Source organism: Poecilia reticulata, chromosome 17 (assembly GCF_904066995.2).
Source record: "Poecilia reticulata chromosome 17, P_reticulata-male-v2, whole genome shotgun sequence".
Classification (NCBI taxonomy): domain Eukaryota; kingdom Metazoa; phylum Chordata; class Actinopteri; order Cyprinodontiformes; family Poeciliidae; genus Poecilia; species Poecilia reticulata.
Window position 1 is genome coordinate 31,479,030 of NC_088846.1, and position 121,896 is coordinate 31,600,925.

Here is a 121,896-nt window from a genome sequence, read left to right on the forward strand (position 1 = left end):
TCTGACATTTGTTTCCATTGAGCAAATTTATTTTTGTTGTTCTAATTTCTGCAGTTTGATGGTCAAATGAAATGCAGCTACAGAAACGGCCAATCAGGAAGTGCGCCAAATGTTTTCATAGCTAGCCAAAGCGCTAAGTTACACATTAGCTCCGTTGTTAGCGGATTAGCGGAACCAAACTCTGAATCCTCCTGAATGTTTGGTCCATTTCAGCCCAGATCCATAAAACACAAAGTCTGACGACTCGGCAGCGCCGTGAAGTTTAAAGGTCAACTTTATTTATTCTGTTTCTGATTAGCTTTACAAGCTAAAACAATGCATGATAATGTTGCATGTAAACGATGATTAAACGGCCAGTGTTTCCTCTTCAGGTCGCTAACGGCCTGAGGAATATGAAACGAGTTTCCTCTCAATCTGAGGGATAAAACTGAGAGTTAAATGAACATGATGACATGAATGCAGCTTCCCTCCCTTCCTGCCACCAGGTGAATGAATCCCAGACACGATGGAGGGATTACGGGTCTGCAGAGTGTCGGGTTTTTAGAGTGCAGGAATATTTAGGACGGATTGAGCGTCTGTTGAACCGCTGCGGAGCGGAGATGCCCTTTGGCTTTTTCATTAGCCTCCCCATTAACAAGAGAAACGACTCCACCGGATTAAATCTGCAGTCACTTCCAGCCGCTTCTCTGGTTTTAAAATATGCAGCAGAATGAGTCAGAGCGGCTTTGATGCTGTGAGGTGCGAGCGTTGTGCATACAAACCTGATGTTGTTCGGAGCCGCTCGGCCCGCTGCGGCTCGCATCACGTTCATGCTTCAGACTCACCTTGAGTCCCAAAAGGCCGAGCCGCCGGTCGCAACACGCAGAGATTTATGGATTTCCTGTCGGTGTTTGTGGCTTTAAGGCGGCCGTGAGCTGATTGGACGGTGCCAGTTGGAGGGAGGGGGGGGTGTATGTGAGGTGATGAGCACCGCCCCCCGCCCGCCCCCCGCTCTGATCGGCTGTCACTTCAGGGCGTCGGGCCAGCACTGGGGCGTGATGGAGCCGAGGCACAGGAAACGGATGATGTAGAAAAAACATAGAGAGACATTCATAGATCTGATCTAGAGCTATAAATGGGTCAGGATCTGACCACAGCTTCGTCAAACTCTTAATTTATTTAGCAACACGCTTCACAGCCCCTGGTTACCATGGTTACAGGTTAGGCTTATTTAGCTTTCAGACCCAGGCGGTTCAAAGTGCCCGTAGAAAGACGTTAAAATCACCAGATGTTGGGAATAAAACACCAAACTGCAGCGTTTCCGTCGACCTTAAATACGTTGATTACACAAATAAATTCGCTCAAAGGAAAAACGGGGCTGCACAGTGGCGCAGTTGGTAGAGCTGTTGCCTTGCAGCAAGAAGGTTCTGGGTTCGATTCCCGGTCTTTCTGCATGGAGTCTCCATGTTCTCCCTGTGCATGGTGGGTTTTCTCCAGGTACTCCGGTTTCCTCCCACAGTCCAAAAACATGACTGTCAGGTTAATTGGCCTCTCTAAATTGCCCCTAGGTGTGAGTGTGTGTGTGCATGGTTGTGTGTCCTGTGTGTCTCTGTGTTGCCCTGCGACAGACTGGTGACCTGTCCAGGTGACCTGTCCAGGTGACCTGTCCAGGTGACCCCGCCTCTCGCCCGGCACGCTAGCGGGAGATGAACCAGCAACCCTCCCGACCCATTAAGGGACAAAGGTGTCAAGAAAATGGATGGACGGATGGAAAAACGCCATTTTTAAAGTTTTTTTGATAGAAAGTTTCGCTGCTTGGATGAAATGATTTTTCAGCAAAACTGCAATGGAAACGGTTATTTTGCATCACGAGTCACATGATCTACCACAGGATGTTTCTACTGCTGGAAACGACAAAGACGACGACAGGAAGCGGTGGAGGATGACGGGCAGCCATGTTTTTTAACGACTTATCCTGCGAACAAACTGATTGTTCATGTGTGACTTTAATGCTGTTTCTTATTTAATGGAAACATTCAAGTTTATCCTCATATTCACCCATTCATGCTGAAACCAACATGTCTGCCGCTGAGAACGTGCTGCTCTGCAGTGGAAGTGAATCTGGTGAAACAGAAATAAAACCAGAATCAGAGCTGGTTCAGCTGGATCGACCCGCCCAGAGCTGCAGAGCGAAACCAAACCCACTCATCCATCTTTAATGCTGCGTCGCTCAGGAGGAAATGTTGACAATATCTCACCCTGCTCTTCGTCTCCTGCTTCATCCCTTCATCCTCACCATGTCACTCGTCTTTCCTTTCATCCTCCCACTTAACAGACGTGTTTCTGGGTTTTCCCTCCACGTCCTGGTGTTGGACTGAGGCGGCGGCCTTGTTGAAAACGCTGACAGCAGCAGAGCTGGGATTCCTGAAAAGTGCGGCGGATGCTGCTCGTGTGTTTTTAATGCAGATCAGAGTCGAGTGTTGAGACGAGCGCCGCATCGACCAAACGCTCCAGTCAGGTTTACTGGAGCCGCACATTTCAGCAGCAAGGCGGTTCAGAGTGTTTCACTCCATAAAACATCTCAGGAACCAGCCATGAAACGACCAATAAATCAAAGTTATCGCATCCAATACATTGATCAGTTATTCTAATCAGAGGCAGATTAATGGGGTCGGTGTTTGGGCTTCAGCCTCTTCACACGGCTAGAAACCAGAGCTGGACAACAAACCAATAATATGTGTCGCGATACATATGTGATCAATTTCAATAGATAATCCATTGGATAGAATCTTCAATAAATTAAATATTAAATTAACTCTGATCCAGAACCGCACAGCATTCTGGGAGATGTAGGCAGAGGAACGGCATTAGCTGCTAAACCTCTAACAGCTAGCTTAGTAAGCTAGTAAGCTTAGCAAGCTAGCTGTGAGAGGCATAGAGGTGGAAACTAGCAACTCACTCACTCTTTGGTTACCTAGCAACTCTCTCTCTCTTTGGTTACCTAGCAACTCTCTCTCTCTTTGGTTACCTAGCAACTCTCTCTCTCTTTGGTTACCTAGCAACTCACTCTCTCTTTGGTTACCTAGCAACTCTCTCTCTCTTCGGTTACCTAGCAACTCGCTCTCTCTTTGGTTACCTAGCAACTCTCTCTCTCTTTGGTTACCTAGCAACTCGCTCACTCTTCGGTTACCTAGCAACTCTCTCTCTCTTTGGTTACCTAGCAACTCTCTCTCTCTTTGGTTACCTAGCAACTCTCTCTCTCTTCGGTTACCTAGCAACTCTCTCTCTCTTTGGTTACCTAGCAACTCACTCACTCTTTGGTTACCTAGCAACTCTCTCTCTGTCTTCGGTTACCTAGCAACAACCTGCCTTGTAACTTGCGCAGCAGCAGTTTCAGGTTTGGCTTCATACCTGGTTAAAATCAAACGATGATGTGGAGTAAAAACTGTGTCACGTTTGTATGACTTTTTATTTTTGTGTTTTTATTAACTCGTTGCTGAAATCTGCCACATAAACTTCATTTGACTGGATGTTTGACATTTTACATTAGAGTTCACAGAGAAATATTTATCAAATTTTAATTATGTCCTCGTAAAAGAGCAAACGGTGAACTAGACAGTAGCCCACAGTATTATCATGTTGTTTCCACCCACTTTAGGTTAAAAACCCAGAAACCAGAAGCAGCAGAAACACCCAAAGTACAAAAATCTGCAAATCCAGATTTTATCCAAAGACCCTGAAGTTTCAGCTCCACATTTGATCAGGTTCCAAGAAGTAAAACCAGTTCATTCGAGTGTGTTCAGCCTTAAACACACACATGAAGCAGAGCTTCCTGTCAAAGCTGACAGGGAAAAGCAACATGGAGGCTGGTTGAGATTCAGAACAGCTCCTCCTGCAGGCGGCGAGAGAGCATGACGCCCGCTCAGCAGCTCTGCCAACACAACATGCTGCTGCTGATGCTGCTTTGTTTTCACCCGTCACTCACACACACACACACACACACACACACGTCGTCTGAGATGGACTCATCACCACCTCCACTCAGATGAACAGGGTGTGACGTCCTCCTCTCCTTTTATTTTGACCTAAAAGAAACCCTCAGACAGGAACTCAGGCGGTCAGACGATGACAGCAGACAGGAAGTCAGGCGGTCAGACGATGACAGCAGACAGGAAGTCAGGCGGTCAGACGATGACAGCAGACAGGAAGTCAGGCGGTCAGACGATGACAGCAGACAGAAAGTCAGGCGGTCAGACGATGACAGCAGACAGGAAGTCAGGCGGTCAGACGATGACAGCAGACAGGAAGTCAGGCGGTCAGACGATGACAGCAGACAGGAAGTCAGGCGGTCAGACGATGACAGCAGACAGGAAGTCAGGCGGTCAGACGATGACAGCAGACAGGAAGTCAGGCGGTCAGACGATGACAGCAGACAGGAAGTCAGGCGGTCAGACGATGACAGCAGACAGGAAGTCAGGCGGTCAGACGATGACAGCAGACAGGAAGTCAGGCGGTCAGACGATGACAGCAGACAGGAAGTCAGGCGGTCAGACGATGACAGCAGACAGGAAGTCAGGCGGTCAGACGATGACAGCAGACAGGAAGTCAGGCGGTCAGACGATGACAGCAGAGAAAACAAAGCGTTTGTGTCTGAATGTGATTCTCTCTGTTTCCCACAGCGGATAAAGAAAAGCCGGGGAAGAAGGACGACAACGGCCCCTTCAAAGTCAACGTGTTGGGTGAGGCCGCCGCCGCCGCTTTTACCTGGACCGCTCCATCCGCCGCTGACCCGGTTCTGTTCAGGTCGGACTGTTGGACCGAACACGGAACAAACACAAACCTCTGAGGAAATAAACCTGTAATCCAAGCAGTTATTAGTTCTTCTTCACCTTCTCCTGACCGACAGAGAAGCTTATTCCTCTGTTTACCCAGCAGATAAATCCTGAATTTCACCCACTAAACATCTGATTTGTGTCACTTCTAAACTGAATCAGATAATATAATTCATTTCATCCGCGGTCCGAACGCTCGCGTCGCATTTCATCCGACTTTTACGCCACCAACGTGAAACATGTCATAATCTACAGCAGCAGAAGAAGACAGACAGGCAGTAAATCTGGGCGTAAACAGGAAATTACAACAGAAATCTGAGTCAGTGAAGGCATCACAGACCGGTCCCGGTCCGACGCCACATCCGAACAGAACCGGGTCAGATGCTGCTGCGTTCTTCTTCTGTGGTTTACGTCACTTTGGGGTCGTTAGCCGCTCACACTGGGGTCTGACTCAGTCGCATTTAATTTGTCGGATGAAACGACACAAAACGTCTGAGCTGAGCATCGGATCCGGCTGGACGTAGTTTCAGTTTCTCCTAAAAATGGGAAAAACTAGCAAACATTTTCTGTGTCCATTTCTACAGTCAGATCCAGATAAACTGAGGAGATAAACGTCTCTAAAGCTCACTGTGCAGAGAAGAGTGACCTCTGGGGGTCACTTGTCTCCATGGCAACGATTAGCATGCTAGCAAAAAGCCTTTCCTGTCCTAAGATAAGGCTTGTTAATGTAGCTCTGCTGAGACTTTAACTGGAACTGTTGACTTTATGTGGACCTGAATGTGTGGAGAAGCATCTCGACCTTATTCCTCAGTACGGTGGAGGACGTGTGATGCTGCGGTTTCTCTTGGAAAGTCTAAACCGGCTGAATCCAGAATACATTCAGGTTTTAGGTTCTCTAAAGCCAGTGTTGGACACCGCTAACTAACAAGCTAGCTAATGCTAAAACGCTACAATGCTATTTAGCAGAAGCTAATGCTACAACATTAGCTCTCATGCTCGACAGTTAGCGTTTTACTTTGTTCCTGTATCTTTCTTGTTTTAAATTAAATTATTGTGGAAACAAACTTCAAAATAAGAGCATGAATATAAACGTCAAACTACTGGAATAAATTTCAGTCGATAATCAAAACGCAGACATTAAACTTTATTGAACTAGACGTTTACAGAGCAGTTCAGTAAATTAGAGCTTCAGAATTTATCCAGAATAAGAGCTAAGTGTGCTAAAGGGCTAAGCTAAAAATGAGCTATTAGCACATTAATGATTAGTGGAAGATAATGAAATGAAAGGAGGTTAGTTAAAACCTGAATGAAGTGAGTCTAAATGTTTCTGACCATCATCCCCTTCCTGTTCGGACCAACACCGACTCTCTCCCAGACGTTCATCCAGCTAGCTAGCTAGCTAGCTAGCTAGCGTCGCTCTGGCCTCCCAGCAGCCTGTTAACCTGCAGCGCAGCAGCAACTGGAGAAAAACCCAATAAAAAGCTCTTTATACACAGTAAAGTCCTCACAGGAGGAACAGAAGCTGTAAATCTGCTCTGATAATGAAATAAAGTGAAAGTGTTGAGGAGCCGCTGCTGTGATGCTAACATCTCTCCTGAGTAAACGGACCCAGTGTGGCAGAACCGGGTCATCTGTCCTGCTGCACAACGTAAACATTGAATTTACAGATCAGGGAGGAAATGAAATCTGGAAAGTTTTCTGAATATCAGGACTGAAACATCCAGCAAACGGATCCGTCACGTCTTTGTACCAGATTATTATTATTATTATTATTATTATTATTATTATTATTAACTTCAGTAAAATGCTTTACTGTCAAAACCCACGAAGAAGAGCTGAGCGACAGTAACGCATGTTCACAAAGCAGATTTTTAAAACAATTGCAGCACAAACGTTTGACACCAATCTGAAGAGGGCGAGTCGGTTTCACTCAGGATGAAGTTTTAGAAGTGATTTAAACTTTGGGCCTTTTGGGCCCCCGTAGTTTCACCTGCTGAGCCGTTTGGTGCTCAGAGTCTCACCCAGTGAAAGGCTGCTGATGCTGCTGGGAAACGTTTTTCTCTGCTGACCTTCACTGACCTTCACTGACCGTCCAGCCGTTGCCTCCCATCGCCTGAGGAGCCCAGATTTTTATTTTTAAGTGTTTGCTTTGTAAACAGACCCACAGGGTGAAGAGTTGACAAACATCTCAGCTTTTACAAAATCCTCTGCAAGTAAAACACCAAAAATCCTAAAATGCTCTGGATTCGGTTTTTATTTTCCTCCCACATGAAGGAGCAGATAAAAGAGAGACGTGGCAGTTTCTCTCTCTCTCTCTCTCTCTCTCTTTTTCTCTTTCTTGCTCTCTTTTTCTCTCTCTCTCTCCGTCACTCTCTCTCTCTCACTTTCTCTCTCTCCGTCACTCTCTCTCTCTCTTTCTCTCTCGCTCTCTCTTTTTCTCTCTCTTTCCGTTTTTGGCAACATTTGAAAAATAAGTAAAAGATTCTATATGTTTAACACAAAGACAAGTAAAATATTAAAATGTGTAAATTAGAAACAAATACAAAGATGTCATTTTATTATTTTTGACGTTCCTTGTGATGCTAACAGGTTGTTATGCTAACTGGCTATGCTAACAGGTTGTTATGCTAACTGGCTATGCTAACAGGTTGTTATGCTAACTGGCTATGCTAACAGGTTGTTATGCTAACAGGCTATGCTAACAGGTTATGCTAACTGTTATGCTTACTGGCTATGCTAACAGGCAATGCTAGCAGATTATGCTAACTTTCTAACTCTCTCCCTTTGTATTAACTCTCTGCTCTCTGATCGTTAAATTCATCCTGTTTTCATTCCTTGGTTCTCCAGAAACCACGGGTCTGGACCAAGGCGAGGATTTCTACGCCGGCATGCCGATCCCCTGCGCTGACAGCTACGCCGGGTTCTGCGTCCACGGGAAATGTGAGATCAAGTACAACATGGCCACCTGCAGGTCAGCCTGAACTTCACCTGATTTAACATCAAAACGCTAATTTTAGCTCAAATTTGGATCAAACTTGTTGCTTTGTGCACTAATGTTAATATTTCAGCTCCTGTTTGCTCGGTTATTAACTCTCTAAGTCACAAAACGGCGGAAATAATTTATGTTTTCCTGATTTTGTGCTTCGTTTTGCTGCTGGTTTGCTGCAGTAATCTGGTGCTTTTCGATGCTCGCCTGTTAGCATGTTGCTAACGTAGCGCGTTTCCAGGTGTGACGCCGGGTACAAAGGCACGCAGTGCGACGAGCCGCAGGACTTCAACATCCTGTACGTGGTTCCCAGCGGACAGAAGCTGCACTACGTCCTGATCGCCGCCATCATCGGAGCCGTGCAGATCGCCATCATCGTCGCCGTGGTGATGTGCATCACCAGGTAGGACCACAGCTGGTTGGTTTCACGTCATCAGGACTGCTTTTAAAAAATCAAATGGTTAATAGTTTCTTTAAAACCAGACTGAAGCCTTCAAGTTTCCAATAATGTTTGTAGTTTTACTTTTACAACAAAAACATTAAAACTAATTTTAAAAATGTTTTATTAAAACTAAAGGACTTTAAAAAATTGACCATGAAGCCAAATTAGCAGAAAAAGATGCAACATTACCAGAGTGAAGTTATAAAATTGTGAGAAAAAAGGTATTTTTAATGAGAGTAAAGTAATGTTAAATGATTTAAAGTTTTTCTTTATTTGTAAAACTAAGGCATAAATTTACAAGATGCTCATTTAACTCACCACAATTTGACTTTATCCTCAAAATGAAATAATAATTCTCCAATCTGATTTTAAACAAAGATGCATTAAAATGTTAATTACTGAAATTTGGGACGATAAACATAAAAATGTTAGTTTTTTCTGGGTTTGTGTTTCCAGGAAATGTCCGAAGAACAACCGCGGCCGCCGGCAGAAGCAGAACCTCGGACACTTTTCCTCGGACACGAACTCCCGGATGGTATAGCCTCGTTTCCGGACGCTTCTCTTTGACAAGTATTTTTCTTATAAGGCGGGAATGCCGATTTTTTTAACAGTCAGTGGGACATTTTTTTTCTCCTGGGGGAAAAAACAATAGAAGAAGAATAAGAATATTTATTTAAGAGGCCTTATTTTTCCTGGTGGATTTTTCTTTTCCCAGCAGCTGAATCAACCGCCTGCGTTTTGCTGAAACCTTTCCGGTAAACGAAGCAGCGTCTGGAATGTGATATTTATTCATTTTATTCATGAAAATCTTTCCCCGCCTGTTCTGCTCCTTACTAATGACGTGCAGCTGATCACCAAACTAGTTTGTTTTTAGCGTTTTGAGGTGCCGGCCAGTCCAGTAGATTATTCTTCTTTGGTTTGAAAAAGGCTCCAGTTTCACTAAGCTAATAATTTATAAGGATTGTTATCATTTTTTAAAGTAGTTTTTACTGGAGGTTTTTACGTTTTCCTCGGTTCTGGCTTGTAGTTCTTGTAAATTAGCATGACTTGTGAAAACTGTGTACTGTGGTGTAGTTTAAACTTTTTACCAGGACTCCGTCTGGCTCATCTCCGTCCCGTCGGTGCTGAACGGAAAACCTCGCGCTCCGTGTTACACGGTGAATGTCAGGACCTGCGGAGGACGGTTGGACGTTGAACGGATCAGAGGCTGGAATGTTTCCTGCATCCTTGTTCGTATAAACGGGGAGCTGAAGATTAGAACTAAGGACTTTTTGACATGGAGGAAGTTTAGGGTCTTTGAATGTTGTGAAGAGGTTTTTTATTATTTTAATTTTGCATTTTCTTCTCTGTGACACATTCCAAGCACATGGAAACCCTCTGAGAAATTCCCTTTGGGAATGTGTGAAGCCCGCTCTGCCGTTTCCTGCTGGTATTAACAGGAATAAAAACGTGTCTTTAAGATGTTAGTGGTGTGCAGGTAACTTACTGCCTTTTAATTTAATTTTTGTCGTATTAACGTTTTGACGTCTTGAGGCCAGTTCTTGGTTTCTGTGTCCGTAGCGATCCCATCGGGTCGATCTGATGTAAGTCATTGTCCTTTTTCATGTTGTTCCCAATAAACAAACGTCAGATCATCGTCATGTTTTCTCCAGCAGAGATCATTCCTGTTCCTGTAAATACACAAACAACGTCTGCAGCTTTTTCTTTGTGATTAAATGTTGACGGTTCATGAATAATGTGATTCTCAACATGCAAAACTGAAAACAAAACTTTTAAAGTTCACTAAATGTGGCATCATCATCATCATAGTAGATTACAGTGGTTAGCATTGCTAACCTGCATGTATGATTAGCGCTAACCCTAAAGCGCTAACCATTAGCTCAGCTAACTGTAAACGGCTACACCAACACGGTATTTTTTTTATTAGTTTGTTTATTTAACAGGGTCAGAGACGAGAAACACAGATCATGACAATCTAAGCCTGAATCTCAGTTTACAGCTAATTCACAACATCCGTCGCTAGCAGGACTTTTAACAGTTGGTTTAAATGAAACGTTACAATCAACAGAATAAAATGATGAAAAAAGATAAAAAATAAAGCATTTTAAAATTACTGAATCTTATCAATTACATTAATTAAAAATTAGTTCAGTTCTGGTTCATCTGGTTTAGCCAGTTCTAGAGGAAGCTAATGCTAACGTGCTACATTCCACCATGCTAATACCAACCATCATGTGTCCCCAAACAAGTCACATATATGTGTATTTTTACATGTATTTATTTAATTAACTCCCTTTGTTTGCTCATGTAACTGTTGTATTTTTCTCATTCGTTTGTATGTTTGACATTCGATCAAGTTTCTTGAAAACTACAAAGAGAAAAACAAGCATGAATATAAACTATTTAACTGTCAAACTTCAACACAGACGTCAAACTTTATTCACCTGAAAGTTTAAAAAACAGGTAAAAAAATTAGCATTTTAGAAGTTGGATTTAAAAATTAATTCAGGGGAAGCTAAGTGTGCTAATCATTTTCAAAATTAGCAAAATGAAAATTAGCTTCACATTAGCGGTTTAGCAAAAATTTTCCTACAACTGGAATATTATTTAAATTAGTAATTTTAAATTATCTCATTTTCTGGACCAAACAAAATCAACGTACAACAAATGTCAAACAAAGCGCCTGTTAGCTTCGACACCAAACGGCTTGTCTCCAGTTAAAACAGATTAGTTCTGGATATTTAAAATGTAGTTCTGTCATGGTAAGATAAAACTGCCGTCTTCATTTTCAAATTGATCCAGATTCTGGTTTGGCTAACAGCTAGCTAACAGATTTCTACTGCTAAAGCAAATCCTGTTAAAAAATAGCAAAGTGATTCAAACCACATGCTAGTGAAGCAAACATTGTTTTATTAACATTTAAATTGTTATATTCATATTGGAGCATTAATAACAAAAAGGAAATGGTTATTTGCTCCATAAATACAAAACGGAGGTGGTGCGTCACCAATAATCTTCCTGTATGAAACGAATCCCAGGACGAAACCTCAAACATTTCTCCTCAGGAACTGATAGGAAAAAAAGTTTAATAAATAATAAAATGATTTTTGCTCAAATCTCTTTGACATTTCTGTTTTTAGAAATTTTATTTTTGAATCCCAGTTTGACCAGAACAACTTCATGTAATCAGAGAAACTGAAATCTGTGTTTTCACACATTAATTATTACATATTGTCTGTAGCGACACCTGGTGGCGCTGTGTCCTGTCAAACACCTGTCCTCTCTGTAAACACCTGCTCAGCTTTAGCAGCAGTTTGCTCCATTAGTTGCTGCTGGTGTGAATGTGAGCCATTTACTGTGAAAACTACCAAGTGAGATCTCTAAAATATGACAAATCTGCCAACAATATGCACAAAAAAACCTTACAAGTGGAAACAAAACTAAGATGTAGGAACATTTATAGCAGCTGAATGACTTACTTCAGTTCTTCATGTCAGTAATTTCTGATCAGGACTTTCTGTCTGACTTTCTGCCATGAAACCTGAACCCTTTAACATCATAAAGTCAGACAGAAACAGACATGTTGGCTCCACTGCCTGAAACAACAATTCTTCTGTATCCGTTTCTTACACTCGTTTCTATTTTTACCACACAAATTAAAAATAAAACCAGTGAAAAACATTTAAAAAAGCCAAACAGTGTCTGATCAGGAATCAGTCTGTGGTCTTCATCCGTTTTCTGTCTCTCTGTCTCTGTAACTGAAGGTTCTGGAGGAACAGATCGGACATTAAAACTGAGTTTTTTGTGACTAAAGCGTGTTTGACATGTTGACGTTGTGCATGTAGAATCTGAGAGGCTGTTTTAAAATAAAACCAGTTTTTATTCACATCAAACTGTGTTGATGATTTTTATCTTCTCTGCATCCTGTAAACTTACGTTTCGATATTATTGTTCATTTCAGTCCCTCCATATAACCTGTGAAACAATAACAGCTGCTCTAAAAAGCCTTTGTGCCGAGCAGTTTAATCGGCCCGAGTTGTTAAAGACATAATTGCTCCCTGGCTTTTATTGTTGGTCTGTTCTTTATGTTTTATTCCACTTTTTATAGCTCATTAAATGAGCTAATAAATAATTATTATTAAAGTTTATAATGGCTCCGGGTCAGTTGACTTGGATTGTTTTCCATTTTCTACACAAATGATCATTTCTCTCTGTAGTTGAATAATTTTAAAGAACAACAGAGATAAATATTAATAAATATAGTTGAGTAGGTTAATCCCCTCCACTGATTAACCTGCCTGTGCATCTGACTGGTGAAACATGAAACATTAGCAGGAAATTATTTGTTCATGTCAAATAACCACATTTCACCGCTAAATAAAAAGCTAGCGGCGCTAACGCTAATGTGCTATGCAAACACATTGCTTAGCTGAAGCTAACACTAATGTGCTATGTAAACACATTGCTTAGCTGAAGCTAACGCTAAGGTGCTATGCAAACACGTTGCTTAGCAGAAGCTAATGCTAATGTGCTAACTTCATTTCAAGCCCGTGTTTTCAATATTTTAACACAAAATGGCTCCATGAATTGACAAACTGACTTTCATTGTCAGTTTGTTCAATGCAAGAAAAAATCTTTTTGTTTGTCTTTTTAAATAAAATTGTTAAAAAAAAAACAGGTGAAAAGTTTAAATTGGCCATTTTTTTGATTTGGAAGGAGACGGCCATGTTTACCTCATTATTGATTTGGTTATAGAGAAGTAAGAAATAAACTTTCTATGCTACCTTCCTGTTGGCCTTTGCTTATTGGACCACATGTCCTCATGCTTGGTGCTGAGCTCTGATTAACGTGTTTCTGCTGCTGTAACAAGCAGAGCCGGTTCTGTCCACTGCAGCATATCAGGCCAATTACAGAAGCTCTGGGACAGATGAGGTTGTTTACGGCCTTCAGCCATTATTATAAATCTCCTCCCACCTGTCAGCGGAGCAGCACATCATTAACTGTCTAATTAAAAACTGCTTATGTGTTCAAGACGGAGCCGAATAAACCAACGGCAGGGTGAGGCGAACGGGGGGAGGGGGAACACGGGGGGGGCGGGGGGGTCTGAGGCAGAGGGGGTGAGGTGGCAGGCCTGTAAATATATATTTAAAGGCTGAAGGGGTGTGTGTCTCTGTGTGTGTGTACTGGTTTTTATATCCTTATGGGAACCTATTTCTGTCTACAATGTGGGGTTATGGGGACCATGGCTCCTTGTGGGGACATTTTCTTGGTCCCCATGAGGGAAATTGTTGTTCTTGGGTTAGTGGTTGTTCTGTGATGGTTAGGTTTAGGGTAAAGGCTAAGGTATGGGTTAGGTATGTGATGGTTAGGGTTAGGATTAGGATTATGGTATGGGTACGTAGAGAGGGTATGTAGAAATTAATGGAAGTCAATGTGAAGTCCCCACAAGTGATGAAAACACGACTGTGTGTGTGTCTCTCTCTCTCTCTGTGTTGTGTGTGTGTGTGTGTGCGTGTGTGTGTGTGTGTGTGTGTGTGTGTGTGTGTGTGTGTGTGTGTGTGTGTGTGTGTGTGTGTGTGTGTTGGGGTTCCGGGCAGCAGCAGCTGCTCGGTTCAGTCCGCTGCATTCAGCTCCTCATGACTCCATTGTTCAGGAATTACCTCCAGTTCTCCAACCAAACCTCAGGCAGGACGACGTTTTCCTCTCCGGCTGGCGAAGCTGAAAGAAACTTTAACAAAGTTCATCTTTCATTGATAAAAGTGGAGAAAAACATCCAATTAAAGATTATTATCCATTATTCCTCTAGCTCAGGGTGTCCAAAGTGTGGCATGGGGGCCATTTGTGGCCCTTGAAATTATTTTTGATCAGCCCCCTGACTGCAAATCAAGAACGGTAGAAAATTTGACTAATAAACCAGAAATCAACTGTTCATTGCGAAAAAAAAAAAAAAAAGTTTAAATTGTGTTTTTCTTTTAACAAGGCAGTTTGAAGCCTTTTCATGTTCTGGATCTTTAAGGATTTATAGATCTCATTAAAATTTCACTTATAATCAACCACGTGAAACTAGGAAAATGAAAAAAAACAAAAAAATTTTCCGATAAATTTTGCATGGAGTAGTTCACCACAGTGACGAAACGTTTGGACTCCATGTTGGTCTGGAACCGGCGGCTCTGGACCCACATGGGACCCTGCAGACCCTCCAACACTCAAGATTAAGATCCAATTAAATTATATTCTAATTTTAAGACATCTTTAAAACGTTTTTATTACATTCTGGCTTTAGCTGTTTGCCTGAACGGTTTCATATAATTTATCCAAAACATTTCCAGTAACTCTGATCTTCTCTGTTACAAACCTTGGAGGTTTTGTGCAACATGTTTTATATTTTGGCTTCTGCTTCTCTGGACCAAACTCTTGAATAAATAAAGTATTTTTGAATTAAATTGAAACTGAACGCGTTGATAAATGTTGGAAATCTCATCAGTTTTCCATTGCTGCTGTTAGCGGATGTAGTTTGTGCATCAGATGTACAGATGTACCAGAAACATGCAAAAACAAAGGTTCCATTTGGAGCTTTTTATATAAACAAAAATGTAATTAGTTGCCTAATGAATGAATGAATGAATTAATTAATTAATTAATCAACATTAAAAACTTCTCTGCCTCCAACATTCTTACAATAACAATAATGTCCTGTTTGGCCTGCAATGCATCTTGGGATAAAATGAGCTGAGGAATAAACACCAAATCCAGGAGAGGACGGGAACGTTTGGGGAAAAATCAAAATGGCGCCTGTGTAACGTTATATCTACCCCAGGAAAACAGGAAGTGATTGACTTCAAATTAAAGGTTCCTATAAATTATGATCAACTTTACAAAGTAAATTATGAACTACAAAATCACTTCAGTATAATTTCTAGCATTGAAACAAATCTGAATTTAAATTCTTCACAACACATTTTCATTTACTTGGTTGCCAGATGATAAGAGGCGTTTTGTCTCGGTTTTCCTCGCGTGTCGTACTCAGACTGCGTATCTATGTCTGTTCAGGGAGTTTCGGCGGCTGATGCTGGGGAGCCGTTGGCTCTATAAACGGCTTCAGATCTCAGTGTTTGGACTCTGCTGCCCAGGGGAAAGTAAAAGGGCAGAGCTGCTCTGAGTAACCAGAGGGAATGGCTGCATCTGTCGCCGCAGGAACGCAGGATGACTCCTGCTGATGTACATGTTTCACAGCTGCTTACAGGAACAGAAGTGGAAATGATTGGAAATTATGAATCACTGCATGGCGGGTAACAAAGCGGCGCAGGAGGGCTGGTTGCATCGCCTGAAATGTCAAAGTGTCGCCTTACAGGGAGCTCATATTTTTAGCCTGGGCGGGCGGTTCTGCAGGCTCAGAGTTTAGTGACTGGCCCACGTCCCATGGAGATCTGAATCTGGATCCTTCAGTGTCCTCACACCTATTTTTAAAGGGGGGTAGGTGGAGTTTCCCGTCTCTCTTGCTCCCAGACCTGAGTTTGGGTCACAGCGGTTGGGTGTTGCTACTCTGGTCTCCTGCTGGTACCCCAACGCTCCTACGACCAAACCTGCAAATTCACAAGTTTCCCAAAACGTCCCCAATGGATCAGCACAAGCTGCGCTCGGCAGGCGTCCAGGAGAAGCTGGAGATCGTCGGGGTGGAGGACGAGGCCGGCAACCCCATCAGCGCCCTCACCATCCTATCTCTGCTGGAGCGCGTGGCCGGCATCATCGACAACGTCCAGTCCTGCCAGCAGCGCATGGAGGAGCGCCAGCTGGAACTGGAGAACAACATCAAGACCATCCAGGGTGACGTCCTGAAGCTGGCCAAAGACCACAGCGACACCAGCGGCACCGTGGAGAAGCTCCTGCAGAAGACCCGCAAGGTGAGCGCCAACGTCAAGGAGGTCCGCACGCGCGTGGAGAAGCAGAACGTCCGAGTCAAGAAGGTGGAAACGACGCAGGACGAGCTGCTGACGCGCAACAAGTTCAGAGTGGTCATCTACCAGGTAAGATGAGACGCTGCGGAGGTCTGTGAAGCTGTCAGCGCCTGGACTGAAACCAGAGAGGGAGGCGTTCAGTTTCAGGGTGTTTTCCCGCCTGATTGTCTGGTAGACTTGGTTTGGTTTGGGACCAAACCTTCATCACCTGCTCCACCTCCAGCTGCTGTGGTTCTGAGTCAAACCAGCCTGTTCCCCTCCTGGCCTGTGGGGGCGCTGCACCAAGAACCACTGAGGGAAACGACATGAAAACCTCTGAAGACACTGAGAGCAACTTCCTTCTTCACCACATGGAAACAAGATGGAGGCGTCAGATTTTAGAGAATGGAGGATTTCTCTTTAGTTTAGCACTTTTGTTTTGGATGAATTTACCCAGAATGCCTTGGGCTCTCATCCACGTCCTGAGTTCACTTCAACCAGAAAGGCCAAAATTTGGTCGATGATGCATTCACACCTCTCCAAACCAACTGGGTTTTCTAGAAAAACGAAGTAGATTTTGATCATTTGGACTGAACTGAATTCACCCTGAGGGGTTTTCAGGCAGATTCATTTTAAAATGTCGATTTTAAAACGAATCTGCCTGGTTGATCTCACCGATTCCGAATCCCCTCTAAACTGGAAAACATCAAAGCTCAAATCTGAGTATAGTCAGTGAAGAAGGCGGATATTTTTCTTTAAGAGGAACCGTAGAGTAATTAAGTGTCAGGAATAAAGGAAAACTGGGCCAGATGTTAACTGATGAACTGTAAGTCACATCATTAGGCGGCTGATGCAAAGAGAGGCTGAGCAGCAGCAGCAGTGAAACGAAGGGCAGCTGAAGTTCAGACTCATAAGAGCCCTTGACTCCAACGCGGTAATTTATAGGAAAAGCTTCATCATTATGGAGAGAGGGCAGCAGACCCTGATCGGGTCGGCTGGAAGCAGGAAAATACGGAGCGACGCCTCAGTTAGAGCCAGAAACAGCAGCTGTTGTATGAACCTGTTCCATCTGCAGGAACCTGTTCTGATCCGTAAGAGTCCGAACCAGCAGGAACATGGACGGGCTGCGTAACTACGGTGGCCGACAGGTGCAAATGCGCAGCAACAGAGAAAACATGCAAACAAAAAAAGAGACGCAAACAAATGAAATACAGCAAACAAGAAGAGACACAAACAAAAAAAGAGACGCAAACAAAAGCAATATTGTAATTAAGTGATTTCCTGTTGAACTGAGCAGATATTTCAGATCTATACATCTACATTCCCCCCACAAAATACTTTGTAAAAAATCATTTTGTGTAATTTTAAGAGTAATAGAGCAAACATAACTTTGCTGCCATTGCTGGTTTTCTGAACACCCGTTTTAAAGGATGCAGAGCCTAAATTGGGACACAGCTGTTTTTGTTAGACTCCCCCTAGTGGCCTGGAGCACTTCCGTTTTCAGCACTTTTTGTTTGCATCTTTTCTTTTGTTTGCTGCATTTCATTTGCTTTTTGTTTGCATCTTTTTTTTGTTTGCATGTTTTCTCTGTTTCTCTGCATTTGCACCTGTCGGCCACCGTAGATATCGGCTGCTGATCAGGTTCTGTCTGACTGAAGACGGGTTCGGTCCAACAGGACAGTCAACTTTCAATCAGACTCTGTGGTTTCTGGACTTATGGGGAAAGAAACAGCAATAATTTGGGTTATTCAGCCTGCATGAGAAAAAATTTTATTCATTCATTCACAAATATTACAGCATCAAACGAAAGTTTTAACAGTTTATAAACTAAATGTTAAGCTCCAAACTAAATGCTTCGGTAGCTAAATATTTAGCTTGTCCAGAACTAACTACATATTTTGATAGCATAGAGTTAATATTTCACTCTAAATATTTAGATCTTTAATAAATATTTAGCTTGCTAATTAAATATTCAGTTTGAAACTGTGACATTTATAAATGAATGAATGTCTTTCATTTATTTTTTTTACCCGTTTTTGACAGACTAAATAACCCAAATTACTGCTTCATCTCTGACTGTGTAACGTTTCAGGCATCGACCTGGAAATCTTCATTTATCTATTAAAGACCAAACCTTAGTGATGCTGATCTGAGTGTTTTATCTCTATTCAATATTCAATAAATTGTTCATTCGTTGTTCAGATCAGCTGCTTTTTCACATCCAGTTTCTCTCAGATCAAATGTACATTATTTCTTATTGAAGGATTACAGGGAGGATCTCTGGAGTCTGATAGAGTCTGAAGAAGAGCTGGAGCTACGCATTCAGTGGAGGGAGCTGTGGGAGTACTGGGAACCAGCAGGATAAACTGGTTTCCAGAGTGGATTAATCAGGGCTGCTGCTTGTTTCTGCTGCTGTGTTTATGGACGGAGCTGAAGGTGGAGCAGCAGAGAGGACGGGGTCTAATCCAACAGGAACAGCAAAATGAAACTTTAATTGATATGAATTCATCCTGGACGTTTTTTTACTGAGGATTTCAGCCCAGTGAGTTTAAACACAGGAATTAATAATTAATGTTTACATTATTATTCTGTATCCTGGCAAAAACCATGAAGACGACAGGAAGTGGTTGGAGGATGATGGATGATTTCTAATGATTTATCGTGTGAACAAACTTGTTCACGTGATTTTGATGTTTCTTATTTAATGGAAATTGTGAAGTGATGTTTTTTTTTGGCTTTAGTGGAATATTGACATTTGCAGCTAATGATGATCTGATGACTGAAGCTTCAGCAGCTCCACCTTTTATTTGATTGGTCAATTATGGAAATGTGCTAACATGTAGCTCCTCTCTGAACATGCTAACAGGCGGGATGCTAACAATGCTAACAGCCGTGGAGCTAACAGCCGGGATGCTAACAGCCGTGGTGCTAACAGCCGGGATGCTAACAATGCTAACAGCCGTGGTGCTAACAGCCAGGATGCTAAGAGCCGTGGTGCTAACAGCTAGCTAGCATAGCATCTCAGTGTTTCAGTTTCTCAAACTGCATGTCCTTCTGAATATTTTAGATATTATTGAAATCTCACGGGTTCCTCCGCCAACATTTCTTCTTCTACTGTTTTATTCAGCTGAAGTTTATATGGTCATTGTGCTGAGCGCCACCATCAGGACACATTAAGAAGCAACAATAAGAGCAAAAAAATCAGGTTTTTGTTGCCTGAAAGTGTCAACAAGTTGCTTGTAGTGTTTTTCTTACTGCTTTGCCTCCATTTAGCTCTTCATGTAAACATTTCATTTTCACATTTAGCATTTTACAAACTATTTTTTCGGGGTGTAATCCTGATTTTGCGCCTGAGTAAAAAGCTCGGCTGTGTGCAGCGCTGCAGATTCGTTCAGAATAGAAACCGGAGCTCAGTGTGCAGCGAACAGCTGCTGTGGATCTGTGACAGAGGGACCTATTCTGGGATGGCAGCATTCTGCTGCTGCCGGCCAGGAGCGACGGGCCATAAACTGCTGGACCCGCAGTCGGAGGCGCAGCGCCACACGGGGGTCCAAACGCAGGCCGCTGGAGCCGCTGGAGCCCAGCAGATTTATATCATGTAAAATATTTAAACCTGCAGGGCTCTGCGGCCTCCAGGGGGCAGCAGAGAAATAATCGTCTTTAGCATAAAATCCAAACTGGTAACGGTGACATCAGCGTGGCCTCTTTTGGATGCAGTCTGGATTCAATTAGGACAAAAACTTCAGATTTAATTTTGGAGAGCAAATCTACTCTGGCGGCCATCTTGTCTGTACGGTGCGCCTGAGACGCCAAACTAAAGTAACTTTAATCATCTTCAGGTGTTCAGTTTTCATTACTAGCTTTGCTCATGTTCGGTATCAGCAGGACGTGAATCCACTGTCTGTGCATCGCCAGCAGCCAGGAGGAGCGGCTGACTGCTCCTTCAGACTAGCCAGCAGCAATTAGCAAACATCTGGTGGAGCTGCTGAGCTCATTATAGCAGCTGCTGCTCAGAGCAACGCTGGTAAAAACATTAAAGGGTTAATAGAGGAGCCATGTTGGGATGACTTCAGAAAGAGCAGGAGCTTTTAAAGAGACAGAGACCCAATTTCAAGGTTTTAAATTACAAAGGCAAATTGCTTTTGTCATATTTATAGTATTTTTATATGAGTTGAAGTTAACATAGCACATAAAACGGCATTAATTCTTCAACTTTTAATCTATTTTCAGGATAGTTTTAAAGCCAGCAGTTTGTTCTTGTTCTTTGGCAGCTGAGAAATGAGTCTGTTTTTATCTGCAGCCTCAGCTGAACCTCACCATTAATAACCGTTTTCTTCAGTCGCTGCCTGTGGGTCCACCGCCTGACCCCGTGGTCCCGGTCCGACCCAGTCCGGACTGGTTTCTTCCCAGCGGTCCGACCTGGTGTCGGGTTTCCTCCTGAGGGATGTTCTGTCATTTTGCTGATACGGTGCCGGCCGCCGCATTCCTCCTGTATGGCTTCAGTTTGTGGTCCTGCTGCATGCTGGGTAAAACATCCACCTAATAAATTACTGATTCCCCTATTGATCCAGTTTATCTCACTGAGTCTCTGGTAAACTGAGGTTTCTGTGTTTTTTTTAAAGATTTTAATAAATTTAGGAATTGGGGTTTTAATGCAGATGGTTTCTGCAGATGTTTGTGTTTTTTTGAGGCCTGTTTGACTTTTCATCTCTTGTTTGGTGAATCTCTGCACATCGCTGGTGTTTTAAGGAGTCCGTCTGATCTTTAAGCCGTTAAATTTTCATGTTGTTTTGCTCTTTGTAGATCCTTTCATTGTCAGTTTTTGGCAGCATTTATAAAATAGAGAGGCTTGTAATGGGATTTTAATGGGATTTCTTTAAACAGACCAACACTAATGATGTTTTTTTCAAACATTTTTAACAATTTGAACCTGAAAAGTGTGGTGTGCATTTGTAAACATCCAGCCAGAGAAACCAGGTCAAAATCTATTCATGTGTTCAAATGGCCTAGTCAAATTGAAAAGGACACTACACTCCTCCGAGTTCTATTTGAGTAAAAAAGGTTCATTCTGTAATGTCTCTCTGTATCGTCTCTCCGTATCGTCTCTCCGTATCGTCTCTCCGTATCGTCTCTCTGTATCGTCTCTCCTTATTGTCTATAACGTCTCTCCGTATCGTCTCTCCATATCGTCTCTCCGTAACGTCTCCCTGTATCGTCTCTCTGTATCGTCTCTCCGTATCGTCTCTCCGTATCATCTCTCTGTATCGTCTATCCATATCGTCTCTCCGTAACGTCTCCTTGTATCGTCTCTCTGTATCGTCTCTCCGTATCGTCTCTCCATATCGTCTCTGCGTATCGTCTCTCCGTATCGTCTCTCCGTATCGTCTCTCCGTATCGTCTCTCCGTAACACCTCCCTGTATCGTCTCTCCGTATCGTCTCTCCATATCGTCTCTCCGTATCGTCTCTCCATATCGTCTCTCCGTATCGTCTCCCTGTATCGTCTCTCTGTATCGTCTCTCTGTAACGTCTCTCCGTAACGTCTCTCCGTATCGTCTCTCCGTATCGTCTCTCCATATCGTCTCTGCGTATCGTCTCTCCGTATCGTCTCTCCATATCGTCTCTGCGTATCGTCTCTCCGTATCGTCTCTCTGTATCGTCTCTCCGTATCGTCTCTCCGTATCGTCTCTCTGTATCATCTCTCCGTATCGTCTCTCTGTATCGTCTCTCCATATCGTCTCTCTGTATCGTCTCTCCATATCGTCTCTCCGTATCGTCTCTCCGTATCGTCTCTCCGTATCGTCTCTCCATATCGTCTCTGCGTATCGTCTCTCCGTATCGTCTCTCCATATCGTCTCTCCGTATCGTCTCTCCATATCGTCTCTCCGTATCGTCTCTGCGTATCATCTCTCTGTATCGTCTATCCATATCGTCTCTCCGTAACGTCTCCTTGTATCGTCTCTCTGTATCGTCTCTCCGTATCGTCTCTCCGTATCGTCTCTCCATATCGTCTCTCCGTAACGTCTCTCCATATCGTCTCTCCGTATCGTCTCTCCGTATCATCTCTCCGTATCGTCTCTCTGTATCGTCTCTCCGTATCGTCTCTCCGTATCGTCTCTCCATATCGTCTCTCCATATCGTCTCTGCGTATCGTCTCTGCGTATCGTCTCCCTGTATCGTCTCTCCGTATCGTCTCTCCGTGACGTCGCTCTATAACGTCGTGTTTTTGTCCCGTAGCTCTCTATGTGCTCCGATAATTGCCGCCTCTGAACTTCCTGTCTCTTTCCTTCATCACCTCTCGGGTTATTAATACATTCTCTGACCCACATTCCCAGCCGGTGTAATTATTGTGTCATTCACCGTTTTCGGGCTCGTTGTGACGACGCCTCCGTGATTAATGAGTGTGATCATTGCAGGTGGCCGCAGCTTCAGCCTGATTAACTCGCTCCCGCAGCTAAAGTCATCTGTGTGGCGCAGCGGGGGAAATTCCCTGCTGCACTTTCTGTTCGCCCAGGAAAACATGATCATTCTGCTGCTCTTAAACGGTAAAACCTGGTTTTCAGATGTTTAAATGAAAGGATGGGTACCTGCTGAGGTTAACGTGCACTGTTAGCGCCTCTGCAGTCGGATTATTTCTGAGGGAATTATAAATACCTGGGCCATTAATCCTGAGAGGAGCAGCAGATGGGAGCTTGTTACGGCGCCTCTTCTCTCACTGTTTGGTCGTCTCTCTGTGACCTTCTCATATGTAAAAATAGGGAAACGTGATCCCATGATGACGGCTGTGTTTTCAGACAGAAACAAGGGGCTGCAGGTCTGACAGCATCTCTGAGGAATATAATGTTTCTGTCTGAGCTGCTTGGGTTTAATAAGCAGCAGAGTAAATTTATCCGTAATGGAGAGAACAGATCGGTTTCATCTGCACTTGGACAACTGAGCCGTCCGCTGAGATGGAGCCAGTGTGATGCATGATAAGAGAGGAGGTTCAGATGGAAGAAGCAGGAATATTTCAGATGAATTGGTCTTAATCTTGACATTTAATGGAGATGTTTAAAGTTACTATTCACTCCAGGTTTTCACTTTAATTTGGCTCCTTTGCAGCATTTCTTTCTTCTTTTCTGTGAATGAAGCTGTAAAATATAAACCATCTCACTAAAACATGCCACACTAGAGGATGTTTTATTAAATAGAGACACTTTCAGGTACAAGACGTTTATTTCAAAGATTCTTTATCCACTTATTGTTGTCCAAAAGTATTTACACCCCTGTCCAAATGAAAATCAAACCCTAAAATAATACTAAATAATAATTTAAAACATGTATTTTTATTACCTTTTGACAAATGCTTGTTATATTTTTAATCAGAAACGTGTTCTTAGGTTTTTGGAAATGTTGTATTTCATCAGGAATTAAAGTCGATGTTTGTTAAACTGCATTCACACCAGCTCTGTCCAGCCCACTTTAATCGGACTGCAGTCCGTTTGCCTGGAAAGTCCGGATCCTTTGGGAAGATGTGAATGTGTCATCAAACTCCGATGAGGACCAGAAAGTGAAATCTGGTCCGTCCAGAAACCTCGGCCTCAGTTTGGTTGAAGTTGAATGCATACAGTATGTGAACGTCAAGCGGGGAGACCGCTCCAAAAGCAGGAAGTGGACTACAGCACAGGGCATTCTGGGTAAATCCAACCAAAGCTAACATGCTAGCTTAGCGCTAGCAGCAGAAATGGCTCCTGGTCTTTAGCCTAAAGAGAAATCCTCCAACCGCTAAAATCCTCCATCTTGTTTCCATGTGGTGAAGCAGGAAGTTGCTCTCAGTGTCTTCAGAGGTTTTCGTGTCGTTTCCTTCAGTGGTTCTTGGTGCAGCGCCCCCACAGGCCAGGAGGGGAACAGGTTGGTTTGACTCAGAACCACAGTAGCTGGAGGTGGAGCAGGTGATGAAGGTTTAAACTGATTCTACTGGAATGTCAGGTGAGAAAACACTGCTAGTTTCATTTTATTATTAAAGTTTCTTAGCACGGCCAAGAAGCCTGTAGATGCATATTTGACACAATCCATGAAATATATTGAAAACATTTTTCCACCATCTCAGGTTTCTCAGTTAATCTCAAGTTTCTCAGTTAATCTCAAATTTCTCAGTTAATCTCAAATTTCTCAGTTAATCTCAAATTTCTCAGTTAATCTCAGTTAATCTCAGATTTCTCAGTTAATCTCTAATTTCTGTTAATCTCAGTTAATCTCAAGTTTCTCAGTTAATCTCAAATTTCTCAGTTAATCTCAGTTAATCTCAAATTTCTCAGTTAATCTCAAATTTCTCAGTTAATCTCAAATTTCACAGTTAATCTCAAATTTCACAGTTAATCTCAAATTTCTCAGTTAATCTCAAATTTCTCAGTTAATCTCAGATTTCTCAGTTAATCTCTAATTTCTGTTAATCTCAGTTAATCTCAAGTTTCTCAGTTAATCTCAAATTTCTCAGTTAATCTCAAGTTTCGCAGTTAATCTCAAATTTCTCAGTTAATCTCAAGTTTCTCAGTTAATCTCAGTTAATCTCAAGCTTCTCAGTTAATCTCAGGTTTCTTGTCGTTATTCAGGGTGAGACGGAGGTCCCGTCCGTGGCTGTCACCAAATCTCCCCAAGGACTCGGTCTGGAAGGCCTGGAGATTGAGCCGGACGCCTACGACATCCCCGCCGACCTCTCCTCCGACGAAGAGTACCTGAGAGACGAGGAGCCGGATCCGTCTCGAGCCGCTCGACTCAAGAAGTCCGTGGTGAAGAGCACGGAGACCCTGAAGGCCGCCTTCTCCAAGGAGAACATGAGCAAAACCAAAGGCAACCTGGGCACCAAGTTCCACAACCTGGGCGAGAAAGTGATGCCGCCGGAGAGGAGGGAGAAGATGCAGCAGGCGGGGGAACGGCTGAAGCAGTCCGGCGAGCGCCTGAAGGAGAACATCGCCAAGAAAGCCCCCACCAAAGAGACCTTCCGCATCAAGCTGAAGAAGGAGCGGGCCGTCGCCGAGGGCCAGGAGGGGGCGGAGGGCGAGCCGGCCAAGGAGGAGAGCGCCCCGGAAACAAAGAGGGAGGGGCCGGTGGAGGAGGCCGGCGCCACCCGGGTGTCAGAATAACGACCCGAGAACCGGGAACTGGGACACTGGAGGAACGAGGGCTGAGATGTTAGACGATTGTCTCAATTAATAAAATTACTACGGTCTAAATCTTGACGATGATTGATAAAATCTGTGAAATGAAGCCTTGGTGTTTATGTGAAAGGTGAGACGTGATCAGGTTGTAGAGAGTCCAGACGGAGGATAACAGGAAGGGTTCTGAATGTTGGCACTAAATGTACATATAATCTGCACAAACCTCCAGTTTCAGAAGGTGAAATTGTCTTCAGCTGGTCTGACTGGTTTCTGTCTGCGGACATCAGCCTGAGCGCAGAGAAACATAGAGATTCAATAACTAGAAGCTGAACGCTGCCTTCAGATCGCCACACAGGCTGGTTTCATTTAAACTAGAAAAGTTCAGGATTCTGACATCAAAACGGCTTTTAATGCAACAAAATCAACATTTCTGCTCATTTCCTCCACATCTGGCCTGAGAAACGGAGAAATCTGCAGTTTCATGGAGTTTTTAACAACCAGCAGCAGCAGCAGGATGTAATTACTACACGATTCAACCCTTTTCTGAGCGGCACACAGTTCGTTCACTGGCTGTTTCTGAGGTCGCTGCTCTGGTTTCTGCTCTTCCACCATCTGTGGATCCATCCAGTAGAAATGTGGCTTTTAAAGGAAACTCATTAGTTTGCTTTAGGAGCTCATCTTTCTGTGTCGTATTGTTTTATTATTTTTGTACTGCTGCTCCTCATTCGCTGCAGTAGAATAAGTTATTTAGGTTTATTTTGGGTATTTTCGATCATATTTTAGGTCTGAAATCCATTTTTTTTTACAGTTGCTCAGAAAATCCTAAATGCTCAAACAGGAATAAAAACCAAACTGTCAGTTTCTCTGTAATGTTTGTGTTTTGACTTGTGTAACAAAACCTGGATTCAAAAATAAAACATTTGTTACGATAACAGTTTCATTTTTACTGTCATTATTTATTTGGAGAGGAAAAATAAAAATAAAAATTGTTTTTTTGGTTAATTGTTTAGCTTCACCTGGTCATAGAAGCTGGTAATTGGCTGGTTTCCTGCTGGGTTTTATGTTTGTTGATTTGGTTATTTAGTTGGTTTTATGTTGTTTTTTTAACAGGTTAATTGGTTGATTAGTTAATTATTCGGTTCTTTAATTAGTTAATTGGTGTTTTGCCTGATTTTACCAGAGGACAGTTGGGTTATTGATTTATTCATGTTGCGGTTGGTTGTTTTCATTCATTATTTAATTGGTTTATTTGTTCGTTTTGATTGGTTGGAAGGATTTTGGATGTTTTTTAACAGGTTGGTTGGTTAGTTTGACGCTAAAGACTGAACGTCTTTAGTCATTTAGTTATTTTATTTTTCAGATTTTCACCTTTAAAACCAGAATTTGCTCATAACTTTCTACCTTCCTCAGACTGAAGTCGTTTCTGAGTGTTAATTCCCCCCCATGCCCTCCTGTAGCTCCGCCCCTGGTTTGAAGCTTCGTGCATGTCGATGCGCTGCAGTCGCTGCTTTAAATGCGACCTGCTCTGCCTTTATAAGCAGATATGACCACGTTTCACCTGTTGCAGACATCAAAGCTGCAGAAGAAACGGCTGTAATGAATTCCTCCTCAGAGCCAAATCCTCCAATCCACCAAGAAAACATCATTTTGATTTATTTCAGCACTTCAGAGAGAAAGAGCGCAGGACGCAGCAGCGGCCTGATTGCTTCTGCTTCATCTGTTTGTTATGCATTAGCTGAGCACAATTGAACTCTTGAAGCAATCTGCTGAACAGCCGTGGGTGACGACAGGAGAGAGGAGCTCCATTAAGACGTTTTCATTTTCCCTTTCACAGTGTGAACACTTCTTCTGTGTCACAAACACTCGAGGACTCTGCCTGAGATTAAACTTGTTCACAGGTGAAGCCGGAGCAGAAGGCTTCAGGAAGCTTTTCATAAAGTAAGACGCTGCTCGTGTTCCTGCTTTGTCTCCTCTGACAGATACAGAAACGCAGAAACACATTTCTGCTCCACACGGCGAGACAACAACACAAACCTGCAACAACACGGAGCAGAACAAGAGCTGGGAGGAAATTACCTGAGAAAAGAAACTGGATCAGCTTTGTTTCAATAATCTGCATCAAACTGGACAGACGCTGTCATTACTGGACACAATGCAAGATAAAAACATCCTGTTTTTATTAAGTTTGCCCTCTCAAAGTCTCATAAACTCTAATTTTGTTAAATAATAATAATTTGTTAAACACTCCACACCGGAACTGTAAGATATTTTAAAAATCCAAAATAAAAAACAACAAAAATAGGAAATAAAAACGACACAAAACTGAAACTAAAAATAAAATAAACTGTTTCTGCAACCAAAACAATATGAATCATCAGAGTGGAGATTATTGAGCTGGTTTTAATTTATTGTGCATTAATTGGTTGTTTATTGCGACAAGTTTTCTTCTGTCGTTTTACAATTTGACAATCTTTCCACTTTATCAGTGAAAACCAGATGAATATTTATGGCTGTCAGAGCAGAAAACAGATTAAATGTTTTAATTTTTAACTTTTTAACAGTTTCCTCTTTATTTCCCCTTAAAGTTATGCACTGACTTGTCTTCATCAATTAAAGCACCACTAAAATACATTACAGTCTAAAGTAAGAAAACGGAGAAAAAGCTGAAGAGGTTTGAATATTTTTGCAAAGGAAAATTTATTCTCCTTTCCAGCAGAGATTTGTGACTTATTGCTCTCCAGAGGTTTTCCAGACGCAAACAGGCCTGAGAACATCGTCCTCCAGCTGAGAACATCGTCCTCCAGGTCAGAACATCGTCCTCCAGCTCAGAACATCGTCCTCCAGCTGAGAACATCGTCCTCCAGCTCAGAACATCGTCCTCCAGCTGAGAACATCGTCCTCCAGCTGAGAACATCGTCCTCCAGCTCAGAACATCGTCCTCCAGCTGAGAACATCGTCCTCCAGCTGAGAACATCGTCCTCCAGCTCAGAACATCGTCCTCCAGCTGAGAACATCGTCCTCCAGCTCAGAACATCGTCCTCCAGGTCAGAACATCGTCCTCCTGCTGAGAACATCGTCCTCCAGGTCAGAACATCGTCCTCCTGCTGAGAACATCGTCCTCCAGCTGAGAACATCGTCCTCCTATTCAGAACATCGTCCTCCTGCTGAGAACATCGTCCTCCAGCTGAGAACATCGTCCTCCAGCTCAGAACATCGTCCTCCAGCTGAGAACATCGTCCTCCAGCTGAGAACATCGTCCTCCAGCTGAGAACATCGTCCTCCAGCTGAGAACATCGTCCTCCAGCTGAGAACATCGTCCTCCAGCTCAGAACATCGTCCTCCAGCTCAGAACATCGTCCTCCAGCTGAGAACATCGTCCTCCTGCTGAGAACATCGTCCTCCAGCTGAGAACATCGTCCTCCAGCTGAGAACATCGTCCTCCAGGTCAGAACATCGTCCTCCAGCTGAGAACATCGTCCTCCAGCTGAGAACATCGTCCTCCAGCTGAGAACATCGTCCTCCAGCTGAGAACATCGTCCTCCAGCTCAGAACATCGTCCTCCAGCTCAGAACATCGTCCTCCTGCTGAGAACATCGTCCTCCTGCTGAGAACATCGTCCTCCAGCTGAGAACATCGTCCTCCAGCTCAGAACATCGTCCTCCAGCTCAGAACATCGTCCTCCAGCTGAGAACATCGTCCTCCTGCTGAGAACATCGTCCTCCAGGTCAGAACATCGTCCTCCAGGTCAGAACATCGTCCTCCAGCTGAGAACATCGTCCTCCAGCTGAGAACATCGTCCTCCTGCTGAGAACATCGTCCTCCAGGTCAGAACATCGTCCTCCAGGTCAGAACATCGTCCTCCAGCTGAGAACATCGTCCTCCAGCTGAGAACATCGTCCTCCTGCTGAGAACATCGTCCTCCTGCTGAGAACATCGTCCTCCAGCTCAGAACATCGTCCTCCAGGTCAGAACATCGTCCTCCAGGTCAGAACATCGTCCTCCTATTCAGAACATCGTCCTCCTATTCAGAACATCGTCCTCCAGCTCAGAACATCGTCCTCCAGCTGAGAACATCGTCCTCCTGCTGAGAACATCGTCCTCCAGCTGAGAACATCGTCCTCCCGCTGAGAACATCGTCCTCCAGCTCAGAACATCGTCCTCCTGCTGAGAACATCGTCCTCCAGGTCAGAACATCGTCCTCCAGCTCAGAACATCGTCCTCCAGCTCAGAACATCGTCCTCCTGCTGAGAACATCGTCCTCCAGCTGAGAACATCGTCCTCCAGCTGAGAACATCGTCCTCCAGCTGAGAACATCGTCCTCCAGCTCAGAACATCGTCCTCCTATTCAGAACATCGTCCTCCTATTCAGAACATCGTCCTCCTGCTGAGAACATCGTCCTCCAGCTCAGAACATCGTCCTCCTGCTGAGAACATCGTCCTCCTATTCAGAACATCGTCCTCCAGCTCAGAACATCGTCCTCCTGCTCAGAACATCGTCCTCCAGCTCAGAACATCGTCCTCCTATTCAGAACATCGTCCTCCAGCTCAGAACATCGTCCTCCAGCTGAGAACATCGTCCTCCTGCTGAGAACATCGTCCTCCTATTCAGAACATCGTCCTCCTATTCAGAACATCGTCCTCCTGCTGAGAACATCGTCCTCCAGCTGAGAACATCGTCCTCCTGCTGAGAACATCGTCCTCCAGGTCAGAACATCGTCCTCCAGCTGAGAACATCGTCCTCCAGCTGAGAACATCGTCCTCCAGCTGAGAACATCGTCCTCCAGCTGAGAACATCGTCCTCCAGCTCAGAACATCGTCCTCCAGCTCAGAACATCGTCCTCCTGCTGAGAACATCGTCCTCCTGCTGAGAACATCGTCCTCCAGCTGAGAACATCGTCCTCCAGCTCAGAACATCGTCCTCCAGGTCAGAACATCGTCCTCCAGCTGAGAACATCGTCCTCCTGCTGAGAACATCGTCCTCCAGGTCAGAACATCGTCCTCCAGGTCAGAACATCGTCCTCCAGCTGAGAACATCGTCCTCCAGCTGAGAACATCGTCCTCCTGCTGAGAACATCGTCCTCCTGCTGAGAACATCGTCCTCCAGCTCAGAACATCGTCCTCCAGGTCAGAACATCGTCCTCCAGCTGAGAACATCGTCCTCCAGCTGAGAACATCGTCCTCCTGCTGAGAACATCGTCCTCCTGCTGAGAACATCGTCCTCCAGCTCAGAACATCGTCCTCCAGGTCAGAACATCGTCCTCCAGGTCAGAACATCGTCCTCCTATTCAGAACATCGTCCTCCTATTCAGAACATCGTCCTCCAGCTCAGAACATCGTCCTCCAGCTGAGAACATCGTCCTCCTGCTGAGAACATCGTCCTCCAGCTGAGAACATCGTCCTCCCGCTGAGAACATCGTCCTCCAGCTCAGAACATCGTCCTCCTGCTGAGAACATCGTCCTCCAGGTCAGAACATCGTCCTCCAGCTCAGAACATCGTCCTCCAGCTCAGAACATCGTCCTCCTGCTGAGAACATCGTCCTCCAGCTGAGAACATCGTCCTCCAGCTGAGAACATCGTCCTCCAGCTGAGAACATCGTCCTCCAGCTCAGAACATCGTCCTCCTATTCAGAACATCGTCCTCCTATTCAGAACATCGTCCTCCTGCTGAGAACATCGTCCTCCAGCTCAGAACATCGTCCTCCTGCTGAGAACATCGTCCTCCTATTCAGAACATCGTCCTCCAGCTCAGAACATCGTCCTCCTGCTCAGAACATCGTCCTCCAGCTCAGAACATCGTCCTCCTATTCAGAACATCGTCCTCCAGCTCAGAACATCGTCCTCCAGCTGAGAACATCGTCCTCCTGCTGAGAACATCGTCCTCCTATTCAGAACATCGTCCTCCTATTCAGAACATCGTCCTCCTGCTGAGAACATCGTCCTCCAGCTCAGAACATCGTCCTCCTGCTGAGAACATCGTCCTCCTATTCAGAACATCGTCCTCCAGCTCAGAACATCGTCCTCCCGCTGAGAACATCGTCCTCCAGCTCAGAACATCGTCCTCCTGCTGAGAACATCGTCCTCCTGCTGAGAACATCGTCCTCCAGGTCAGAACATCGTCCTCCAGCTCAGAACATCGTCCTCCTGCTGAGAACATCGTCCTCCAGCTGAGAACATCGTCCTCCAGCTGAGAACATCGTCCTCCAGCTGAGAACATCGTCCTCCAGCTCAGAACATCGTCCTCCAGCTCAGAACATCGTCCTCCTGCTGAGAACATCGTCCTCCAGCTGAGAACATCGTCCTCCAGCTGAGAACATCGTCCTCCAGGTCAGAACATCGTCCTCCAGGTCAGAACATCGTCCTCCAGGTCAGAACATCGTCCTCCAGGTCAGAACATCGTCCTCCAGCTCAGAACATCGTCCTCCTGCTGAGAACATCGTCCTCCAGCTGAGAACATCGTCCTCCAGCTGAGAACATCGTCCTCCAGCTGAGAACATCGTCCTCCAGCTCAGAACATCGTCCTCCAGGACAGAACATCGTCCTCCTATTCAGAACATCGTCCTCCAGCTGAGAACATCGTCCTCCAGGTCAGAACATCGTCCTCCTGCTGAGAACATCGTCCTCCAGCTCAGAACATCGTCCACCAGCTCAGAACATCGTCCTCCAGCTCAGAACATCGTCCTCCAGCTCAGAACATCGTCCTCCTGCTGAGAACATCGTCCTCCAGGTCAGAACATCGTCCTCCAGGTCAGAACATCGTCCTCCTGCTGAGAACATCGTCCACCAGCTCAGAACATCGTCCTCCAGCTCAGAACATCGTCCTCCAGGTCAGAACATCGTCCTCCAGCTGAGAACATCGTCCTCCAGGTCAGAATATCGTCCTCCAGCTCAGAACATCGTCCTCCTGCTGAGAACATCGTCCTCCAGGTCAGAACATCGTCCTCCTGCTGAGAACATCGTCCACCAGGTCAGAACATCGTCCTCCTGCTGAGAACATCGTCCTCCAGGTCAGAACATCGTCCTCCTGCTGAGAACATCGTCCACCAGGTCAGAATATCGTCCTCCAGCTCAGAACATCGTCCTCCAGGTCAGAACATCGTCCACCAGCTCAGAACATCGTCCTCCTGCTGAGAACATCGTCCTCCAGGTCAGAACATCGTCCTCCAGCTCAGAACATCGTCCTCCTGCTGAGAACATCGTCCTCCAGGTCAGAACATCGTCCTCCAGCTCAGAACATCGTCCTCCTGCTGAGAACATCGTCCTCCAGGTCAGAACATCGTCCTCCAGGTCAGAACATCGTCCTCCAGGTCAGAACATCGTCCTCCAGCTGAGAACATCGTCCTCCCGCTGAGAACATCGTCCTCCAGCTCAGAACATCGTCCTCCAGCTCAGAACATCGTCCTCTTGCTGAGAACATCGTCCTCCAGGTCAGAACATCGTCCTCCAGCTCAGAACATCGTCCTCCAGCTCAGCCCGTTTCTGTGTGGGAGCGGACAGCGCTGCCTGTCAGTCAGCGTTCAGGGAACATAATGACCCGCCAGGCTGCTGAAGAAACGGTAAATTAGCGTTTGAAACACAAGCAAACATTAAAACCAGCTGCAAATACCGCCCTCTATCTGCCCACCGGAGAACTGCAACTAGAAAGACTGCACGGGAGGAGGAAGAGTTCAAACTTTACTAATCCCAGAGGGAAATTAAAATGTTGTAGTTCATATTTTTACCTTTGAAGCGTTTTTGTCAAGGTTGATGAAGAATCTCCTGTAGCAGTCTGTATCATGGTGGCTCTGAAGAAGCCTCTGACTGAAGACGTTAAAACACATTTTTAGATCACAGTCTGGGTGTGAGTGGAGCCCCCTAGTGGTCCACCACTGCAATACTCTGCTAACTTACTGAATCTTTCAGCAATTAAAAACTTAAAACTTAATAACTTTATATTTTCATTACTGTTTTAATATATAAATAGTTTTACAGGTATTGGCTTCTTCCTGGTGAATGGTCAGTAGTAAACATTTTATAATCGTAGGAAGCAGTAGGCATGCTTTAACTAACCCACTAATAGCAGAGCTAATTTGGTTCTTTACCACATTAGCAGTTCTGCTAACTTTGAAAACAATAGACTCTAAATCTCTAACTTACTTCCAGTTGAGTAAAGTTCAACGTCTGTGTCAGTTTAGTTGACTATTAATAAATGTTTATATTCATGCTCTTATTTTGAAGAGGGTGAAGACTTTTAATGCTGCTTCCTCTCCTCATAATTTCCTCTTTTTCCAAGTCTTTGCTTCAAATGAAGCAGACAGACAATAGAGAAATGGAGGATAATTTGCTTATACCACCATATATTTATTTATGTGCTGTAATTCCTGTAACTAAATAAGAGTTAGCATTTTGCATAAACACAGTGATGTGTTATTTTTCCTTCTGCAGAGATATTTGATAAAATAGCCAAGGAAAGTAAAGCAGCTAATTTGGGTCAGCAATCTGGTCTCTTATTATTTTTCATTTCTAACTCATCTTGAGTGAACGGTGGGAACTGACATTTAGAAACATTTATTTTCCATCCTCCTCTGATGCCTCATGGAAACATCCTCCTCACCGCCTTCACAACCACGTCAAGCCCCAGGTGCTAATTTATCCCTGAAAGCGGTGAAAACCTGTCACCTATCACCTCTGCTAGAAAACATCCAGTGGCGTAACGATCCTCAGATTGGAGATATTTCTGTGCAGCGGCGCATAAATAGGCCGAGTGACTGATTCCCAGCAGGTCCGTGGGCCGCCTGCCGGCCCTCAGGCGAGGCGGGGATCATTACCGCCTCGCTCAGGTTAAGCTGTGGATCCGCCCTCATCTCTCCTCACCATTAGCCCTCCATCCAGCAGCAGCCAGCCCAGCGGCTGACTCAGTGTCTGGTACACAGTTTTTAACTCAAGTGCACTGATTTAACTGATCGTCATTAGAGAGACGATTTCTGTAAAACCCGGAATTCAGGCAGTTTGCTAACATAATGCCAAGGTGCAAAGACATCAGTTATGGATAATCAATATGGGATGATAGATTATTTCCAAACACCCAAAGTCCAAAAATTAGTCCGAAATAGAAAAATCTTAGCAATGAACTCAAATGGCCAAGAGCTCCATCTTAGACTCTACAGGCTCAGTTAGCAGGTTAAAGGTCATTAGACGGCAATTAGAAAAAGAATAAGGTTGAAGGTGAAAGTCTGCGTTTGACTCCTCACACTGACTGTGAAGCACGGTGGTGGAGGGATGATGATGGGGGCTTGTTTGCGGCTACAGGAACTGGGAACCTCGCAGTCACAAGGTGAACGATGAATATCAAAATATTCCAGAGTCAAACATGAGTCCATCCGACAGCAGAAGCCTGGTCCAAGCTGGGTTATGAAGGATGGTGGTATTGGGGCCAAAATGAAGACGATAGCGCCCCCAGTGGTGGCTACTTCCTTCTCACAGCAGGCTATATTCAGTTTGAAGCCAGCTACTGATCTGATAGTCCAGCATCAGTAACTGATCGGCCAGCGCTGGCAAACGAGAAGGAGAGAACTCACTTGGGTTAGCTTTGTCATGATGTTCGCTGGAGAGGGCAGGTTTAATCTGGGACACGTGGAAGGTCGGATGGACTCGTAGGGAACGGGGAAGTCGGAGCCGCACTGCAGAGGGTCCCACGAGCGTCAGGATCTCGAAGGGACCAATAAATCTGGGGGACAGTTTCTTTGACATGGACTTGAGAGGTATATCATGAGTTGATAGCCATACCTTCTGTCCCACGGAGTATGTCGGGGCAGGGGTCCGTCGCCGGTCAGCTAGTCTTTTGTTAACGGCGGAGGTGTTGTTGAGGGCGGTGATGGCGTCGTTCCAGATCTTATGGGCCTTGCGGATGTGATGCTGGACTGAGGTGACCGAGGTACTAGCTTCGTCGGAGGGTAGGAGTGGTGGCTGATAACCCAGAACTATTTCGAAGGGCAAGAGACCAGTGGCGGAGGAAATATGGCTGTTGTGTGCATACTCTACCCACTGCAGGTGTTGGGCCCAGTCATCAGGGTTGGTAGAGGTGAGGCACCGCAAGGTGGCTTCCAACTCCTGATTCAACCGCTCAGTTTGGCCGTTAGTTTGAGGGTGGTAGCCGGAGCTGAGGGCCACTTTGGCCCCCAGAGCGGAGCAGAATTGGCGCCAGACCTGGGACAGAAACTGGGGCCCACGATCGGACAGGATTTCTTGGGGAATTCCGTGGACTCTGAAAACATGCTTAATGAGTAGCATGGCTGTCTGAGCTGCAGTGGGTAACTTTTTGAGTGGGATGAGGTGGCAGGCCTTAGAAAAGCGGTCAACGATTGTGAAGATGGTGGTCATACCTTTAGATGTGGGGAGCCCAGTGACAAAATCGACGGCGATGTGGGACCAAGGACGCTTGGGTATGGGTAGTGGTTGTAAAAGGCCTGCCGGGGGTCGATTTGAGGTCTTGTTCCGTGCACAGACGGCGCAGGCGGACACATACTCCTTGACGTCCTTGTGGACCGATTCCCACCAGAACCTGCGGTTGATTAGGCCGATGGTGCGACTGATGCCAGGGTGGGCCGAGAACTTGGACGCGTGGACCCACTGGAGGAAACGGGAACGAACAACAGGAGGAACATAGATTTTACCTGGCGGGCAGGCTTCTGGTGGGGGAGCGGCTCGTTGTGCTTTACGTATGAGGTCCTCGATCTCCCAGGTGACCACTCCTACCGTACAGCTAGGAGGAAGGATGGGGGCCGGGACCTCGTCAGCGTCGTCGGGGGAGTAAATCCTGGATAGGGCGTCGGGTTTAATATTCTTGGACCCTGGACGGTAGGAAATGGAGAGGTTAAAACGAGAGAAAAACAGGGACCAGCGTGACTGGCGTGGATTGGACCTCTTGGCAGCCTGGAGGTACGCCAAGTTCTTATGGTCGGTCCAAACCACTACCGGGTGCTCAGCTCCCTCCAACCAGTGACGCCATTCTTCCAGGGCTAACTTTATAGCCAGTAGCTCCCTGTCACCCACGTTGTAATTTCTCTCTGCCGGAGAAAGTCTGCGGGAGAAAAAGGCACAAGGATGCATTTTGTGGTCAGTTTCCGTGGTCTGGGAGAGTACAGCCCCGACCCCAGTATCAGAGGCATCCACCTCCACTACAAACTGTTTACTGGGGTCGGGCTGGATGAGAACAGGGGCCCTGGCAAACCGAGCCTTAAGCTCCGCGAAGGCTGCCCCAGCTTGTGGGGTCCAACTGAACACCTTCTTTTATTAATCATAACATGCTTTTATGTTACTGGTAACCATATTCAATCATCTATCAAAGCTAATTTATAAACAATTGTATTATTAAATTGAAAATTGATCTGTTGGAGCCACTGCAAGCATTCGTTTTAGTTTGCATTCTACCTTTTCAATACATTTTAAAGTTAGACACTTTTAAAAATGTCTAGTATCACTTCTATGCAGATGATACTGTCATGGAAAAAATGCTTTAACAAGAAATGTATTCCAATCTGATTTGTTACTCCTGTGTACAAACTTTTACAGTAAAGGCGTATTCTTGTTCTTAATTTATTCAAATAAGGCGTATCTTTGCTCATCCAACCAGCAGCTGTCACTGACCCTCTTTAAAGTTAGAAACTCCCTGCAATTTGTTTCCAAGATCAAACATCAGTTGTCACCATTATCTAAACAAAGTGGAAGCAGAGCTTCTCCTCTACTGGCCTGAACTCAGGATGTTTTATGGCTTTTCACAGATCAGTGTGAAGCTGGAGCTTCTCCTGATTGTTTGCCACACAGACAAAGAGCAGATCAGGAGATCTGCTGTCACTACAGGTAATATAAAGGTCAAAAGGGCAGAATAAGTTATTAATCTGAAAACTATAATTAGGCTATTTCAATCAAGATTCAAGATTCAAGACAGACAGACAGACAGACAGACAGACAGACAGACAGACAGACAGACAGACAGACAGACACTCCTGAGCTTCCGCCTACCTGTGCTCCAGAGCCCACGCCTCCAGCCGGTCTTCCAGGTCCGTTTCCTCCGCCGGTGCCGTCCGCCTCCATGACTCCGGTTTCTGTGCTGACCACTTCCTTCGAGGAGTCCGCCTCCTGGTTCTTTGTTTTTTGTTGGACTTTTTTGGGAAAAACAGGTATGGTTGTGATCCCTGTTTTTCTGTGTAGTTATTGTCAGGTTTTCTGTGTTCCTGTTTTTGTTCCTGTCTTCCCTGTTGATTGCTTCCCAGGTGTGTCTTGTTTCCTGATTACCTTCCCTATGTATTTAGGTCCACCTTCCTCGTCTATGGTACTTCTGTTCTGCCACTGCATGTCTTGTTGCTTGGTGTTCCATGTGTTACCTGTGCTGCTGGATCCAGACTCAGAGACCTGTCCCAATTCAGAGGCCGGTCCTGACTCGGAGGCAGGTCCAGGCTCGGAGGCAGGTCCAGGCTCGGAGGCAGGTCCAGGCTCAGAGGCAGGTCCCGACTCGGAGGCAGGTCCAGGCTCAGAGGCAGGTCCAGGCTCGGAGGCAGGTCCTGACTCTGAGGCAAGTCCAGGCTCAGATGCAGGTGCTGACTCTGAGGTCTCTCCCGATTCGGAGGCAGGTCCAGCCTTGGAGGCTGGTTCCCACTCAGAGTCCACTCCTGACTCAGAGTCCGGTTCCGAGTCGGCGTCCATACCTGAGTCAGAGTCACGTTCCGACTCTGAGTCTTGTTCCAAGTCAGAGTGCGGATCCGATCCACCGTCCAGTACCGAGTCATAGTGATATCGTCCTTGAATTTCGTGGTCATCTGGACTGTCTCCACAGCAGACGGCATGTTGTATCCACTGCCAGGCCTTTTTAAGATGACTTGTCTTTAAATGGACCTTTCTGGGACGGGAAAGGGTTCTTCTGAAGCATTCAAAGACCTTATAGATGACTATTCTGTTGTCTCTTTTCATCATCTTAGAAAGGAAATCTTTAACTGTCCTGCGATTTCCACACAACAGTTGAAAGATATCCTGGCAGAGTTTTTCTTCCATGCCGCCGAAAATGATAAAATCTATGTTCTTCACTCTGCCCCAAAGTTTATCACCAAGCTTCTTGTGAACAAAAATTGTGTGTTTAATTTTGTTTGCAGTATATCTTGACTGAAGACGGGACTTGTCAATGAATCGCCATAGAATATTGTCGACCAGTTTTCGTCTTTCTTCTTCAGTTCCATGTTTGAAACCCATCCGTGTCCCGTCCCTCAAAAACTGTCCAGGGTCGAAGCCTGCCTGGGTATAGTCCTCACTCAGGCAGTTTTCATTGGAAAACAAGTCGTCCTCAGTATCAAAAAAGGTGTTTTTGATCTTTCTTTTTGTTTCTGCAAACACTTTTCTTTGAGGAAAAGGATTCTCCAGGTGGTGTTTGATTTTTTTTGACTATAACTTCACGCCCTTCTGGAGAATCAAGAAGTCCAATTAAATGCAGCCCAGAAGCAAAGTGGAATTCGTCTTTAGCTTTGGAAAGTCTGACAGTGCATCCACATTTAATCCTCCTGTTTGTTTCAGAAGTAAGGCCAAAACTTCCTGGTGTTCCTGCCAAAAGGTTTCTCTCACGATATGCAGAGTTGGTTCATCTGCAGCCTTTTCAATCGCCTGCCAGAGAAGTCCATCCAGGAAGTTAATATTGGGATAATCTAGGACAGTGTTTTTCAACCATTTTTGAGTCAAGGTACACTGTTTTAATTGAAAAAATCCCGAGGCACGCCACCAACTAAAAATGGAAATAAAGATACTCTGTAGCCGCCTATATATAGTCATTCTTATCAAAGTCTCTTGAATAGGAATCAAACACAAAAATGCATTTTTATCACATTTTACATTTCTTATTTCAAATTGCACTTAACACATCCACTTTAAAAATACACCTGTACAGCCACAACACTGTGGTGTTAAATTTAAAGAAGTTGTAGAAAACCTCAAAGTGTTTTACAAACTAATCCACAAGCATCTTATAGCCGGAATACAGAAAATAATTCTTATTCTGAAAGAAGCAATAATATTTGGGAAACATTTCACTTCATATTCACTGTTACAATATGAAGAGTTGCATGTACAAAATGTCAATATCTGTATATTTTACCCACCTAGTATGAAACCTGTGCATGTTTGGATGAAAACGGATCTGATTTCCTGGCAGAAATTGAAGAAAGACAAAGCTCTTCCTCCACATCTCAGTCTCTCTCTGTTTTTAGTTTTTATAGTAACCAGACTAGAAGCTCAATTTCACACAGATATGTTGTGGGAAATGGACTCATGTTCTTTCCAACTACTGCTGAGCTTCACTGTCTTTTCCATCACTGTCGTCACAGTCTTTCTAGATTCAGTGCTCTCACCGCTACCTGTAACATTCGTGCATCACTAATTCTCGTTTTAATGTAAAATGCTCTGTACCTACTGCCATCTAGTGGTAAGAACATTACATGATTACGCCGCTAGTCACTGCTACAGCAGACACTCGAAGATGGCATTATTTGCAGACAATTCATTTTCAAAAAATCTTTTAAAACCAATTACCGTATTTTTCGGGCTATAGAGCGCACCATACTAGCACCTTCAATTAAATAAAATAAAATAAAAACTGGAAGCTGCTCTCGGTTTTCCATTAGGACCCAGCAGAGGGCGGCGTTCTAATAAATCTGCTGTAAGGACGCAGCACTCCGTCTCCAAAGCCGAACCATGGTTTCGTTCAGTTTAAATGCAGCGGCTCTATTTCCCTCCTGTAGTGCCAGATCGACAGCCCTCAACTTAAAAGCTGCATGATATGAGTTTGAAAACATTTCTCCATCGTGCCTGCTGCTAGCATGTGCTTGTTCTAAATGAAAATTAGCCGTTCTTCTTTGATTTACTATTTTGACTTCTAATGATTCACTTCCTGCTAGAGAGCCCCCTGGTGGTTGAAGAAAAATCCACAGAAAAGCCACAGCGGGCTACAATCCGCATGGTTCAAAGTTTAGGAAAAAAGTAGCAGCTTATAGTCCGGAAAATACGGTACCATAGTGAAATTGAATAATTTCCACGGCACACCTGACGATCACTCACGGCACACTAGTGTGCCGCGGAACAGTGGTTGAAAAACACTGATCTAGGAAAGTTTGTCTTTGCTTGACCGTGTTAAACCACCTTGTTTCTTCTTCTTGCCAAAAAGAGACCTTAGGTGTGAAATGCTCTTGACTTTGTGAATTTTGCTCACACATCTTCATTGCTAAGGCGTCTAAATAATCTTCTCTAAGGCAGTTTTCACTCGAATACAAGTAGGGAAAAAGTCAATAAAATGAGACTTCTACAGGTATGACGGATTTATAAGAAACGTAGCATCGATGTGCGCATGCGCATTACCAAGAGGTGCGCTGGATTGACGAGGTATGACAGATAGACAGAACACCTGTTTGTTCATATCTCTTGGTATTCATAACCTTCATACTTTTTATAATATTCAGCTTTTTTTAAATAAAATTTTCAACCCCCGGGGGGGAAACCGCTCCATCCTGTGGTGTTCAGATTTACAGAATCTCAGTTATCCTTCATAGCGGCTGAACCCCGTTTTACACCAAACACTGTAGCTAATATTAGCTGGTATCTCGCCGGTGGACATAAAAGTAAAGTAATATTCTAATCTCAAACAATAATATGTCCATCTTACTTGTGAAATATTGTCTGTGGAGCCTCACATCAATAGTCCATCGATCAGAACAACAATATCCCTCAGTGCTGAGGCATCTTCTGCCGTTTTGGTTGAGCAAAGTAGGAGGGACGACCGCTCCAAGATGGCCGCCGTGTTTCCTGCGTCGGAGCAGCCAACGCGGGGTCGTGATCCTCTGATTGGCTAAGCAATGTAACGTGATGCTCTGATTGGCTAAGCAATGTAACGTGATCCTCTGATTGGCTAAGTAATGTAACGTGATCCTCTGATTGGCTAAGGAATGTAACGTGATCCTCTGATTGGCTAAGCAATGTAGCGTGATCCTCTGATTGGCTAAGCAATGTAACGTGATCCTCTGATTGGCTAAGCAATGTAACGTGATCCTCTGATTGGCTAAGTAATGTAACGTGATCCTCTGCAGCAAGTGACGGCAAAACGGGGCGTCATCACGACTTTACACAAGTGTGTCTTTACCTCCGCGGCAGAGGCTCCGCCGAACCCCTGAGAACGACTCACCGAACCCCTGGGGTTCGACCGAACCCAGGTTAAGAACCACTGGTCCAGAGCCTCTTTGTTACCTAATGTAGCTTCGACTTCAAGCTGGGTATAACTCTGCCCACTAGGGGGCAGTGTTTTCACCGAGCACCAGAGTTTTAGGTTAGATTTTTTTAATCAAACATTTTTACTGCATCCAGTAAAAATGCATGAAGCTGGTAGGATTTTTCTCTTTTTTGTGGGCTCTCATCATCACCCAGCTGGGTGAGGCTGCAGCTCAGCAGGCGTTGTCAGCGAGGCGGCGCTGCTGTCGGTGAGCCCGTCAATAAAAGCTCAGACAAGCAGGCAGGGAGCAGCGAGCAGATAAAACAAACACCCCTCCCTCCTCCTGCACACCTCCTGCTGCACCGCCGGGGAGGAGGCATGAATTATTCACCGACACACACATGAACACACACACTGAAGGCGTGTGAAGGTGTGAGGAATCACTGGAGAATACTTTACAGAAGGAGAACAATGATGCTGCAGAATAAGAAAACAACATAAAGAGAATTAGTAAATATTTGAAATTCAGTATGAAAAATAACAGTTAAAGGACAATTTTACATCAGACAAAACCATGAAAATTAAAGAACAAAATGTGGTGCTTTGATTGAATGAAAATTATTTTGCAGTCAAATATCAATCTTCTTTCTGAATTTTACCATGCAGTGATTAGCAGAATAATAGCAAATCATTTTATTACATATCCTTCCATTGGGGAGCATTCAAACATTTTTACATTTTTTATTTTTAATATGATATAAATATGAGATAACCTAAGAAACAGTGGGCACGTTTTTATTCATGTTATTTTCTTTAGCTGTTTATTGTTTTTAAAGTGAAATTTTACTCTTAAAAGATAAAGGAGTGTCATTGCAAACTCCTGCACGGCAGGCGGCGATGTGCAGCTTCAGTTTTTGCAACCCGTCAGTAAAACAAGAGAAGAAGAAAAAGGAAGACGGTTTAGCTTCTCCTCCGTGTCAAACTGCTGTCTTTAAACGATTCTATCGGTGTATTATTAGGAACACGTACGTACTGTTTAGACTTTTAAAGGTTATCAAAACAGAAATCTTGAATATTTAAAATTGGACCTAAAGATTAAAACAGGTAGTAGCTAACTGCTAGCAGCTAACATTAGCCACAGCTAGCGTCGGTTAGAGCTCTGTTGCCCTGGCAACGGACAAGAAGAGCATCACGAACCGACTCCCCGAACCTCATTTAGCTGTTTTTACCATTATTATTTTTTAAACGAAAGTCTCCGGGATGGCTGAAGAGGGAAGACGCGGAGAGGAAGAGGACCGGGGCCCCGGAGCGGCTCACCGGGGGTTTGTGATGATGGAGAACCTTCTGGAGAAGCTAAAGCTGCTCAACTACGAGGAGGAAGTTCTGGTGAAACACAACATGAAGAGCCTGACCAGGTGAGACGGACAGGTGAACAACAGCTGATTAAAGCAGCTGTCTGTTTATTTCAGGAGTAGATAAGCAGATAAGAGTTGTAGATGAGACAAAACACGGAGAACTAGAGACCGTAATGACATTAAAATGTAAATAAACATGAAGCAGGTGTGTTTTTAAAACATGGAGATGTTCTGATCCAGGAAAAGATCCAGAATCTTCCACTTTGGAAAACATTTTGATTTGTGATCTCCGTGATTTATCACGGAAATATCGAGAGTTCCTGGGATTTTCTTTTGTTGCAAATGACTTCATAATGTTAGGGTTTTATAATGTCGGAAAATATCTCTATAATTTTTAGGCATAAGCGAAAACAAGCAGCTCACTAAATTACCATTTTCTCTCAAACATTTTATTTTTTATATATTTGTTTTCATTTTTACTTGGCCTGTTGCAATAACCAATAAATCTATTAATAACATGATAAATGAAGATGAACTCAATAACTCCCATTTGCATAATTTATTGTTTTCTTTTCTCTCTCTACCAAAAATTAGATGATAAAAGTCGTCATTCATGCTATTTTGTTGTTTTTTATTATGTAACTTGCTAACAATTAAGATGCATTCTTATATTATAAATTATTTACTATTGTAGATATTAAATAATGTGAAATTAATTTAGAGATTTTTAATAAATTTACTCCTGTGTCATCATTTTCTTTTTTTCTGTGATCTTCATTAACCCTGAATCTAAAAAGACTAAGCAAATAGTGAAGAAGTTCTGGTTCTGGACTGAATTTGTAGATGTTTCCGTTTCCTTCGGGTCTAATCGTGTTCGGTCCGCCCTGCCAGGCATTACTTCGTCTCCAGTCCGTACCTGGCGTCCAACCCCGGCGAGCAGTTCTACATGTTCACCATCATCGCTGCCTGGCTCATCAACGTGGCGGGGCGCCGCTTCACCGAGCCGCAGGAGTACGACGAGCCCAACGCCACCGTGTCCAACATCCTGGCCGAAGTCAGAGCCTTCGTAAGTCCAGCAGGTTTAAACGACGGGTGTAGAAAAGGACCGGTCCGGTCCGGTCCGGGTTTGAAGACGTTTCGGACTCTCTGTGTCCTTCAGGGCGTGAAGGTGGACTTCCCTCCCTCCAAGCTGAAGTCGGGCTCCGGTGAGTTCGTCTGCTTCGTGTTGGACCGTCTGGCTGAGGAGGCGCTGAAGAACAGAGGCTTCGCCTTCAGACGGTACCGACCGGTCCGGAAATCCACCAAACCTTGGACCCGACAGGATGTGGGAGGGTTTCATTTCCTGTTTCTGCTTCAGGCCAAGCTACCCTGCAGAAAACACGGAGGAAGAGTCGGTGATGGACGACGACGCGGAGCTGACGCTCAGCAAGGTGGAGGAGGAGATGATTGTAGGTCTATTCACCGAAAGGTTCTGATGAATCAGAACCAGGACCGCTGCAGGTTCTGTCAGGAGGGTCCGACGGGTCTGACTGTGTCTCTGACCTCAGGAGGAAGCCGACGATGAGGAGGAGAACATGATGGACCTGGAGGCGCTGAAGCTGCGCAACGCTCACGCTGTGAGGCCAGAGAAGAAGAAGAAGAAGAGTTTCCTGTCAGTCTGAACCCGACTTCCTCCCTCTGACCCGGTTCTGTGTTCTGGCAGGAAGCAGAACCGAGCTCCAAGCCGGACGACATCCTGGAGTCCACGGTGGACGCCGCGGAGTGGAGGCTGGAGGTGGAGCGGGTTCTGCCGCAGCTCAAGGTCACCATCAGGACCGACCACAAGGTCAGAACCCACCTGAACTCACCTGGGCCGCAGCGGACCCGTTCGGTTCTGATGCTGGTTCTGACTCTGCTCCGCTTCTCCAGGACTGGAGGATCCATCTGGACCAGATGCATCAGCACCGAGACGGGATCAAGACGTCGCTCAAAGACACCAAGGTGGGTTGATCCAAACGGACCCAGCTGGTTCTGGACGTACTCACCTGGTTCTGGACGGATTCACCTGGTTCTGGATGGTCCGCTCTGGTCGGACCCAGATGGTTCTGAACGGACTCACCTGGTTCTGGACAGACCCACCTGGTTCTGGACGGTCCGTTCTGGTCGGACTCAGCTGGTTCTGGACAGACCCAGGTGGTTCTGGACGGACTCACCTGGTCCTGGACGGTCCGTTCTGGTCGGACTCTCCTGGTCCTGGACGGTCCGTTCTGGTCGGACTCTCCTGGTCCTGGACGGTCCGTTCTGGTCGGACTCACCTGGTTCTGGACAGACCCAGGTGGTTCTGGACGGACTCACCTGGTTCTGGTCGGACTCTCCTGGTTCTGGACGGTCCGTTCTGGTCGGACTCACCTGGTACTGGACGGTCCGTTCTGGTCGGACTCACCTGGTTCTGGTCGGACTCACCTGGTTCTGGACGGACTCACCTGGTTCAGAACTCACCTGGTAATGGACGGTCCGTTCTGGTCGGACTCTCCTGGTTCTGGACAGACTCACCTGGTTCTGGACGGTCCGTTCTGGTCGGACTCACCTGGTACTGGACGGTCCGTTCTGGTCGGACTCTCCTGGTCTGGACGGTCCGTTCTGGTCGGACTCTCCTGGTACTGGACGGTCCGTTCTGGACGGACTCACCTGGTTCTGGACGGTCCGTTCTGGTCGGACTCTCCTGGTTCTGGACGGTCCGTTCTGGTCGGACTCTCCTGGTTCTGGACGGTCCGTTCTGGTCGGACTCACCTGGTACTGGACGGTCCGTTCTGGTCGGACTCTCCTGGTACTGGACGGTCCGTTCTGGTCGGACTCTCCTGGTACTGGACGGTCCGTTCTGGTCGGACCCAGCTGGTCTGGACGGTCCGTTCTGGTCGGACCCAGCTGGTTCTGGACGGTCCGTTCTGGTCGGACTCTCCTGGTTCTGGACGGTCCGTTCTGGTCGGACTCTGACCGGCCGGGTTCTGTCCGGTGTGTCTGCAGAGCTACCTGGACAGGCTGCAGGAGGACATCGGGAAAACCCTGGAGAAGGTGAGCAGCAGAGAGAAGTACATCAACAACCAGCTGGAGCCGCTGATCCAGGAGTACCGCAACGCCCAGGCCCGGCTCAGCGAGGTGAGACCCGCTGACCCACAAACACACTCCAGAACCCGCCAACGGTACCGGGAGCTCATCGGACTGTCCTCCATCAGGCGAAGGAGCGCTACCGGCAGGCGAGTGTAGGAGTGATGGCGAGGACCAGAGTGCTGGCTGAGGTCAGTGAACACACCACCAGTCAGTGAACACACCACCAGTCAGTGAACACACCACCAGTCAGTGAACACACCACCAGTCAGTGAACACACCACCACCAGTCAGTGAACACACCACCATCGGTCAGTGAACACACCACCATCGGTCAGTGAACACACCACCAGTCAGTGAACACACCACCACCGGTCAGTGAACACACCACCATCGGTCAGTGAACACACCACCATCGGTCAGTGAACACACCACCAGTCAGTGAACACACCACCACCAGTCAGTGAACACACCACCACCGGTCAGTGAACACACCACCATCGGTCAGTGAACACACCACCATCGGTCAGTGAACACACCACCAGTCAGTGAACACACAACCAGTCAGTGAACACACCACCAGTCAGTGAACACACCACCACCGGTCAGTGAACACACCACCACCGGTCAGTGAACACACCACCATCGGTCAGTGAACACACCACCAGTCAGCGAACACACCAGTCAGTGAACACACCACCACCGGTCAGTGAACACACCACCACCGGTCAGTGAACACACCACCATCGGTCAGTGAACACACCACCATCGGTCAGTGAACACACAACCAGTCAGTGAACACACCACCACCGGTCAGTGAACACACCACCATCGGTCAGTGAACACACCACCATCGGTCAGTGAACACACCACCACCAGTCAGTGAACACACAACCAGTCAGTGAACACACCACCATCAGTCAGTGAACACACCACCACCGGTCAGTGAACACACCACCATCGGTCAGTGAACACACCACCATCGGTCAGTGAACACACCACCACCGGTCAGTGAACACACCACCATCGGTCAGTGAACACACAACCAGTCAGTGAACACACCACCATCGGTCAGTGAACACACAACCAGTCAGTGAACACACCACCATCGGTCAGTGAACACACCACCAGTCAGTGAACACACCACCACCGGTCAGTGAACACACCACCACCGGTCAGTGAACACACCACCATCGGTCAGTGAACACACCACCACCGGTCAGTGAACACACCACCATCGGTCAGTGAACACACCACCACCAGTCAGTGAACACACAACCAGTCAGTGAACACACCACCATCGGTCAGTGAACACACCACCATCGGTCAGTGAACACACAACCAGTCAGTGAACACACCACCACCAGTCAGTGAACACACCACCACCGGTCAGTGAACACACCACCATCGGTCAGTGAACACACCACCATCGGTCAGTGAACACACCACCACCGGTCAGTGAACACACCACCACCGGTCAGTGAACACACCACCACCGGTCAGTGAACACACCACCACCGGTCAGTGAACACACCACCAGTCAGTGAACACACCACCACCGGTCAGTGAACACACCACCACCGGTCAGTGAACACACCACCATGTTTTTCTGTTGCAGATCAGTGAGGAGCTGGACAAGGTGAAGCAGGAGATGGAGGACAAAGGCAGCACCATGTCTGATGGAGGTGAGGCTCAATCAGCCGTTTCCCTCCCCAACATGTCCGACCCGTTTCCTTCCTGTCTCTGTGTCTCCGTCTGGTCTGCAGCTCCGGTGGTGAAGATCAAGCAGAGCCTCACCAAGCTGAAGCAGGAAGTGGTGCAGATGGATGTGAGGATCGGCGTGGTGGAGCACACGCTGCTGCAGGCCAAGCTCAAGGAGAAGTCCAACATGACGCGGGACATGCACGCCACCAACATCCCTGATTCTGCCGCCGGAACCTTCACCTAGAACCGCCCAGGTTCTGCTCCTCACAGCGGCGCCGGGAGTCTGTCTGGCCCAGCAGCTCCTCCGTCAAATACGCGTTTTATTACATAAATACAGATATTTATTGAATTGCTTTATATATTTGATACTGTTCTTGTTTAAATAAACAAACATCTTTTTCTAAATGACCAATCTGGTTATTACACACTTTGTCCACTAGATGTCACCGTTGCTGCCTCCAAATCAACGTTTCAACCTGATCTGAAAACAGGAATAAGAAAATTTCCTCAAAATTTCAGCTGGTATTGTATCGGAAAGTCAACCAGTTCTCCTTAAGACCCCTCAGTTACGGCCACAAGAGGATGCTGACGCCTTCAAAATAAAACACCTGCTTCACCAAAGTAAGATGACGTCCTGATATAGTCGTAGTGGGAGATTTTGAAGAAGAAATAAACATTTTTATGTACACAAAGTCTACAAAAAATATGTTTTAAATAAGCCCAAACATTTGAACATTTGTATGTAATGAGAGTTTGAGAAGTAGAAATATATATTTTTGTCTCGGTGGGAAACCTGATTTAAATATAAACATAACCATGCAGACTCAATCTGCAGTAAGAAAAACAGGAAAATAAGAGTAAGAGGCCGGAGCAAATGTTCAACATAAGATTATTAATTTATTCAAACTTTTTTAAGGACATAAAAGCCTGATTCATTAAAAAATAAATAAATAAATTCTCTGTGCTTTTACTCTGAAGGTTCTGACCGGAAGCTGGGTTTGTTTTTCAATCGGGACAGCATCTGCTGTTTCCGGTGAGGCGAGGCAGCGACAGTCAGGCAGACAGACTTCTGCTCGGTTTGATAAAACCGAAACCTGGTTAAACATCATAAAAACCAAAGAAAACGACAGAGGAGACGAAGGGAGGAAGTTTTTACGGCAGGAAGTGGATTTATTTAAACTTCCGGTGAGGAACCGACAGGAAAAACAAACTGGTGAGTTCAGCAGAGTCCCGTTATTTTCTCTTTTGTCTCGATCTGAGCAGCAAATTCAGCAAAAATACTGAAAAAAATCATGAAAACAATTAAAACACATTTAAATAAGTACTCTTTAATTTTTATTCAACAGAAACCGCCTTGAATAACTTTAATTACTTTAAAGAGTTATACATTTTTACAATTATTTATTAAATAACTGACTGTTCTTCACCTTTATTTACAAAAAAAACCCAAAATATATATTTTTCATTGTATTTCCGAAAGGAACATTCTTTTAAACTATATTTGCAAAAATAAATACCAAAAAGACTTTATAATAAAAATACTGACAGATGTAGAAAGCAGAAAAAGCATCTTAATTTCATCAGATTGTTTTTAAAAATCAACAAAGTGGAAATAAATGATTAAAGATTAGTTAATGTACCAGTAAACGCATTAAATGGTCAGCCAACAGAGCTCAAATGGACCCCGGTTCTGGTGGGAACTGGAATGGTTCGGTCCAGCTACGCGTTTTTCTCCAGCATCAGCAGCTCCCAGCCTGATGCTGCTGCAAGGCATGCTGGGAAGCTGCGATGGGAGCAGACCAATGAGAATCACACAGAGGGGAAGAGAGCTGAACATTAGGAACTACATCAGAGTATCTGCAGAGTTCAGACTGAATTTGGATCAAATGTTTGACTCCTGAGTGATGCAGAACCCAGAGTTTAATCCTGATGCAGGCTTGACTCGGTTCTGTTTGCTTTGACTCGGTTCTGTTTGCTTTGACTCGGTTCTGTTTGCTTTGACTCGGTTCTGTTTGCTTTGACTCGGTTCTGTTTGCTTTGACTCGGTTCTGTTTGCTTTGACTCGGTTCTGTTTGCTTGTCCAGTCCAAACCCAGCAGAGCTGCTCTGAAAACAGGAAGCGGGATTCAGTTGGTGAGGAAGTTCAGCGTTTCACAAGGAAGATGAGAAATAACCATTCAGGGTTTTAATAATCAGCTGGGAGACAGAAAAAAACGATCTGAATATCTGACAACAATCTCAGATATTTTCTAGAAAAAATCCAAGAAATGTCTTAGATTCAAAAGCTAAAAATTATATATATTAAAAATCAGGTGTTGAAATTTTATTTTTTTGCCAGGAATTTAGTTCTCCTTGTTTTTTCTGTGTACAAAGGGCCGATACGCCGTTATTCACCCTGCAGGAGCTTTTAAATGATCACATGAATGTGTGATATAAAGAAGAAAAGGTGCAGACGCTGTGTCATTTTTAGTTTTTCACCCTGCAGGAGCTTTGAAATGATCACATGAATGTGTGATATAAAGAAGAAAAGGTGCAGACGCTGTGTAATGTTTAGTTTTTCACCCTGCAGGAGCTTTGAAATGATCACATGAATGTGTGATATAAAGAAGAAAAGGTGCAGACGCTGTGTAATGTTTAGTTTTTCACCCTGCAGGAGCTTTGAAATGATCACATGAATGTGTGATATAAAGAAGAAAAGGTGCAGACGCTGTGTAATATTTAGTTTTTCACCCTGCAGGAGCTTTGAAATGATCACATGAATGTGTGATATAAAGAAGAAAAGGTGCAGACGCTGTGTAATGTTTAGTTTTCTAAAAATGAAACCAGGTGTTCGTTATTTTTACTGGATGTAACTAAAGAGCCACAGAAAAGAAAGATTGTAAAAATTAAATATGAGTTTTAGGAATCTTTTTCAGGTTCAACATTTATTTAATCTCTTGTTTTTGTTCAACAAATGGTCTATTGATGTCATTTTGCCAAGAAGGAGATTGTATGAAAATGTCCAACTCCTTCATTAATGTGGATCTTTACCTATTATATCCATACAAAGGTAAATAAATATGTATTTTAATTAATAAGTTAATACAAAATATATTTCTACTTTAAGGTATCAAACCATTTGCCAACATAAAAGTTTTCACTTCCATGTTAATCAGCTTTTTCTGTATGAATGAGAATAAAAACATCTTAGAAAACTTGTTTTTCCATGCAAGGGTTAATTTGACGAAGCTGATCTGTTTGCATCTTTCAAGACTCAGAAACTTCAGAAAGTTTGTATTTATTTCACCCGGTCCAGACAACCTGACGACCTCAGGTTCGGTCCAAACGACCTGACGACCTCAGGTTCGGTCCAGACGACCTGACGACCTCAGGTTCGGTCCAGACGACCTCAGGTTCGGTCCGGACGACCTCAGGTTCCGTCCAGACGACCTCAGGTTCGGTCCAGACGACCTCAGGTTCGGTCCAGACGACCTCTCAGCCGGAGGTTCGGTCCAGACGACCTCAGGTTCGGTCCAGACGACCTCAGGTTCGGTCCAGACGACCTCTCAGCCGGAGGTTCGGTCCAGACGACCTCAGGTTCGGTCCGGACGACCTCAGGTTCGGTCCGGACGACCTCAGGTTCGGTCCGGACGACCTCAGGTTCCGTCCAGACGACCTCAGGTTCGGTCCAGACGACCTCTCAGCCGGAGGTTCGGTCCAGACGACCTCAGGTTCGGTCCAGACGACCTCAGGTTCGGTCCAGACGACCTCCCAGCTGGAGGTTCGGTCCAGACGACCTCAGGTTCGGTCCAGACGACCTCTCTCATCTGGAGGTTCGGTCCAGACGACCTCAGGTTCGGTCCAGACGACCTCAGGTTCGGTCCAAACGACCTCAGGTTCGGTCCAGACGACCTCAGGTTCCGTCCAGACGACCTCAGGTTCGGTCCGGACGACCTCAGGTTCGGTCCGGACGACCTCAGGTTCGGTCCAGACGACCTCTCTCATCTGGAGGTTCGGTCCAGACGACCTCAGGTTCGGTCCAGACGACCTCAGGTTCGGTCCAAACGACCTCAGGTTCGGTCCAGACGACCTCAGGTTCGGTCCAGACGACCTCAGGTTCGGTCCAGACGACCTCAGGTTCGGTCCAGACGACCTCTCTCAGCAGATTTTCGGTCTCTAACTTTGCTGAAGTCAGTTCCTGAGTTTTGTGCTCGGCTGATAAACGGTTAACAGGAAACATGACCTCAGACTCTCGGCCTCCTTCTGTGTCTCTGCTTGTTCTTCTGCAGCTTCGCCGCTGCAGGATGTGACAGAGCCGCAGCAGATAAACTTCTTCCTCCTCAGCCTGAAGGTAAAAATAAACTTTATCAAAATAAGCAGCGGTTTAAAAAGCTCCTACGACGGGATTGGAGTAGATTCTGTTAATCCCTGATCAGATCTGCACAGATTAGCTCATCTGTCTGAGAGGGGAGAAACTAAACGGGAGGAAACTGAAGATTATTCACTTCTGCAGAGAATCCGTAATCTGAGCCTGAATGTTCACCTGTTCAGACTGAATCTGATTTCTGGCCGAGTTTGATCGGTTCTGCTCTCTCTCACCGCTGGGCGTCGGATTTCTGCTGCTTCACAGATCAACAGACGAGACGCAGCCGACAAACATGGCTCTGTTCTTCTCTGGAGCCGTCACCAGTACGTCTCACACACACACACACACACACACACACACACACACACACACACACACACACACACAGGCGGCTGCTCAGGCGTGTTGGTGGGTTAAATTCAATCCCAGCCTCCATTACCTGAGGTGCTGCCACCACCGTGCTTAGAGTTTTATTTGTAATTAACATTTTAATTCTGCTAAAATCTGTTATTTATGGCAGACAGAAGAAAATAAAATGAGTGAAATCTGTTGTGAATTAGCCCATAATTCTTCCTCCATTGTGGTAAATTGGTAGAAAATGATCGTTTGTAGCTGATTAAAGATGGAGGCATCTGAAAACTGATCACAGAGACTAACAGGCCTGCTGACATTTGCACTCAGCTGCGTCTACATGGAGTTATTATCCTTCTGAAGAGAGAAAATGGATGTAAATCTGCCTGAATGAAGCTCCTTAACCCGGTTTCTGTAGGAATGTTTCTTCCCACCGTCACCAGGTGCTTAACCACAGCAGACGGTTAAACCTGGACTCTGCATCTCTGACTGTATTCAGAAACCTGCCGGTTCCTGAACGTAACCCAACCTCTTCTGTTGCTCAGGTTCCCCGATAAAACGGCGGCTGCGTGGGAATCACTCCTGCCACAGGTGAACCAGCTTCCCATAAACACTCCATGACCAGTTTAACTGGATGAGTCACAGAGATTAAGGATCATGTTGTTGTTTTGGGTCCATTTTCTAGTTATATAATGTCAGGACACAAGTTCTAACAAACATTCAGTACTGGAACTGGAAACATCCTAAGTAAACAAAGTGAGTTGTAAACTTTTACCATCCAGTGTTTGTTTGAAAGAGAGAAGCGATGAATCTGAGCTGATTGCGACAGACCTATGAATATTTAAACGACTTTCTGAGCCTGAAGGAAAACGACGTCAAAATGTTTCTACTTGTTTAATCAGACTGAAACATGAAGGAATGAAAATCTGACTTAATGCATAAACATTTCGTCCCCCCGCAGCCCGGACGTGTCCCTCCTGTCCCCCGACTCGTCCTACGTCTGCTACCCGTCTGCGGACGCCGGCGCCCCCTGCTGCTGCCGCCGCTCGCCGCGCCTCCTCACCAACGGTTACTACGACGTCACAGAGGACAGCTTCTGCCTGGACGAGGACGGAAACGTGTCTCTGACCGACTGCAGGACCAGCGTGTCCTACAAGGAGAACCTGGTCAGGTGAGGTGTGACATCATCACACAGGTGAGAACAGGCGGGCTGATTCCTGCCCTGCAGCAGCCAATCAGAGCGCGGCTCTCCGCCTCGTCAGGCAGGTTTCACTCAGCTGTAAATTCTTCCTCGGTGACTTCAGCGGCGCCGCGGTGATGTCACCGAGGGCTGTTGCTAGGAGACCGTCAGTGTTATGGGATGTTTGTGGTTCTGCGTCAGAGTGCTGCCCCCTGCTGGCGGGTTTAGACGTCTGCTGCTGAGTCGGTTGGTTTCGTGTTTCTTTCATTTTAGACCATTTCAAATGTTCCTTTTGTTTTGTTACTTTTATCCTTTTTTATGTTACTTTAAAGATATTTGGTGTCACTCTGAGCCATATTTGGGTTTTTATTGAAGATAAACATTGTAACATTATTCAGTAAATTCTTGCTAACTGCTAAACTGAAACCATTTCGTTTTTAATCTGTGTAAATTTCTCATAAATTTAAAGTTGATTTGTGTTTTTTTTACCCATCTCATCCTGTTTGAACCTTTTTCTGCTTCTCTTTGATTTTTGCTGCTAACTTGGGCACATTTTTAGTCTCTTTAGTTATTTTTGGTGATTTTTAGTCATTTTGCGTCATTTTTAATATTTTTTTCCCTGTTTGTTCTGTGGTTTTGATGCCCAGCAGTCATTTTAACCTCTATGGGGTCTCTAGATGAGTTGTTCTAGAAAATTTGTTCTAGATGAGTTGTTCTAGATGAGTTGTTCCAGAAAATTTGTTCTAGATGAGTTGTTCTAGATGAGTTGTTCCAGAAAAGTTGTTCTAGAAAAGTTGTTCTAGATAAGTTGTTCTAGAAAAGTTGTTCTAGATGAGTTGTTCCAGAAAATTTGTTCTAGATGAGTTGTTCTAGATGAGTTGTTCTAGATGAGTTGTTCCAGAAAAGTTGTTCTAGAAAAGTTGTTCTAGAAAAGTTGTTCTAGATGAGTTGTTCCAGAAAAGTTGTTCTAGATGAGTTGTTCCAGAAAAGTTGTTCTAGAAAAGTTGTTCTAGATAAGTTGTTCTAGATGAGTTGTTCTAGATGAGTTGTTCCAGATAAGTTGTTCCAGATAAGTTGTTCTAGATAAGTTGTTCTAGATGAGTTGTTCTAGATGAGTTGTTCCAGATAAGTTGTTCTAGATAAGTTGTTCTAGATGAGTTGTTCCAGATAAGTTGTTCTAGATGAGTTGTTCCAGATAAGTTGTTCTAGATGAGTTGTTCTAGAAAAGTTGTTCTAGAAAAGTTGTTCTAGATGAGTTGTTCCAGAAAAGTTGTTCTAGAAAAGTTGTTCTAGATGAGTTGTTCCAGAAAAGTTGTTCTAGAAAAGTTGTTCTAGATAAGTTGTTCTAGATGAGTTGTTCTAGATGAGTTGTTCCAGATAAGTTGTTCTAGATGAGTTGTTCTAGATGAGTTGTTCTAGATAAGTTGTTCTAGATAAGTTGTTCTAGATAAGTTGTTCTAGATAAGTTGTTCTAGATAAGTTGTTCTAGATAAGTTGTTCTAGATAAGTTGTTCCAGATAAGTTGTTCCAGATAAGTTGTTCCAGATAAGTTGTTTGTTGATGATTCCTGTAAAAACCTTCTTTTTATTTGCTTCTTGGTTGCTCTGTCTGCTGTTTTTCATCTCATCTGAACATGGGTGTTTGGCGCCACCTTGTGGCCACTTTATCATCCTCTCCCTTTTTGAATGTTTTTTTGTTTTGCATCCTTTTGCAGGATTTCTCTCTCTCTCAGCTTTTTGGAAAACTCTGGGATTTAGGAATTTTCCAGGTCTGGACAACTGTTGGCATCAATCAGTTGTTGCTCTCTGATGGTTACCGATGTGTAGAAACTCCTCTGTTGGTTCATTTCCCTGGCAGCTGTTGACCTCCAGGCGTTGCCTAGCGACAGAGCGGTGACCTCGGCGTCTCTTTGCGTCCCCAGAGTTTTCCGGCGCAGGCGGAAACCGCGCAGCGCTCTGGTTTCCCTGCTGAGCGGCGTTTCAGAGAGCTGCCAGTCATGGCTGGACCAGAAGCTGTTCAGAGGCATGCTGGGAACCGGCCTCAGACAGGACCCGGACTGGCCCCGGGTCGGCCAGCAGGGGGCGTCTCCGTGTCGATTGGACGAGTCTCTGTGGGCGGAGCTAAACGCCGATCCGGACGACGGACGTAGCTTCACCTATGGTGAGTCTGCGGAACGGCCCGGTCCATCGCTGCCATCATGAGCCGCTGAGGTCACATGACTCCACTTCCTGGTCCAGATCCCACCGAAGCCCCGCCTCCTCCGGACAAAGAAGCCCCGCCCCCTCCTGATGAATTAGCCCCGCCTCCTGGGAAGCTGCTGATCCAGGAGGAAATCTGCTCCGAGATCAGTCAGTCCACGCAGCGCTTCGCCCAATCGCTGAGCGGCCTCTCTGAAGTCCCGCCCCCTGCGGCCTTCTACAGCTGCCGCCAGGCGCCACCCGAACCTCCAGGTGAGCCGGGAACACCTGGGCCGCACGTGTGACCCAAACCGTCTGGTTCCGACTCTCTGAGACGCTCAGGTTCCTGAAACTTTGCTCTTATTTCAGGGCTGACGATGAAGGCTCTCCTCATCCTCATCTTCAGCATCTTCATTATCAGTGTTCTCTACTCAGGGTGAGACTGTGAACCAGTTAAACCAGTGGAACCAGTTGAACCAGTAAAACCAGTTAAACCGGTTGGACCAGTTGAACCAGTAAAACCAGTTAAACCGGTTGGACCAGTTGAACCAGTAAAACCAGTTGAACCAGTTAAACCAGTTGAACCAGTTAAACCAGTTGAACCAGTTAAATCAGTTGAACCAGTTAAACCAGTTGAACCAGTTGAACCAGTTAAACCAGTGGAACCAGTTGAACCAGTAAAACCAGTTGAACCAGTTGAACCAGTTAAACCAGTTGAACCAGTTAAACCAGTTGAACCGGTTGGACCAGTTGAACCAGTAAAACCAGTTGAACCAGTTAAACCAGTTAAACCACTTAACCAGTTAAGCTAGTTGAACCAGTTGAACCAGTTAAACCAGTTGAACCAGTTAAACCAGTTGAACAGGTTGAACCAGTTAAACCAGTTTAACCAGTTTAACCAGTTGAACAGGTTGAACCAGTTAAACCAGTTGAACAGGTTGAACCAGTTAAACCAGTTTAACCAGTTGAACAGGTTGAACCAGTTAAACCAGTTTAACCAGTTGAACAGGTTGAACCAGTTAAACCAGTAAAACCAGTTGAACAGGTTGGACCAGTCAAACCAGTTGAACAGGTTGAACCAGTTAAACCAGTAAAACCAGTTGAACAGGTTGAACCAGTTAAACCAGTTTAACCAGTTGAACAGGTTGAACCAGTTAAACCAGTCAAACCAGTTGAAGAGGTTGAACCAGTTTGTTTTATTATTCATGATGATCTGACGTTGTTTCTCCTTCCTGCAGCTCCTGCTGGTGGAGCGCCATGGTAACGGCCGCCATGGTAACGGCCGCCATGTTGGCGACGATCTCAGCCGTGATGTGTGAGTATGACTGGGCTGCTGCGGTTCTGAGGTCCAGGTTCTGGTTCTGGTCCAGTTCACAGAACAGATCCAGTGTTTTTACATCGTTTTCCAAACTTCCATTAAAAATAGATTCAGAAACGTAAAATAAATTATATCATATAAAATAAGATTTTTACATTTGAGAAAATTATTTAAATATTTAATATTATAATTAAAGTAAAAATAACAATAAACATTAAAAACAAGTAAAAATAAATATATACAAAATAATAAAAAAATTAATTGACAATATTATATAATTTAATGTAGAATACAAAAAATTTTAAATTTTTTTTTAAAAGTTTAAATAATGTGGATTAAAATGTAAACAAAATAAAACATGCAAATTAATAGTAAATAAATACAAACATGAAAGAATTAAGTCAAATGAAATTAAATAAAAATTAAAATATTATATAAATGTAATAAGAAAAAATAAAACTAATCAGACACGCACACACACACACACACACACACACACCCCTATGGCGAATGTAGAGACCAGTTAACCTGACAGTCATGTTTCTGGACTGTGGGAGGAAACCGGAGTACCTGGAGAAAACCCATCATGCACAGGGAGAACATGGAGACTCCATGCAGAAAGACCGGGAATCGAACCCAGAACCTTCCTGCTGCAGGGCAACAGCTCTACCCACTGCTCCACCGTGCAGCCCTCATTAAGAATAATTAGAGTTTATTGTTTAGAATTAGATTTTTTCAATGATGCGTTTATTTGATTTTCTGAGTGATAATAAAATTTTTGGAAAACAAAACGATAATAAAACTTAATTTTTAAAATGTTCTTGGATACAGAATAAAGAATAAACAAATGAATCTACAGTAAAATGGCTCTAATGTCTCTTATTGTTAAATGTTTTGCTTCCATGTTTCAGTCGTGACGAAGTCGGGTCCGATGGGCGAGTGGAGGAGAGCGAAGACGGAGGTGAGTGAGTCCGAAACCTTCGGAGCGGCTCGTCGATGAGCTGCAGGGAAAACGACTCACATTCGGTTTCTGTCCCTCAGGACATCACATCCAGGAACGAGTAGGAACCGGAACCAGAACCGGAACCGGAACCGGACCAGAACCAGAACCAGAACCGGAACAGAACCAGAACCAGAACCAGAACTTCTGACAGGATTCTGTAGAAACCTTCCTGCTAGTTTTTCCCTCCGTGTTCGAAAAGGTGAAGCTGGTTCTGAGCTCTGGAGGCTTTTAAAGCAAACCGGGTTTGAGTTCACAGAAAGGGAAGAAATCATGGATGAGTCATCCGCCTCAGGAATCAATAATCAATCAATAATCAATCATTTTTTACCAGCAGATAAAGAATAAAAACTGTTTTAAAATGGCTGAAGGAGCTCAGAACCGTTCGGTTAGCTTAGCATCGCATGGAGCTGCTAAACTTCACATTATGCTTAAAATATGCAGAAAAAAATCTAAAAAAGTTTTAAATCAAGTTCAGGTGTTTATTTCTAAATGCACAGAAATCATTTAGAAATGATTTAGATCTAATATTTCATTCACAGACGAGGATGATGATTTATTACCGTTTATTTATCAAACGGATAAATAAATAAACCACAAAGCATGAGAGCAAAACTAAAATATTCTGTTATCCAGGTATAAATATTTAAAAAACTTAAATTTCAGATGAATCTGAATTATGTTTAAATCTGAGGTCAGGTCCTCACTGCTTGGAGAGGCTTTTATTTTGAAAGGATTCATCTCTGTATGGAGCCCCTGCAGTGCTTTTAATTTATCACCTCTGAGCTTAAAAAAAAGATACAAATTAATAAATAAAATTGACCACATGATAAGCTATAAGTGAAAACAAGACGTTTTAAAAATAAATATTACAACTAAATTAATTAAAATCAATTAAAATACAGGCAAATGAGCCTAAAATCTGATAAATTAACAGATTTGGTCCATACATTCAGCTGTAAATATGATATAATTTAGTGCAAAATTCAATTCTAATTATGATATATTTAATTCTTTTTTGTGAAATTTCCCCCTTTTGAACAAACTTTTATTTTGAAAAGCATCTTTTAATTTTTGCGTTAATGTATTTTATCCTGTTCAGACGGGTTAATATGAATAAAAACTTGATGTTTATGAAATGTTAGATATTAAAATAATTGAATAAAAGTTTAATTCTTATTATTATCCTTCACAAAACTAAACTGCAAAGTTCAGCTGTAAAAAAGTGAGAAAAGGGATTTCAGAAGATAAATTCAAGAAAAAATAATGTTATTTACTTCTCATGTATATTTATTCCCATGTCAAAGTTTTCACTTTGTCACAATCTTTTATTTTGAAAGGGACTTGCCTCTGTATGGAGCCCTTGAAGTGCTTTTATTTTGTAATCCAGTCGCACTTCAGCGGCTCCATGTGAGGAATCGCAGAGACCAAGTGATGTAAACTGCACTGTAAAACTTTCTGGACATTTATCCAGAGCTCAGCTTCGGTTCCAGGCTAAATCAGAGCCGAAGGTCGTGATGCGTTCAGGGCTCGTAAAATGAAAACTCTTCCCGCAGCAATCGCTCTGGTCGCGCTGAGGTCCGAAGAGCCGTTTTTATCAAAGTGCCAGATTTTTTATCCAGAATCAAAACGGTGATATTTTTGATACGACAGCCAGCGCTCTGCTTGATACGCATGTTCTCCTTCTGCTGTGTTTTTATTAGAGACCAAAACTCTGCTGCCCTCTGCTGGTTGGAACCAGCCAGTGCAGCTTGTGTGGGTTTTTTAAAAAAATCATGTTTAAGTGAAATTTGTGGAAGTTTTTTTTTGACTTTCTTAGCTCTAGATCTGTGTGAAGCTCTTAGCCTCACACTCCTCGTGTGCTACTGTTTGTGTTTGGATTGGACGCAGTTGGAAACGCGGCGCTGTGCTCGTGACGGCGCCGGAGCTTAGAACCAGTCCGGCAGCTCAGCAGGAGTTAAATATTAATATTAAGAAAAAAATGTGGAGTTTAAATTAAATTTGTCTGAATCTGAAAATATTTCCCATAAAATGAGATTTTTAGGGAATAAACTCGCACATTTCAGAGGCGTCCTTCGATATTTGACCACCTGGTGGCGCTGTGACGTTACATTTAACTTCCTGTCTCCTGCCTGCTGTCAGACTGTTTCATTTGAAGTGACTGTTTGTTATGAAGCTATTAAACCACGTTAAAGACGATCTGTGGTTCTGTGTTTGTTTTTAAAAAACAGGTCCAGTTTTTGTGTCCAGCTTCTTTTAAATCTGTGACCTTTGACCCTGAAGGCAACACAAAGACGGAGATGATCCACCAACGGTCTAAAACGAAGAAACCAGAGAAACAATCGAGTCATTTTATTAAGAAGTGAAGTAAAAACTTTAATTTTGACTCGACTTTCTAAACAGAATATTTATTTATTTCATCATCAGAGTCACAATAAAACAGGAAGTTTTTAACAGTGCAGCGTTTTCCAGAAACGTTTAACCAGTCGGTTCTCCTCAGAACCTGCAGCTCCGGACCGAACCGGACCGGGTCGGATGAGAACCTGCCGCTTTGAGACAAACTGAGGATGAAGAGCAGCAGCTCTGAGGAGGAAGATGCTGCTGCTCTTCATGTCTGGAGCATCACAGTGGATTTAAAACTCATCCGGTCCAAAACGTGAGATTTCAAAGAATCGTTCCTGTAACCTGCCGAGTCGTCGGTTCTCCAGGTTCTCTGGAGTCGTTCAGGTTTCCTTTGGACCAGTTAAAGGAACTTATGGTTCAGAATCCACTTTCAGCCCTTAAACCCCTGCAGTTTAAAGTTCAGCTTAGTTCCTCCTGGTGCTGCATAGACACCTTCATATTGGGTCAGACGTTTCAATCCAATCCGTTTCTCTGCTCCGCATCATGTTTTTTTACCATCACATCACAGTATTTGCTTCCTCACTCGCCACCAGGGGGCGCGTGTCTGAGAGTTTTAACCCTCCAGCCTTAGCGATGAAAAACATCACAGTCAGACACAGCGGGGAAACGGGGCCTCGTCCCGTCAGACCGTCAGTTCCCAAAACCACAAACACAAATAAATCTCGTAAAGCGTGACACCTGCCAGACCTCCTTCTTTAAGTGGGACAGTAAAACCCGAACAGGGCTGTGATGTCAGCGCTAACCAGGCGAAAAGGAAAACTCAACAGCAGTGGCTTTATTCTCTTAAACCGTTTCTGCCAAAAAAGACAGCAGAAATTTAAAAATGTACACAAAAATGTCACAATCTGCACAGAAACATAAACATGGCCGCTAGAGGAGCAGTTTGATGATCCGGACAGTTTCAGGACTTCCTGTCGCTCTGATCCGTCCAGCACGAAGCGTCAGCGCCGCTGATGGTTGTCACGGTAACGCAGCGGGGAAGCATTTGTCCCCGGTGTGCATGGCGACGTGCCTCCTCAGGTGGCCGGCGGAGGTGAAGGCCTTGCCGCAGACGGAGCAGCGGAACTGGCCGCAGTCCGTGTGGACGGCCATGTGGACCTTCAGCGAGCCGGACTGGGCGAAGCGCTTCCCGCAGTGGACGCAGCCGTAGCGTTTCTCCCCCGTGTGGACGCTCTGGTGGCGCTTCAGGTTGCTGGAGTCGGAGAAGCGTTTCCCGCAGAGCGCGCAGACGTACGGCTTCTCGCCCGTGTGGACCCGCATGTGGGTCTTCAGGTTCTTCAGGCAGGCCAGGCTTTTCCCGCAGAAGCTGCAGGCGAACGTCTTCCCCGCGGGGGCGGCGGCGGCGCGGCTCTGCTGCCGCCAGCCGGCTCTCTGTGGCGCCCCCTGCTGCTGCCCCGCTGCAGACAGACTCGCCTCGCGGTGGCTGAAGCCGCTTCCTGAATCGGCTGAAGCGTTCCTGCCGGGAACAAACCCGGAGGAGCCGCCGGGTTCTGCTGCTGCAGCAGCGTGGGAGGCCTGCTGCAGCATCATGGAGTCGTAGCCACTGGGTTCTGGCCTCTGATTGGTCTGCTGGGTGGAGGTGGAGCTCACCTCCGCGCTGGTCCAAGAGACGCCCCCACCTGCACCGCTCTCTTCCTGTTTGACCAGCGAGGACGAAGCTTCTGCTTCGGGCTGATCCTCAGAACCGCCACAGAACCGACCTGGAGGCGAAACCAGACTCAGTCCGCCTGCAGGTTAACAACGCACCGGCCAACAGGAAGGCCAACAGGAAGGCTTACCATGAGGGTCGGACTGGGACCAGGACTCTTCCTCCTCGTCCTCCACCTTGATCACCACTGTGGTCTCAACTGCAGACGCCTGGAAATTGAATCCATTTCGTAAATTAGTTTCTTCTGCTGAGTTTTCGTCGCCCCATCGATGTAAACACAGTCACAATACTTTGACCTTTCTGAATTCTGCACCTACAAATTAACCAAAGTATGGAAAAACTAGAACAACTAATAAAAACTAAACTAAAACCAAACAGTGTTTAAATAATTAAAACTGAATTAAACGGTTAAATAAAGCTGCAGCGGCTCACCGTCTGTCCTGTAGCTTCTGGTTCCGGTTCTGGTGGTGGGCGGGTCTCTCTGCACTGAGAAGTCTGCTGATTGGGCGGCAAGCACAGCTCTGCTGCTACTTCTGCAGAAGCAAAAACAATGATTGGACGGTCTGGACTTTGACTAGGCCACTGAAAAACACATTTTCTCCAAGTCCTCCTTGGTGCATCTTGGAAGTGGTTTAAATTAAAGTTTTAAAAAATTATTATAGGCTTTATGAAATATGAATTTCTGCCATTTATTCTTTATTAAATTTGAAAATATGAATTTCTGACTATATATCAAATGCAGATGTTTATTAAATTTTAATTTCTGTTTGTCGGTTTTCAGAATATTTCCAGTAAAACTTCATGATTCAGAGCCGTTAGTTACAATTCTGACAAAACTGTTGAACTTTTAGTAAATTTTACCATCGCAAAGATTTTCTCACTAAAGTTGAGTGTCTGATTCGATCCAGGTTAAAATCGACAGTTTTCCCTCTAACATCACCAGCTTGTTTCAGATGCCGGTCATGTGATCATCCTGGTCACATGACGCATTCAGCCAACCACTGGCAGGACTGGAGATCCAGCTGCTCCAGGTTGGTTCTTCACTGTTTCTGCTGCTTTAAGGCTCACTATAAAAACATGATTTATTTCCCACCAGCTGGAGACAGGAAGTCTGTCATGAACTGAAATGCTTACTGATTTTAGCTTGCTAGTGTTTGTAGCTAATGCTAACTGGGCTAGCCTGCCATTAGCAGCTAGCAGCTCAGCTTCTTCACAACTCGTACCCTGAGTTTAGCAAATGAAAAAGCCTCCATTTTGTCTTTGGACAGATTCTGAATTATGGGTTTTGTTGTGTATTAATACAAAAACTGCATGTGAATGTTTAGAGTGTTCATAGATATAATGGCAAGTCAAGTGTTGGATTTTCTGTGTGCAAAAGAACCATGGTTAAGATGCTAACTAGCAGTGTGACGATATTTAACTAGTCCTGTTTTTCTAATGCAGGTCAGGTGGTGAGTTACTGGAACCAGCAGAACCGCCAAACTGGTCTGGTAGGAGGCTGATGCACACACACACACACACACACACACACACACACACACACACACACACACACACACACACACACACACACACACACACACACCACCATCATCTCCTCTTTGGTAACTGGTCCACTGATTATTGGGGGAATTATTGATCTTGCTGTGACAGAATCTTTGCATTTTGAACAAACCATGTTCAGATTAGTTTTTAAATTGAAAAATGGGAAAATTCTTGACTTTTGGAAATGTTGAGTTTCGAAAGAGAAACAAATTTTACATTTAAAACTCAAATATCCAGGTTTTTTCTAGAATGTTTGAGATCAGATTTCGACTTATTATTATTATTATTATTAATAAATATCTTAAAGATTTCTTAAAGAAAACAACAATAGCCCTTTTGCGCCGTCATAGATGATGAACTCTCCGCTAGCGGAATATCCATTTAGTCCAAATCAGACGCCAACTTCAGCCTCGTTTAATAGATGTGGATTTTAAACCTTGTAAAGTTTCTGTTGGTATGAATAAATCTGAATTTTAAAGGTGTTTAATGCATAAAGGTCACCTGTCAGAGTCACGCTCCTCCTCGGCTCGTGGACGCGCTGGTTGGCGCGCGGGCGGCCGCTAGCGGCGTACAGCAGCGCGGCGCCGCTTCCGCTCGCGGCGGCTCTGAACGCGGCGGACCGCGCCGCCCGGAGCTCCAGGAGCCGCAGTTTCCTCCGCAGAACCTCGTTCTCTTTGCGGCTCCGGCTGATCTCCAGCTGCAGCACCGCGTAGCCGTTGTCCACCAGCTCGCAGATCTCCGCCACCGCCGTGTTGGCCAGAACCTCCATGATGGAGGCGAGCTGGGAGTGAAACGTGGCGGATGGAGACATTTTCCCTCTGGGCCGACCGGAACCGCTCAGAGCTAGTTGGAACCAACAGAACCTTAGGAGAACCTCTGTTTACCTGCCTGGGGCCTCCACACCGAAAGGAACGGAAGCAATACTCAGTACGCATGCGCAAAGTCACGTGTTCACACATTCCAGGGATGGAAAACCCGAAGTCACCAAAATAAAAGCCTGTGTTTATCTGAAACTTCGTCACTCAGAGTAAAACATTCAGGATTTAGAAGTTCAGGAAATATAATTTTGGAACTTTTATATGAAAAAATAGGTTTTGTTGAACAATTAAGGAAAAAACATGCAGGAGTTTTATTTTTCAAGTATTACTCTTATGTGTCTGTTTATAAAATCCCTCAGCAGTTTTAGTATTAATGTCTTTGTACAATGACAATAAATCTAATCTAGTATGTTTACAGACATTTTAACCCCCCAAATAGCTTATTTACTGTTAATATCATTTCGTATTCAGAATGAATTTTAACACCTCGGAGTCTGACTGCTTCAGTTCTAGACTTTTATTTGTTTTTAATAAAGAATTTGGCATTTTTATGAATATAAACGATACACTAGTATACAAAAATTAAGATTTATTTTTAAACAAAATGGAGGTACTGCTCAGAGGATGTATGTAGCCTATAAATCATCAATTCATTAATAAAACTGCCTATAATATAGTTTGCTTTTTTTTCTGTAGTGGATGGGGAACCAAAATGTTTCTAGATAAGTTTGTCTGAAATTAAGGTTCCAAAATCCAGGAGCAGAACATCTGTGGACTCACCTGAACACGTTTTTGGACAAGAACCTGAAAGACTGAAGGATTTTAAAAACATTTCCAAGTAGAGCAAAGAAAAACAGTAAAGATGTCAGAATCAAATGGATCTAAACTGAAATAAAAACTGATTAAAACACAGCAGACAGGATGCGAATAGAACGTCTTTGTTTTAGTATTTCAGGAACAAAACATTCAAACAGCAGTAAAATAGACAAACACCGTTTATTGGAGCCTCTAGTGGTCAGGAGTGGTACTGCAGGATGGTAGCTGTAGGAAAGTATTAGTTTTATAACAAAGTATTAGAACCAGACCAAAAGATTTTTTAAACAAACAATCATATAAGAATAAAGGGGACATTATAAATGTTGTAAAATTTATCTGGTAAATTACAACATTTACCAACTTTTCTCTTTAAAACAGAAAAGTCGTTTTAATGGGAGAAAAGCTTTGATAAGATCTGATGAGTCGGCTTCTTTATTCCAAACAGACTCAGAATTATTTCACAGTCCTGATGCTGATCATTTGATGCAGACGTCTTATTAAAGGGAACATTTTCTGCAGAATCCACTTTTTGTGAACTTTTGGGAAAAAAATCCGTTTAGGAGTTCTCAGAAAATTACAGCTTCATTCTCCTAATTAAGAAAAACAAAATTCCTGGTCTGGTCCTAATAATCTTTAACTAGGACATTAAGGGACACCATTCATGTCAATCCCACCAGAAGGATGAAAACTCCAGAATAAAAGAGGAAATAAAGTTTAATCTTTGTTTCCTCAGAACATAAATTCCTGGAACGTCTGAAATCCTTAAACTTCCTGGATCCGTTATCATTTCCTCCTGCTCTAATCTGCTCCATCTCAAAAAGTTAATCATTTTTACATTATTTAGAAAAATGCTGCAGAGCGTCATTAAAACCTGAAGTGGTTTTACACAAACATGCGGAAATCTACGGAAATGAACTCGGGACTAGAGTCTCGTCTTAATGAGTTTCTCGTTTAATGATGAAGTTTCTCGCTATAAGGACATAAAACGTCTCGTTAAGACGAAGTTTTTCATTATGAGACACTTTTGTTTATCTGTTTCCATCTCTAACAAGAAACTGGTTTAAACTGAGTTTGGGTTTGATGAAACTCATCTCTTCATGACAAACTCATTAATCTGTTTTTTATATTGTTAAAACAAGTTTCTCATAACGAGACGGGTTTTAGATAAAATGTTGTTCCTCTGACTTCTTAACATAAAGGAGTTTCCTCTGATTTTTTTCAACGTTTCTCCTACACTGGAAAAAAACAACAGGTGATCCAACTTTTAACAAATGTAATTCATTACAAGTAGAGCTGTGCTGATTGATCGGCCACTGATCATAACCGGCCGATTTCTGTGAAAAAGTGTATGATAGGCGATCACGGTCTCTTGTCACCGATCACAAACCGATCACGGTCTCTTGTCACCGATCACAAACCGATCACGGTCTCTTGTCACCGATCACAAACCGATCACGGTCTCTTGTCACTGATCACGGTCTCTTGTCACCGATCACAAACCGATCACGGTCTCTTGTCACCGATCACGGTCTCTTGTCACCGATCACGGTCTCTTGTCACCGATCACAAACCGATCACGGTCTCTTGTCACCGATCACAAACCGATCACGGTCTCTTGTCACCAATCACAAACCGATCACGGTCTCTTGTCACCGATCACGGTCTCTTGTCACCGATCACGGTCTCTCGTCACCGATCACAAACCAATCACGGTCTCTCGTCACCGATCACAAACCGATCACGGTCTCTTGTCACCGATCACAAACCGATCACGGTCTCTCGTCACCGATCACAAACCGATCACGGTCTCTCGTCACCGATCACAAACCGATCACGGTCTCTTGTCACCGATCACAAACCGATCACGGTCTCTCGTCACCGATCACGGTCTCTTGTCACCGATCACAAACCGATCACGGTCTCTTGTCACCGATCACAAACCGATCACGGTCTCTTGTCACCGATCACGGTCTCTCGTCACCGATCACAAACCGATCACGGTCTCTTGTCACCGATCACAAACCGATCACGGTCTCTTGTCACCAATCACAAACCGATCACTGTCTCTTGTCACCGATCACAAACCGATCACGGTCTCTTGTCACCAATCACAAACCGATCACGGTCTCTTGTCACCGATCACGGTCTCTTGTCACCGATCACGGTCTCTTGTCACCGATCACAAACCGATCACGGTCTCTTGTCACCGATCACAAACCGATCACGGTCTCTTGTCACCAATCACAAACCGATCACGGTCTCTTGTCACCGATCACGGTCTCTTGTCACCGATCACGGTCTCTCGTCACCGATCACAAACCAATCACGGTCTCTCGTCACCGATCACAAACCGATCACGGTCTCTTGTCACCGATCACAAACCGATCACGGTCTCTCGTCACCGATCACAAACCGATCACGGTCTCTCGTCACCGATCACAAACCGATCACGGTCTCTTGTCACCGATCACAAACCGATCACGGTCTCTCGTCACCGATCACGGTCTCTTGTCACCGATCACAAACCGATCACGGTCTCTTGTCACCGATCACAAACCGATCACGGTCTCTTGTCACCGATCACGGTCTCTCGTCACCGATCACAAACCGATCACGGTCTCTTGTCACCGATCACAAACCGATCACGGTCTCTTGTCACCGATCACAAACCGATCACGGTCTCTTGTCACCGATCACAAACCGATCACGGTCTCTTGTCACCGATCACAAACCGATCACGGTCTCTTGTCACCGATCACAAACCGATCACGGTCTCTTGTCACCGATCACAAACCGATCACGGTCTCTCGTCACCGATCACAAACCGATCACGGTCTCTTGTCACCGATCACGGTCTCTCGTCACCGATCACAAACCGATCACGGTCTCTTGTCACCGATCACAAACCGATCACGGTCTCTTGTCACCGATCACAAACCGATCACGGTCTCTTGTCACCGATCACAAACCGATCACGGTCTCTTGTCACCGATCACAAACCGATCACGGTCTCTTGTCACCGATCACAAACCGATCACGGTCTCTTGTCACCGATCACGGTCTCTCGTCACCGATCACAAACCGATCACGGTCTCTCGTCACCGATCACAAACCGATCACGGTCTCTTGTCACCGATCACAAACCGATCACGGTCTCTTGTCACAGATCACAAACCGATCACGGTCTCTTGTCACCGATCACAAACCGATCACGGTCTCTTGTCACCGATCACGGTCTCTCGTCACCGATCACAAACCAATCACGGTCTCTTGTCACCGATCACAAACCGATCACGGTCTCTCGTCACCGATCACGGTCTCTCGTCACCGATCACAAACCGATCACGGTCTCTCGTCACCGATCACAAACCGATCACGGTCTCTCGTCACCGATCACAAACCGATCACGGTCTCTCGTCACCGATCACAAACCGATCACGGTCTCTCGTCACCGATCACAAACCGATCACGGTCTCTCGTCACCGATCACAAACCGATCACGGTCTCTCGTCACCGATCACAAACCGATCACGGTCTCTTGTCACCGATCACAAACCGATCACGGTCTCTTGTCACCGATCACAAACCGATCACGGTCTCTTGTCACCGATCACGGTCTCTCGTCACCGATCACAAACCAATCACGGTCTCTTGTCACCGATCACAAACCGATCACGGTCTCTTGTCACCGATCACGGTCTCTCGTCACCGATCACAAACCGATCACGGTCTCTCGTCACCGATCACAAACCGATCACGGTCTCTCGTCACCGATCACAAACCGATCACGGTCTCTTGTCACCGATCACAAACCGATCACGGTCTCTCGTCACCGATCACAAACCGATCACGGTCTCTTGTCACCGATCACGGTCTCTCGTCACCGATCACAAACCGATCACGGTCTCTCGTCACCGATCACAAACCGATCACGGTCTCTCGTCACCGATCACAAACCGATCACGGTCTCTCGTCACCGATCACAAACCGATCACGGTCTCTCGTCACCGATCACAAACCGATCACGGTCTCTCGTCACCGATCACAAACCGATCACGGTCTCTCGTCACCGATCACAAACCGATCACGGTCTCTCGTCACCGATCACAAACCGATCACGGTCTCTCGTCACCGATCACAAACCGATCACGGTCTCTCGTCACCGATCACAAACCGATCACGGTCTCTCGTCACCGATCACAAACCGATCAGCTGTATCTCACATGGCAGCCAGTGCAGCTGGTCTCCTCTGTCCTTCACCCTGCAAAGCGCAGCAACAAACCAAATGGTGAAGAACTACAAAGCTCAGAGCGAATGGAGGAAGTTTGCGTGTTGAGACAGAGAAATACCTCCAGGGTGAAGCAGTCAAATGCATCAGCATTACTCAGCCAGCCAATCAGAACCAGCATTAGTCAGCCAGCCAATCAGAGCCACCATTACTCAGCCAGCCAATCAGAACCAGCATTACTCAGCCAGCCAATCAGAACCAGCATTACTCAGCCAGCCAATCAGAACCAGCATTACTCAGCCAGCCAATCAGAACCAGCATTACTCAGCCAGCCAATCAGAACCAGCATTACTCAGCCAGCCATGTTCAGGAAGTTTGGATTTCGTAACAGGATTGTTTATTTTGATGCAACCTGCATTTGACTTTGAATGTTTCCTTTATTACTTGACATTTGAAAGCCATATTTATTTGACTCATGTATAATTCATGGCACTGAGAGCCTTACTGTTAAATATTATTTTACTGATCAGGTTTTCAGTTGTCCTTTTGCCTGACAGCTGCTGCATGTTGCATGTTTTATGTCTATATTAGGTGAATTTATTGCCAGATCATTTTTTTCCATGTTGCCAGATCTATTAGGATCTATTAGGATCATTTATACCTAAAGCAAGAAATGAACAGCCAATCCAGATGATCGGTGATCAGAACAGAAAAACCAGAACGGAGCATCTCCAGTTACAAGTAATCATTAAGTTTATTAAGTAGTCATGTTAATCAAATGTAAATATACCTAATGCTAATAAATTAAGTTTGACAGACATTCGAATACATGTGACAAATTAACTACATTTTCTCTCTCCCTCTTTTTCTTTCACTGCAAAAATTAAAAGTCGTGTTGATGGTTTAAAATTACAACCTTTTATTTTGGCTTTAAAGAAATATAAATCTGATTATAAGTTGTTTTAAACCTTAAAGAGAAACTGCTCCTGACAGGCCTGTCGCGATAAACGATAAATCAATTAATCGCACGATAAATTAAACCTATCGATTATTTTAATTATCGGCTTTATCGTCTCTTCATGTCTTTTTTTCTTACTTTTGATGATGCTGAATGGAAAAGGCTCAGCTCCGGTCTCTCCACTGATCCTCCCTTCTTCATTTCCTTAGTCTAATGTCCAGCGCACATTACACGAGTTGTCGCCCATTTTCAAACCCTGAGAGACACATTAGCCGACAGAAATCCCAGGTATAACGGTTCGATCAGGTTCGATCGGGTTCGTCGTGCCGTGTGGTGTCCAGCCACATGGGCACAAAATAATGGCTACAAGTCCAGTTAACTCATTTTAAAATCAGGCATTAATCAATGCTTTACTAGAATCTACCTGTGATTCATGTGGCTCAGCGTAAAGTCCTGACTGAATGAAAATCATTATAACCTATTTATGTCACGTTAACGAAGAACAGCTGAAAACTTACCGGGTTCATCAACTGCGGTAGCAATTTGGCTCCAACTCCTCCCCTGGTCATTTCTATATTATTTGCACGAAACGTTGAATAAACATTAATGTTGTTTCCACATATCATCTCCTCAGCTGTTTGGGATTCCCCTCCGTAATTTCCCCCCGGAAAGCAGGAGGAGAATCCCCGCTTTCTGATTGGCTACCTGTCACATTCAGCTTTAAGCTCCCAGTCGGGGAAAACCCCTGATTTAGATCGGAGCGGCCATGACGGTCTACCGTAACACACCAATACCGCAGGATGATCGGGTAGATCGGCCAACGATCTAAGATTGTCATAAGGGGAAAATAGGGACAAAAAATGGTGTAGAGTGATGAACTATTGCATTAGGTAGAAGGATGTGCCGGTTTTCTCTATTTAAATCTAGTGATTACTGAAGGGCAATACAGTATACAGAGTTTATAATCTGCACTCTTTTGGTTGAATGCAGTATTTATTTCCACTTTCACTTTATGTTGCTTAGTTTTTATTCAAGTACGTTTTTTGTTAATGGAGACTGAGAATCCATTTTATTTTTGTTTGTTTAGTTTATCAGTTCCAGCGTTATGTGTTATTTTGAAAATAAAGTTTATCTATGGCAGGAAATCACATGCATTATTACATCATTCCCATTAAATTGGTGTCAAAAGGTCATGAAACAATATTATCGTTTATCGCAATAATTTATTTAGACAATTAATCGTCCAGCAAACTTTGTTATCGTGACAGGCCTACCCCTGAATTAACTTACAATCTCTGGCCGTTTAACGCTTCGCTAGAAAGGAAAAGATTTAAGAGTGGAACAAAGTTCTGGAGCGACCCGTCTGGGCCCAGTTCAGCCTGCTTAGGCTCAGTTGTTGGGCCCAGTTGGGCTCAGTTGTTGGGCCCAGTTGGGACCCGGTTCAGGCCGCTTGGGCCCAGTCGTTTGGACCCAGTTGTTGGGGTGGCACTTCTTCATGTGCAGCTTGAGGCTGTACTTGACGATGAAGCTGCGGGAGCAGAGCGAGCAGCCGTACGGTCTCTCCCCCGTGTGAACGTTCAGGTGCGACCTCAGGTGGGCCGACTGCGTGAACTTCTTGCCGCACTGGTCGCAGGCGAACGGCCGCTCGCCCGTGTGGATGCGGGTGTGGACCTCCAGGTTCTGCGCCGTGGCGTAGGTCTTGTTGCAGATGGAGCAGACGAAGCGCTTCCTGTGGGCGTCTTCGTCCGGATCCGCGGCGGAGAGCTGCTGGCCCGGCGAGGATTCGTACAGCCCGAAGTTCAGCATGCCGCCACCGCCGCTGTTTTCAAACTCGAAGGCTGCGGCGCTGTGGTCGTCGGCGGAGCCGGCGATGCCGACCAGCTTCAGGCTGAACATGTCGCCCTCCAGGTTCTCACTGGGGCAGAACTGGGCGAACGCCATGGAGCCTTTGGGCTGTTTGGACCAGGACGGGTCCAAGTTCAGGTCCAGGTCGGCCCGGTTGGACGGGGACTGGGCCTCCATCAGGGCGCCGCTGCTGAAGAACAGCTGCCTGCTGGGGCCCGGCGGCGCCAGGGAGCAGTCCTGGACCAGCTGGACGTCTGGGTAGGAGCAGGACGAGGCGTCCGCCTTCACCTGGACGTCCTCCAGCGCCGAGCCGCCCGGCTCGCTGCAGGGCGAGTCCAGGCTGTAGACCGGGACGTTCTGCTGCGACCCGCCCGACAGTTTGGACGACTTCAGCGCCGACAGGTCGCCATCTTCGTACGGCTGCCTGCGGCGGCGCCGCCTGCGGATGGACCGAGCCGAGGGGGCGGCTTCGCTGGCGGCTGCCGCTCCGGCATCATGGCGCCGCCGTTCTCCTGGACAGAGAGGAAAAACTGCAGCGTTACGGATCATCCAGAGATTTAAAGGGCCAGTACAATGTGTTTTAAACGCAAATAATGCCATTTTATTGCATAATCAGCTATAAAATGGCTGATTATGTCATTTTATAGCTGATTATAGAACGGAAGGTAACTTCATGACAGCTGAAGGTAACTCAGCTGTAAGAAATCTGACTTTGTATTTTAACTCCTTGAATTTGGGCCTCTGTCTCTTTAAAAGTTCTTCCTCTTTCTGAAATTCCTTTCAGGAAATCATCACAACATGGCTCCTCTATTAACCCTTTAATAATATGAAATGAAGCTGACTTAAGTGGCTAAAACCAAATAATAATAATGTTCCTTAAGCCCTGAAACACAGGATGATTCCCTCAACTTCTTATTTTCTAGTTCAGCTTTTGAAATCATTCACTACAGAGGAGTTTCTGATGGTTTCCTTCAGTTTCTGTAACGTTTCTGCTGCTGGAGGTATGATGTGACTGCCACTGTCTCACAGTACTTTGGCTGCCTTGGTGGAGATTTAAAACCTGCTAGTATCCACTAGAATTATGGGAAATGTAGGCAAATCTGTACGCCTGACTATGAAATCTCAACAGTCTGCAGAATGGGTATGATGGAGCAGCTTCAGGTTTTGTCTTCATAACTGGTTAAAATAAAACAGATAGTGGTGAAGTGAACTAGTTTGGCATCATCTGGAAATGAAAAACAAAATATTAATCAATAATTATCAATATGGGCTGATATGAAATGTTGGTGTCGCGCAGCAGCAGAAAGATTCTCCGCTCACCATCGTCGATGCCGTCGAACCCGTCCGAGTCTTCGTCTTTAATCAGAACCACATCCGGAACCTGGAGGAAGAAGAGCAGAAGCAGCCATGCAGGATATCAGCTTATTTCTCCGTTTACACTCCAAGAGCTGCAGTTGTTTTTAATCACTTCATCCGTTAAAGATCGGTTCCCCCAGATTAGGAGCTAATTAACTTCACAAAGCCGCTTTCAGCCTGCAGCGTCGACCCAGAGAGGAAATAATCAGCAGCTTCATCTCACCAGCATGTCGGCCAGGACGGACGCCTCGAATCGCCAGAGCTGGGGATGAATTCAGGAGCAGGGTGTAGTTAAAATGAGAAAGTTTTCTCATTAAAGCAGAAAACTTTCTCATTTTAACTAGAAAAATGCAGTTCCTCTGACAGATTACATCTTCCCTCTGACTCTCCGTTTTCTTCCAGACGGCACTCAAACGCCCCGCGAGGTTTTGCAGTTTCACGTTACGACCTTTCTCATTTAAACGAGAATATGTTCGGGTTTTAATGAGATATAAATCTCGTTATAACGAGATAGTCTCTGGTTTTAACGAGATTCTGCTGCTGTATTTGCTGTGGCAGTTAAACTCCTGTATGCACAGTTATCCTCCAGTCCGGAGGTTTGTTGTTGAAACCCAAACAGCCTTCAAAGCTGCTTCCAAACGCCGCATCATTATGAGAAATATCCATTAAAACCGAATGCTGGCCACACATCACCTTCATTTCATCTTTAAAAAAACATTTTCTTAACATTTCCCACATTTTGAGGCCCAACTTTTTATTTTTATTTTCCATTTGGAGCTGAAATAAAAACAAATATTAGTTATTTATTTCCTTTTATTCAGTACAGCACTGAAACATCTCGAACCACACAGCAGCATTCATGGGCCTAACCAAGCTTTTTATGCAAATATATGCAAATCAGTGGTCCCTGAATTAAATGTTGACATTTAGGACTCAAAGTTAAGTTTGTTTCTGTTTTACGAGGGGAAATACCAGGCCTAAAAGTAAAAATAGATCAAAAGATACAAAACTATTTACTTTCCCCCAATAGTTTTGTCAAGTTAATGAGTTAATTTCAGGTTTTCTTTACAAAATGGGTAATTAATTCATTATCTTGAGAAAACCATACGGAAAATGTCCCTTATTGACGCTTTCAGCCTCATTTATACGTCTAATAAATGGGTTGTTTTATAAAGCCATACTAAAGTCATAGTAGATAGAAAATAAAAGAAGAAATTTCCCTCCAAAAATGTCAGAAATGTTCTAGAAAAAACCCAAGGATTTTTGTTTATTTAAAAAATCGGCCATTAGTTAGAAAAAAAACCTTTTAATCTCAGAAATGTTCTAGAAAAATCCTGGGAATTTCACAAGTATTTTTTCTTTTTTCTTTTTCCACTTTTGAAACTCAGAAATTTTCCAAAAGTCGAACAATTTCGACATTGTAAAGTGGGGAATTTCCACATATTCTAGAAAAAGCAGAAAGTAGGAGAAATGCTTTCCCTAAAACTCCATCGTTATTTATCGATCAGCGCCTCTCAGGCTTCCCTGGAGGTAAATAATGAGTCTGCGGTCAGAGCCGTTACCTCCTCCGGCTCCACCCCGCCGGATCCTCCGTCTCCTCCGTCGGCCTCCTCCCGCTCCCTGTCCCGCTGTGTACGCGGTGTTTCCGGTCGGACAGCAGCTTCTGTCGCCTCGGTCTTCTCTTCCGGGGCCAGCGCCTGGCTCTCCCCGCCGCCGCCCGGGACCACGATGGACTCGATGAGGTGCAGCTTCTTCCGCAGGTCCTGGTTCTCCTTGCGGCTCCGGCTGATCTCCAGCTGCAGCACCGCGTAGCCCTCCTCCACCAGCTCGCAGATCTCCACCAGCGCCGCCTTGGTCAGCGCTTCCAGGACGACGGAGAGCTGCTCCTGGAGCGCTTTGCTGCTTAGAACCGACATCCCGGGGCTCCAACAGAACCGGAACCGAACCGAGCAGCTCCGGACCGAACGTACGAACCCAAGCCGACCTCACAAACCGTCCGAGAAGACGCAGGGATGGGACTACAACAGAAGACCAGGACTACAGGGAAGAGCCATGGCTTTCATTGTTACGTAACTTCCGGATCAAGATTCTATTTCAAAGTAAAAGTAGACGAGTCAAGTTTAGAAACCAAAATTACTCTTTTTATTGGTAAACATTTATTTTTAACTCTCCCACGGTATTCTAAATAACTCAGTAATTCGGACACTTATAGGGGATCAATGCTGCCACAGAAGAATAAATACAGAAACAAATAAATGCTCAAAGATGTGATTAAATGTACAAAAATACAGTAAATAAATGTTGGTGGTAATTAAATTAGACAGCCAGAGGTAAATGTATACATCTCTGTTAATCAACTTCTTTAACCTTTGTAATTGCTTTATTATCAATAACTTTTTTTTTAAGTTTTGTTTGTGTACGTTTGAATATTTTTTTCTGCTTTATTCTCCCTTTGTATTTTCTTTTACCTTTTTCATTTCTCCAATGCTATTTATTTCTGCCTGTCTTGTTTATTTACTTTTCTAAATGTATTTCTGTCTCTACAAATAGCTAAAATCCCCAAATATTTGAGATCTTCATTAAAAACGACATTTATTTGCATTGATAGTCAATGGAAACCATCTTGGCATTACGGCACAGCAGAGGATAACATCTACAGTCTGGGGCTCAGCCAATCAGCACCAAGGAAAATAAACGGTGCTTCTGGATTGGTGGCTTTGCAAACGCTAGCCAGTAGCCTGTAAAGTAGCATTATGGCTAGGTATCTTATAGCTGCATTTTATTTTGGAATTTTAAAGATGTGCTGTACTAAAAAACTAGAGATAGCCAAATTCATTTTCAAATAATTTACTATAGTCCAGTGTACTAATTGGCAAACTTTTCACAAATCATTATTACTAAATTAACTCGTCAAACTAAACTGGACGTTTTAAGGTTTAAAAAAAAAAACATTAACTTAAAATGAAACTATCTCCACTGAACCAACAATTGTAAAATGATCATTAAAAACAATAACGCTTTTTTAAAATAACTGATTTAGTCAACTGGGGCGTGGAGCTTACTTGTACTTTTGATCAATTATTTATTTGAGTAGGATTTCACTGCAACTGCAATAAGTTTTACAAATAGTCAACAGTTTGAATTTATTATTAAACGGTCAACATTATACACACGTCTTCAGTTTCACACTTTCTTCATGGGTCAAATGTTTTTGTTCCAGGTTTATGTTTAATTATTCCACCCTGGGAGAAATCTGCTTTATTTACCACGAGCGTAAAATGAATAACGTTCCAGGATTGGTGGATGTAAACACATCAGGTTGATCCTCAGCTTCTACATGGTGACAGAAAATCCTGGCGCCTGATTGGCCGCTTTCAGTAGAAATAGATGATCAAAGATTGATTTAGCCTGAGCTTTTCTGTCAGTTTTAACTTTATTGTTTGATTCGGTAAGATAAAAATGTAACGTTAGAAAATCTACCTCTTACTGACCGACGCCAAACTTCAGCACCACTCATGCAGTTTTTACAGACAAAGCTAGGTTACTACTGGAATGTCCTCCTGTTTAAAAGTGAATGAAAAGGCAGAGAGAAGAAGTCTGAGCAGCTTTTCCACTGAAATGTCTTGATAAACGGAAAAAGTCATGAAACTGCTCAAGGTTCTGGTCCATCAGCAGAGCCGGCCCAAGGCATATGCAAGTCAAGCAGCAGCTTGGAGCCTCCACACAACCTAATGTAGAAATGGGTTGTGTGGAGGGTGATTTCTTCCTCCTGTTGGGAAAATATAACATCTCAAACTTGTTTACTGTGAATATCCATCCATCCATCCATTTTCTTCCGCTTATCCGGGGTCGGGTCGCGGGGGCAGCAGCTTCAGAAGGGAGGCCCAGACTTCCCTCCCAGCCACTTCTTCCAGCTCCTCCGGGGGAATCCCAAGGCGTTTCCAGGCCATAGAGAGACATCGTCCCTCCAGCGTGTCCTGGGTCTCCCCTCCTCCCGGTGGGACCTGAACTCCTCACCAGGGAGGCGTCCAGGAGGCATCCTGACCAGATGCCTGAGCCTCAACTGGCTCCTCTCGACGTGGAGGAGCAGCGGCTCTACTCTGAGTCCCTCCCGGATGACCGAGCTTCTCTCTCTAAGGGAGAGCCCAGCCACCCTGCGGAGGAGGAAACCCATTTCGGCCGCTTGTACCCGTGATCTCGTTCTTTCGGTCATGACCCAAAGCTCATGATCATAGATGAGGGTGGGAACGTAGATCGACCGGTAAATCGAGAGCTTCGCTTTTTGGCTAAGCTCTCTCTTCACCACGACGGACCGGTACAGCGCCCGCTTCACGGCAGACGCTGCCCCAATCCGCCTGTCGATCTCCCGTTCCCTTCTTCCCTCATTCGTGAACAAGATCCCCAGATACTTAAACTCCTCCACTTGAGGCAGGACGACCCCCCTGACCCGGAGAAGGCACTCTACCCTTTTCCGGCTCAAGACCATGACCTCGGATTTGGAGGCACTGAGCCTCATCCCGGCCGCTTCACACTCGGCTGCGAACCGCTCCAGTGAGAGCTGCAGATCACGATCCGATGAAGCCCACAGGACCACATCATACGCAAAAAGCAGAGATGCGATCCTAAGGCCACCAAAACGGATCCCCTCAACACCTCGGCTGGTCTAGAGATTCTGTCCATAAAAGTAATGAACAGAATCGGTGACAAAGGGCAGCCTTGGCGGAGTCCAACTCTCACCGGAAACGAGCCCGACTTACTGCCGGCAATGCGGACCAGACTCTGACACCGGTCATACAGGGACCTGACAGCCCGTATCAAAGGGCCGGTACCCCATACTCCCGGAGAACCCCCACAAGGCCCCCCGAGGGACACGGTCGAACGCCTTCTCCAAGTCCACAAAACACATGTAGACTGGTTGGGCGAACTCCCAGAACCCTCCAGGACCTGCTGAGGGTGTAGAGCTGGTCCAGTGGTCCAGGACGAAAACCACACTGCTCTTCCTGAATCCGAGGTTCGACTATCCGACGGACCCTCCTCTCCAGGACCCCTGAATAGACCTTACCAGGGAGGCTTAAGAGTGTGACCCCTCTGTAATTGGAGCACACCCTTACTGTGAATAATTGTGTTTAAACATGTAAATTTAGTGTTTATCAGCTGATGCTACTTTCAAATGCTTAAAACAATATGGCACACTTAAATACCACTCAGCATTTAAAATCCAAATTATTTTAAGCTTATTACTCCTGTAATGTTAAAATCAGCACCCAAAATGACACTGGTAAGCTAGTTTCAAATGTTGCTAATGATCGTGGGTACGTTACACACAGAGCAGCTCAAGAATGAAGAATCAGTTGTTAGTATGGGGGGCCCCATGTGAAAATCTGCTTTGGGTCGCAAAAGGCCTGGGCCGGCCCCGTCAGCGGGTCGGGGTTCGGTTCTGGCCCAGTCAAAGCGGCACCATGTGATGTTTCTGCTGATGGATCCGCAGGTTCTGCTTGGCCGCGAAGCGTTTCCCGCAGTGCTCGCAGGAGAAGGGTCGCTCCCCCGTGTGGACGCTCTGGTGCGTCTTCAGGTGGCCCGACTGCGTGAAGCGCTTCCCGCACTGCGCGCAGCTGTACGGCCTCTCGCCCGTGTGAACGCGCACGTGCGTCTCCAGGCTGCGCGATGATGTGAAGCATTTTCCACAGTAGTTACAGGCAAATCGCTGGTCCCTACAGAACCGGCTGAGCTCCAGCGGGTCGAGCCTGGAGCCGCCAAGCGCCAGCAGCATGGAGCGGTGCGGCACCGGCACCATGCCGGGTACAGCCTGGCTGCTCCAGGAGGCGCCGGGGTCCAGATCCACATCGCAGGGGACGGACCCGACCAGAGCCGAGCCCCGCTTCAGGTCCGACAGTCCGGGCAGAGTGGCCGGTCCGTCTCCAGACCCCAGCAGGAAGCCGGTCCTGATGTCCGCTGCAGATAGAGCGCCGCTGTCCGACTCTGAGGCCAGGTCAAAGTCCACAGAGCTGCCCTCGGCGGCGCCGGACGGGCCCGGGGACGGCCGCCCGCTGCAGGAGCTGCTCTGGTCCCAACACCGCATGTCGGAGATCTTCCTCCCGGATGGGCCCTCCTGCCCCACAGGGAGGCCCGGTTCTGCCTCCGTTCCTGAACACGGATCAGAGCGAAAGGTTTCACTGACTCGGGCCTAGTCCATACATAGCAGGATATCGAGAGAGCTGAACAGATTTATATGCAGTTGGTCTTTCGTCCACAGCAGAACTCTGTTAGCGTCACTACAAAGGATTATTAAAAGGAAAGTATTATGTAAAATTCACATTTTGCATGTTTTTGTTCTTCTATTTGTGTTTCTACTGCTTCTAAAAACAGCTCAAATGCTTAAAACAAAACAGAAATAACTCGACTGGTTTTGGCCAGACATAGCTCTGATGATGTCACTTCCAGGAACTGTGCAGCCTACAGCCTTCTCGGTAGGTATCCTCAACTGCTATGGAGTTGCTATGACAACAATAAACAAGCCACATTTTCTGTCTCAAATGGGTCAATTTGTTGATATCCGTCTCTTGCACATTGGTCAGGAGGGTTTGTTTTTGCTTTGTGCTACACTTGCCTACCAAGATGGCGGTCCAGTGGCGCGGATGACTTCTGGTTCAGACTTGTGGGAACTCTGTCAATATTTTTTTCTGGTGTCTGGAAAATTAGTGATTTCAAAAACCTGTGAAATATAACGTCACAAATCAGCAGGTAATGCCTGTCACCTAGCAACCCCAGCAAAGTTCCGCCGTTACCTAGCAACCCCAGCAAAGTTCCGCCGTTACCTAGCAACCCCAGCAAAGTTCCGCCGTTACCTAGCAACCCCAGCAAAGTTCCGCCGTTACTTAGCAACCCCAGCAAAGTTCCGCCGTTACCTAGCAACCCCAGCAAAGTTCCGCCGTTACCTAGCAACCCCAGAAAAGTTCCACCCATTACCCAGAATCCCAAGTTGAGCTGCAGTACGTTTGGTCAGCTGGTTCCTAACAGGAAGTCGCGGTTCTTTTGAAGGATTGTGATTGGCTGACAGGTGTTAGATTTGCCCCTTATGGGTCTGGATGCTCAGTGGTGTAATTCAGCAGGTTGCTGTGGATCATCACGTTTCTGAAACTGATCCCATGTGTATGAAATTTTTTAAAATTATGTTGTTTTTTTTTATAAAGAAAAACAGAACATGTGGACAAGGCCTAAAGCTGGAATATTTGGATAAACCTAAATGAACGTGGGTTCCTCTCACCGTCCTCCTGCAGGAGCAGCTGGTCGTCCTTCTCCTCCTCTGTGTCCTCTTTGATCACAACAATGTCCTGATCTATTTGTATCGGCTCCTCCGCAGCGGCTGGAGCAGAGTCCTGTCAGAAAACAACATGGCGGTTTTACCTGGATTAGTTTATTAGTGACGTAAAGTGATGGTGGACGTCTCACCTCTGCAGGAACGGATCCATGTCCTCTGAAGCTGGAGGGTTTTACCTGCTGTAGGGAAGCTTCAGCCTCCAAGTCTGGGTGGAAAAACAAACAGATAAAAACTACGGTGGCCCACAGGTGCAAATGCGCAGCAACAGAGAAAACATGCAAACAAAAAAAGGGACGCAAACAAATGAAATACAGCAAACAAAAAAGACACAAACAAAAAAGACACAAACAGAAAAAAGACACAAACAAAAAAGAGACGCAACCAAAAAAAAAAGACTAGAACCACAAACGAAATGCAGCAAACAAAAGAAAAGATGCAAACAAAAAGTGCTGAAAACGGAAGTGCTCCAGGCCACTAGGGGGAGTCGAACAAAAACAGCTGTGTCCAAATTTAGGCTCTGCATCCTTTAAAACGGGTGTTCAGAAAACCAGCAATGGTGGCAAAATTATTTGTGCTGTTTTACACTTAAAATTACACAAAATGATTTTATACAAAGTCTTTAGGCGAGAATGTTGATGTATAGATCTGAAATATCTGCTCAGTTCAACAGGAAATCACTTAATTCCAATATTGCTCCGATGTTTTCGGACCTGTCTGCTCCCGCTGCGTTAACAACCAGCTGCCCTCCCAGCTGTCAGCTGGCCGGATGCTCCAGGTTCGGCACACCGAGAGAGAACGCATGTCTCCCAGCAAATCGTTTTAAAAACTCCCAATAGTTTTCCCCTATGAGTGGAGGTGGATCACGGATATTAAGTCGGGTAAAAGCTGTAAATATTTTTTGGTAAACTAAAGTAATTTATTTATTTATTCAATATCCCGCAGTGCTGATGAGGCATTTTCTGCAGTTTTGGTCGAGCAAAGCAGGAGGGACTTTTGTTTTTGTCTCTTTTTTTGTTTGCTGCATTTCATTTGTTTTTGTCTCTTTTTTTGTTTGCTGCATTTCATTTGTTTTTGTCTCTTTTTTTGTTTGCTGTATTTCATTTGTTTTTGTCTCTTTTTTGTTTGCTGCATTTCATTTGTTTTTGTCTCTTTTTTGTTTGCTGTATTTCATTTGTTTTTGTCTCTTTTTTGTTTGCTGTATTTCATTTGTTTTTGTCTCTTTTTTTGTTTGCTGTATTTCATTTGTTTTTGTCTCTTTTTTGTTTGCTGTATTTCATTTGTTTTTGTCTCTTTTTTGTTTGCTGTATTTCATTTGTTTTTGTCTCTTTTTTGTTTGCTGTATTTCATTTGTTTTTGTCTCTTTTTTGTTTGCTGTATTTCATTTGTTTTTGTCTCTTTTTTGTTTGCTGCATTTCATTTGTTTGCGTCTCTTTTTTTGTTTGCATGTTTTCTCTGTTGCTGCGCATTTGCACCTGTCGGCCACCGTAAAAAAACAAAACAACAGGAAAAAAAAATCCAGAAAAATGTCTAATATTTCCATGATGAACTGTAAAATGCAGAAATCCCAGACAAACAGAATAAGCTGTTATTTTTACACGTTCTCCTGGCGTTTTGAAGGACTATCAGATTGAGCCTCAACTGAAACGATCATACCAGTAAAGCACGGTAGAGGCTCCATCATGGTTTAAAACAAAAACATCTGCTTGTGTTGAAATGCCTCTGAAAGCCCAGTCAGTCATCTCCACTGCACTGACTGAAGGATAAAAACATCAAACTTTTATGCTTGTTCCAACTGTACAAACAATATTTTTAATATCTAGAAAGAATGTATGGTTAAAACTTGTGGTTTTCCAGATCAGGACATTTGAAACTTTAGGAAGAATTCTCATGTTTTGTTTTTTTTCCAAATGTTTAACGCTGACAGATTTGTAAAAAACAGAATCAGAAACCATCATGCTTCTAGCTTTGTGGTGCTGTAATAAATCAGGAATGTGTGTAAATGACTTCAGTTCCAAAATCCTTATTTTATATTCCATCCTCGGAAAGATGGCAGTGTTTACTCTTTACCCAGCGCTGCCCCTCCCACACCTGCTGCTCAGGAAAGAGGACAGCTACATTTTTTCCTCTCGAGGAAATAAAGGAGCAACATCTACCAGGCTGTAACACCGTCTTACAGCTGCTACTTGTTTAATCTTATTTAAAACATTATGACTGCAATAGCTGTTATTTTAGGTAGGCATAATTGTCATAATGTTTCAAATAAATGCAAACAAATTGTTATAGTTTGTAGTAGAACACAGGCGTTATATTTAATCTGTGTTATTTCTCTGGGTGACATTATAGAATAAAAACATTAAATAGACAGTAGGTTGGTGGTGGCCACATGGGATTCTGCTCAGGGCTCCACTCACCTTTTAACCGGCCCTGGAAACAGGTCAAACCCACTAAATACTTCTCCTTCTATAACTGTAGTAACGCAGGGATGTTTGGTAGTTCCCGGTTTTATTAATATGCCGAATTAAAAAGTGACTAAAAGTAAACTCTTCCTGCTGAGAATTGCATCCTAACTTTGTTCCCAGTAGAGCCGAAACCGCTTTATTGCAGTTTTCTGATGGAGTTTGGTGGAAACATGAAGCTCTGATTCCATTATTCGCAACCAATAATAATAATAATAATAATAATAATAAAAGCAGAACCGGTAGATGAACCTTCACCTGTTCGGTTCCGCTGAACTCACCGGCTGCAGCCTCCTCCGGCCCGCCGTCCCTCCGGCGGCTGCCCCGAGCGATGATGGACTCGATGAGCTCCAGCTTCGTCCGCAGCGCCTCGTTCTCCTTGCGGCTGCGGGAGATCTCCAGCTGCAGGACGGCGTAGCCGTCATCCACCAGCCCGCAGATCTCCGCCACCGCGGCTCGGGTCAGCGCCTCCATGATGGACGACAGCTGGGACTGGAACCCCTTCAAGCTGCTCATTCTGGCCGGGAAACGAGCGCAAATCTCAGCAGCAGCAGCTCCGTAAGGCCGGGAGGGTGAGATCCAGAGACCTCCGGCGTTCTGGGGACGACTAAACCGTTTTCGCAGCCGAAGAACGGCTCACCTGCTCAGGGAAAACGGCCGGATGCTGCAGATGTTGTTCGGACTTCCCCTCTGTGTGCGCTGAATTTTCAAAATAAGGGTCAGGGGCTTAATGAGATGCGGTGTTCAAGAACACATTGTAAATGCGGGCTTTATTGTTTGTTGTTGTTTTTTATGTTTGACAAATGAGTTTAAATGTACATTAAATAATATATGTTTGAAGAGAATGACATTAAAGTTGTAATAAAACGAGAATGAAGGTGTAATATTACCATAATAACGAAATAATACGAGAATAGGGTCGTACTATAATGACCAAGGTATAATAATATAAGAATAAAGTCATCAATATGAGATTAAAATTGATTATTCATATTGCACGACTTTATTACCGTAATTCATGACTTTATATTGTATTTATTTTCTTCGTCTTCTCCGTCTTAAGACGAAATCGTTCCTGAATCAGAAGAGATGTTTTTATGCCTGAAACAAACAGTAAAATGTGTGTTGCAGAAAATTAAAGTTTAATAAGTGATGTAGAACTATCACCCAGCATGTCAGGAAGGGAAATTAGCTAAATCAATAAGTTCATGAGAAGTAAATATACATTTGAGAACCTATAAAAAGTCAAATATTTCATTTCTATTTCAAATTCTAGTTTAAATTCACAAATATTTTATTAATCTTAAAGGGAAATTAAATGTTATTGTAACTCCTATTATTTAAGGAAAACTACAGTAAAAACTTTAAAATAAATTAGTAGGAGACAAAAAGACAATAATACAAGCATGAGTTGCTACAACAAACGTAAAAATTAATACATTATATAAAATAATGATGTTGAGAGTATTTACATTAAACAGAAGTATGAACTTACTCTGATTTATTGATCCATTTTGACTGGATCCTATCACTTTTGCTACATTTAAAGGTTCACTAATACACTTATCACTCTTAATTTTTTTATTCTTAATTTGTTTTTACTTGTTTTGTGATCATTTCAAGTTCAGAAAAGAAAAACCTTAAAATTAGTTTTGAAATGCTTGAAATTTCCTGCAGAAATTGAACGTAGCACAAAGTTGGTTTCCACGGCAACGCGTCACAACGACTGAGACGAAGATGGTTTACAGTAAGTTTAGGGGGAAATGTTCCGAAAAACGAATAAAAATGAACACTTAACGTCTATGAGCTTAATTTTACAGTTATCTTTTGGATTAATTTGTTTTAAAATCATATTTGTATCTCATTTTTATTAGTTTTTGGTTACAGTTTGTTTCCGCTTCATGGAAAATAAATGCTAGTTAGCTTAGCCGCTCAGTGGAGTTGTTACGTAATTATTTTTGAAAAATTATGCGGAGAAGTATCACTGATCAATAAAAATGAGTAAATTATAATATTCTAATGGTTTAAAATAGTCTTGTGTTGAATTAATTCATTCTGTTGTAGGTTCCTGACATGGTTCAACATAATAATTGAATCATAAACATCCAGAAACGCTCCATAAAGTCCCGTGGATCCATGTGAAGTCCGTGTTTTTCTCTCCATCCAGTCACAGAGGAGCTGATCCGGCGGCGGGCCGAGCACAACGACTGTGAGATCCTGTCCCTGGAGGAGGTTTCTCTGCACCAGCAGGACATCGAGCGGATCGAGCATGTGGACCGGTGGTGCCGGGAGCTGAGGATCCTCTACCTGCAGAACAACCTCATCCCCAGAATCGGTGCGTCCAGGAGACACATCAGACTGAGCTGCATGGAAAACAGAGTCAGGATGGGGTTCATACTGTATCATCTGCAGCTTTAAGTGGTTTATTTGAACCATTCTCCGTCCAGGGTGGAATAATAATTATGCAACATACAGTAGAAATGATTTTAAAAAACTGGAGTTTGAAGTTATTATTTATTTATGGTAAAAATGAAAAAGAAAAGAGCTGTTGCCTTGCAGCACGAAGGTTCTGGGTTCGATTCCCGGCCCCGGTCTTTCTGCATGGAGTCTCCATGTTCTCCCTGTGCATGGTGGGTTTTCTCCAGGTACTCCGGTTTCCTCCCACAGTCCAAAAACATGACTGTCAGGTTAATTGGCCTCTCCAAATTGCCCCTAGGTGTGTGTGTGTGTGCATGGTTGTGTGTCCTGTGTGTCTCTGTGTTGCCCTGCGACAGACTGGTGACCTGTCCAGGTGACCCCGCCTCTCGCCCAGAACGTTAGCTGGAGAGGCAGCAGCACCTCCTGACCCCACTGAGGGACAAGGGTGAAAGAAAATGGATGGATGGATGATAAAAATGACTCGAAACCCCTCAGCTCAGGAAGGAAGTTTAATGTCAGTTTGCTCAGTGAGTTCCAAAACCGGTTCTGATGAGTTGATACAATATAATTGGTCAAATATTCATCCAGAATTGTGTTAAAATCATATTGACAGATGCAGAAGTGTCTGGAGAAGGTGAGACCTAGTGAGGAGCTTTAAAGGGTGTGAATACTTTTGATTTTCACAGTTTTAAAAATGATTTCATTTCTTTTTATTCCCTTAAAAAATAAACTTTGAAACTGCTCATTAAAATCCCTAAATTAAAGCATTCGTGTCAACGTATGGAAACCAGAACTTTATTATTTATGGTAGAAATGATTGGATGACAGAGACGTGAATCTTTCAGCAGCAAGAAAATAAATTCTGAGTTTTTTTTAGGCTCAAGATTCGATCCAGAAACTGTTTTTGTTTCAGAAACCATTTATTCTACTCCAACAGATTCTCTTTAAATTATGTGACTGACCAGAGGAATCACTTTATATGAAACATTTATTTAAAACAGTTCTAAAAATACTGTCAGATTATATTTAAACAAAAACAGGTTTGTGCATAAAATACTTAAATAACAAATATTAGGTTAGCTGCCTGGGTTTTTCTTAAATGAAAATATATCAAAGAATCATTCAAAATATTATTTTACAAACGTTTAAGCAGGTGAAATGTGATTGTTTTGAATTGATTCCCAGAACTGAATTCTCTGTTATTATCAGAGTTTCATCAGTTATAGAGCTGCAAACACTGAGTTCCTGAGGACATATTATTATTGTTTTATCTTCTATAGTTTGGTCTTTTCTGATGTTGCAGAGAACGTGGGGCGCCTGAAGAAGCTGGAGTATCTGAATCTGGCCTTGAACAACATCCAAGTCATTGAAAACCTGGAAGGTGTGCGCTGAGCCGACCCTGCAGGCCCGACTTTCAGAACCAGACTCTGATTTTGCTCCTGCCCTCAGGCTGTGAGAGCCTCCGGAAGCTGGACCTGACGGTGAACTTCGTGGGCCTGCTGAGCAGCGTGGAGTCGCTGCAGCACAACGCCCACCTGAGGGAGCTCTTCCTGGTGGGGAACCCCTGCACCGAGTTCCAGGGCTACCGGCAGTACGTCGTGGCGGCGCTGCCTCAGCTCAAGGTCAGCGCGCTTTCTCACACTTCATCAGCAAAACCCTGGCTTTAAAGAGGACCTGTTACGCAAAATTCACATTTCGCAGGTTTTTGTTCTTCCATTTTGGCGTCTATTTCTTCTAAAAACAGCCCAAGAGCTTAATTAGCAACTTTTTTTTATCTTTCCATCATGTTTTAATGTTTTTCCTTCATCAGGAACAAACCTGGAGTGTCGCTTTGATTCTTTCAACCATGTTTAAGAAATCCTTTAATCGCCATGTCCAAAAAACCTGGGTGGACTTAGCCCCGCCTTCAAAGTGCAGCTCCTCCCCTCAGCTCCTTCAGACTAGCCAGAAGCTATTAGCAAACACCTGCAGAGCTCATTATATGAGCTTCTAATCAGAGCAACGCTGGTAAAACTCTGTTCAGGGGTTAATAGAGGAGCCATGTTGGAATGACTTCCTGGAGGCGGAGCTTCAGAAACAGCAGGAGTTTTTTAAAGAGACAGAGGCCCAATTTCAAGGCGTTACATTACAGAGTCAAATTTCTATGAATCCAAAACACCCAGCTACGCTGTAGCTGCAGGTTAGAGTTTTTTGGTTTCAAAAACCTTCAGAAGGTAACATCCATAATCAGCAAGCACTGCCGCGTTACCTAGCAACCCAAGCCGAGCTCCAGCCCGTTTGCTCACCTGGTTTTCCTTCTGTCTGTGCAGTACAATGGCTGCTGGAAAACACAAATGTTTCGTTGTTGACTTACCATCCAGAAACCACTTTCTGCATTCTGGTTGGTTGTGCAGGAGGCGCCACTTCTTCTTTGCCATAAACCTACGCTGACCTGTTCCATGAAGCACAATAGGTCACCTTTAAATACCTTTCAGGATCTTGATTTGAAGGCTGTACCTGCAGCTGAAGCTAAGTCGTTAGCATCCAGAAGTCCCCTGTCCTGTGTGTCCGTCTCCAGTGGCTGGACGGGACGGAGATCAGCCGGTCGGAGTGGATCAGAGCCTCGCAGGGCCTGGAGCAGGTGAGGAGGCGAGTCAGGGAGCAGGAGCAGGAGTACCTGAGGAGGAGAGAGGAGCAGAGAGAGGAGGCTGCACGACGAGACAAGGAGAGGAAGCCAGAGTGAGTTTCAGCAAGTGGAGTTATTTCTATCAGAAGAACAGAGTTTTGATCGCATTTCCCTTTAAATTCAGGATCTGGAGCTGAAAGCAAACCTGGCTCAAACTTTCCCAGATGGTCTGAATGTCTGCGTGTTCCTCCTCAGCTCACAGGACGACAAGGAGAACCTGCGGAGCGCCGAGGAGGAGGAGCAGGACTTCTGGCACACGCCCTGCTCCTTCACCCCCGAGTCCCGGCTGGAGGCGCACCGCCGCCTGGAGGAGGAGAAGAACGCCAACAGGAAGTGAGCGGACCAGTTTCATCCTCTGAACGCTCTGGCTCCGTTTGTGTCAGACGTTCGATTTAACACAGAATAATCCCAGAATAATCCCAGTCCTGTTTCATGAGTCTGACCTAGAAATTATTTAGCTTTTCTTTTACAGTAAATGTTTTTAAAAAGCCAAACATTTTAACTTTATTGTTTTGGAAACAAATTAAAAAGGTGAAATTATTTTATGGAGCAATTCTCCTAAACATTCACAATAATTTTGTTGAGAAAATTGTCAATTGTTTCCTGATCCTGCAGATTATTCTGGTTCTGACCTAATCCATCAGACTCTGGATAAATAAACATCCAAACTCAGATTTAAAAACATATTTAATTATGTATTTACAAAGCGTATCTATATTAAAATATCTATATTATTAGAAAACCAGGCATTAAACAGCAACCAATATCTGAGAACTTAAAATATGAACTGTTTGGATGTAGTTTAGGATCTTGGCCACCAGGTGTCACTGTAGCACCTGTTTCTGTCTCCACCTGAGCAGAGACTGAACACCTGAGCAGCTGATGTTACGACACTTTCTGACATTTTCTTACTTTCTTCATTCGTGAGGAAAATCAGAGGAAAACTCAGAGAAATGTTGCAGGAAGGAAGCAGAGATGAAAACAGATTCAGCTCCGGTTCAAACTGGTTCAGGATCCAGTTTAACAACCAGATAGAAAGATGGAAACATCTGGACCACAGAACCAGAACCAGACCTGCTGGTACCTCCCAACCCAACTAATGAGGTTTTTCCTCCTTTTAGGTTTCTTCTGTTTTGGGTTCAGATTCATCCAGACTTTAATATCAGACAAAGAAAACCTGAGTAAACACAAAAACTGCTCCCAGGACCCGAGTCTAGATCAGATTTTTCCATTTCACCAAATTTGATGTTAAAATCGTAATTCATCAGCCGAATGCGACCAGATCCGACTTTTCACACGAGTCTGAACGACCCGATTCTTTTCAGACATCCAATCTGAGCCAGTTCTGTATGTGGAGCTAAATTACAGTTTTGAAAGCGTCGGCAGTCTGAACTCTCATGTCGCATTTTATCCGACTTCTTCTTCTCTGACATGAAACATGCATCTTAATTCTGCACCAGAAGAAGACAGACGGTAAGTCAGGGACTTTCTCGTCCATTTGTTTAGGTCTGGACATAATTTGTCTTTTTATGATCTACCAGCCTGCTTCCTGTTGTCAGACGGGTTCTGTTTCAGTACTTTAAAGAAATGCGGCCATTTTCAGCCAGACATGTTTAAAGCGAAGCGGCAAAATCAAACGAGGTGGATTAGCAGAGCTAGAAAACAGCTGATGGAGTCTCTGCTGCCGGGATGTTGAGCTGCTAGCATGTCATTACAGCCTTCAGTCAGAAGCCTCTTCAGAATCGCTGTAAGACTGACTGCTACTGGAGCTCCTTCCGGCCCACAGCATCAACATTCACTCTTTTTTTCCATCAATCTATTTATTGATCTTTTGGAATAAATTACAGAAAAAACAGAAGAAACGCATTGCCTTAAAGTCTTTACACACTGAAGCCAGAGATTCATCAGAGGAAGAAAAAACAAACGAATTAAATAAAAAACAAACCAAACAGGATAAAACATTGGTACACGTTGAGCGTTTCTGTGCAGCACCGAGAGCGGACCTTTGGGTTAACGGACCCGTCCTCAGCATCCTGAGCAGATGAAGAGATGGCCGACCTTAATCTGACGTCAGCAGAGCAGATTAGAGCGTCTGCCGCTGAGTCCGCTCGGGTTAATTAGCAGCTTAACGGGCCGATTGTTCTGAGAATGTTCTGGTGACGTCGGACTGAACAGAGACCGGCCGGGTCAGCAGGAAGACGGGATGTAGCCGCTGGACGCATCCTGGATGGACAGAACTGGACCCAAAGTTCTGCTGCGACCCGCTGGGACTCAGAACGCCTGGGTGAAGGTTCAGAACAGAACCGACGGGTTCAGAACAGAACCGACGGGTTTAGAACAGAACCGACGGGTTTAGAACAGAACCGACGGGTTTAGAACAGAACCGACGGGTTTAGAACAGAACCGACAGGTTTAGAGGTGAAGGTTCAGAACAGAACCGACGGGTTTAGAACAGAACCGACAGGTTTAGAGGTGAAGGTTCTGAACAGAACCGACGGGTTTAGAACAGAACCGACAGGTTTAGAGGTGAAGGTTCAGAACAGAACCGACGGGTCCAGAACAGAACCGGCAGTTTTGGAGGTGATGATTTAAAGGTTAAATGTTGGATTGTTTGAAGTAGGAAAGTTAACAACAAACAGAAAATAAGTTGTGTGAAAACGTGTTGGACCTGGTTGGAAGAAACGTCTCTGGGACTCTGACTGGACCCCAGACTGGATCCCGCTGATCCAGAACAATCCCATTCAGCCAATCACAAGACGGAAATATTTAGTTTCCCACAGTTTGTTCCCGGTTCACCAGGTCCCCCTGTAAGCTGAATCTGTTTCCAGAGTTTTCTGGACGACAGCAGACAATCGCTTGGGTTGTGTCGCTGACTTTACAGCAATCCGTCATCCTGATTAATCATCTGGTGGAGTGGAGAGGAACAACGACCTTTCAGCAAGAAGAAGAAACCGTCCTCTGCTACGACTGACAGGACAGAGGAGAGACAAGCACTGAACCGGCAGCAGAGTCAAAACAAAGAGTCAAAACAAAGAGTCAAAACAAAGAGTCAAAACAAAGAGTCCACCAGGTTGATCACATCAGTGCAGTCATCAGAGGAGTACTGAGCCAGGAGTACTTTCCATGGTAGAGTACACAAAGTTAATGGCAGCATAAGTTCACCACTATCGACTCTCACTGCAGCCGGTTAATGTCCGGGTTGGTTCTAACGTTGGGTGCGTCTGCGTTGGTTGCTCAGTCTGTGGTCAGGACCGTCGGCAGGAAGGAGCGGTGGCCAACGCTCCAAAGTCATTTTGCACCTGTTACTGTTGGGCAGACAAGTTCTCTGAAAGCTCTTGGTATATTTATTCATCGTGGGTTGCCCTGACCGGTTGACCCTCACAGGTACCAAAGCACCAGATCCCTTTGGACTGGCCCGGCTTCTAAAGAAAATAAGGGAAGAACTTCCCAGGATGTGCAGATCGAGACGAATCTGGCCGGGGCTGACCGAGGAAGAACCGCTTAGAGCCACACTGAAGGAGACGGACCTACGGTCCAATCAGCTGCTCCTTCAGTTGGTTCACACAGAGTACCGACCGTCTCCACACTGCAGGTCTTTGTGCTTTAAACTGGTTTCATATTTATGATTTAAACTAGTTTCATCTGGTGTGTTGTTGCGTTTGCTGTGGGTCCATGCCGGTGGACGTGAGTCTTTATAACCCGGTGAATCAGCCCCATTGAATCATTAAATGATTAAAGGATAAATCATTCACCACACTGCTGAGCATTTTATGCGACTTAACGTTGAAGGTGTGCAACCAGGACAGGAAGCTGATCCCAGTAGAGCCAGTCCTGCTAATCCTGCGCTGGTGGGATTAAAGTATCCGAGTCTGTCGGCTGTTTCCTCGGTTAAAAGCTGCGTCCGTCCCTTTCTGAAGGTCCGTCGGTGTCATCCGGCCGCCTGGTGGAGCGTCACTCTGCTGTTCTGTAACTGGAGTCGTGAAGGGTGTAGCTGTGATTAAAGGCCACTCAGATAAACCTGATGGGGAAACGTCTCTGATTGTAAATCCATGAACTCTGAGACCTGCGGATCAGACCGGACCGTCTGTGTTCAACACCTCCAGACGAACCAACACACCATCCCACCTCTGACGGGATGATTCGGCTTTCCCGTCAGTCTGCAGGATTGACTCGGTTCTCGTGTTTCTGTTTATTTGTTGTTCAAAATAAAACCACGGAGCTCAGGTTTAGGCTCTGACGGAAACAGGGTCAGAACAAGCAGACAGAGCTGAGAAAAAATGTCAAATGGCTCAATTTGTGTTGTTTTCTGGCACAGAAAGTCGTTACATCAGCCGGTCCGCTGTGGTTCAGTTTATCTCTGGATGTCCACTGGTTTGCATCACACAGAGCCTTTAGAAAGTCTCGGTTTTCAAACCGCCCATGAGGACAGAGCCGCTTCCTGCTGACTCACAGCTTTCAGCTTTCCTGACACCTCAAGCAGCAGAACAGCCGAGCTTTGGCCGATGAATGATCCTGCTGGGCTACCGCTCTGTGCTGCTTCGTCTGCTGCCAAAGACCTGGAGGTGTTTCTGATCAGTCCTCCAAATGTTTAGCACTTCAGTCGGAGTTAACCCACACTCTGAAAAGTAAAAGTTTTTAGAGTTTAAAAAGCTCAAAGCACAAATGAATCCATTCATGGCGTCACGGGAATGTCAGGAGAGATGAAGTTCCTGCTCCTGTGGTTGTTTCCACTGTGAGGTCGACCAGGAGACGATTCTGTAGAGCTGAGACTGAAAACACAAAGACGCTTCAAGGTCAAAGAAGCTGACAGCCTGACTAATGGGGACAGCTAATCGAGCTGCATAGAGACGGTGGAGGTGGAGATTAGCTTGAATGGTTTCTCTGAGGAATCATCTGGTCTGCTTCGAGTCCGTGTTGAGTACGTTCGGACCTCTGCAGAGTGGAGTACGCCTGAGCCTGCTGGGGCCTGAGACACCTGGTTGGCCTCCGGTCCTGGAGACACCTGGTTGGCCTCCGGTCCTGGAGACACCTGGTTGGCCTCCGGTCCTGGAGACACCTGGTTGGCCTCCGGTCCTGGAGACACCTGGTTGGCCTCCGGTCCTGGAGACACCTGGTTGGCCTCCGGTCCTGGAGACACCTGGTTGGCCTCCGGTCCTGGAGACACCTGGTTGGCCTCCGGTCCTGGAGACCCCTGGTTGGCCTCCGGTCCTGGAGACACCTGGTTGGCCTCCGGTCCTGGAGACACCTGGTTGGCCTCCGGTCCTGGAGACACCTGGTTGGCCTCCGGTCCTGGAGACGCCTGGTTGGCCTCCGGTCCTGGAGACACCTGGTTGGCCTCCGGTCCTGGAGACACCTGGTTGGCCTCCGGTCCTGGAGACCCCTGGTTGGCCTCCGGTCCTGGAGACCCTGGTTGGCCTCCGGTCCTGGAGACACCTGGTTGGCCTCCGGTCCTGGAGACACCTGGTTGGCCTCCGGTCCTGGAGACACCTGGTTGGCCTCCGGTCCTGGAGACACCTGGTTGGCCTCCGGTCCTGGAGAAGCCTGGTTGGCCTCCGGTCCTGGAGACACCTGGTTGGCCTCTGGTCCTCTTACCGCTGAAGCTCAGACCCGGACAGGACGCTGCCGGACTCACTTCTGAACGCTCACACCGCTTCAGGACGTCATCGTCTCCACTTAGGGTTTGTAAATAACCAGAGGTGTCCAGCAGGGACGGAGCCAAGACTGGTTCCTCCAAGACCAGGACCAGCTCTCCGGCGTTCAGTCACTCTGGCCCTCCATCCCTCCGTCTCTCCGTCCCTCTGTCCCTCCGTCCCTCTGTCCCTCCATCCCTCTGGCCCTCCGTCTCTCCATCCCTCCGTCCCTCTGTCCCTCCATCCCTCTGGCCCTCCGTCTCTCCATCCCTCCGTCCCTCTGTCCCTCCATCCCTCTGGCCCTCCGTCCCTCCATCCCTCCATCCCTCCGTCCCTCTGTCCCTCCGTCCCTCTGTCCCTCCATCTCTCTGGCCCTCCGTCCCTCCATCCCTCCGTCCCTCTGTCCCTCCATCCCTCTGGCCCTCCGTCCCTCTGTCCCTCCATCCCTCTGGCCCTCCGTCCCTCCATCCCTCCGTCTCTCCGTCCCTCCGTCCCTGGTGTCCGGGCCACCAGGGTCCCCTCAGCCCTGAGCTGGACGTCCTGTGATGGAGACTGTACGCCTCCGTCACGTGAAACCAACCCGATGAGTTGACGAGGCGTCGGTGGGCTTGCTTTGCTTCCAGGACGGACTCGGTCGTCATGGCGAACTGGAAACTGTCTGAAGAGATCATCCTCCCCTCCTGACTCCACTCAGGCCAGCAGAGAGCCGTCACTTCTGATGTCTGCATGACTCAGCTGTTTGAGACTCCTCTTCACACCCGTCTGAGGAAGACGGGATGCAGAGCCACAATGTCACCTTGTCAGCAGCAGAGAGAAGCTGCTGCATGGACAGAGAGACACCGATGAGGATGCTCATTTTGTCTGGATTCAGTCAAATCTCATCTCACAGCTTTCATAACTATAAACTCCACCTTCGCCCTGGTCACAAAGTTCAAAACCTGCAGGATTTGCTCAGGATTTATGTAGGACTTTGTTCTAGTTTCTGGTGCAAGTACTTTTCAGTAAGAAGTAGGAGCTTGTTTTAAGGCAGTAACTTCTGACGTAAAAGCTTTTTAACCGATTTTGCTGAGAAAGTTATAGTTCCACTGGCAGGTTATTTAATGAAGATATTTTTCTATAGACCTGGCATCCAAGCAGTCGTTTCTGTCATTTCAAACACACGAAATTGCGATTCGACATGAAAACGGAGAAAACGATGCAACAAAACAACTTGATATTCAGTGTAGGAGCCATTTATTCTTTCTTGGGTTTATCGCCACCAGGGGGCGTATTTATTTTGAGTTCTGAGTGTCTGATGGAGGATGGGTTATTTAAGGTCAACCATGATTCTGTTCAGGTGTGGTTAATAGGTAGAGGCTAACAGTTTTCTACTGTGCTTGATTTTGGATGTATGTCGAATTTATGTGGATCTAAATGGAAACGGTGAGACAATGGACATTTGTACTGGCAATAAATGACTTTATTTATGTAAAACGAAAAGATCGGCATCTTGAATCTTAATTGAGCGCACGTAAAACCAACGCCTTTCAACATCAACCACCAGTAGCCTAAAATATAGGATTTTAGCCGCTACATTCAGTCTGGCAGCTCGGCGGCTCTGAGCTGAGCAGGCTGCCGGCTCCTCATGGCCAGAGGTCAGAGGTCGGGGCAGCCGAGCTGCCGCAGAGCGCTAAACGCTCACCCTGCCTCAGCCATCTGCTGCGCGGCGGGGCTAATGGACGGACGGTCGTGAGGAGCGTGTTTCACCGCCGCTTCATGCAGCTGAAGGAGAGAGCGGCCGACTGTAACGGCAGAAAAACACTTTGACTCACGTCCAGCTTCAGGAGGCAACCGTAGAAATACAGACACAGATTCAACCCTGCAAGACGCAGACAGAAATAAAATATTTTAAAAAAGCTGAATGGATTTATAGCAGTACTTTTTTTTGTGGTGTATTATAAAAATGTCATATTAAATATAAAGTTATTTTACATTTTGAACAAATATTGCTACAAAATTTACCGGTCGATCTACGTTCCCACCCTCATCTATGGTCATGAGCTTTGGGTCATGACCGAAAGAACGAGATCACGGGTACAAGCGGCCGAAATGAGTTTCCTCCTCCGCAGGGTGGCTGGGCTCTCCCTTAGAGAGAGAAGCTCGGTCATCCGGGAGGGACTCAGAGTAGAGCCGCTGCTCCTCCACGTCCAGAGGAGCCAGTTGAGGCTCGGGCATCTGGTCAGGATGCCTCCTGGACGCCTCCCTGGTGAGGAGATCAGGTCCCACCGGGAGGAGGGGAGACCCAGGACACGCTGGAGGGACGATGTCTCTCTATGGCCTGGGAACGCCTTGGGATTCCTGGAGGAGCTGGAAGAGGCTGGGGAGGGAAGTCTGGGCCTCCTGAGGCTGCTGACCCCGTGACCCGACCCCGGATAAGAGGGAGAAAATGGATGGATGGATGGATGGATGGATGGATGGATGGATGGATGGATGGATGGATGGATGGATGGATGGATGGATGGATGGATGGATGGATGGATGGATGGATGGATGGATGGATGGATGGATGGATGGATGGATGGATGGATGGATGGATGGATGGATGGATGGATGGATGGAAAATGACATGTCCACATGTAATGAGGACATATTACGTGTCCTCTTCGGTCTCCACGATAAAACCCAGAGTAAAAGTCAGATTCTTTAACGTTTAAAACAGGCGTGTTGTAATATTACAGTGTTGATGTGGAAATGTCAACCAGGAACAGAAACTAAATGAGTCAGGATCACTACATGACCCGTTTTCAATGTTCGGGCTGATGTAAGAAGATTGTTTTACATTTCATGTTTCTTCCAGTTCACTGACGACTTACAGTGACTGAACCCAAAATAAACTTTGTTTTTAGATAAACTGTCTAAACTGGTTCTTAACTGTACCATCTTTATGTTTCTGTTCAAATTGTGACATTTTAGTGCACATTTTATTTAATTCTTAATTATTTTTGCCTGGAATCATCTCAGTGCTGCCCTCTGTGGACTAAAGTGGCTACTGCAGTTACATTTATTGGTTCCAGAGGTCCAGCAGACACACGCCCCCTGGTGTCAGAAGTTGGAATAACAAGCACAGAGCGCTGATCGACAGCGTTTCTCAGCTTTTTGCAGCGTGAAGATGGAGAATGTCCTCTGCTCTGACTGCTGTGTCTATGAGAGGGGCGTTTGGTGTTTATAAAGGGGCGTTTGGTGTTTATAAAGGGGCGTTTGGTGTTTATAAAGGGGCGTTTGGTGTTTATAAAGGGGCGTTTGGTGTTTATAAAGGGGCGTTTGGTGTTTATAAAGGGGCGTTTGGTGTTTATAAAGGGGCGTTTGGTGTTTATAAAGGGGCGTTTGGTGTTTATAAAGGGGCGTTTGGTGTTTATAAAGGGGCGTTTGGTGTTTATAAAGGGGCGTTTGGTGTTTATAAAGGGGCGTTTGGTGTTTATAAAGGGGCGTTTGGTGTTTATAAAGGGGCGTTTGGTGTTTATAAAGGGCGTTTGGTGTTTATAAAGGGGCGTTTGGTGTTTATAAAGGGGCGTTTGGTGTTTATAAAGGGGCGTTTGGTGTTTATAAAGGGGCGTTTGGTGTTTATAAAGGGGCGTTTGGTGTTTATAAAGGGGCGTTTGGTGTTTATAAAGGGGCGTTTGGTGTTTATAAAGGGGCGTTTGGTGTTTATAAAGGGGCGTTTGGTGTTATAAAGGGCGTTTGGTGTTTTAACTTTGTTTTAAAGGGCGTTTGGTGTTTATAAAGGGGCGTTTGGTGTTTATAAAGGGGCGTTTGGTGTTTATAAAGGGGCGTTTGGTGTTTATAAAGGGGCGTTTGGTGTTTATAAAGGGGCGTTTGGTGTTTATAAAGGGGCGTTTGGTGTTTATAAAGGGGCGTTTTTTTTGGCGTTTGGTGTTTATAAAGGGCGTTTGGTGTTTATAAAGGGGCGTTTGGTGTTTATGAAGGGGCGTTTGGTGTTTATGAAGGGGCGTTTGGTGTTTATGAAGGGGCGTTTGGTGTTTATGAAGGGGCGTTTGGTGTTTATAAAGGGGCGTTTGGTGTTTATAAAGGGGCGTTTGGTGTTTATAAAGGGGCGTTTGGTGTCTATGAAAGGGGCGTTTGGTGTCTATGAAAGGGGCGTTTGGTGTCTATGAAAGGGGCGTTTGGTGTTTATAAAGGGGCGTTTGGTGTTTATAAAGGGGCGTTTGGTGTTTATGAAGGGGCGTTTGGTGTTTATGAAGGGGCGTTTGGTGTTTATGAAGGGGCGTTTGGTGTTTATGAAGGGGCGTTTGGTGTTTATAAAGGGGCGTTTGGTGTTTATAAAGGGGCGTTTGGTGTTTATAAAGGGGCGTTTGGTGTTTATAAAGGGGCGTTTGGTGTTTATGAAGGGGCGTTTGGTGTTTATGAAGGGGCGTTTGGTGTTTATGAAGGGGCGTTTGGTGTTTATGAAGGGGCGTTTGGTGTTTATAAAGGGGCGTTTGGTGTTTATAAAGGGGCGTTTGGTGTTTATAAAGGGGCGTTTGGTGTCTATGAAAGGGGCGTTTGGTGTCTATGAAAGGGGCGTTTGGTGTCTATGAAAGGGGCGTTTGGTGCTTATAAAGGGGCGTTGGTGTTTATAAAGGGCCGTTTGGTGTTTATAAAGGGGCGTTTGGTGTTTATAAAGGGGCGTTTGGTGTTTATAAAGGGGCGTTTGGTGTCTATGAAAGGGGCGTTTGGTGTCTATGAAAGGGGCGTTTGGTGTCTATGAAAGGGGCGTTTGGTGTTTATAAAGGGGCGTTTGGTGTTTATAAAGGGGCGTTTGGTGTTTATGAAGGGGCGTTTGGTGTTTATGAAGGGGCGTTTGGTGTTTATAAAGGGGTGTTTGGTGTTTATAAAGGGGCGTTTGGTGTTTATAAAGGGGCGTTTGGTGTTTATGAAGGGGCGTTTGGTGTTTATGAAGGGGCGTTTGGTGTTTATGAAGGGGCGTTTGGTGTTTATGAAGGGGCGTTTGGTGTTTATGAAGGGGCGTTTGGTGTTTATGAAGGGGCGTTTGGTGTTTATGAAGGGGCGTTTGGTGTTTATGAAGGGGCGTTTGGTGTTTATAAAGGGGCGTTTGGTGTTTATAAAGGGGCGTTTGGTGTTTATAAAGGGGCGTTTGGTGTTTATAAAGGGGCGTTTGGTGTTTATAAAGGGGCGTTTGGTGTTTATAAAGGGGCGTTTGGTGTCTATGAAAGGGGCGTTTGGTGTCTATGAAAGGGGCGTTTGGTGTCTATGAAAGGGGCGTTTGGTGTTTATAAAGGGGCGTTTGGTGTTTATAAAGGGGCGTTTGGTGTTTATGAAGGGGCGTTTGGTGTTTATGAAGGGGCGTTTGGTGTTTATAAAGGGGTGTTTGGTGTTTATAAAGGGGCGTTTGTGTTTATTAAGGGGCGTTGGGTGTTTATGAAGGGGCGTTTGGTGTTTATGAAGGGGCGTTTGGTGTTTATGAAGGGGCGTTTGGTGTTTATGAAGGGGCGTTTGGTGTGTTTATGAAGGGGTGTTTGGTGTTTATAAAGGGGCGTTTGGTGTTTATAAAGGGGCGTTTGGTGTTTATAAAGGGGCGTTTGGTGTTTATAAAGGGGGGTTTGGTGTTTATAAAGGGGCGTTTGGTGTTTATAAAGGGGTGTTTGGTGTTTATAAAGGGGCGTTTGGTGTTTATAAAGGGGCGTTTGGTGTTTATAAAGGGGCGTTTGGTGTTTATAAAGGGGCGTTTGGTGTTTATAAAGGGGTTTGGTGTTTATAAAGGGGGGTTGGTGTTTATAAAGGGGTGTTTGGTGTTTATAAAGGGGCGTTTGGTGTTTATAAAGGGGCGTTTGGTGTTTATAAAGGGGTGTTTGGTGTTTATAAAGGGGTGTTTGGTGTTTATAAAGGGGTGTTTGGTGTTTATAAAGGGGCGTTTGGTGTCTATGAAATGGGCGTTTGGTGTCTATGAAAGGGGCGTTTGGTGTTTATGAAAGGGGCGTTTGGTGTCTATGAAAGGGGCGTTTGGTGTTTATAAAGGGGCGTTTGGTGTCTATGAAAGGGGCGTTTGGTGTTTATAAAGGGGCGTTTGGTGTCTATGAAGGGGCGTTTGGTGTCTATGAAAGGGGCGTTTGGTGTCTATGAAAGGGGCGTTTGGTGTTTATAAAGGGGCGTTTGGTGTCTATGAAAGGGGCGTTTGGTGTCTATGAAAGGGGCGTTTGGTGTCTATGAAAGGGGCGTTTGGTGTCTATGAAAGGGGCGTTTGGTGTCTATGAAAGGGGCGTTTGGTGTCTATGAAGGGGCGTTTGGTGTTTATAAAGGGGCGTTTGGTGTCTATGAAGGGGCGTTTGGTGTCTATGAAGGGGCGTTTGGTGTTTATAAAGGGGCGTTTGGTGTTTATAAAGGGGCGTTTGGTGTTTATGAAAGGGGCGTTTGGTGTTTATGAAGGGGCGTTTGGTGTTTATGAAGGGGCGTTTGGTGTTTATGAAGGGGCGTTTGGTGTTTATGAAGGGGCGTTTGGTGTTTATGAAGGGGCGTTTGGTGTTTATGAAGGGGCGTTTGGTGTTTATAAAGGGGCGTTTGGTGTTTATAAAGGGGCGTTTGGTGTTTATAAAGGGGCGTTTGGTGTTTATAAAGGGGCGTTTGGTGTTTATAAAGGGGTGTTTGGTGTTTATAAAGGGGCGTTTGGTGTTTATAAAGGGGTGTTTGGTGTTTATAAAGGGGCGTTTGGTGTTTATAAAGGGGCGTTTGGTGTTTATAAAGGGGTGTTTGGTGTTTATAAAGGGGTGTTTGGTGTTTATAAAGGGGTGTTTGGTGTTTATAAAGGGGCGTTTGGTGTCTATGAAATGGGCGTTTGGTGTCTATGAAAGGGGCGTTTGGTGTTTATGAAAGGGGCGTTTGGTGTCTATGAAAGGGGCGTTTGGTGTTTATAAAGGGGCGTTGGTGTCTATGAAAGGGGCGTTTGGTGTTTATAAAGGGGCGTTTGGTGTCTATGAAGGGGCGTTTGGTGTCTATGAAAGGGGCGTTTGGTGTCTATGAAAGGGGCGTTTGGTGTTTATAAAGGGGCGTTTGGTGTCTATGAAAGGGGCGTTTGGTGTCTATGAAAGGGGCGTTTGGTGTCTATGAAAGGGGCGTTTGGTGTCTATGAAAGGGGCGTTTGGTGTCTATGAAAGGGGCGTTTGGTGTCTATGAAGGGGCGTTTGGTGTTTATAAAGGGGCGTTTGGTGTCTATGAAGGGGCGTTTGGTGTCTATGAAGGGGCGTTTGGTGTTTATAAAGGGGCGTTTGGTGTTTATAAAGGGGCGTTTGGTGTTTATAAAGGGGCGTTTGGTGTCTATGAAAGGGGCGTTTGGTGTTTATGAAGGGGCGTTTGGTGTTTATGAAGGGGCGTTTGGTGTTTATGAAGGGGCGTTTGGTGTTTATGAAGGGGCGTTTGGTGTTTATGAAGGGGCGTTTGGTGTTTATAAAGGGGCGTTTGGTGTTTATAAAGGGGCGTTTGGTGTTTATAAAGGGGCGTTTGGTGTTTATAAAGGGGCGTTTGGTGTTTATAAAGGGGCGTTTGGTGTTTATAAAGGGGCGTTTGGTGTCTATGAAATGGGCGTTTGGTGTCTATGAAAGGGGCGTTTGGTGTTTAGTAAAGGGGCGTTTGGTGTCTATGAAAGGGGCGTTTGGTGTTTATAAAGGGGCGTTTGGTGTCTATGAAGGGGCGTGTGGTGTCTATGAAAGGGGCGTTTGGTGTTATAAAGGGGCGTTTGGTGTTTATGAAAGGGGCGTTTGGTGTCTATGAAAGGGGCGTTTGGTGTCTATGAAAGGGGCGTTTGGTGTCTATGAAAGGGGCGTTTGGTGTCTATGAAGGGGCGTTTGGTGTTTATAAAGGGGCGTTTGGTGTCTATGAAGGGGCGTTTGGTGTCTATGAAGGGGCGTTTGGTGTTTATAAAGGGGCGTTTGGTGTTTATAAAGGGGCGTTTGGTGTTTATAAAGGGGCGTTTGGTGTTTATAAAGGGGCGTTTGGTGTTTATAAAGGGACGTTTGGTGTCTATGAAAGGGGCGTTTGGTGTTTATAAAGGGGCGTTTGGTGTCTATGAAGGGGCGTTTGGTGTCTATGAAAGGGGCGTTTGGTGTCTATGAAAGGGGCGTTTGGTGTTTATAAAGGGGCGTTTGGTGTCTATGAAAGGGGCGTTTGGTGTCTATGAAAGGGGCGTTTGGTGTCTATGAAGGGGCGTTTGGTGTTTATAAAGGGGCGTTTGGTGTTTATAAAGGGGCGTTTGGTGTTTATAAAGGGGCGTTTGGTGTTTATAAAGGGGCGTTTGGTGTTTATAAAGGGACGTTTGGTGTCTATGAAAGGGGCGTTTGGTGTTTATAAAGGGGCGTTTGGTGTCTATGAAGGGGCGTTTGGTGTCTATGAAAGGGGCGTTTGGTGTCTATGAAAGGGGCGTTTGGTGTTTATAAAGGGGCGTTTGGTGTCTATGAAAGGGGCGTTTGGTGTCTATGAAAGGGGCGTTGGTGTCTATGAAAGGGGCGTTTGGTGTGTAGGAAAGGGGCGTTTGGGGTCTATGAAAGGGGCGTTTGGTGTCTATGAAGGGGCGTTTGGTGTTTATAAAGGGGCGTTTGGTGTCTATGAAGGGGCGTTTGGTGTCTATGAAGGGGCGTTGGTTGGTTATAAAGGGGCGTTTGGTGTTTATAAAGGGGCGTTTGGTGTTTATGAAAGGGGCGTTTGGTGTTTATGAAGGGGCGTTTGGTGTTTATGAAGGGGCGTTTGGTGTTTATGAAGGGGCGTTTGGTGTTATGAAGGGGCGTTTGGTGTTTATGAAGGGGCGTTTGGTGTTATGAAGGGCGTTTGGTGTTTATAAAGGGGCGTTTGGTGTTTATAAAGGGGCGTTTGGTGTTTATAAAGGGGCGTTTGGTGTTTATAAAGGGGCGTTTGGTGTTTATAAAGGGGTGTTTGGTGTTTATAAAGGGGCGTTTGGTGTTTATAAAGGGGTGTTTGGTGTTTATAAAGGGGCGTTTGGTGTTTATAAAGGGGCGTTTGGTGTTTATAAAGGGGTGTTTGGTGTTTATAAAGGGGTGTTTGGTGTTTATAAAGGGGTGTTTGGTGTTTATAAAGGGGCGTTTGGTGTCTATGAAATGGGCGTTTGGTGTCTATGAAAGGGGCGTTTGGTGTTTATGAAAGGGGCGTTGGGGGTCTATGAAAGGGGGGGGGGCGTTGGGTTAGGGGCGTTTGGTGTTTATAAAGGGGCGTTTGGTGTCTATGAAGGGGCGTTTGGTGTCTATGAAAGGGGCGTTTGGTGTCTATGAAAGGGGCGTTTGGTGTTATAAGGGGCGTTTGGTGTCTATGAAAGGGCGTTTGGTGTCTATGAGAGATGCGTTTGGTGTCTATGAAAGGGGCGTTTGGTGTCTATGAAAGGGGCGTTTGGTGTCTATGAAAGGGGCGTTTGGTGTCTATGAAAGGGGCGTTTGGTGTCTATGAAGGGGCGTTTGGTGTTTATAAAGGGGCGTTTGGTGTCTATGAAGGGGCGTTTGGTGTCTATGAAGGGGCGTTTGGTGTTTATAAAGGGGCGGTTGGTGTTTATAAAGGGGCGTTTGGTGTTTATAAAGGGGCGTTTGGTGTCTATGAAAGGGGCGTTTGGTGTTTATGAAGGGGCGTTTGGTGTTTATGAAGGGGCGTTTGGTGTTTATGAAGGGGCGTTTGGTGTTTATGAAGGGCGTTTGGTGTTTATGAAGGGGTTTGGTGTTTATAAAGGGGCGTTTGGTGTTTATAAAGGGGCGTTTGGTGTTTATAAAGGGGCGTTTGGTGTTTATAAAGGGGCGTTTGGTGTTTATAAAGGGGCGTTTGGTGTCTATGAAATGGGCGTTTGGTGTCTATGAAAGGGGCGTTTGGTGTTTAGTAAAGGGGCGTTTGGTGTCTATGAAAGGGGCGTTTGGTGTTTATAAAGGGGCGTTTGGTGTCTATGAAGGGGCGTTTGGTGTCTATGAAAGGGGCGTTTGGTGTTTATAAAGGGGCGTTTGGTGTCTATGAAAGGGGCGTTTGGTGTCTATGAAAGGGGCGTTTGGTGTCTATGAAAGGGGCGTTTGGTGTCTATGAAAGGGGCGTTTGGTGTCTATGAAGGGGCGTTTGGTGTTTATAAAGGGGCGTTTGGTGTCTATGAAGGGGCGTTTGGTGTCTATGAAGGGGCGTTTGGTGTTTATAAAGGGGCGTTTGGTGTTTATAAAGGGGCGTTTGGTGTTTATAAAGGGGCGTTTGGTGTTTATAAAGGGGCGTTTGGTGTTTATAAAGGGACGTTTGGTGTCTATGAAAGGGGCGTTTGGTGTTTATAAAGGGGCGTTTGGTGTTTATAAAGGGGCGTTTGGTGTTTATGAAGGGGCGTTTGGTGTCTATGAAGGGGCGTTTGGTGTTTATGAGAGGGGCATTTGGTGTTTATAAAGGGGCGTTTGGTGTTTATAAAGGGGCGTTTGGTGTTTATGAAGGGGCGTTTGGTGTTTATGAGAGGGGCATTTGGTGTCCATGAAAGGGGCGTTTGGTATCTATGAAGAGGCGTTTGGTGTCTATGAAGGGGCGTTTGGTGTTTATAAAGGGGCGTTTGGTGTTTATGAGAGGGGCGTTTGGTGTTTATAAAGGGGCGTTTGGTGTCTATGAAGGGGCGTTTGGTGTTTATGAGAGGGGCATTTGGTGTTTATAAAGGGGCGTTTGGTGTTTATGAGAGGGGCATTTGGTGTCCATGAAAGGGGCGTTTGGTATCTATGAAGAGGCGTTTGGTGTCTATGAAGGGGCGTTTGGTGTTTATAAAGGGGCGTTTGGTGTCTATGAAGGGGCGTTTGGTGTTTATGAGAGGGGCGTTTGGTGTTTATAAAGGGGCGTTTGGTGTTTATAAAGGGGCGTTTGGTGTCTATGAAGGGGCGTTTGGTGTTTATAAAGGGGCGTTTGGTGTTTATAAAGGGGCGTTTGGTGTTTATAAAGGGGCGTTTGGTGTTTATAAAGGGGCGTTTGGTGTTTATAAAGGGGCGTTTGGTGTTTATAAAGGGGCGTTTGGTGTCTATGAAGGGGGCGGGGCTTCACTCAGCTACTGCAGAGCGGCTGCCGTTTTCATGTGGTGTCGCCATAAAAGTTTCCCATTTTTCACTTCTGTGAAAAAGTCGCCAGCTGTCTAAAAATTTGCCAATTGTAGCAACACAGTGATAAATTGGTCTCTCATCCTGCCGACCCACTCATGCCCCACTTGGCCACGCCCCTCAGTGTATCTTGGCTCCGCCCACGCCCCTATGTGTATCTTGGCTCCGCCCACTCTGGAGGAATTTTCAGAGGAAAACATGGCGGCCCCATCCGTCTCTTCAGACGCCATGATCCTGGGTCTGATCTTTCCCGTCTGCTGAGTCAGAGTTGTAGTTTGTCTGGTTCTGTTTCTCTGCAGGGAGCCAGAGAAGAAGAGCAAACCTCCCAGGACTCTGATCACCGCTGATGGACGGGTCATGAACATCAACGAACCCAAGTAAGAAAATCAGGGTCTTCCTTTAAAAACAGCCAGGACTTTTGGACCTGACAGGATCCAGATTCTGCTCTTTTCTGCTGCTTTCAGGTAAAATCTGACCCGAGTCGCTCAGTGGGGTTTCTGATGTTTGTGTGTCAGGTTGGCCTTTTCTCTGACGGAGGACGAGGAAATCGGCGCTGTTGTGTTGGACCTGGCCGTTTACAGGTGAGGCCTGTAAAGCTGGGTTTTAGTTCCTTGTTTTATTAATTCTGATCTTTTGTGGGGAAAAAACATACGATGGATTAGAAACAGTATCTCTCCTGCTGAGTCCCTGCAGAGCGTTTGCTGTTTTCCTAATGAATCTGATTTAATTTCACTGAGAACTTGGAAACCTGATCTTGATGCAGTTCGGTGTGCGCTGACCCGGAGCGTCTCGTCCTCAGACACATGGACACCTCCCTGATGGACGTGGACGTCCAGCCGACCTACGCCAGAGTCAGCGTCAAAGGAAAGGTGCTGAGACAAACCAGCTAAACTTTAACATAAAGACTGAACTTTAAAACACAAAGCGGTCGTCAGCCTGCGCTGGCATTTAACAGGTCGGTTTCGTTTAGTCATCGTTTGCTCTCAGGTTTGAAAACAAAAATAGATTAAAAGCAGCTTCTTTTATTCTCCACAGCAGAAATACTTCAAAAATATTTTCACTTCTTGTTCCTTTAATTCTCCACCTGCTGCTGCTGACAGTGAAGGTCCAGCAAAAACAAAGTCATAACATTCAGCATAAACCAATGTGATGACAGCTTCTGCTTCTCATACATATTTAGGAGATAAACCAGAAATTACAGTGAAAATGGAAAATATTTCTACAAAAGGTACTTCTAATCTTTTTCATCAAAAAGAGAGCAGCGTAATATTCAAACAGAATAAAATCTGGATGTGTCTGCAGTTTGCAGAGGAACCAGATGAAATGATTTCTTTGCCTCGTTCGGCTCAGTTTGTTTGTTTCTGCTGAAGAGCGTCTCTGGTTTATGATGTCATCATGTGAAACCTCTGCAGAGCGTCTCTGGTTGATGACGTCATCATAGGAAACCTCTGCAGAGCGTCTCTGGTTGATGACGTCATCATAGGAAACCTCTGCAGAGCGTCTCTGGTTGATGACGTCATCATAGGAAACCTCTGCAGAGCGTCTCTGGTTGATGACGTCATCATAGGAAACCTCTGCAGAGCGTCTCTGGTTGATGACGTCATCATAGGAAACCTCTGCAGAGCGTCTCTGGTTTATGATGTCATCATGTAAAACCTCTGCAGAGAGTCTCTGGTTGATGACATCATCGTGTGAAACCTAGGCAGAGCGTCTCTGGTTGATGACGTCATCATGTGAAACCTCTGCAGAGCGTCTCTGGTTTATGATGTCATCATGTGAAACCTCTGCAGAGCGTCTCTGGTTGATGATGTCATCATAGGAAACCTCTGCAGAGCGTCTTTGGTTGATGACGTCATCATAGGAAACCTCTGCAGAGCGTCTCTGGTTGATGACGTCATCGTGTGAAACCTCTGCAGAGCGTCTCTGGTTGATGACGTCATCGTGTGAAACCTCTGCAGAGCGTCTCTGGTTGATGACGTCATCGTGTGAAACCTCTGCAGAGCGTCTCTGGTTTATGATGTCATCATGTGAAACCTCTGCAGAGCGTCTCTGGTTTATGATGTCAACATGTGAAACCTCTGCAGAGCGTCTCTGGTTGATGACGTCATCATAGGAAACCTCTGCAGAGCGTCTCTGGTTTATGACGTCATCATAGGAAACCTCTACAGAGCGTCTCTGGTTTATGACGTCATCATAGGAAACCTCTGCAGAGCGTCTCTGGTTGATGACGTCATCATAGGAAACCTCTACAGAGCGTCTCTGGTTTATGACGTCATCATAGGAAACCTCTGCAGAGCGTCTTTGGTTGATGACGTCATCATAGGAAACCTCTACAGAGCGTCTCTGGTTTATGACGTCATCATAGGAAACCTCTACAGAGCGTCTCTGGTTGATGACGTCATCATAGGAAACCTCTGCAGAGCGTCTTTGGTTGATGACGTCATCATAGGAAACCTCTGCAGAGCGTCTTTGGTTGATGACGTCATCATAGGAAACCTCTGCAGAGCGTCTCTGGTTTATGATGTCATCATGTGAAACCTCTGCAGAGCGTCTCTGGTTGATGACGTCATCATAGGAAACCTCTGCAGAGCGTCTCTGGTTGATGACGTCATCATGTGAAACCTCTGCAGAGCGTCTCTGGTTTATGATGTCATCATGTGAAACCTCTGCAGAGTGTCTCTGATTGATGACGTCATCATGTGAAACTTAGGCAGAGAGTCTCTGGTTGATGACGTCATCATAGGAAACCTCTGCAGAGCGTCTCTGGTTTATGATGTCATCATGTGAAACCTCTGCAGAGTGTCTCTGGTTGATGACGTCATCATAGGAAACCTCTGCAGAGCGTCTCTGGTTGATGACGTCATCATAGGAAACCTCTGCAGAGCGTCTCTGGTTGATGACGTCATCATGTGAAACCTCTGCAGAGCGTCTCTGGTTTATGATGTCATCATGTGAAACCTCTGCAGAGTGTCTCTGGTTGATGACGTCATCATGTGAAACTTAGGCAGAGAGTCTCTGGTTGAAGACGTCATCATAGGAAACCTCTGCAGAGCGTCTCTGGTTTATGATGTCATCATGTGAAACCTCTGCAGAGTGTCTCTGGTTGATGACGTCATCATGTGAAACTTAGGCAGAGAGTCTCTGGTTGACGACGTCATCATAGGAAACCTCTGCAGAGCGTCTCTGGTTGATGACGTCATCATAGGAAACCTCTGCAGAGCGTCTCTGGTTGATGACGTCATCGTGTGAAACCTCTGCAGAGCGTCTCTGGTTGATGATGTCATCGTGTGAAACCTCTGCAGAGCGTCTCTGGTTGATGACGTCATCATAGGAAACCTCTGCAGAGCGTCTCTGGTTTATGATGTCATCATGTAAAACCTCTGCAGAGAGTCTCTGGTTGATGACATCATCGTGTGAAACCTAGGCAGAGCGTCTCTGGTTGATGACGTCATCATAGGAAACCTCTGCAGAGCGTCTCTGGTTTATGATGTCATCATGTGAAACCTCTGCAGAGTGTCTCTGGTTGATGACGTCATCATGTGAAACTTAGGCAGAGAGTCTCTGGTTGACGACGTCATCATAGGAAACCTCTGCAGAGCGTCTCTGGTTGATGACGTCATCATAGGAAACCTCTGCAGAGCGTCTCTGGTTGATGACGTCATCGTGTGAAACCTCTGCAGAGCGTCTCTGGTTGATGATGTCATCGTGTGAAACCTCTGCAGAGCGTCTCTGGTTGATGACGTCATCATAGGAAACCTCTGCAGAGCGTCTCTGGTTTATGATGTCATCATGTAAAACCTCTGCAGAGAGTCTCTGGTTGATGACATCATCGTGTGAAACCTAGGCAGAGCGTCTCTGGTTGATGACGTCATCATGTGAAACCTCTGCAGAGCGTCTCTGGTTTATGATGTCATCATGTGAAACCTCTGCAGAGCGTCTCTGGTTGATGATGTCATCATAGGAAACCTCTGCAGAGCGTCTTTGGTTGATGACGTCATCATAGGAAACCTCTGCAGAGCGTCTCTGGTTGATGACGTCATCGTGTGAAACCTCTGCAGAGCGTCTCTGGTTGATGATGTCATCGTGTGAAACCTAGGCAGAGTGTCTCTGGTTTATGATGTCATCATGTGAAACCTCTGCAGAGCGTCTCTGGTTTATGATGTCAACATGTGAAACCTCTGCAGAGCGTCTCTGGTTGATGACGTCATCATAGGAAACCTCTGCAGAGCGTCTCTGATTTATGACGTCATCATAGGAAACCTCTACAGAGCGTCTCTGGTTTATGACGTCATCATAGGAAACCTCTACAGAGCGTCTCTGGTTGATGACGTCATCATAGGAAACCTCTGCAGAGCGTCTTTGGTTGATGACGTCATCATAGGAAACCTCTGCAGAGCGTCTTTGGTTTATGACGTCATCATAGGAAACCTCTGCAGAGCGTCTCTGGTTGATGACGTCATCATAGGAAACCTCTGCAGAGCGTCTCTGGTTTATGACGTCATCATAGGAAACCTCTACAGAGCGTCTCTGGTTTATGACGTCATCATAGGAAACCTCTGCAGAGCGTCTCTGATTTATGACGTCATCATAGGAAACCTCTACAGAGCGTCTCTGGTTTATGACGTCATCATAGGAAACCTCTACAGAGCGTCTCTGGTTGATGACGTCATCATAGGAAACCTCTGCAGAGCGTCTTTGGTTGATGACGTCATCATAGGAAACCTCTGCAGAGCGTCTTTGGTTGATGACGTCATCATAGGAAACCTCTGCAGAGCGTCTTTGGTTGATGACGTCATCATAGGAAACCTCTGCAGAGCGTCTCTGGTTGATGACGTCATCATGTGAAACCTCTGCAAAGCGTCTCTGGTTTATGATGTCATCATGTGAAACCTCTGCAGAGTGTCTCTGATTGATGACGTCATCATGTGAAACTTAGGCAGAGAGTCTCTGGTTGATGACGTCATCATAGGAAACCTCTGCAGAGCGTCTCTGGTTTATGATGTCATCATGTGAAACCTCTGCAGAGTGTCTCTGGTTGATGACGTCATCATAGGAAACCTCTGCAGAGCGTCTCTGGTTGATGACGTCATCATAGGAAACCTCTGCAGAGCGTCTCTGGTTGATGACGTCATCATGTGAAACCTCTGCAGAGCGTCTCTGGTTTATGATGTCATCATGTGAAACCTCTGCAGAGTGTCTCTGGTTGATGACGTCATCATGTGAAACTTAGGCAGAGAGTCTCTGGTTGAAGACGTCATCATAGGAAACCTCTGCAGAGCGTCTCTGGTTTATGATGTCATCATGTGAAACCTCTGCAGAGTGTCTCTGGTTGATGACGTCATCATGTGAAACTTAGGCAGAGAGTCTCTGGTTGACGACGTCATCATAGGAAACCTCTGCAGAGCGTCTCTGGTTGATGACGTCATCATATGAAACCTCTGCAGAGCGTCTCTGGTTGATGACGTCATCATAGGAAACCTCTGCAGAGCGTCTCTGGTTGATGACGTCATCGTGTGAAACCTCTGCAGAGCGTCTCTGGTTGATGATGTCATCGTGTGAAACCTAGGCAGAGCGTCTCTGGTTGATGACGTCATCATAGGAAACCTCTGCAGAGCGTCTCTGGTTGATGACGTCATCGTGTGAAACCTCTGCAGAGCGTCTCTGGTTGATGATGTCATCGTGTGAAACCTAGGCAGAGCGTCTCTGGTTGATGACGTCATCATAGGAAACCTCTGCAGAGCGTCTCTGGTTGATGACGTCATCATAGGAAACCTCTGCAGAGCGTCTCTGGTTGATGACGTCATCGTGTGAAACCTCTGCAGAGCGTCTCTGGTTGATGATGTCATCGTGTGAAACCTAGGCAGAGCGTCTCTGGTTGATGACGTCATCATAGGAAACCTCTGCAGAGCGTCTCTGGTTGATGACGTCATCATAGGAAACCTCTGCAGAGCGTCTCTGGTTTATGATGTCATCATGTAAAACCTCTGCAGAGAGTCTCTGGTTGATGACGTCATCATGTGAAACCTCTGCAGAGCGTCTCTGGTTTATGATGTCATCATAGGAAACCTCTGCAGAGCGTCTTTGGTTGATGACGTCATCATAGGAAACCTCTGCAGAGCGTCTCTGGTTGATGACGTCATCGTGTGAAACCTCTGCAGAGCGTCTCTGGTTGATGATGTCATCGTGTGAAACCTAGGCAGAGTGTCTCTGGTTTATGATGTCATCATGTGAAACCTCTGCAGAGCGTCTCTGGTTTATGATGTCAACATGTGAAACCTCTGCAGAGCGTCTCTGGTTGATGACGTCATCATAGGAAACCTCTGCAGAGCGTCTCTGGTTTATGACGTCATCATAGGAAACCTCTACAGAGCGTCTCTGGTTTATGACGTCATCATAGGAAACCTCTGCAGAGCGTCTTTGGTTGATGACGTCATCATAGGAAACCTCTGCAGAGCGTCTCTGGTTTATGACGTCATCATAGGAAACCTCTACAGAGCGTCTCTGGTTTATGACGTCATCATAGGAAACCTCTACAGAGCGTCTCTGGTTGATGACGTCATCATAGGAAACCTCTGCAGAGCGTCTTTGGTTGATGACGTCATCATAGGAAACCTCTGCAGAGCGTCTTTGGTTGATGACGTCATCATAGGAAACCTCTGCAGAGCGTCTTTGGTTGATGACGTCATCATAGGAAACCTCTGCAGAGCGTCTCTGGTTGATGACGTCATCATAGGAAACCTCTGCAGAGCGTCTCTGGTTGATGACGTCATCATGTGAAACCTCTGCAGAGCGTCTCTGGTTGATGACGTCATCATAGGAAACCTCTGCAGAGCGTCTCTGGTTGATGACGTCATCATGTGAAACCTCTGCAGAGCGTCTCTGGTTTATGATGTCATCATGTGAAACCTCTGCAGAGTGTCTCTGATTGATGACGTCATCATGTGAAACTTAGGCAGAGAGTCTCTGGTTGATGACGTCATCATAGGAAACCTCTGCAGAGCGTCTCTGGTTTATGATGTCATCATGTGAAACCTCTGCAGAGTGTCTCTGGTTGATGACGTCATCATAGGAAACCTCTGCAGAGCGTCTCTGGTTGATGACGTCATCGTGTGAAACCTCTGCAGAGCGTCTCTGGTTGATGATGTCATCGTGTGAAACCTAGGCAGAGCGTCTCTGGTTGATGACGTCATCATAGGAAACCTCTGCAGAGCGTCTCTGGTTGATGACGTCATCGTGTGAAACCTCTGCAGAGCGTCTCTGGTTGATGATGTCATCGTGTGAAACCTAGGCAGAGCGTCTCTGGTTGATGACGTCATCATAGGAAACCTCTGCAGAGCGTCTCTGGTTGATGACGTCATCATAGGAAACCTCTGCAGAGCGTCTCTGGTTGATGACGTCATCGTGTGAAACCTCTGCAGAGCGTCTCTGGTTGATGATGTCATCGTGTGAAACCTAGGCAGAGCGTCTCTGGTTGATGACGTCATCATAGGAAACCTCTGCAGAGCGTCTCTGGTTGATGACGTCATCATATGAAACCTCTGCAGAGCGTCTCTGGTTGATGACGTCATCATAGGAAACCTCTGCAGAGCGTCTCTGGTTGATGACGTCATCATGTGAAACCTCTGCAGCGCTTTAACCTCCACTAACGCCTCAGTCAGAGACACCAAACACCAAACATGATCATCCAGCAGCTGCAGAGCCTCCGCTCCTTCCTGCAGCAAACATTTCATCATTGAATCCACCGGGTCGGCGCCAGAACCGGGTCGCTGCATTAATCTCACTAATTACGGTTCTGAATTATTGACCTTGCAGATGTTCCAGGTGGTTCTTCCTGCGGAGGTGAAGCCCGACAGCTCGACGGCCCGGCGCTCCCAGACCACCGGACACCTGGTTCTGACCATGCCTCGGGTCGGTACTGCTGGTTCTGACTGGTTCTGTATTCGGTTCTAAATCAACTAGATGAGAGAATCGACACGCAGACGGTTCAACACTGAAGATGTTAAATAGCTTGTTGTTGCCGTAGCGACGGCTCTGCTCGGGTTTTTAAATCTCAGAGAAACGACAACATCTCTCAGATTTTCTGTTCTTCAAACGACTCCGAACCGGACCGGCCCACTGACCTTTGACCTCTCCCTCAGGCTGAAGGCGAACTCAGAGTGCAGAAGCCCGCTCCTCGCCGGCGCCGAGACGCTCCGAGCCGCAGCTCAGCAGAGGACCGGAACAGGTAGGACCGTGACCCGGACCCAAACCGGAGCGCCGCGGGGCGTCACGCTGACTCTGAACTCCAGGACCGTACTGTAACCAGAACCTCTTGAAACGGGTCACGGGGCGCGGCGCCGGGTCCAGGAAACACAGAGACACTTTACTGAAACCCAAAGGTTACTTCGTACTGTCCAGGTCCAGTTCAAACTCACTGGGTACTTTACGTGTCCAGAACTTCCCAGTCCAGGTCCAGTTCATGTTTCTGGAACCTGATTTTTACTTTCCGAGACATTCCAGGTTCTATTTCCAAGTCCTGCAGTTTTTAAAGATGAACCAGAATAAATGAGTGCTGCTGGTAGCGAACGGCTTGGTTTGGAGATTAAAGTCTGAAACCGGATCTTTCTGGAAAATCGACTCAGCAGCAACAGAAACAACCAAATTTAAACCTGAATGTTTCCATAAACGTTCAGGATCTGAGTTCCTGACTGACCTGCAGATCGTCCTCTGATCAATAATCCATAATGAATCATAAAGGATTCAGCGCCTCCTGGCAGCAGCAGAATGAACCACAGGCTGCTGGGAGAGTTTACACCTCTGGAGCCCCTCCCACCATCATCATCATCATCACCACCACCATCATCATCACCATCATCATCATCATCATCATCATCATCATCATCATCATCATCATCATCATCATCATCATCATCACCATCATCATCACCATCATCATCATCATCATCATCATCATCATCATCATCACCATCATCATCATCACCATCATCATCACCAGCATCACCATCAGTCGCTTCCTGTCCTTCATCTCTCCCCATCAGCCCCCCTGCTGAGCCGCAGCAGGTCCAGGACCTGCACATTAAACCTGGCGACAGGTGAGCAGCAGCTGCTGGCTTATGGCGCCATGCAGCCGATCAGAGGCCGACCTTTGACCCCTGGCTCTGCCACAGATCGGCCGTCCTGCAGCGGATCTGAAGGACATGATGAGGTCTGAATGGGTTTCAGGATAACGGAGCATCTCACTTCCTCTGAACCCTCCAGCTTCCTGAGACATGAAGAAGATCAGCTCCCGATGATTGGCTGATGCAGAGGGAGTGATGGCACCTCCTCACCAGAGGGGGCAGCAGAGAGGAGCGCTGACTGCTCCACCTCCTCACCAGAGGGGGCAGCAGAGAGGAGCGCTGACTGCTCCACCTCCTCACCAGAGGGGGCAGCAGAGAGGAGCGCTGACTGCTCCACCTCCTCACCAGAGGGGGCAGCAGAGAGGAGCGCTGACCGCTCCACCTCCTCACCAGAGGGGGCAGCAGAGAGGAGCGCTGACCGCTCCACCTCCTCACCAGAGGGGGCAGCAGAGAGGAGCGCTGACCGCTCCACCTCCTCACCAGAGGGGGCAGCAGAGAGGAGCGCTGACTGCTCCACCTCCTCACCAGAGGGGGCAGCAGAGAGGAGCGCTGACCGCTCCACCTCCTCACCAGAGGGGGCAGCAGAGAGGACCACTGACTGCTCCACCCAAAACGCCTTTCTGATTAGCAGAAAAACTCTTGGTTCCACTAAAAATCGTCATTATAATAAATAATAATGAATAAATAATTATAATAAATATACCAAATAAATAATTTGAGCTGTTAACTCGTCCAGACAAAATGAAGCTGCGCTACGCTGGGAGCCTGAAACGGTGGCTACGCTAACACAGAACCACTAATCAGAGCAACAAAGCTGAACTGAAAGTTTACAGCCGAGTTAATTAAAGCTCCGCGGCTGATAAACCACTGGACCTGCTGTGAAGACCTGAGGTGGTTCTGAAGGCTGCAGGTCCGAACCGCGAAGCGACTCATCAGATTACAGTCCAGATCAGGAAGCAGTTCAGCATCGGAGCATCGACCGTCTCTGTCTGGTTCCCATCTAAAGCTGAGCTCATGGCCTTACGATTGGATTCCTCATTGACCAGAACCGGCCCGTCCAATCAGAACTCAATTACACCCTCATTACGCCTCCACCACTCTTCTTCTGTGGTTTTTTTCAGGAGAAGCTCAGAGGTACAGTCTGCGGTTCTGACCCGAAAGGACGAGTATCCAGCTGAAACCCGTCTCTCAGCGAGACAGTCGGGACGTTTTGTCCTCTGGAAGCTGAATAAAGCAGCAGGAGCAGTGAGGAGGTTCTGCTGCTGTTTGCTGCTCAGGAGCAGAACCAGCAGCTGTTTCCCTCAACCTGAACCTTTTACAGCTTTGGTTTAACTCGGTGGTTCTTCACCGGGGCTCGGTCGGACCTCAGGGGCTCGGTCGGACCTCAGGGGCTCGGTCGGACCTCAGGGGCTCGGTCGGACCTCAGGGGCTCGGTGAGTCGGTCTCAGTGGAGCCTCTGCCGTGGAGATAAAGACACACTTTGTAAAGTCGTGATGACGCGGCGCTTTGCTGCAGAGGATCATGTTACATTGCTTAGCCAATCAGAGGATCACGTTACATTGCTGAGCCAATCAGAGGATCACGTTACATTGCTTAGCCAATCAGAGGATCACGTTACATTGCTGAGCCAATCAGAGGATCACGTTACATTGCTTAGCCAATCAGAGGATCACGTTACATTGCTGAGCCAATCAGAGCTGTGGAGGAGCCCTGATTGAAGGAGCTCCACTCAGCATGAATTTGAACTTTTGTCTTTAATTACTTCAGCAAAACTCACAGTTTTTACCACATTCTATAGTCTAAATCTGCTCCTTAGTCGCATCTTTTCGGGCCTGCTGCTGCCTCTAGTGGCGTGGGGTGGTAACACAGCTAGTATAATTACATTACTGAATGAGAATAAAGTATTTTGTGTGCCGGCGGGGGGTTAGAAAGGTTCGGTGAACCGCTGGTTTAACACTTTCAGCTCCATGTGGGAAAAAGAAGGAAAATAAATTCACTGCGGCTGCAAACGCCATTGAAACACGACAGCTGTGATATTTAAATGCATCCAAACTCAGTTCCAGCTTTATTTCAACACACATTTCTCTGTTTCCAGAAAGGATCAGCTTCCTGAGAGGCTGGAAGTTGACCCCAGTAAACGTAAATCCGTTGATATCGCCAACATCGTGTCTGAGCGGAGCAGCGGGGAAGATGTGGAGGAAGACCGGGATGTGACAGCAGAACTCCCTGACGGGCTCCTGGACCACCCCGAGGTTCCTCCACTCATTTAAAAACAACGTTTCACCGCAAGTCCTGCTTACGTGACTCTAACTGTCTAACAGCAAAACTCACATCAGTGACGGAAACAAAACCTCAGAAGATTCTGACAGAAAAAATTGATTTTATTTTTTTATTTCAGTAAAAAGATTTTCTGGTGTTTTATTTTTTTAAAATCCTTTTTCTGAAAGCACAGAATCCATCTGCATGTTGTAAGTATTAAGACCAAGCAGGATTTATCGCCTCGACAAGCAGAAACACAAATATAACGTAAATCTGCTGCAATGTGTGAAACGTCGTCAGTTTGTGGTGAACTGGGATTTTAACGTTCGGTGGGTTTCGGTGTTATTGATCTCAGATTGAAGAATCGGTGGAACCGTAATGAGGAAGCCGGCCGCCTCTCCGGACGTCCAGGAGAGTTTCTGCAGCTTTTCTCCAAACTTTGAGCTCAGCGTCGGCCTGGAACCGTTTCGTTTCTGCCTGGAATCGTTTCGTTTCTGCCTGGAACCGTTTCGTTTCTGCCTGGAATCGTTTCGTTTCTGCCTGGAATCGTTTCGTTTCTGCCTGGAACCGTTTCGTTTCTGCCTGGAACCGTTTCGTTTCTGCCTGGAACCGTTTCGTTTCTGCCTGGAATCGTTTCGTTTCTGCCTGGAATCGTTTCGTTTCTGCCTGGAATCGTTTCGTTTCTGCCTGGAATCGTTTCGTTTCTGCCTGGAATCGTTTCGTTTCTGCCTGGAATCGTTTCGTTTCTGCCTGGAATCGTTTCGTTTCTGCCTGGAATCGTTTCGTTTCTGCCTGGAATCGTTTCGTTTCTGCCTGGAACCGTTTCGTTTCTGCCTGGAATCGTTTCGTTTCTGCCTGGAATCGTTTCGTTTCTGCCTGGAATCGTTTCGTTTCTGCCTGGAATCGTTTCGTTTCTGCCTGGAATCGTTTCGTTTCTGCCTGGAATCGTTTCGTTTCTGCCTGGAATCGTTTCGTTTCTGCCTGGAATCGTTTCGTTTCTGCCTGGAATCGTTTCGTTTCTGCCTGGAACCGTTTCGTTTCTGCCTGGAACCGTTTCGTTTCTGCCTGGAATCGTTTCGTTTCTGCCTGGAATCGTTTCGTTTCTGCCTGGAATCGTTTCGTTTCTGCCTGGAATCGTTTCGTTTCTGCCTGGAACCGTTTCGTTTCTGCCTGGAATCGTTTCGTTTCTGCCTGGAATCGTTTCGTTTCTGCCTGGAATCGTTTCGTTTCTGCCTGGAATCGTTTCGTTTCTGCCTGGAATCGTTTCGTTTCTGCCTGGAATCGTTTCGTTTCTGCCTGGAATCGTTTCGTTTCTGCCTGGAATCGTTTCGTTTCTGCCTGGAATCGTTTCGTTTCTGCCTGGAATCGTTTCGTTTCTGCCTGGAATCGTTTCGTTTCTGCCTGGAATCGTTTCGTTTCTGCCTGGAATCGTTTCGTTTCTGCCTGGAACCGTTTCGTTTCTGCCTGGAATCGTTTCGTTTCTGCCTGGAATCGTTTCGTTTCTGCCTGGAATCGTTTCGTTTCTGCCTGGAATCGTTTCGTTTCTGCCTGGAATCGTTTCGTTTCTGCCTGGAATCGTTTCGTTTCTGCCTGGAATCGTTTCGTTTCTGCCTGGAATCGTTTCGTTTCTGCCTGGAACCGTTTCGTTTCTGCCTGGAATCGTTTCGTTTCTGCCTGGAACCGTTTCGTTTCTGCCTGGAATCGTTTCGTTTCTGCCTGGAATCGTTTCGTTTCTGCCTGGAATCGTTTCGTTTCTGCCTGGAATCGTTTCGTTTCTGCCTGGAATCGTTTCGTTTCTGCCTGGAATCGTTTCGTTTCTGCCTGGAATCGTTTCGTTTCTGCCTGGAATCGTTTCGTTTCTGCCTGGAATCGTTTCGTTTCTTTGCAAAGAGCGAGAGTTAAATTGGTTTGTAGCTCCTCGGAGGAACGCGGCGTGCTAACCGAACACGGCGTGCTAACCGAACGCGGCGTGCTAACCGAACGCGGCGTGCTAACCGAACGTGGCGTGCTAACCGAACGCGGCGCGCTAACCGAACGCGGCGCGCTAACCGAACGCGGCGTGCTAACCGAACGCGGCGTGCTAACTGAACGCGGCGTGCTAACCGAACGCGGCGTGCTAACCGAACGCGGCGTGCTAACCGAACACGGCGTGCTAACCGAACGCGGCGTGCTAACCGAACGCGGCGTGCTAACCGAACGCGGCGTGCTAACCGAACGCGGCGTGCTAACCGAACGCGGCGTGCTAACCGAACGTGGCGTGCTAACCGAACGCGGCGCGCTAACCGAACGCGGCGCGCTAACCGAGCGCTGAGGCTTCTGATGCTCACAGGTTCATTCGGCTCTGGCAGCGACTCGTCAGCCTCAACAGGAAACCTCCAATCTACAGGAAGAAAACGTCGTCAGAGTGGCTGTTAGCTCGAATGTTTAGCTTAAACTTTAGCTCAGCTGTTTCCTTTAAAATGTTTTGCGCCTGTTAGCTTGACTTTGAGAAAGTGTGATATTTGCTTAAATATTCACCGTACTCTTAACCTGATCTGTAACTTATTGGTCTCTTAAACTGTGATCTTGGCTGAAGGTTAGCGCTTCTGTTAGCTTGTCTATTAGTCCATCTGCTAACTCTTCTTCTTTTGGGTTTTATTAGCGGTTAGCAAACCAACTTAAGCTAACTATCAGTCAGCTGTTAGCTTGAGAGAAGCTGTTAGCTCTGTAGCATGTTAGCTTAATTATTACATGGCTATGAATGTTAGTAGTGTGATTGTTTACATGACTGTGTGATTGCTATCTTACTTATTGGCTTGACTATCAACTGTTAACTGTTTATATGAATGTTAGCGTTAGCGTAGCTCAAGAGGTTCTTGACTGTTAGCTTGAGTGTTTAGAGAGCTGTTAGCTTAAGTATAGCTTGTATTAGCATGACTGTTTCTTAAAGTGATTGAGTTAACTGTGATGCTAACGGCCGTTTGTCTGAGTGCTACCCTGACTGTTAGGTCAAAGGTCAATCTTGAGAACTAATGAAGGCAACAGAGTCTCTCATCTAAAAGTCGTCTTCAGTTCAGAAACTTGTAGGTTGAGAGTTTTAGGTTTGTAAACTTATCAGATCAATGAAGCTGATTGGGAATTAGAGCGTCACCAATGAGGCTGAAATGTCTTCAAGTCCAGTTATCTCCCTTTATAACTGCTAAATATTTAATATGTTAGCTTAAATATTAACTGAATTGTTGATGTGGCTGTTAGCGTAGCAATTAGCCTGACTGATGTGTTGTTAGCAGTTAGCGTAGCCTCTCATACCGACCGATGTTTAACTGCTGCTGGTCGACCAAAGTCGGTTTGTTCCTTTTCAAGTGAACATATTCCTCTCATTAACTCATTAACTACTGAAATCCTGACTTTTTCTCTTCCCTGATTTAATTTTGTGCTGCTTTCGAGCTGCGGCTGCAGGGAAATCGATGCGCTGCGGCTGTTTTCGTGTTTCGTTTGCGGCTTTAGGCCGTCGTGTTGGTTCAGATCCGGTTCCTCTGAAGCTCCTCTCTGCCCAGAGGACAGAAACTTATTCTTCAGCTTCGCTCTTCTCTCCTTGAATCTCTCCTGAGTCTTCACTTTCCTCTCGAGTCGCCACCTTTAAAAGCTCCGAGGTCGCTCCTCCTCTTCCTCCTCTTCCTCCTCTTCCTCCTCTGTACGCCTGCAGGAACCGTCCTGACGGCTTCGCTCTTTTATTATCCAGCCTATATTTGGCCTGAGCGCCGCGCAGCAGGATGTTTGTCTTTACTGCAGCCGGTTTCACTGGGAAGCATCCGATGATTATTTTAACTCTGCAATGAGCCGATAATCGATCAGGTCTTTGCAGGCTGCAGATTTCTGATTTATTGGTGGTAAATCTCCGGCTCTGCGCCGCCTGGGCAGCAGCTTTTCCAAATGAATGCACGTTTATTTACAGGCAAAGCAAAGTGAGTTTCATCAGGACTGAGAGGAAACGAAAATAAGATCAACTTCATGCAAATAACATGGTTCACATGCGAAACATCAGCTGCGGGTTTCTGAGCAGCTTTAGGAAATATTCACAACAAACTCTTCGGCTAACCAGGAGGCGGCTCTGACTTTGAATAGGCCATTTATTTTTTTTTTTTTAGATTATTTCGCCAGAAATACGATCTAATTGGTTGATCTGTAACCGGGTTGTAACCAGAGGAGGACCGAGTGAGGCGCCCTGTGGAGCTCCGTCAGTAAAACTTCATCAAGGACAGAAGCAGGAAAAACTCACAGCAGAGAGAAGCGTTACAGCAAGCTGCTGTTTTAAAAACCAGTCAGTCTGGTTCTTTTATCTGTTCACATGTTTCTATGGATATTGAAACATTCGGGTTCATGTCAGACATTTAAATGTGTTTTTGTGCTGCATATATATTTGTTTCCTGATCCTTTAAAGCAGATTTAATCTAATCTTGTTTTTTCTGATATGAATCATTAAATCTCCGTTTTTCCACAAATCTGTAGATGAAGCAGCTCAGAAACCATCATCAGTGTTTAACAGCTGGTTTGTCTCACTGGGACCGTTATGTCAGAGCTAATGGCTCACAGTGCTTTGCTCGTCCCGACTGACTGGTTTTTGTGGTCAAACTGGTTTTAATGGCTGGTTTTCTTCCTGTCCTTTGAATTAAATGCTCCGTTGTTTTTCTTTTGTCTTCACATGATGGTTTTTCCTCAGTGGCCCAGTTCTTCGGTGCTGCTGGGTCTTTTTTTTCTGAACGTTTCTCCAGTCGGACGCCGACATCGTCTTCCGGCTGAATGTATAATTCAGGTTGTTCCTATAATCACCCAGCAGGTTGGAAAGGCCCGTCAGATACGTGAATATAAAGTTATTGATTATGGAGCAGATGACGGCTCCTATAGCCTCAGGTATTTACAGCTCACTGATTAACGCTGCGCTCAGTGAGGCGACTGTTAGAGATTTTTTGGTATTATCATTTTGTTGTTACTTTAGTTCATATTCAGTCTAATGTTAGTCAGTTTAAAGTGTTCTCTTCTTTAGTGTGTGTATTAACTGACCTGGGGGTCACAGCTGCCTGTTCATCTTCAGGTGAAACAGTTTGACCGAGATTTGAACCGGGCTCAGATCGTAGGTCAGATATCGCATCTGGAACTGGGTTGCTAGTTGTTTAGGTAAATTGTTTTACGACCTTTGCTGTTTTTCCTCTGCTGTCTATCTTGCCTATCCTCCCTCTTTGAATTTTGAAAATAAAAGACAAGCTGTACCCAAAGATCTTCAGAACGCTCTGTGAACGGCTCGGAGGAGCTGACAGAGTTTTTTCTC

General features: G+C 45.6%; 8 protein-coding genes and 1 long non-coding RNA gene across 15 annotated transcripts in view; 6 read left to right on the forward strand and 3 right to left on the reverse strand.

The window, feature by feature from the left end:
• Positions 1 to 9,879, forward strand: part of tmeff1a (transmembrane protein with EGF-like and two follistatin-like domains 1a) — a 54,680-nt gene extending 44,801 nt beyond the window's left edge. The window contains exons 7-10 of the mRNA XM_081598843.1: positions 4,659 to 4,718; positions 7,659 to 7,782; positions 8,039 to 8,200; positions 8,696 to 9,879. Coding sequence (XP_081454969.1) covers positions 4,659 to 4,718; positions 7,659 to 7,782; positions 8,039 to 8,200; positions 8,696 to 8,780 — 431 coding nt within the window. The 3' untranslated portion in view covers positions 8,781 to 9,879. The remainder of the gene's footprint in view (positions 1 to 4,658; positions 4,719 to 7,658; positions 7,783 to 8,038; positions 8,201 to 8,695) is intronic.
• A 5,859-nt stretch (positions 9,880 to 15,738) lies between these two features.
• On the forward strand, positions 15,739 to 26,242 carry cavin4a (caveolae associated protein 4a). The gene is made up of 2 exons (XM_008434759.2): positions 15,739 to 16,263; positions 24,763 to 26,242. The coding sequence occupies exons 1-2, from the start codon at positions 15,856 to 15,858 to the stop codon at positions 25,291 to 25,293; spliced, it is 939 nt and encodes a 312-aa protein (XP_008432981.1). The 5' UTR covers positions 15,739 to 15,855; the 3' UTR covers positions 25,294 to 26,242.
• Positions 26,243 to 42,395: 16,153 nt separating this feature from the next.
• Positions 42,396 to 48,066, forward strand: ift57 (intraflagellar transport 57 homolog (Chlamydomonas)). 2 transcript variants are annotated; one of them, XM_081598838.1, is made up of 12 exons: positions 42,396 to 42,543; positions 42,771 to 42,933; positions 43,765 to 43,939; positions 44,033 to 44,151; positions 44,231 to 44,321; positions 44,421 to 44,489; positions 44,576 to 44,698; positions 44,782 to 44,853; positions 45,877 to 46,008; positions 46,086 to 46,148; positions 47,576 to 47,642; positions 47,724 to 48,066. In XM_081598838.1, exons 2-12 carry the CDS (start codon positions 42,779 to 42,781, stop codon positions 47,903 to 47,905), a joined length of 1,248 nt encoding a protein of 415 aa, XP_081454964.1. In that variant the 5' UTR covers positions 42,396 to 42,543; positions 42,771 to 42,778; the 3' UTR covers positions 47,906 to 48,066. The 2 variants fall into 2 exon arrangements, 1 of the variants encoding a protein (XP_081454964.1); XR_014084432.1 differs by having other exon boundaries at positions 42,433 to 42,933; positions 46,086 to 46,167; positions 47,724 to 47,804.
• Positions 48,067 to 48,664: 598 nt separating this feature from the next.
• tmem71 (transmembrane protein 71) lies at positions 48,665 to 60,417 on the forward strand. Of its 4 annotated transcripts, XR_536026.2 has the most exons (12): positions 48,665 to 48,874; positions 51,929 to 51,990; positions 52,270 to 52,328; positions 52,902 to 52,947; positions 53,318 to 53,527; positions 55,458 to 55,696; positions 55,774 to 55,986; positions 56,083 to 56,149; positions 56,952 to 57,028; positions 57,943 to 57,992; positions 58,073 to 58,233; positions 60,263 to 60,417. XR_536026.2 is itself a non-coding variant. In XM_081598848.1 (11 exons), the coding sequence occupies exons 3-11, from the start codon at positions 52,298 to 52,300 to the stop codon at positions 58,094 to 58,096; spliced, it is 957 nt and encodes a 318-aa protein (XP_081454974.1). In that variant the 5' UTR covers positions 48,665 to 48,874; positions 51,929 to 51,990; positions 52,270 to 52,297; the 3' UTR covers positions 58,097 to 60,230. The 4 variants fall into 4 exon arrangements, 3 of the variants coding, with proteins under 3 accessions (XP_081454974.1, XP_081454975.1, XP_008432982.1); XM_081598848.1 differs by lacking the exon at positions 60,263 to 60,417 and having other exon boundaries at positions 58,073 to 60,230; XM_081598849.1 differs by lacking the exons at positions 51,929 to 51,990; positions 60,263 to 60,417 and having other exon boundaries at positions 58,073 to 60,230.
• On the reverse strand, positions 59,802 to 66,645 carry LOC103480024 (uncharacterized). The gene is made up of 4 exons (XM_008434761.3): positions 64,129 to 66,645; positions 62,515 to 62,615; positions 62,213 to 62,291; positions 59,802 to 62,134 (listed from the first exon to the last, which is right to left on the reverse strand). The coding sequence occupies exons 1-4, from the start codon at positions 64,436 to 64,438 to the stop codon at positions 61,395 to 61,397; spliced, it is 1,230 nt and encodes a 409-aa protein (XP_008432983.1). The 5' UTR covers positions 64,439 to 66,645; the 3' UTR covers positions 59,802 to 61,394.
• On the forward strand, positions 63,030 to 75,275 carry LOC145548154 (uncharacterized). The gene is made up of 3 exons (XR_014084446.1): positions 63,030 to 63,113; positions 63,526 to 63,572; positions 75,157 to 75,275. It is a non-coding gene; the product is annotated as an uncharacterized LOC145548154 (long non-coding RNA).
• Positions 70,225 to 75,704, reverse strand: LOC103480025 (uncharacterized). Its single transcript, XM_008434763.3, has 3 exons — positions 75,211 to 75,704; positions 73,613 to 73,673; positions 70,225 to 72,804 (listed from the first exon to the last, which is right to left on the reverse strand). Exons 1-3 carry the CDS (start codon positions 75,562 to 75,564, stop codon positions 71,837 to 71,839), a joined length of 1,383 nt encoding a protein of 460 aa, XP_008432985.2. The 5' UTR covers positions 75,565 to 75,704; the 3' UTR covers positions 70,225 to 71,836.
• Positions 75,705 to 76,777: 1,073 nt separating this feature from the next.
• LOC108167075 (uncharacterized) lies at positions 76,778 to 84,123 on the reverse strand. The gene is made up of 4 exons (XM_081598842.1): positions 83,704 to 84,123; positions 81,098 to 81,171; positions 80,913 to 81,024; positions 76,778 to 79,792 (listed from the first exon to the last, which is right to left on the reverse strand). Exons 1-4 carry the CDS (start codon positions 83,936 to 83,938, stop codon positions 79,095 to 79,097), a joined length of 1,119 nt encoding a protein of 372 aa, XP_081454968.1. The 5' UTR covers positions 83,939 to 84,123; the 3' UTR covers positions 76,778 to 79,094.
• Positions 84,124 to 85,082: 959 nt separating this feature from the next.
• Positions 85,083 to 116,868, forward strand: dnaaf11 (dynein axonemal assembly factor 11). Of its 3 annotated transcripts, none has more exons than XM_081598832.1 (12): positions 85,083 to 85,169; positions 85,590 to 85,757; positions 87,144 to 87,221; positions 87,290 to 87,462; positions 88,398 to 88,558; positions 88,701 to 88,838; positions 105,513 to 105,590; positions 105,729 to 105,794; positions 105,977 to 106,082; positions 113,026 to 113,121; positions 113,352 to 113,437; positions 116,428 to 116,868. In XM_081598832.1, the coding sequence occupies exons 1-12, from the start codon at positions 85,160 to 85,162 to the stop codon at positions 116,600 to 116,602; spliced, it is 1,335 nt and encodes a 444-aa protein (XP_081454958.1). In that variant the 5' UTR covers positions 85,083 to 85,159; the 3' UTR covers positions 116,603 to 116,868. The 3 variants fall into 3 exon arrangements, with proteins under 3 accessions (XP_081454958.1, XP_081454959.1, XP_081454960.1); XM_081598833.1 differs by having other exon boundaries at positions 106,013 to 106,082; XM_081598834.1 differs by lacking the exon at positions 116,428 to 116,868 and having other exon boundaries at positions 105,977 to 106,075; positions 113,024 to 113,121.
• The last annotated feature ends 5,028 nt before the right edge of the window (positions 116,869 to 121,896 follow it).

Bases quoted from the DNA above. Each gene is read 5' to 3' on its own strand.
- LOC103480024 (XM_008434761.3), bottom strand. From the start codon at position 64,438: ATGTCTCCATCCGCCACGTTTCACTCCCAGCTCGCCTCCATCATGGAG. The intron at 62,292-62,514 runs GTGAGCCGCTGC...TTCAATTTCCAG, and splicing joins CAGAAGCTACAGGACAGACG to GCGTCTGCAGTTGAGACCAC. The intron at 62,135-62,212 runs GTAAGCCTTCCT...TTTCGCCTCCAG, and splicing joins GTCCCAGTCCGACCCTCATG to GTCGGTTCTGTGGCGGTTCT.
- LOC103480025 (XM_008434763.3), bottom strand. From the start codon at position 75,564: ATGTCGGTTCTAAGCAGCAAAGCGCTCCAGGAGCAGCTCTCCGTCGTC. The intron at 73,674-75,210 runs GTAACGGCTCTG...TTCTTCCTCCAG, and splicing joins GCGGGGTGGAGCCGGAGGAG to GTTCCGGATGTGGTTCTGAT. The intron at 72,805-73,612 runs GTGAGCGGAGAA...CTCTCTGTCCAG, and splicing joins GTTCGACGGCATCGACGATG to GAGAACGGCGGCGCCATGAT.
- ift57 (XM_081598838.1), top strand. From the start codon at position 42,779: ATGGCTGAAGAGGGAAGACGCGGAGAGGAAGAGGACCGGGGCCCCGGA. The intron at 44,854-45,876 runs GTGGGTTGATCC...GTGTGTCTGCAG, and splicing joins CGTCGCTCAAAGACACCAAG to AGCTACCTGGACAGGCTGCA. The intron at 46,149-47,575 runs GTCAGTGAACAC...TTTCTGTTGCAG, and splicing joins GGACCAGAGTGCTGGCTGAG to ATCAGTGAGGAGCTGGACAA.
- dnaaf11 (XM_081598832.1), top strand. The intron at 85,758-87,143 runs GTGCGTCCAGGA...CTGATGTTGCAG, and splicing joins CAACCTCATCCCCAGAATCG to AGAACGTGGGGCGCCTGAAG. The intron at 106,083-113,025 runs GTGCTGAGACAA...TTGACCTTGCAG, and splicing joins GAGTCAGCGTCAAAGGAAAG to ATGTTCCAGGTGGTTCTTCC.
- LOC108167075 (XM_081598842.1), bottom strand. From the start codon at position 83,938: ATGAGCAGCTTGAAGGGGTTCCAGTCCCAGCTGTCGTCCATCATGGAG. The intron at 81,172-83,703 runs GTGAGTTCAGCG...TTTTCCACCCAG, and splicing joins GCCGGAGGAGGCTGCAGCCG to ACTTGGAGGCTGAAGCTTCC. The intron at 79,793-80,912 runs GTGAGAGGAACC...ATCCGTGTTCAG, and splicing joins GCTGCTCCTGCAGGAGGACG to GAACGGAGGCAGAACCGGGC.
- cavin4a (XM_008434759.2), top strand. From the start codon at position 15,856: ATGGATCAGCACAAGCTGCGCTCGGCAGGCGTCCAGGAGAAGCTGGAG. The intron at 16,264-24,762 runs GTAAGATGAGAC...GTCGTTATTCAG, and splicing joins TCAGAGTGGTCATCTACCAG to GGTGAGACGGAGGTCCCGTC.
- tmem71 (XM_081598848.1), top strand. From the start codon at position 52,298: ATGGCTCTGTTCTTCTCTGGAGCCGTCACCA. The intron at 55,697-55,773 runs GTGAGTCTGCGG...TTCCTGGTCCAG, and splicing joins CGGACGTAGCTTCACCTATG to ATCCCACCGAAGCCCCGCCT. The intron at 56,150-56,951 runs GTGAGACTGTGA...TCCTTCCTGCAG, and splicing joins ATCAGTGTTCTCTACTCAGG to CTCCTGCTGGTGGAGCGCCA.